The sequence below is a fragment of the Corvus kubaryi genome, unplaced genomic scaffold, assembly GCF_017639235.1.
Source record: "Corvus kubaryi isolate FWS band 111438036 unplaced genomic scaffold, C.kubaryi_AGA036_p1.0 65380, whole genome shotgun sequence".
Classification (NCBI taxonomy): domain Eukaryota; kingdom Metazoa; phylum Chordata; class Aves; order Passeriformes; family Corvidae; genus Corvus; species Corvus kubaryi.
The window spans coordinates 50949-189797 of NW_024581961.1; the positions used below are offsets into that span (position 1 = coordinate 50949).

Below are 138849 nucleotides of genomic sequence, written 5' to 3' on the forward strand. Positions count from 1 at the left end.
TTGGTATTGCTGATAATTATGAAATTGGATGAAATAAGCAAACATGTTGCATTGAAAACCAGTTGTTTTCTGCTTTTTTCATCTCAAAGTTAGAAAGGTAGAACTGCAGCAATCTATTGGTGATTTGGTGATGAAGGCTCCAGTACTCCAGTTAGGGCTGTTGGGCTTCATACTCCTATCTCCATACTCCTATCTCCATACTCCTATATTGCCATAATTTTGCCTTTCCAGTTTTGTAGGAATGTGAAGACAATTGACTCATTTGCACAAAACATCAAAAGTCTGAAAACATTGAAAAGTTTTCCTTTAGCTTACAACCACCTAAACTGTGCAAGAAATAACTGTGATTTGATCAGGTTTACAAGTAGAGCGGATGACTCCCAGATTCTTAAAAGTATAATTCACACCTCAGTAAACCCATATCTCCTAGGAAATACTGGCACTTGAATCTGTAGAATTGAAGGCAGAAAATTATTGGGGAAGGTAAACCTCAGGGATCTGCTTCCCCTGGAGCCAGGCAGCCACACCTGCACACATGCATGTACACACATACAACCCACACTTCTCACAGCACAATTGTGTTTTGTTTGTGTTTTGTTTATATTTTATTTTATTATCTTACTTTCTTTTACAGTTAACCCGAGGCTTGCATGAAGAGCATTACAATAGTTCTTTCTTAGCTGCATGATGAATAAAGGCCACTGTTTGTTCTTCAATTACAAAACATTGGTACTAAAATATGTAAGAATAAACACTGGAAAGAAGGGATAAGTTTTTGGTTTTAAACATCTGTTTTAAAGTGATATGAGGGAGTGAAATTAAATTTAATAATCTCTCTTCCTTCCTCTGCTTTTGAAATCATAAGACAATGTGGTAGGACATGTGTTTCAGATCTAGTGTGGTATTTTCAGATGTAGACAATTCATTATCCGTGGTTCTCCTTTTCTGCATAAACCATGATTTTTCTAAGTACAAAATTGCCTTCTAAATTGTCCCCAGGTTACACAACATAAAACAGCATTTATGTATAATAAGGCATTACCTCCACCTGCTATAGACAGTGTTTATTCTGCACATTTTGTTTTCTCTGTTGGATTGCAGCCAGTGAACTCAATAGTTTGTTGGAAAGCAACGGATCTTACATGTCAAATTGTCTGATTTATTTTACATAAGTTTAATCATCTGTCAGCCTTTTTTCAAAGGAATAGAAGGGAAGTTCTTCCATGCTTTTTAAGAGATATTTCTCCAGTGAGGTTTTTCCATGCTTTTTCATGGCTATTTCTCTAGCGAAAAACTCATTTTTAACATGTCATATTCTAACTCACATATGTGTGTGCTTAAATCAGGCCACAGGGTGTGAGCTGATTTAAGCACTGAGCTACAGGACTTCTGCACTGGCATTAATCACACACATGAAAATGCTCATCAGTTGTGCCAACCACCTGCTCATTCTCATTTATACAATGTCTTCCGGACAACTTGGATTATACCTATGCCCATCTTTATGCCTACAGCTGTATGCCTCAGGGCATCACACCTCCTTAGACCAGTGGATCAGCCTAATCGAGAGAACTTTATCACACAGAAGCTAAATCTTTTGACTGACTGTCCGTTTGGATCAGTCAGTTGAGAGCAAAGCAAAAAGTGACATAACATTTTTCTCTCCTGTGCAGGACAGAACTGTGCTTAACTAGGCATTTAAGAGTGACTTAACTTCTACAGTTCTCACCACACGTTATTTTCAAGCAGCTCAAAGATCTGAAACACCAATTAGTTTCAATTCACACCTATTATCCTCCTTTAGTGCACTGTTAATTCAAAGTCCAAATTCCCACCCTTGTGAAAAAGTGGTAATTTTCTCTTTTTGTAAGTGTTTCCTCTGAAGATCTGAAACATATAGTGCCAAATGCCATTACTTAAAACTTCATATGGAGGCCTTACACCACGTGCCAAGTTTCCAGTTTTCATGTTTTTAGGCCCAGCATATTCTCTTGCTTTCTCTCCATTGATAAACATATTGTTTCAACTCCCTAGAAACATTCTCTCTCAACATTTTTCTTTCTAAATCAGGTATAGATTTTTACAGGACACCAGTGGTATCACCAGAGATGACTAAGATGACTGCAGACTCATAAAGCACTGCAAACAAACATGCAATATATGTTAGAAAGGTTGAAACATAAGGTCTTCACCTTTTTCACATATCACAGTCCATTCTGCAGTAACATCAGAAGAAACATTCAAGGCTTAATATGAAAAAAACCAAAATAAAGTAAGTATGCCTAAAAAAAAATCTCAATTATTTATCAGTTAATTTTCAGATCACTCATTTTCACCAGGCCATAGTCCAAAGAGGGAGAAAAATTCTTAGCCATGTTTTTACCATATATGATTACAAGCCTGTAAAATCAGTGATACCTACAGCTCTGTGGGCATAGCTGATAGTAGCCCCTTATTTGTTCCAAATATTACTGTTAACATAACAGATGAAAGAAATGGGGGCAATAACTTGTGGCTTAAATATGGCTTTTCTTTGAATGTCTTTAATGCAACCTAAATCAGATAATGCTTAGAAGAAGAGTCAGAAAAAAATGACCAAGTATCAAAATAGGCACTTTAAAAATGCACTTGTTACTTTACCTTTTCCTTTAGAAAACTAATGTTCATAAATGCTGATGACTGATTCTATTAATCGCCCTTTTTAACATTTTTAATAGTTTATTATACATAATCATAAAATTGTTCAGCTGTTTGTTAGTTTGTGAATGCGTGTTTTGAATTTTGGGGAAAATATAAGAGGTGGGAAAACATTTCAAATCTCCTGCTTATGAGTTGATAGTACAGGATTACCCATCACAACACAATAACTTTCCTGCAATATACAGAGTTACTTACCTGTGCACCTGCTGATGTTCTTTCATGCATGCTGTCTATACAAATTAGCATGTTTCACAAACTGCTTCCAGCTACTGCAAACCAAAATATCAGTTACACATTAATCTTTTCAGTTAAGCTGACAACGCTGCTCATAATCTGTTGGAGTGCTTTGTCAGTCCAGCCTACCATCAAATATCCATACATTTCACATCTATCTGACTAGTTTTACATGTGATCCTCTTAATTATGGTAACTGATTGCATAAAAATGTATTGTGTTTGTAGGTAAAAAAAAATTGAAAAAAAAAAAACAAAAACAAAAACACAAACAAAAAAACCCCACTTTTCTTTCCCCCCAAAAACTGGAGAGACAGATCTACACTTGTTGATTGGATTTTCAGAAAAATATGATGCAAATCCTTTGGTTTGGATAGAACTCTGGAACTACCTGTGATATGAACTACGGGCATGTCTTATTTCAGCACAAATGTAAATCTCAGTTTATATATATGCATGGTATATGCTACTGCCAAACAAAATATCTCCAAGCTCAATTTTGTATGCCTCCTGCACACTTCCAGTCAAATACACACATCAAAACCACTCAAAGGAAAAAATTAATTTTCCCTCATATCAGCAGCTAAGAGATCTAGCATATCTACAAGGGTCAAAACTTGCAGCTAACTGTATTAGAGACACAAGTAACCTCAATGCCAGAAAAAATGCAAAAGCCAGACTAGAATGCATCCAAGGTGGACTATCCACTTGAGACCATTTTTATTTAGATTCATAGAACTACCTTCTCATGCTCATGTTCCGAAATGAAAAGGCTGGACAACACAGAACACCAGCAAAGCATTCAAGTCCCAAAAAACTGTTAAACACAAAGGTCTTTTCTGTATGCAAATTTGCACAGACCCTCCACAGCATTTGAAGACATCATAACAAAGCAAGGACAAATCTTATCTACAAGTGTAATTAATAAACTTCCTCGTTGTATAAAGGCGGTGAACAAGGATTAACAAAAAAGCAAGCAAAGTACAGCTATAAATCATAATTACTTCTCCAAACCAACAAGGAATATAACTGCACTTTCTTTGCCAAGGGTTAATTCTGGATAGCTAAACAGCACATTTTCTAGAGATTTTTGTTCCAGATTGCAGTTAAATCTGGCCAGGGATTCAGGCTCTCAAAATTGAGGATGTTCAACCTCTAAACAGTCACAAATGCTCAGCTTTTCATCTACAGTTCCTATCAAATATAGAAACATCTTTCATATGTTTAGTTTTTACACAGATTTCAGTACTCTTCAAACTTATTTTAAACCATTTTGTAGCTATCCTTCCTGCCTGTTAAACACATCAAGTGCTTCAGTGCCAGCTGGTGTCAGAAAAGAAAGTCCAAAAACAAAAAACGTACTGCTGGCTGTCTTCTATCCTTGCTGGCACCCAGTGCTTGAAGACAGATTATAACACTACTTGTAGCTCTTCCAGCTTTCCACAGACACCAGAATTTTATAGTGGGAGAGGCAATTAACAGTACTGCTCTCCAGAAAGGGGCATTTTCTGAGTTCCTTTCCTCAGTTCGATTATGACCTTCACTTTTGATCCCCTTTTGTTTGCAAAACAGCTTTCTATGCAACAAACTAAAAGTAAAAAAAAAAAAAAAACAAGGCAACTGAGAGAAATACAAGGTGACTCTAAATCTTTAAATTCTGTTCTGGTGTGACCAGTGAACAGAGAAAAACAAAATGTCTTTGTATGGTGTGTATTCAAAACTTTCAGGAGATTTATGCATTCAATCCAGTACTGTCTCCACCTTCCCTTTCAGCTCCCCCACACTGTTCCTTACCAAAGAAGAAGCTCCAACCACCTTATTGCCCTCTGTGCTAGCCATAAGCATTGGAAGAGTTGATAAACTACACCACCACATCAGATGAGACAGAGCCATACAGCTCCATGTGTTCAAGAGTACAATAACACTGGAAAAAAAATGGAGATGATATAAATCTTTTCAAACTAACATGCTTGAGTTATGCCTTACTTTGGCATTTAGCTAAAAAGATAACTAGGAGATGTCTCATTTACTCCATATATTGATCCTGTGTTTTTTGTCAAAACCATAATTTTTTAGAGTCAGTGTGACAATTTTCCTACAAGCAGGAAAGTTTTGTACATACAAACATTTTGAAATCACTCGGATTGGCAGTTCCATTGGCTTTAATTGGATCCATTTTGTGGAGCACCTTTAAGTGAAAACTATGCATTTTTAAATAAATTCCTACAGGACTGAACCATTATGCAGTAATTGTAGGAAGACTTTAATAAAGCAATTGTTTAATATATTCAGTTATTATTTCCATGAGACAACTTATTATTTAAAACCTTATAAAAATTAGATGGCAAGTGCATATCAGCTCTCTCACCATTAGAAATTTTAAAAATAGCTGCAATGCTAATCTGATTAGAAGAACAAAGTCTAATTTAGTCAATGTTAATCAAGTTTGTGGAAAAATGTCATCATATTAGAAATTATAGTATGTGCGTCTCCTAATTTTACCTCCTAGCAGGAAAATTGAAAGATCTGCATCTAATGTAGTCATTTTTTCAATATAAGTAATGCCCACCTTTTTTCCAATAACATGTTTTCTATCATGATTAAAATATTTTTATCCCTATTGCTGTTACTTGTCATAGACTCATAGAATCATTAAGATTGGAAAAGATCTCCCAGATAATCTGGTCCAACCTTTGACTGAACACCCCATGACAATGAAACCATAGTACTAACTGCCATGTCCTACTGCTTCTTGTAAAACAATACCTTACATTTTTTACCAAATGCACTGAAAATAAGTGTATAAATAAACTGGTAAAAGTAGCTGCAACTGAATAGAAACATCACTTCATATAACTCTGGTTTTCACAACTACTATTTTATGAGACACAAAAGCCTTTTTTACCTATAAATAGATGTTTCAAATGAAACATTCAACCCAAAGCATTATTAAAAGTTTAAATCCAACGTCTTTGGTTATTATTCATTGCTGGAACAAAAAGAAACAATAGTAAAAACTTTCATTGGCTGTGCCCATTCTGGCAGTTTATGAAACAAATTAATAACTACTTTGCAAGCATAACTTTTGAACTTGCAAAATAATAGACATTTTGGCACTGGTCTAGTTGTTCTGATAGAATTTCACTTGCTTCCAATCTCCAAATTTCTAGATAGAGCAGAATAAACTTTATGGCTCAGTTCCATCTAAAGACAGCTAATTCTAAATAAACTATTCACATCAGGAGAGAAAGTATATTTGTGTTACGGACGTACTTCAGCCAGAATAACTTACCTCTGAGAGAAACCTGTTCCAGTATTTCTAGAGTAGAACTTACTGCACTTTGTAGACAAGACTAAGAGTGAGGACCATGGGAGGATGCAGACATCTAAGGCAAAATATAGGCCAATGCAAAGGCCTGCATCCAAAATACCAATTTCATGTTGGACATGTTTACCAACAGCCCAGCAACAGGCAGTAGAGAATAAAGGTTTTCAGATATATCACTGTACTCACTGTTTTCCAATTCACAGCTCTGTAAACCCACTGCAAAGCCATGCATTCTCTCAATGGCTATGTTTGAACAACCAAACTGAGAATTCTCAAGCACCAAAGTCCACTTACATTCTCCAAAGTGGTCTTTCATGTAGATGACGATTCTCCCTCTTCCATCCTTTTCCTTTTTCTCATTGCCAGTGATGGAGACCCTACTGCACAAGCACAGTTATCTTCCTAAGGAACTTGAATCTCCCTGCAGATTGTATCAGAATACTAGGTGTCCAATTCTGGACCACATATATGGGCACCTGAAAAGGGAAGAGTTTCAGAGCCTAAGTCTCAGTAGTGGACCTATATCTGCAAGTGGTTATATTATATACATAGTTATATATATAGTTGCAGCCAACTCCACAATCTTATTGCATCTGAAAGAAACACTATAAATGCGCCACACTCTATAAAAATAATCAGCCTGCATGCCAATCTCAATCTGGTCTTGTAAGCAAAGATTAGAGTGCCTATTTCTGAGCCAGTTAAAATAAAGTAAAGGGGCACTCTACAGTTACAGAATAAGATAACACCAGTCCTGCAAATACAATTCAGAAGTTTAAACTCAAATTGTTCGGATTTAGGTTCCAAAAATCATTATTAGTAAGTGTTAAAATTTAAAAATAAATATTTCTAATTAACAAATCAAGAATGCTCAAGTACATCTTGATGAAAGTGACACTGTCAGATTTTGTGTGGTCTCAAAGTACAAAGCAAAGACATTCCAAACCAAGGACGATACACTGATTCCCACTCCCTCCTCCTCCTTTTCATGTAACCCTTTCAACACCTAAAAAGTGAAAACACATCTTATTGCAATAGTTGCTGAAAGTTACTCATATTTGTTGTTTCTAAAAATACCCAACTTTGACAGAATAACTTGGACAGAATGTCAGATGCTGATGTATTTTGAACTAATCTTAAGGAAAACAAAGATATTTCATCCCAAAATATTCAAGCAATTTACAAATACGATTCATAGGTGATTAATTATGGCCTTGATATTACTTGCTATACCAATAAAAACAGTAACTCAAGACTTCAAACCTTTTTGAGACTGGTCCAAAAACGCTTATGAAACTTTTCGAAAGTGATGTCCAAAACCAAAAGCATTAATCTTCAAAAGCATTTTATAGATTTTATACAAAATCCAATATATGTACTCAAATTCAGGTTGATACTTAGCAAAATCACTTTTATAACAGTAAATACTTCTAATAGTTCCAAATTGACTCTTTCTTATGACTGTCACTTAAAAGTCTTATTATTATGGGATTTGCAATTGCTGTTTTGTGAGGACTGAGAAAATTTCTCTCTTCTGTACGGTTATTTTTTCACTGGTTTTAAAGGTTAAGATTCCTCTTTTGCAAAGGATTTTAGGTAAGGTTCTAGAAAATTATATTTAATTTTATGGTTAACTGTAAAGTTCCAGCTTTTCAGAGACTATTCATGTATAGATTATATGTAAAAATAGCATAACTCAGAGAGATTTAAAAACAAAACAAAGCCACTCAACTTCTGTGAACCAGACTAATGACATAGGTCTGTGATGTTCTTGTCCCTGTTTCTAGGCCCTCTGTGGTGCCAAAAAGAATACAGTTTATGCCAGTCTTAATCTAACCATGGGAAAGAAATCACCAAAGATATATAGACAGAACTGTTTACGAGATAAACAAAAAGTTTACTGCTTCCCACACATGAGGGAAACAGTTGGATTACACATCAGCATCTGGTTGTTCCAGACAATACTACCAGGAAGTTAATGAAATTGGAACAAGGAAATTACTATGACTCGGCACTCCATAAAAAAGTGTAATTTATCATCAGTAAAAAAACAATGGGAGCTTAGCTGATAAATTAACAAAAGAAAATAAAAAGGCAGTATTGCTGTAAAGCAATAAATCAATTTTTTTTTTTTCTGGATAAGTTAGTTCAGTTCCAAAAGCTGATGTCACCTAATATTAGAAAAACGGCGACCTCATTCTGATGAGAATTGGTGACTTTTTTGTGTTACAAGTAAGAAGTTTATCTGAAGTTTCAAGATACTTATGGCGTGGTATTCACATGAAAACTCCCTTAGTTCTATTCTAAAGGGGTTTGATTCCAGCAAGACAAGGAAACCAGAATACATTCAGCATTTTGGAAAGTTTCTTCCTCTCACTAAAGGCAGAATAAGTTTTTCTCTTAAGAGACTCATTTCCCAGGAATAAAACTTGAACTGGCAGTTTGGTGACCTGACAGGAAAAATATTCTGAAACTCTGGAATTTCGTTGCCTGAAACTTCTTAACGTTAGTTTTTTAACTAAAGTTTTTTCAACTTTACTCAATCCACATTACCTGTGGAGTACTACAAAATGTGTTGTATGACAGTTCCTAAGAAATAATTTCCTTCAAAGCCAGAAAATTTGTCTTTCAGGAATGTACTTTTCATTCTCTTAGGCTGTTTCCACAGCAGATTTATTCCTGAATAAGATCTCAGTTATGGCACTACAATGGAGTAGACTATTTCCACTTCAAGTTCTTAAGAGTGTCTTCCGACCACTGTGGGCAGAGCACACCTAGGTCAGTACACCCTGAGGCACAGCACTTATCCACTAGCCCTGGCCCAGCAAGACTTTCTCAGGCTGGGCCCCCTCCTCTCTGGCATCTGTGTGCCAGCAACCTGGCATACCCACAACCTACACAAAATTCCGTGTCTGACTTATATCAGCAACTGGCAGCACTTCTCAACAAAAGGAGGAAACTTTGGTCCTGGTCTGGGTGTTCCTTACTCATATGCTCATAAGGCGTATTTGTCCATGTGCCAACACAGGAGCAGGCAGCAAGAAGTCACCCCACAGGCTCAGTCTTCTCCCATTTGCAAATTTTTCTTGTCTAAAGACAGCTTGAAGAGGACGATGTGCCTTCTCTACTAATTTCTCGTGCATGGGCCTAAGAATACATGTGCCCCATACCAAGTCAAAACCCTCCTCTGGATCAGTATGAACGGATAACAGCAGCAGGCAGAAACACAGCTCTTTAGTCTGGAGGGAATAAGGGATGGCACCATATGTATGCATTCTGGGGGCAGAAAATTGACTTAATGGTGGAGAATCCCAGTTCTCTAGGAGTTTCTATTATAAGACAAGTATAAAATGAAATGTTACTCCCTTCAACTTAATAATAGTAATTAAAAATCCCATTGTGGTTTTTGGGGGATTTTTTTGGAGCAAATACATTGCTTTCTTTATTCTTGTCATCACTGAGGAACAAATATTCACCGTCAGCCCCCAAACTACATCTTCAATGTCCTTAATCATCTTGAAAACACGTAGCAGTAGACAGGATAGTCTCTTCCTCTAATTGACCTCTACTCTAAAATAATGCCCACCTAGAGTCAGGCCTGTGTTCTTTTGCACTACACCAGATTAGGAAAGTCTGGCAATGTTACCAAAAAGGGTCTTCTTAAAAGACCCTCCAAAGATATTCCATAAATTAAAGGTGTTGTTGCACCTACAGTCATGGGTTCCAAGCAGTACAAAACAGCACTAAAGACTCAACACGTGTCCCTTGGGGTTGACCTTCAAATCAAGACAAATGAGACCTCTTTCTCTGATTATCGAACTGCCCAAAGTAAGTGATTTCACTCCACAAGGGAAATTCCAGTGGGAAAATGGCACTCTCAAAGCTGCAGCCTTGTGGTTGGTCTCTACTTACCTCCAGCATGTGTTCACCAAAATTGAGCCCAGGGGCTCTTGGGAGAAGGTCAGCTGTGGGGAAGCTTGCTTCAGAGATGGCGTAGTTTGTCAGAGCTCTTTTCTCAGACAGTTGTCAGTATGGAAAGTAAGCTGTCATCAGATCCTTTTGCAAGCCAATGCATTTTACTAATCTGGCAGAAAAATACAGCAGAAGAAAACCTGACTAGCTTCCTGCCAGACTAGTAAGACAAATTTGTCTTACTGCAAAAGCTGACACAGGGGAAGGGGTGGAACCATATGGCTAGAAATCGGAGTAGGGGTACAAAAGAATATGGAGAAAAGATTGGGACTTCCAGTTTTCTTGGCAACAACTACATTGGCCACTTACCCACAGTCTGGGTACTCACCTGGTTCACAGCACAAGATGGTAAGAACTTTAGAGAACATGCAGTTCATAAATGGCAAAGGGCAGGAAGATGCAACAGCATTTTAATGAGCCACTAAGGTTCAGGGACTTGGCCCTGGCCCCTCTCAAGTCAGCGGCACAGCTACAGTCTTATCCATCTAGCTAGGCTTACTATCTGTCTGTCTCCTCAAAAACCCACTGCAGTGTTTCCAAAGCAATAGCCACTCAGAGGAGTACTCATATATTGGATAAAATACATGCAACTGCAGACAAATGAAAAAAAACACAGTAGGATAGAAGTGCCTCTAGCATTTGAAGCTACAGTGCTCAAGAAATATATTGCCTTATTATGAAAAATACTGCTTATTGGCAAACTTTTACCAACATTTTGTCACTCCATTAAATTAGTACCCTATGACTGTTCCCACTGAAACTGCAAGAATTTCCACTGTATAAAAGGCATGTATAAGTCATTACACGATTTAAGCCACAGATATGAAATTCTACAGCCTGGAAAATACAAACAGTAGCATTGTAACAACCCAGGAACTGTACTAAAAGTTAAACAATGCCTTTGGACATAAAAGATAAGACATAGAATAGGCTAACAAACTACACAGCTGATGAAAACAGTAGTGAATTGAAGACTTGAACAAAAAGCATGAAAAGGAAGAACATCTGCAATACTTCACTACTGGAGGAAACAAAAGACAAATATTCTTGTTTCTTTAGCTGCAATCTATATCCCCACAACAGTTAAGCTAAAATTGAATGTATCTAGGAGGTAGTGCAGCCCAGCAGGAGCAGTGTAGGATAATCATATGCAATTTTATAACCCCATAGGCAAAACACTAATTCTATAGCTATGTGAAAGAAAGCAGACAAGTTGGAGATTCATAATTTTTCAGAGAGAAATACAAAGTATCCTTATTATTGAGAATGCTTTGCTGACAACTCAGTCATTATACATATGCATACGCACACTCTAAGTAGGAAGGACCACATCATTTATTTGACTGATTTCATGCACAAATTATGAAAACAGCTATATTTTCAACAAATTCCTAATTTCAGGAAACCTTCGAGAAGGTCATCCATCATATTGTAAATCCTTGAAGGGATGGAAGTGTACTGCCAAATAAAAGTGAGCTAGGAGGGAGGACAGGCGTTAGACTTGACTTGTTGCTTAACTGTTATTCCAGTGTCTGTCTCTGTTTTGGGCCGCTCCAACTAATCATGTCCAGTACCATACCCCAAAAGCCATAAATAATGCCAGTTTATTGCAGTGAGCGCTCCTAAAAGCAAAATAGGGGCAGAAAATCTGAGAAAAGCATGTCAGAATTCAAGTAAATTCTTTTTGCCATCAAAAAGAAAGAAATATTAATATAGCAAACATTATTTCAAAATGACAATTTCGTACAGTACTGTTTAGTCCAATTTGAAGAACCTGACTCAAAATAACATGAGGAGGAAAATCTGATTTGAAGACAATTTGACAATGGGCAATTAGGTACTTTATGTAGGTAGGAAGATAGTAGGTACAGATGAGTTTCTAAAGGAAGTGCTTCTGAATGTTGCATACCACATAAAATCATTTTGAATCCTGATGAAAACCACAGGTTGTATATTCTCCCAATTAAAGCAAAAGAAACAGACTAAAATTAAAAGAATAACCAAGCCTCATAATGATACTATTAATATCTTTTTGTGAGACATTTAAAAAGGACATGTTATAGAGAAATGTAAGGCTGGGACCAAATGAATTATTAATGGTGTGCAGAGCCAAAATACCAGAGAGATTGAAACAAATATTAGACCAATTGGTCTAATAAAGCAGACCTTCTCCTGTATTGCTAGCTGAGGAAGGCTCCACGATTTATATTTATATCCAGATTATGTTAAAGTAATGTGAAACTTAGAGAAGGATGTTGCAAGTCCAACATCTCAATTTTGCATATTGCACACTCTAAAGCCTAAGATAAGGGTTGGAAAGTCTAAGACTCCAATTCCCCAGTTAGTTCATTTGGCTAATACAGGATTAATACAGGGCACTGTTTGCTGATCACCATAATGAAATTGCTCCACATGGGATGCTGAGCCAAGGTAATTAATAAACTTAGGAATTTCTGGACCATGAAAGCTAGTGAGACATTTGACTCATGAGCACTTTTTTCTAAAAAGATTTTAGAGGAATGTAGATTTAAATGAATCTACATACTTTATAAAAGACCAGTGCACTCAGGTGAATAATTAATCTGTAATTAGATCAATAAGGCTAAACAGCAGATAAACCAGGAATGCTGTTGTGTGTCCGGTATTACTTAACCAAGCTATTTCATTTTTATCTTTATTAAATTAAAGGATTACTACTATAGAAGGCATACAAATATTGGAACAGATATTGAAAGATTGCTTTCCCTGATAATGATGTGAAAGTCTTTGTTAAGGATTTGTAAAAGGTCTGGCTATGTTTCTGAAGGCTTAAGGAATTGTTCAGGATTGTAGTAGTACAACATGAAGTATGCTAAATCTGAAATAACAAAAAAAGACAAGCAGCAGCCTAATTTTTCCAGTGCCATTAGAATGGAATGAAATAAAGAAAAAAAAAATCAAACAAAAAAACACTTAGAGATTTGTCGTTCTCATTCTATCACTCTATTAATGCTGAACTTTTGACCAGTAAAATATTTTGTGATCTGATAAAAAAATATTCAGTCTCATATAAAAATGTGAGCTGTTTTAGGTAGACATAGGAGGGTTTCATGTGAGGGTGAAAAAAAATGTTTACATCTATTTACCAAATTTCACTCACACTTTTGCATATCTGAACATGCATAGACTTACAAGTGTTTCAAATGACACATCACTGTAAAATATTTCACCTTAGGAAAAGGATGCAAAAAATTGCAGCATCACCAAATCTAGTTCAGATGGAGAAAACAAAAAAAAGCTTAATCGGTCTAGATTCATAATATTTTACAGCTTGCTATCTCTCCCACTCTGTGCACAACAAGAAGTTCTTGTGAAACCTCTGATAATATTCTCACATATTTATCATGGAAATTGAATCTTTTTCCACAGTCTGCAACCAGTCCATAAACTCTGCAATTAATTGGGAAGCATTTTCCCTCAATGGGAAAAAACAATTAATTGAGAACTTTCCCTCCAAATTTAGGACCTTAGAGGCACAGTAGGTTTCCCATTTACTTGTGCAGAGTGGAAAAATGACCTGACAACATTTCTCCCCAAGAAAACAAGACTGTAACTAAAATTTGGGAGAACAAAATGTCACACCACATAATTGTTCTTTGTTGTCAATTGCACAAAACCATTTTATTTGTAATGTGGCCTATAAGAAAAGTGTGAGAAGTGGTATCTCTGAAATCCAGAATATATTCCAGTGATGAGAACTGCATCTCCTCGGTGCAGGTAACAGTAATCTGCTTGGCACAAAAGGCACAGAAGGCTATAAGGAGTCACAAATTATATATTATTACATATCAAAATGTAAATGAATTACATAATTACTTTTACATTTTTAGTAAGCTAGATCTCATCTTCAGAACTTAATGTGTTTGGTAATGTAACAAACCTCAAAGTTCTCTGCAGTAAATGCTTTTATGTACAGCAAGAAAGAAATATGAGATACTTCAAATGACAGCCTGAATGCTGCTTTAGTACAAGGGATAATTTAGTGGTCTCCTTCTGATTCAGTTGCTGTTTAGGTCAGCGGAAGTTGTGAATCCCTTAAATGAGAACCGCGTGATCAAATGAAATATAATTCTCTAATAAAACCTAAGTTGTTGCAAACCTATATTTTATACACTAATTCCACCCCGCAGTTAAAACTCAGGTCCCTGAACAATAAAAAGCATTTTGCTGAGCACAGTCCTTCCAGCTCCTAAGCTGCTCCTTCCCCCACTGTCTTCTATGTAACCAGGCGAATACAAAAGAGACCAATCAAACAAGATTTTTGTTTACCTTTCACTGGGAGATAGAAAGTGGCGAGCCTGCATATACTCCTTTGTCCACAGAGGATATACACTAGATTTTGTTTGATACACATTTTTAAAGTTCCTTTTAAGTTTTCACTTCTTAGAGAATGGTTGTGTTGCTATAGCTTTTGGCCCCTTGCTAACAGCAGCTTTTTTCCCCCTCACCAGAATTTGAAGCTTTTGATCTCTTTTATCTTCTGCTTGCTCATAGCCTAAGAATTGCATCTGTGGCAAAGCTTGTCCTCTTAAGAGTCCATTGACTTATTGCTAGAAAACAAGGAAATAGCTTTCTTTTCACTCAAGTCCCTGTTGAGATAATACATTCTGAAGGAAAACAGCCTGTGTGGAGTAATCAGAGCTATTGTTCATCACTGTTTGAAATGTTACAAGGGAGATGTGGGGGAAAGATGGAAATCCAAGAGGGCTTCTACCTAAGAAAAGTATACAGCTGGCAACCCAAAGTAGGCTTTTCTTTAATATCACACATCAGACTATGCTACAACTTAAATAGCACATACTGAACATAAACAAACAGAGAAAAAAGCTAATAAATACATATCTATATATTTTTTTTTATTATTTCATTTCAGTGCCACAGGGGAGGCAAGGCATTAGGAGCACTCATCTTTCCAATTCAGAACAACACAGCACAGTCCAGCAGACCATCTCATGATAAGACTGGACCATGTTTTCAGGCTGATTTTCTAAACACTGGTGACTCTCCATAGCATCCTTACCAAAGAAAGTAAAAGCAGTGCTGGCCTCCACTGTATTACTATGCCCAGAGTTCACTAGCAGCTTGGCCAGAGGACTGTCATTTCCCAGCCTCAGCTGGAAAAGGAGTTCTTCACTTCCATCTTGCATTTCTGTACACTGCAACCCAAGCAGCTGGATGGCTGTCACCAGTGAAGCAACGACAGTATTCCAAATGGTCGAGACTGAACACCTTCCTACAAAAATCCAGGTGCAAAGATGTTCTAAATGTGACCTACTGGCTCCCAATCAGGTCCTCACTGCACAAGATCTGTGGTGGTATGAAATGCTTCTGACGCTGCCGGCCTATTGCACCACAATAGTGTTGGAACTATGGTCATGCAGCTCCTTATTCTGCAGCTTTCTCCTAATGGGTTTTCCCAGAACAATTTCTTTATTTCCACTCAATAAGAGAGAAAAAGTGGGTTGAAATTATTTTTATGCAGCTTCTCAGCTGTGATGTTTGTTCCTTGCAACTGCAAATTTTATTTTTAAAAATCTTTGAGTAGAATTGTATTCTACGAAAGCAGGCTATCATTATCTTAAAAACGTTTTTTTTTTAACTTCCTTTTCACTTCTTTACAATGCTGTAGAGACTGCACAAACACCTAATGGGAAGACATTATTTATATATCACAGCCAAATTCTTAATTTAATCCATTACTGTGTAAAGGAGCGCACACACTCATGTCTTAATTATTAAGAGTGGAAATTGTGTGTGTGTATTTATCTTTAACATCCCCTTCTTTTTTATTTTCTGCAAATAATTCCATTTTCATTCAGGGGAATAGCAACTTTCAACCCTGGAAGTAGAGAAACCCTCTGCAAAATTCTGACAATGCAATGTCTACATTCTAGAAAATGAAATATTAAAGAGTAAAAATGATTAATTTTATTTGTTTCTGAGTTTGGCAAAAAGAGGATATGAAAGTATATTAAGCAATGAATTTCATGTTCTACATACAGTGCCATAAGGGAATAAAGATTTAAAGGTTAGCAGAGCAAGAAAGACAACCACAGCAGTAGTAAAAAGAAAAACAGCAATCTTACTGTCTCCAGAAATAAGCAAAAATTAGTATAGCATGACCACTACCAAATGAGTTCTTCACACTTTACATAAAGAATTGTACTAAATGATATCAAAAGGCCCTTCTGGTCTTCTATTCCCTCCCAATTAATAAATATTTCTTTGTGAAAGCTACTTTTCTGCCTAAGGAAAGGGAAACTACAAATAGTCATTTGGCCCAGTTTTTATGTCTTTTTTACAGACACATGATGTTATTTGACTTTATTTCACTTGCCAACTTTCTTTTCATAGTTCAAGTCATCAAGCACTAAGGTTATTGGTGAAAAAGTTTAAGAAAAAATGGCAGAGATACACAACATTTGGACTCAGATTGTCCTTTCCCCTTGTAATTTCTACAGGACATAGTTTCTTAGGTTCTGCGTGAATATTTTTTTACAAAGATTTGCCTCTGGAGATATGCAATTTTGAGGAAAATTCCTCAGAGCAGTCCCACACCTGCTCTAACTTCGGTGGCTTCCTCAAGTGAAGTCGCACCACATGCATTCCCACCCCGGAGGGTTGTTACTCCAGTATGCACCATCCACCAGAGAAATCAATGACAAATTCAGTGTCATTTGAAGCTGCATAGATCCAGAACAAGGACACTAAACATTTTCTCTACCAGCTCCCACCATAAATGAGAGTCAAAACTGACACAGCCGAGTGGCTTATGTCACAGTTTTCCACAAGAATAGAGGAAATGAGGAAGAGCCATTACTGTAAAGAGGTTGAGATAAAGCTCTATGCCCTGCCGGTCATTTCCTATGAGTAGAAGTTAACCTAGACTAGACCTTCAGCTCCAGTGACAACACTGAATGAGAATTTTACTGCTTTTTCTTTTTCTTTTTTTTTTTTTTTGTTTGTTTGTTTTTAAAGAATTAGCTTTTCTAAGATATACACTTAAAATAATGTCATAAATTATAAACTAAGTCTGTCAAATATAGTTCAGCAACAGTGATATAAATTCTCAGCAGCAGTAGTGAATATCTCCTCACAATACTTTTGAAGTCCAAAAACATCTTCGGAGATGTTTCAGGAATCTTTTCAGCCAGGCTTTCAGGCTGCATATCGGTTGGTTTAACTGTTTTGCATACCACATTGCGAATGCATTTAATGCACTTATTTGTTGCCTAATTCCCTTTAGATTCTGTTCTGTATGGACAATATTTTTTATACAGCAATTCTGACAAAAGCTTTAAATAAAGTTAATTTGTAACATTACGGCTCTACTAAGCTTTTCAAGGTTGCAAAACAAATAGTTTCCAGCCTTAACACAAGACTTAATCAAGAAAAAAAAAATATCCCAAATCAACCAAGAAACAAATAAAAAACTTATCACATAAAAGGCATTTTTGTTTTCACAAGAGATCTTTTTTTGCGTAGTCAGTCACAAAAAAAAAGAAGTCCAGCTGCCCCTGAACTTAGTAAGGTCTGCCATGATGCGTTACTACTAGCAATGAGAACACCATTGGTATCGGTAAGAATGACAGCAATGAGGAAAAAATAACAGGTCACAGTTACATGGTCAATCAAAAGGTTGTCTCTGCCTACCAGTATGGACAGTCTTCACAACTTCATCATGGCTCATGGGATATTTAATACCTTTTTCTTGAAAATATAGTCCCAAGGTTTGTGATGATACTGCATCCCTCAAGTTTAATTTTTAAAAGATTCTATCCCAGGAAATTCCTAAGAAATATTTAAAACTAAACTCCATGCATTCAGAGGAAAACAAAAAACCAAACCTAACCAAAAAGAAAAACAACCAAACCAAACAAGCAAACAAAAAAAAAGAAACCAAAATCTCCACCCCAAACAACTAAAAAAACCCCAAAAAACATAGAGGTAATATTTCTTAATATTTTTTAAATCTGCACCTTTTAAATTTGTCCCCAGATTCTGTACATTTGGAAAGGGATTCAAACTTCAGCTTAAGAAGCTGCTCAAAGCAGTTGTGTAGACACCAGTTCTGCACAATAGCCCTTGCAGGCAAAAGAAAGGCAGCTGCCAGGGATAAGGGTTCCCATTCATACTGCCACACATTTCCTGAAATAGGAGTTGAGCAGGTCTCCTTCTCTTCTCATCAACTATTCAGGGGACTTGGTTGACCCCTAAAGCTGGATGAGAATTCTTTCACTCCAAGTTCCAAACTAAGAATAATGTAACAGTTAAATTTCCTAAGCTATGCATCGACTAATTAATATTAAGAAAAAGTAAAAAAGTTCAGGAGTATTTGAATCTAAGGGACATTTTTAGTTCTATTAATGCATTACTCATGTAGGATACAAGCATTACAATATATCCTGATAAAACAAAACCAATTAATTAATCTTTGACACTGAACTGGGGCTGAGTAATCAATTTAATTTTCTATTGCTACAAAACCAAGATGATTTCGGGAAAAATGCTACATCATGTTTTCACCACCAGTGGTCCAATAGTAGCTACAACAGCCAAACCACAGAAAAGTTTAATTTCTTGTGAAGATTATCATATGACAGTAAACATCTCTGAAATGGCAGCCTCAGAAACAACAAATTCCCTAAACTGAGATGACTGCCAAGAACCAAGTTCTGTGTAATGAACTTGCCCACTTTCTGATGTTTCATATGTTCCTGTTTTTACATGATATCATGAGAAGTCAGCATGACTCTAATACCGAATTTAAGAAAAATTACATGCTTTATGTTATGATTGTTATTACAGGAAATCATTACATAAAATATTTAATATTTCCAGTCACATTGTAGGATTCTAACTTTTGTTTTTACAAATGAGGGAGTCGTTTCACTGGAATAATTATTTTCCACCAGGGTTTGCCAGTTCAGAGATAACTACTGTAAGGTTACCCAAGAAGTTCTTAAATCCCTGTGGCTTGACACAAGTAACACACTGCCAGAAAGTCTCACCCCTCACAGAGCTCCATTATTATACATATTTGTAGTCCAGCAGGGAAGGATGACAGTGAGTCAGCCACAGTCACTGCCCCAGGGAGATGATCCCTTCTTGATGTCAATCACAGTGAAGATTCTCTCACTCTTTCACTTGCAGAAAGGCTGCAATGGCCAAGGGAGGGCTCAGGAATGCAGGTAGCACTGAGCAATAAGAGGTCCTGCTTAAACGTGCTTATTTAGGGCTTAAATGCTATTATAATGATGCTACTGAAACAATCTATTACAAACCCAAAGGTTTCACTTAAAGGAAAATTTTACCAAACTTTATAAAATATCAAGTTCTAGGATACTAGGACAAGTAGTTTCGCCTTCTGCTGTGACACAAAATATATTCTTTGGGTCTTAACTAGTGAAAACAGCCTCTGCCTTTCATAAACCCAAGACAGCTTCATATTCTAGTATGGCAGCTTAACCTAATTACATATACAAGAAAAAAAGGGTGGTTGAAGGAGCATAAGAGGAAACATTGATGCCTTCAGCCATGGAATAAGACAGACATTCATCTGCAACATCTTCCCTTGAACTGTACTGAGGATAACTCAGTCTGAGGCCTGATTTTGAATTCTTTGTAATGATGATGATCCTAACAGTAATAATATGTTTGGAACAGGCAAATGCATCTTAAATAGTAATACTGGACTCATCATTAAACTTATTATGTGTTCCTGACATTAGACCACAGCAGGATCACCATGGATTGCTGGTACACTTTGATTTCTACAAGAATCTGCTCAGTAGGGGCATTCAAAATGCTGCTCCCATAGGTATTTGTACCTGTAGAGCCTATTAACATCAGCTATAAAGACAGGCACACAGCCAACCATCTCACCTGCCTTCTTCAGACCCATCCTTTGTTGAAGTTCCCCAATTTCGAAAGGATTCAGGTGTATTTAAAACACGTGTGATACAAAACAGAGTATCAGACCGCATTTTTTCACTGAATACACTTGCTTTCCAAAGTTTTTGTGAAGCAAGACATATTTTTATTAAGATCCATTATTATTTTCATTATCATTGCTGCAAACATTATCACTCATTATTAAAATGAAGCACAGAAATTGAATGGGCAAAGAAAACACTCTGATCAGGGGAAAAGTGTAAAATTTAAATATGCTGTTGCATCTACAGACTTACTTGGCATTACAAATACACTTTGTTTCTATAAATTGAAAACTACTTTAAACCAGTGATGAAGTTATTTCTTCATCAAGGAAGTTAATATGCTTTTCATAGAATTGTGGATTATAATGTGTGGACAATGAAAGGAAAAGTACTTATTTCTGTGAATTGTTAACTTGCTGGTGGTTCTGCTCTAACATTAATGCGCTGCAGATGTTGCTTACAAGGGGGTTTATGGTACAAAGAATATATATTGAAATATATAATATATATTGAAAACTTTGCTTTTAACGCAAAATTTCTTTTTAACTAATTCCTGCACTGTTACAGGAATATAGTAAGACACCTGAAGCCATAAAAACATTTAAGATATCAATAAAACTTAATAATGGACAAACTGGTTTGTCTCAAAATACACAAAAATAATTGGACTGAGACGTTACATGCCAGGTTTCCACTTGGAAAAAAAAAAATAGTGATTCCTACTACTACAAAATACTGAAAATGAAGGTTCATAATGGAAATGCTGACCAACTATTTACTTCACCCATGCTAGCTAGACATATAAATGCTCTCAGACACTGTAAAAATCTGAAGCTTTCTTTGATAAACTCTGCTTCCATAACCAAAAATGAATGACCACCTTTCCCAGCTTTTAAGATCAGTACAGATATGGGCACAGAAATTCCTATCTTGTAAATTTCCTGATTTCCCACAATAGTCTGGAAACAGGAATTATTGTAAGTCATCAGTGAAGCTGTATTATAAGAAGTGCTAAGAAAACATGAATTACACTATTTATGTTTTTTTTTTTTTTTTGGTTAAGAGACCATCCTTTGAAGAGGTCACCAAAGTCAAAATATAATTACAAAGTTAATATTCTCTTTTCAGGGCAAATTGAAGGCATTTGTTTCAGATTATCTATCCAATACAAGCTGGGGAAATAACTATCTAATCAAATCAAGCATGGTTTATATTACAGTTTAGCAAAAGCCACTGTATCTGACACTTTCAGAAATGATTCAGATATATAGGTACAGTAATTTCTGTACAGCAGTAGGCCAAGGCCAAACACGAAATGAAACTCATCATTAATATAAAATCCTTTTGCCTATGCTGCTCTTGAGACTTTTGCAGTAGATTCTTTCAACAGGGAAGCAAATAGCTTATTTGTGATTCATGTTTTTGCCTTTTCTGGGAGTGGTTCCCAGTACAGCAATCTTTGTCAACGGGACCAAATCATGGTCTTCAGGAGCATGTTCCAGATTTAGCCCGATGATTCAAGCTCCCACCTGCTTTTAAAGGGGAAAACCCTTCTCTGTGGAACTATTAACCTGACATGTCTCCAGTCTAGACTAATAATTATGTTAAGAACTGAGTGAGTCCATTATCCACACGGAATGGGTGGAGGCTTTGATAAACCAGTAATAATAGGCGTCAGACTAGTCACCAAGGATTGTTCTTACTTGCTTTCTTATAAAAGGGAACTTTAGGCTCATTCAAGAATTCTGCTTCCATTGGGACTGACAAACAGTGTGTTTATTTCCATCAAAGGCAAGGGACTGCCCTGTAGTGCATATAAAATGGGAAATGGAATATTGTTCAACGAAGGTTGACCTCCTCCTGTAGATTTTTGTCAACACTGCTTTTGTTCAAAATAGGAAGCAGTGTTCCTCTAATTGTACCATACCAATTCTTCTCATTGCAGTATTCTAATGGATGCATTCATTTAATATATTCTATGCTTTGGAAAAAAAAAAACAAACCAAAATGCACAAGCAAAACAAGTGTTGAGAACTGGAAAGAAGCTGATGACCCTCATTAAAAAAAGTAATGCACGATTCCCAAGGCGACAGTTTTGAAACGCAAGCTGCCCAGACCCCATCTCAGCAGCGGGCCTGGCAGAGGCTTAGTTTTCACTAGCGAAGGAGCTTCAGTTCTGGCAGGAATCTGCCGCTCCATCCTCACGCCGCAGCCGCGGGAGTGGGGGATGTGCTCTCGGGTGCCGTCTACTGGCACCGGGAGCACGCACTGTTGGTACAATCCTGTGGGCAGTCATCTCTAACGCGTGCAGTTAGCCCAATATCCCCAAGCATGAGTGCAAATCCTTTTGCTAACCTCCCTGAGTCTATCCAGAGCTATTAAAATGTTGGGTTTTTTTTCAATTCAAGAGTGTTAACCAAAGTATGTAGCTATACAGAAAACTCTTTATCCCATTTTGAAATAGGCAAGAAGAAAACAGATTTTCAAGCACTCTTCAGACAGAGGAAAATAAATCACATAGAGCACTATTATAAAATATTTGAATTATTCACTTGCATTTTTCTCTCAAATATCTCAAAGAATTGCAAGGAGATTGAGATGCATTGTTATCACTGTTTGTCACAGAGGGAAACCAAACGAGGAAACTAAAATACAGCTGTTTTATTTCTTACAAGCAAGGCTGTTACTGAAAAGGGAAATAAAATATTTCAGGAATTCTCATTTCTACATTCTGTTTTTCATATCACTCTTAAAAACAGCATATTTGAACTGATTGCTTTCATATTAATTCATGAGTTTGATATTTTTAAATAGCTGCACACAAATGTCTAACGAAAGATAAATGTATGACCTCTTTGAAAAAATATTGCTGATATCTAACTTTGCAGAGTTATGTCAGAAGTAAGAAAAGTTACCTTCTCTTATAGTAAAAATTTCTGTCATAAATGAACACTACAGAGTGAAGCACAGCCAGTTTCATACAAAGCAATATGCAAAGGTCCCAGCACAATGACCACTGAACAACTATCAGTCTTCAGCTATCAGTGTATTTTCAGGTTCAGATTTCTTTCAATAACAAAAATATGTTTAACATTACCTCGAAAGTTCCAAGTCTGCGTAAAATATATATATATATATATTAGAAACAGCAATTTGCGTGGTATGTTTCACTCCTATGCAGCAAGTACTAAAAGATGACTATGCTTAAAATTACTATGCAATTTATAATGTTTTCGTAATAAAAAAGCTTGACAATTTAAAGTGATGTTTTTCTTTCTCTTTAGTTCTCTGAAGTAACTATTCTAACAGGAAGCAGCAATCCTAAGAGACTGAACCCTTTTAGGGAACAGAGATGCCAAACACAGATACAAAGAAGATGGAAGAAAAACTCTTAAGATTCAGTTAAAAAAAGCAAAGATGACCCTGAAGCTCTTGTAGACACCCTAATGTAGTAACATAAGACATGGACATCACTGAAACAAACAACGAAAAAACAATCAGGAAAGAAGATCTAGCCACAGGGCTTTGTTTTCCTACAGATGAGAAGCAGTGTGCTACAGTCCCTATAGAAGCGCAGTAATTGGTGTGTTGGGAACATCCAACACCCATCCATTCTACAGCCCAGAGGACCGAGTTTATGTTACACAATCTAACCCTTCCCAGCAGCATCAGCCTGGACTCTTTCCGGAGTACTGCCTCTCAGTCACTTTCCGCGTTGCACTCAGGTTTGAGAAAGTGACACTTGCCACAGCACGCTTTTTTTATGTAACCCCCTGTGATCGAGGAACAAACCTTCCCACAAATCACTACACGCTGCTAGTAAAGATAAGATCCCTGAGAATGCAGAACAACTGCTTGCAGCATGACAAAGCTAAACTAGATGGTGCCATTCAGTGAGGTTACCTCTGAGGAAGGGCAGCGGCTGTGGCCACATTGTCAGCAGGCGGGAAACATGACCAGAGCACTGCACAGCCTCCTTTTGTCAAGCTAATCACACACCTCTCTGTTTACAAATAACAATGGCTGTTAAAATTTGGCCTTAACAGGCTTTGCCAGCTTGAACTTAAAATGAAATTGCACTCATTTTAAATAGGGTCTTGCTGCAACACAGATAGTTCATTATTAATGTATTTTTCAAGGCTATATGGATCTCCTATTGAAATTCCTGAAGTTATGATTCAAGCACTTCTTCAAATTTTCTTTTTCAATAGCAAGCTTTGTTCATTTACTTCCTGGTAGGTAAATCGACTGTTCAAGAAAAACCATTACGCTTGCCCTACCAGTACCAATATTCTACTACTGATTCTGTCACCTCAGAAAGTGAGCAAAGAAAGCTACTGGCCTGTGATTTGCAAAGTCCCTTGCCTGCCATAAGCTGTGCAGCTGTAAGCACTGCTCTCCTGCAGGCTCTGCCCCTCATTTGTGAAGCAGAGATAATAGCTACTCCTTGCTTGCTGCACAATAGCTATGAGAAGTCAAACACAATAAACCCTCGGGAACACTGTGGTCATAAAAAGAGTAAAGCAGCGAAGGTGAAAAGTCAGGACATATTTATTTTCCTGGCAGAGCACTGCTCTCAGAACAGTAAGGCAAACAACAGGCAAAGAACCCTGGTGTAACAACAGGTAGGGTTGGTCGAAAGTAAGATGCATTCGGCCTGTTGCTGTTGACTGGTGCTGTTTCTGTTGCTAGCTTTGTGGGACACTGCGATCAAATAATTATTGTTTCCTTGGTTGCCAACTATATTTCTTTTATTAGTAATACCGGCCTTTGTTTATTCTTCCTCTTCCCATGGGAAATTTCAACACATCTCCAGAAGGAATGTCGTATGACTCTCATTTATAATGGGATCCCTCCCTTTCTTCCCAGGCAAGGCTCTGTCTTTCCTTTTTTTCCCCCTCTATATTTGTAGAGAGGAACACCAAGTCAAATCTCTGCTGTGTTCGCATTCATGTGATCTGAACAAGATGAACAGATCAGCAGTTCTCACACATTTGCCTAGGAGACCTACAGCTGAGGAGAATTCATCTCAGACACCACTCCATTTGAACTGTTTAACATTCATTCTGACATTAGCAACAGTCTATAAAGAAAAGTAGTGCACATATATGTATGTAGTATATATACATTTCCGTGGGGTTTTTTTCTTCCCTTAATGCAGTGAGTGTTTTCTGGGATTTTGCATCCTTCATTTCTTGGCTCTTTTGCTCTTAATTTCATACTAGTTCTCCCACCATGCTCTTTTCTTTCTCACCAATACATGCATTTTACTATCTGTCCCCAATAATGCTCACTCACAGCCTATTTCTTGATGTGGTTTTGTCTGCTTTTGTTACCCCCACCCCCACCACACACCTGATCATCCTTTACATAGTTTATTTTGCCTTCTTATCATGAACTACTACCCTTTGTCCTAGAAAATCATTTTCTTTCACTAGGTCATCATGTACTTCTGTCATTCTCATTTGTAGCCCCCAGCTCCACTACTGGCAGCTCCTGCTGATGACAGATGTCTCACAATCAGCTGCAAGCCTGCTCTTGGCTCCAAGCCTGAGGGAAGCTCCAGACTTTTGTTCACATTTTCTCTTTGCAGCAGCACTTTTATACAGATGCAGCAAAGTCACCTTTTCCTGAAGTATAGCTTCTTGGAGAATTCCAGGTCTCTCTGCACCACCAAGACTGAATACCTGTAGAAACAGCCTGAGAAAAATTGCAGACAATGCTATCCAACAGGGTGAGTAAGTATGGATGGCATTTTGCCCTGGAAGTCCTGTTTTGAGCAGTCAGAGCATGTCAGTGCATTATTTCATTGCCTAATATACACAGCAGGAGCTCCAGAATTGAGTGTGCAGATGAACCTTCATCATACCAACCCTAGGCTGCATACATCCTCCCCCACCATCTAGTGCCATACTTTCATCTCTTCCCATGACTCCTGTGTCATTCAACCTCAGTATTATCTTCCCCTACTCATTTCGTCTACTTACCTTTGGCAAGCCATAAAGAATACATAATTGTCCAACATGGAGCTAAATGAAGAGAGTCTGGGGTGTGCTAAGTCATCAAACAACTAGCAGGAAAGTCTACAAATTCAGATTAACTAGATATTCCAATGCTACGCACATTTAGATTGGACTGGTGCCTATCTATCAGGTGCTGGCAGTCAAATACCACAGTCTTGTAGCCTGCAAAAAAAATGACTCAAGGGGCTATGTCTGTACAGATTCAATATACAAAGTAATTGTATCAACTTTTGGCCTTTTTGCCCTATGTGCTCCGGAGCAAAGAAACCAACACCAAAGGACTTGCTAACTCAGCTCTACGTGATGTTACCGCATTGGCAAGTAGCCCTTTGCAATAAAAGGTCTGTGAACTAAGAGAGTGGCTGCTGAGAACTGGATGCCCACGTGACCTGCTTTTGGCAAGAGCTTTACTTTTCACTAGCTCTAGACTAGTCCTGCAGACTGAAGCCCCAATAGTAGAGAGAGTTCTAGAACACGCCATCTGATTTCACAGAAACACAGAACAGTTCAGGCTGAAAGGGACCTTTGGAGGTCAGCTTGTCCACCCTGCCCTGTTCAAGCAGGACCACCTAGAGCTGATTGCCCAGGACCATGACCAGAATATGTCCAATTATGAATACTCTAAAACCTTCCCAGACAACCTTCTTTTTACTCTCACAGTAAAAGAAGTGTTTATGCTCAAACAGAATGTACCATATTTCAGTTTTTATTTTACACTTAAAAAGTTATTATTATCCAAAAATAACCCAGTTCACCCAGTTTGAGACTACTCCAAATGCAATCAAATTGATGTTTGAGAGATTTGCTTCAACATCAAAAACATAAGTTATCATTCTAGCTGAAATGTTATTTTAGATTTATTCACTGTTTCATCTGTACAACAGTTGTGCCACTGTTATTCACAATCACCAGTGCCTGCCTTTAAAAAGTGGTGTTTAACATAGTATTTCTTCAAATGTTTTAACATTGTACGGGCAACTTTTTCTTCTTCCCTTAGCTGCTTCCCCATCTCCAAAAACGGGACACAAAGCAAAGTACAGAGTTGTCCAAATGCAAATATACCACTACACATTGCAATGATTTAAACAATAGAAGCATATATTTCATCCATTCAAAGGTTGGTAATAATGTAGGTAAGAGATAAAGAAGAAATGTGCTTTCCATTCCACATTTACTTTGTTTCCCACATTACCAAGATTATATCCCGAGACTTCTTAAAGCCACAATTAGCATCTGTGATAGAAACGTGAAAACAACTTTACCAAACTTTTATGCCAACACAAAACACTGTCAGTGACCAGAAACCACATAGACATTGATGCCAGGTATACCTCTGGATTAGTATATCTAGGCAGTAGATACTCCATGCATTTAGAAGCTGGTTTTGTTCTAACACAGTGTCATCTTAGACCCTAATGAACCAAACCCATTGTGAAATCAGTGCCCAGCTGGGCTGACGGCTGATGAAAGAGACGGTGCAGAGACACTATGGAGCGTGTAGCTGTGTGCAGCGTGGCACGACGCTACGTAAGCAGTGGGCTGGATGCTACATCTGCTGAAGGTGCCCGCTGTTCAGAGCTTTTGCGATTCACCAACACAGCCCTGTTCCAGTTCAGCTGAGGTCATGGTTTTTGTTACAGTTCTGTGGCAGATCATCAGCTGGGACAACTCAGCCAGATCCCTCATGAAAATACTATCCCTTTTGACCTGCAGAATTGCTATAATTCAATTTAAAAATTATCAAATAATCTGCAGACAAGTAGTACTGATTTAATTTAGGGATAAAAGATATAAGGAACAATCATAGAGGAAAATAACATATCCCTCAATATTTTTGGTCTTCCAAAAAGAGTGAAGAGACAGTCAAAAGAAAACCCCCAGAATAATGAACTTCAAAATGTCTATTTCCTCCTCAGTATTTTATTACTCTTCAGATCATTAAGAAAGATGCCTATAAGTACCGGCTCTCAGTTTCTGCCATTCTAGTGAGATTTTTCTCAAAAAGTTTCAAAAGTAAAACCTCTGTTAAAACAGAACTGTAAAATAAAATTGCATCATGCCCAAAAACTTTATTCCTTCAACCTTTAACCTAACAAGTCAAGGAAATTAATTAACAAATCAACTTGCAAAACAAAACACGACTTTTGTGAATACAGGAGGCAGAAACTGGCACTCAGAAGACTTCCTGCTAAACTGGCTTGCTCATGTCTTATATTTTTTAACTAAACTGCTATTTTCTGCCCACTCTAATATGTACAAGTTTTAAAGTTCATGAATTTGCATGGTGATTAGAAAAGAAAAGAAGGTTTCGTCTGACCCTTTTTGGATAAAATTTTAACAGAATAGCTGTTAACCTTAAATAATGCTTCAGGGTCAATTCCCACTAATTGTAGTAGCATTGATTTAATTTTTAAGTGTGGGTAGGATGCTTTTCCCATAACTGCAATCCTATTTTTATCATAAACAAGTTGCTTCTTGACTACTTAAAAAAAAAAAAAAAAGTAATCACTCCCAGTCATTTTCATACAGAAAAAGTGGTACTACTAGAGATGTGTGTTTAAAGAAATAAGCAGAAAAAAACCCAGGAAAAATCATGATTGCAGATAAAATATGCAAAACATTCTGGATATAAAATTTCCACAGCCAGTATTAAATCCAAATACTTTTTTCAAAATTAAACATAATTTAGGAACTCATCAAATACACATGTTAACTAGGAGTCAAAAAGCCAAGAGGAAATTCTGTACAAGGAGGCGTGGCCGTCGCCTTGTTAAAGCCGAGGTGTCTGAGTCAGCACCACAAAGGTGGCATCTTCATCTATTCAGGAGCCAAAAACTGGGAGTACTCTCCTGAGGGCAGTGCCTACAGTAGCCTTTGAAGAACAGAACACGGCTCACTCCTTTTGAAATGCAGCTGCCTTGGGAGGGGAAATGTTATACAACACTCAAGCAGTTACAGCACCTGCCAAGTTTTGTGCTCCAGCTCTCAGGCTTAGCCCTGTCTCTTTTCTCATGATTATGTAACAAAATTCAGAACTGGTCTGTTGAATAGACTTAAATCCAGAGTAACTTGCTCCCCTGCTTCCAGAGTACCACTGACATTAGGTTACAACATGTTGCTGCCTGCCTCTGAACATTCATTTTCTATTTTGTGAAATCTGTGAGGACACAGAGGGAAACTTTGCCCCCAGCTCCCTTCTCACCTTCCTCCAGCCTAGACATTGGCCTGGTGATTAACATATGGTCATGGGAAGGAAGAGATGTTGATATGAATGAGGACACACCTGAATCCCATTTTCCTGCTTGTCCAACTAGTCTAACCACTGTTAACCACTGAATCATCAGCAACCTGGTTTTGAATAACAGTGTTCGTTGCTACTCTGGTTTGTTTTGTTTGTGGTTTTGGGGGTTTTTTAAAGGTATTATCCCAGTGTTCACATTGGATCAGTCCCTCACGAAGCTTAGATGACACCTCAACTCATTTCTGATTGGCTTAAATCCCTAGTCACACATACCAACACTATAATTGCTATGAAGTCCTTCAGAAAAATGAGAGCATGCCTACTGAGTTAAAGTAGCTCTATGATTATGCAGCTGCTCAGGAAGCTTGGCTGGACTTTTATTATTGCCAGTCTTTGACGGACCAAGGCATAGGTCCATATATAAATACTTACATGTGATCTTAAATGTGCATACTTACCATGGTATCAATTATATTGAAAAAAAATACTCAGAAAAAGGTGCATTACTATGAACCACTACGATTTGCAGATCAGTGTCTCAAGTTGTGATCAAAACTTATATTCACCACTTCTAACAGCATTCAAGAGCTTTTGTTTAGGACCTAAATAGACTAGGCACTGCAAACAAAGCATACAGATGAACATTTCTTTCCCCCCTACCATGTAGACAGAAAAACGTAGTCCAAATGTTAAAAAAAAACTGGCTAGTGGGCTTACATAAAACAAAAAATCACAAAGTGTCCTCTGGCATTGACAATGCAATTTTTAAATTCCCACATTGATTGAAATTTGGCAATTTTCTTTATTTTCTAAAACTAAATCCACATGGGAAAGAAACCAGATATTGTTTTAAATTAATTTGATTATCATATATCCACACACTAGTCCTGATTACTCAAGCTGTGCCTTTTTGCATATCCAAATTACAAAACACTTTCAACAGCATTCTGTACAGTATTGCTCATTTCCAAGGACATGATTATCATCTGAACATGGAAAAGAGGAAAATAGTTATTTTACCTAATAACTATACTTATGTATACAGTCTACTCAACTTTTCTTTATAAGTACAATGTGAAAACTCTTTGCATTTATTTAATTTCTCATTTTACAGCATTTCTTCTACATTCTTTCAATAAACTGTTTTTCTTCTTCTTAGTAGTCCTTTGAAGCAGAGTTTTTGTCACTTATTCTCTCAAGTTTTAGAAAGGATATTTCTCTTTCTGCCAACTGTTCCATGATCCTGCCATGCCTTCCTCACAGCTGTTCTGCCCATCTCCCTACCTCTGCAGCTTAGCAGCTCAGAACTCCACAGAGCTGCTCAAAGAGAAACAAAGCACCTGACAAAAAAAACATAAGCACAACAAGCAACTCCAGCATTAGGCATTAAAAAATCATTAAAAAGTAACTAAATGATACAACTTCTACTCCTGTACAGCTTCTGTGATCTACGTGACATGAATCCCAGTGCTGCCTCATACTTAGAATAAAAAATAACTGAACCCCCCACCTGTATTCATAGTTTCTGAACTCTGGCTGAAACAGCTACTTTGAAAGAACCAATACACATTTAAACCACCTTTTTCTTCTTAGCTCTTCTGTGCTACTTCTGCTCTCTTACTATTGTGAGGCAGACTATACCAGATGACAGCAAATTACATACCAAACACCTTATCCTATTATGCTCTTGCTTTCTTCCCCTGCTTGCCCTCCAGAGTTCTTCTGTTTTAGACCTATTGCAAAGATGTCACATCCAGCTGTGCCACACTAGCACAACCCAAAATAATCCACCTTTAATCTCCCAAGATCCCTCTTGACCCAGATAATGACAGAAGTGGTAGTGTAAGCAAGAGCAGGTACAATCTGGAGATTATAAGAACACAATATCTCCATGGAGCTATCCCCAAATGCCTATGGGTTGAGAGATTTCATGTGATGACAGCAGCCAAGGTAAAGAAGGGTGAGGTGCTTTAATTACACCACCATTTGGCTGTCAAATAAGGTATTTTCCAACTCCAAGGCAACCGTTTTAAGAAGCGAACTATGCATTTTAATATACGGAGATACATTAAATGGAAAAAAAATGCAAAAACACAAGGGTGCATGGAAATTCAGTATGGCTTGCAAACTGGGAATAAAACACGTACTTACAAGGGATTAAAAACACAACAATTCTAATATTATTTAATCAAAAAAAAATTTGCATGACTTTAATCAAATATTGAAAATTTTGAAAGAAAACTGACAAGGGAAATTACCATCTTCTTTTTTAATTAGCTGAAAACAAGAAATTAAATTATGTAATTAAACAAAGTTTTTAAATTTAGTATTTACTAAAAAGTTCCTTTTGGTACTGTAATTCCATATCAATTGTAATTATATCTGGGTGGGAAAAAAAACAAACCCTAAATATTAATATTTTACTATCATTAAGCTGGGAAATATAAGGTGGAAGAATTAAAAAAAAAACCAACCAAAAACAATCAAACAACTACCAAACTTCAAAGTAAAGAGAAATCACAGATAGCAATGTTCTTCTACTAAATTTTTTATCTATTAGGAATGTATTTTTCAAGAGGAAAAAGAGATTTTTCCAGAAGTACTAGAAGTTAGACCTCATAAATAACCAAGTAAATAGAGTAATGACCTTAAACTATTACAGGTGTTAAAAATCTTGTGCTCTTATTTATTTGGAAACTTAAAAAAAATGAGACGGAACAATACAATAATGGATTGGAGGAAATTATTTCGTTACTCTATATAATTCCTTAATTCCACACAATCTATCATAATTAATTGTTCTCATAAAATATTGCATATTACATTTTATAGCTCTGATGAGTCAATATTAATAAATAGGAATAAAAATCTGCTGATGAAATTGGTACTTCTTCAGACAACCAAGGTTGTCTAAAATAACAATAAATACAGGTCCAGGTTAGAGTGACTTTACCAAGGAGAAACCTTGGTTTATGAAAATTATTTTTAAAACTCATTTATAGTTATAAGTGACCGTGAAATAATTAATTCTGCCCCTTCCTCCCTACTACATTTCAGGTCAAGTTTGGTACATCCGCTATGATATGTAGTACTAAAAAAATTATGATATATTTTTTATCCAGAACCTGATGCACAGTATGAATTTAAAGGCTCCAGTACACACTTGTAGCAAATTGCTTCAGGAAAGGTGCCAGCTAGAAACTTACCTACCCGGTGAGGGGCTAAAAGGTCTGATTATCAACTTTCTTAGTTACCTGTTGCATGAGCTTCCCCAGGGCTAGGGACAAACAAGTATGCCCAGGGCCTGTGGCACTGGAATTCCTGCCGTGCAGGTTTCACCATGTCCTTTACTCAGCTATTACTTGCACAATGACCTGTCAGAAAGATGCTTCCATTTTACTTATTTTTGGTACTAAATAGACTGAGTTTCAAAATAAGAAAGTCTTCCTTTGAGAAAAATAAGGCAAGTCAATCAAATTAGTTAGGAGAAAAGATCTTAACGTGAGAGTGGATTTTGTCCAATGGCTAAAGGAACCTTTTGCAAGCTTAGTATAAGTACTTAGAAAAAATGCAGACCTATTAAAAAAAAAAAAAAAAAAAAAAAAAAAAAAAAAAAAAAAAGCAAGCACACAAGTTCTGAAAGCTATCAAGGAGCTAAAATTTTGGCTCAAAGTAAAGAATGAGGTTAACTATCTATAGATTGCACCAGTTTACTAAAATAAAGAATAACGCCAGTTCCAAATTTTGTTATAGCAGAAATGGCTAACAATTACACGGCAGAACTGGAATAAAAACATCCTACACATGCCTATAGAACAACTGAGTTCATAGTCTCTGCCTGACCTGGACACCACTGAGTTCATACTCTTCTATGCCTACACACCTGTTGCTAACAATGGACAATAACATGTACAGGTAAATACATTTAAATACGACCAAGAGAGCCCTTCCCTATGCCACACTGGAGACAAACTAGAAGGAGACAGACCCCTAGGACCCTGGGCATCTCATCGGCCAGACCGACACAGCTGGATGGACGCTGAAATCAGGATTGACATTCCCTCAGCTGGGTCGACGGTGGAACCAAAACTGATGACCTCTTTTTCAGCTTTAATTCTTCTTTCCCTCATTAATTCCTCTCTTCCCTTTCACCCTGCCCTTTTATCCAAAACCCACTGCCATGGGACTAACATACTAATTTCTTTGCCAAGTGTGTGTAATTCACTGATAAAACCTTCTGGTTGTTTGCGACCCTCTGACTGTTGTCGTTCCTTTCTGCCAATGAGCATTTACGAATCTCAGGTGATTCGTTCCCTTTAAGGATGGGTCTTCACAGAGGTGCAAGAGGACTCAAAAACTAATTTTCACAATTTAGTGGGGCCTTTAAGCGTTTTTCGCAACTTCCGTAATCTGCACTGATAATTCCCTCTGTTTCCCGTATCAAAACAAAAGAAAAAGAAAATATTCAGTGCTTGATACAACTTTCAGTTAAAGGAAACCCAGCAATTCTCTCTCAGGCAACCCTTCGGCCGGAGCGCTCCTCATCATCGCTGCCGAGGGGCCCGCTCCAAGCGGCGCTTGCCATTGGCTGCCGAACATTGACGAGTGCTCTCGGGCTCCTCCGCCGCGGCGCCGGAGGCGGTGGGGAGGGGAGCGAACAGCTCGGGCGCGGCGCGGTGCATTGTGGGGCGGGAGAGGAGAGTCACTGCTTAGCCAGGGCCGCCATCTTGGCCGCGTCCGGACTCACTCCCGCTCCCGGGGCCTGTTCCTTCTCCTCGCAGCGCAAAGCGGTGGAAAGGGAGAGGACGAAGGGCCCGCCCGGGCGGTGCTGATGCGCGCAGAGCCTCCTCGCACCTCTCTCAGGCGCCGCTAGCAAAGGGGGCGGGGGTGGTCGAGCGGTCGCCGGCGCGGCCTCTCCTCTCCTCTGCCGGGATGGGTCGGTCCCGCAGCCGGAGCTCGTCCCGCTCCAAGCACACCAAGAGCTCCAAGCACAACAAGAAGAACCGGAGCCGATCGCGGTCCCGCTCCCGAGAAAAAGAGCGGGCACGGAAGCGCTCCAAGTCCCGGGAGAGCAAGCGGAACCGGCGCCGGGAGTCCCGCTCCCGCTCGCGCTCTAACACGGCCCCCTCCTCCCGGCGCGACCGGGACCGGGACCGCGACCGCGCCTCCTCCCCCCCCGACCGTATCGACATCTTCGGGCGCACGGTGAGCAAGCGCAGCAGCCTGGACGAGAAACAGAAGAGGGAGGAGGAGGAGAAAAAAGCGGAGTTCGAGCGGCAGCGGAAAATGTGAGCCCTGGGCCTGCGCTGGGGACGAGAGGGGTGGTGAGGGATGGGGGAGGAAGGGAGGTGCTCCGTGCCTTGATGCCTCTCTCTCCGCGCCTTCTTCCTGTGGGCTAGGGCCGCTTGCGGCTGGGTACAGGCGCTTAGGCCCTCTCTGAGGCCTAACCAATGCCTGTTTTCCCGCCATCCGCCCCTTTCTCAAAGCCCGGCTCCCTCAGGTGCGGTAGGAGCCGCCCACTCGGGGTGCGAGCCCCCCGCACGCCTCCTCCTCCCGGCCGGCTCTGCCCGCTTCCCATCCGCCGTCGCTGGTCTCTCCCTCCTGCGCTGCTCCTAAACTTCCCTCTGCGGCGGAGGCCTCGGCGCCCCTGAGGCTTTGTGCTGCACTTCCACACGCCCGCCCCTCCCCTCGGTGGCGTGGAGCTTGTTACGCGTCGAGCGGAGGCACCTAGAGTTGCTCGACTGAGGTTTTCAAGAAACACTGTGCAGCTGCTATATTAACACTGTGGGATTACTTTCTTGCCAAATAGGACGGTGAGATCCGGTGACTTGTTTCATTTGAAACCTTGCCCTTTTTTCAGTTTGTTATGGGGAGTGTGGTTATTTATTAAGTCTGTAGATATAAATATTACTTTAATAATGGCGGTGCATTAATATGTTTAGCAACGTATAAAGTTATAAAACAGACCTTTATGCAGCAGAGAGGAGAACGGTTTGAACAGTTGTGATCACTACCTTTGCTCATTGGACCACCTAATTCAGAAATAGCACTTGTTTGTACATGCGAAGCCAAGTAGTGCGTTAATTCTCAGGTGGAGCTTTACTTCAGCCATATTGTTCTCAGGAAATACTAGTTGTCATTGTCGGGCTTGGTGATCCCAAGTTGTCACTTTCATTTTTGCTTGAAGACAATCACCTTTGCTAATTTCAGGGTTTTGACAGTGATGTCATCAAAAACTTCCACAGTAACACAAACACGTGGAAATTGACACGTTTTGACATACTGATCCTCGGTTTGTGGTTTAGAATTTTATTCAGTACCTAAATTAAGAAAAATATTCTGTGCATATCTACAATGAAGAACTGGAATGTGCTTAAGAATTTGAGAATAGAATGAATAGTTTACTCTAGTACTTACAAGCTGTTTTAGTTCATATGTAAGTAAATTTTCTATGTAAGTTAGCTTTGAAATTTTACAGCTCATGAAGTGTGTATAGAAGGAGTTTGATATTTGAGCAATACTTGCTACAGAATAGTAGACACATTTGAGGAAGAATCAATATTGGAAACAATTGGGCATGGAATTTTGATACTCCTTCAATACACTTTAAATTTTAAAAAGAAAAAGCAATAAAACTTAGTAGAGTAGAAAAGTATGGTATTTTAGTAAGTTATCTGTGAATTGTGTTCTGTATGTTAGTATAGATTCATGTTAGATAATGAAAGAAGTACTTCCTTTCTGATTGAATAAATCAGTGAACAGTTCATAGATTGGAAGTGACTTTCTTCTTCTCATGTCTTGTTCAAATCTCAATACACAGCCTAACTTCAGCCCTTTCCTGTAATGCTCATTTTCTTGCCTTGCAAGTATGACTTTTTTCCCCTCAGAAACTTTGTGAAATATAAGTGGTTTCTTTTCTGCAGATTTCATACAATTAGTGTTTAAGAAGTAAATGGATCATACTAAAAATAGTTTTTACATTAGTGACTTATCTGTTGCTCTGGAATCATAACTCAGTAGGCCAGGATGATGAAATGATAAAATACTGTAAGTTCATGTGATCTAAAAAAAAAAAAAAAAAGTTGGTATACTGCAGAATAAATCACCGAGATTTATATCTGTGTTTATAATTTTATTTTCTTGATAAGGTCTAAGTCATCGTAATATTATCATTGCCTACAAGGCTAAAAATACATTTGATTGGTTTAATTAAATTTGAGTGGAATTTGTTGGAATGAGAAGAATGAAATGTGTGCAGGCACAGTGCTTAATTTGAGTACATCATCAGTTGCTGAGGATATTTGAAAATCTGTTTCAGACATGAGTGTCATGGTATTTTTGTAACGATGCACTATCTTTATTCAATTAGCTAACTTTTTTCCTAGATTTCCTGATGTTAAACATAAAGCTATGATACTTTAATAAAACACGAGAATATGGACTTTATGATGAATTGTTTCTTTAGAACAGACGCTAAAGTATGCTAAGCTGTATTGGTACAGGATGGTGAGACTGCTGCTGAATAAATACTTGTAAGAGGGAAAGAAAACCTTTTAAAATAAAATGATACCTAGTATATAAAGGATGTTTAAACATTTGGCTACAAAGGGTCATAGCTTGGCAGCGATAACACTTAAATGGGTTTCAGAATGGGTTTGATGGATTTTTCTGGGAGTGGTCCAGGTTTTTTGTTTGTCTTATGTTGTTTTGGGGTTTTTTTTCTGAAAAAAATCACCTCAAGATATTTTGTGTCCATTTTGAAAAAGTGACTGCTGGCCTAATGTGCCCCCAGCTAAGATTGCTGTCTTTGGAGGATCGTAAGACTAAAATTGATATTCTCTGGCCGAATGATTGAGTTGAGGGTTCCAAAACATTCTAGGAAGGAGATCCACTTAGTTCAGTATACTTTTGAAAAGATGACACGTGAACAGGGGAAATTGGGAGCCTTTCACCTTTTTATTTCCCATATGTATGTAGATGAGTGATCCATACTTCATCATCTCCTTATTGCATATTTGCAAATTGTACCTTAGGTCATCTAAAAGTTGGTAAATTATGTAACGTTTTTTTTTAATTAGTTACTTTTCACATAAGATTAGGAAGGATCTTCCAAATGACACAGGAAAATGCAAACGTTCTGAAAATGGCAGAATATTAAGATATTACAACAGTAGTTGGTATTCTGAATCCTGGATTTGTGTTGCTGACAGGCCAGAAGATAAGTTTCATAAGATTGTTCGGTACTTCATGGAATATTTAAAATGAAAGTTCAGTGTCAAGTTTAAAACCAAGAGTCTTCTCCCCAAAGCTCATAATAATTCCAAGTAAATAGTACTACATGAAAAACAGAATATTCTCTGTTGGTCATCCTTGAATATCTTAATTGCGATGTTGCACCAGTGATTACTACCTGGGTTGTTTTTCTGTATTTGGTAATTAACCTGCAAATTTACCTAGTATATTTGTATACTTTTTAATGAAAAATTAAAGTAGTGATCAGGCTAAATGATGATGCTGCTGCTAAATTAAAATAAAGACAATACATTTAAAAATATTTCCAAAATTCAGAACATGGAAAGCAGCAGTTTGCAAGGATTTATTTAGTGCTTGGTACTGTTGATAATTTATTTTGTATTGTTATGGTAGAAACACGAGTGCTGCATTAAAAAAGTTAAGAGCTGAAGTACTTGAAATTTGTTAGGGTAAATGACTGGATAACCAGCTTACAGATACAACACCTAGAATTCTAGCTAAAATATTGAAATCACAAATTTTATTGCTTCTGTCTTCTATTTTAAGATACTGGAAATTAGTTTGGTGCCTCTAAGGTGATGGCCTTATGACAAGATTTTACAGGATATTATTACTATATGTGAAAAATTGAGACCATTTAAACTCCTGAAGGGTGAATAATGGTCAAAGTTGGGTGGAGTTTGGATTTTTTTGAGGAGGGTGGCATGGTGTTGTGGTTGTTGGTTTAGGTTGGGGTTTTTTCTCTTTTTTCCCCCTAATTGTAATCAAGAAGTAGGATAAGTTGTCTTCAATTTAGTCTGTTAGTATATAGAAAGATGTTAAATATGGTGTGGTCTGAATGGATTTCCTGTGATAGGAACATTGATGGCCTGAATATTCACTTTCTTTAGATGTAGGGCAAAATATTCTTTAAATATATCATCTATGTGTAGAAGTTATTCAGTAGCATGGCTGATGCTGTGTGTTGAAGGAGTTTGTTTCAGTGCAAACATTATTGATTAAAAATGTAATTCTCATGTTTGCATTTTGCAGTCGTCAACAAGAAATTGAAGAGAAACTCATAGAGGAAGAAACTGCTCGAAGAGTGGAAGAACTTGTAGCTAAGCGCGTAGAAGAAGAGTTGGAGAAAAGAAAGGATGAGATTGAGCGAGAGGTTCTCCGCAGGGTGGAGGAGGCTAAGCGCATCATGGAAAAACAGTTGCTCGAAGAACTCGAGCGACAGCGACAAGCTGAACTTGCAGCACAAAAAGCCAGAGAGGTAACGCTCGGTCGTTTGGAAAGTAGAGACAGTCCATGGCAAAACTTTCAGTGTCGGTTTGTGCCTCCTGTTCGGTTCAGAAAGAGATGGAATACAGCAAATCTAATTCCCTTCTCATACAAACTTGAATTGCTGCGAAACTTAATTTCTAGCCTATTCAGAGGAGCTCACTGATATTTAAACAGTTACTCTCCTAAAACCTGAACAAGGATACTTGATTGTTAAAGGAACTGACCTACATATTTCAGAATTGTTTGAAACTTTTGCCATGGCTGCAGGATTTATCAGCAGTCCTTTCATTTTGGGGAAGGGTATTGAAAAATCTGTAATTATATATCCTTCATTTGTTTCATTTTGTTTACCTAGACTGTAAGAGGCTTTTGCCTTCAGTCAGGCAAAAAGCAGGGTCCAGCAGTGAGCTGCAGTACCTGTCTTTAACAAATAGGTTTCTTATTCTTCATTTAAAATGAACATTTTCCTTGAGCTTACATTGGACTAATTCTGGGACTTCAAGCATAAGCCAATCCATGTCTTCACGAAGGATCTCTGTCCAAATCATTATATCCATTTTTAATAACTACTAACAACTCCTTTTTTTCTCCCTAGAAGTTATAAAAGAGCAGGTTGCCCTTGTCTGAAGTCAAGCTGAACGTGTGACTTGGGTTTTTGGGGCTTTTTTTGTTGTTTTGTTTTGGTTTTTAATCAGCAGCTGGAGCAGAAGCTGAAAATGTCTTTCTGTGAGACAGTAATTTGCTACTAAAGGCTTTGATGCCTGCCTGCACCAATCATTCCAGGATCTAGAAATTTCAAGACAAACTTCAAACTGTAGAGGAAATTTGTGCTAAATAGTCTTAAGTGTCAAATGCTTTTTTCACTCTGTACGTCCTACACAGTTTATTTTAAATTAATATTTTGATTGGCTTACGAAAGGAGAGACAGTAGCAATGCAGCTTTCCCCTTCGTACTAGATGTGACTTGTCAGTCACGTAGTATCAAATTACATGGAAACAAATGGAATGCTAAGTTACAATAAATATTGAAACCAATAAATTATACTTTTTTTTTCAAATTCAGACTTTAATATCAAAGAGTTTAAGTTGATTTACATGTCCATAGTCAGCAAATTCATAATATTTAGAGGTTTTCATTTGAACAGATGGATGACTTGATTTTTTTTAAGAAAGTATTTTTGGTATCATCATTGTCATGTGGACAAGTCCCACCAGTTCCTTGTAATGCAGAATAAACCTCCATGCCTGGAGTGAAGTGTGCTAGCTAGTAGCTGGTTACTAGTCATAGTAAGAAGTTTTCATATGCTTGCTTTGTTCGTATTAACTTTTTTTTCTTACACAGACACAAACCTCTGGCTAACTTTAAATCCTCCAAATATAAAAATAATTTGGATATATATTATGTGAACTGAAACACTTCAAAATTTTTCACGCAGTCTTCATATTTGAGTTGCATAACAGAGTTCCATAAAATTCACCAAGAAAACAACAATTAAAAGGCTTTATTTCCTGATCTTGCCTTCCCTGGACTCCTGAATTCCAAGTTCATACTGCAGACAGTTTCAGCTGTCTTAAAATTGTCAAAATACTGACTGAATGTTAAGTCCATTCTCCCCATGAAAGAAGCCCATAGCTCCATGAAGTATGGATTACCATTTGTATTTTTCACTAACAGTAAATGTATTTTTCTTATTAATTGTTTGCCTTAGGAATGATTTACATATTTTTGTTCCTTCTTACCATAAACATCTGCATTCCTCAGCTCAGCCTTCCTTGTATGTTGTTTCTTTATAAATGGTTGAGCTGCTGATGCAGGTATTGCCAAGCTAACAGTACAAATCATTTTAAAGAGGAAGCTGGCGCGTATGGCAGCCGAGGAGCACACTCTGCAGGACACTGGACAAGACAGTAAATATTCAACTTTTAATGCTGATTAAAGGAGTATAGGTAAAGAATACGTAGGTATACTTAATTGGTGAGACAAACTATTCACTTTATTTATATTTTCTATATTACTTTTTAATTTGGTAAATACTATCCAGTTTTTGTAGTTGTCCTTGTTGATTTGTGTGATATTAAAATTCTAGTAATAAATTGTCAGGATTCTGTGATTAGGGAGGGTTTAGTTGGTTGCTGTTTGGACTGGGCGGGATGATTTAAATTGAGTACTAGAAACCAGTTTTAGTGGCTGCACAGTTTACCGTTGTGAGGCAAAATAGGTGGCTGTAAAGCTGCCACTTTAAGTCAGTTCACAAGAGAATTCTGAGAAAGATTAGTGAACATGCAGAAATGAGTATTTTACTTTACTAACATCTTGCCCTGTCCTCCCCTTTAGGAAGAAGAGCGTGCAAAGCGTGAGGAACTAGAGCGAATACTAGAAGAGAATAACCGAAAAATTGCAGAAGCGCAAGCTAAACTGGTATGTGAAGGTGTTTTTAACTGTTCTGTAGGGAAATACGGGTGTCTCTGCCTGATTTGCGACACTTAAACAAATCAACCCTTTCTAGAGTTTAACTTGCATATTGCTGGTTCCATCAGTAACGCTGCTTTCCTTCCCCTGAGCATAAAAGACCAGATCCTTAGCAGTAACACTAGGTCGGTAAAACAGTTTGGATGCAGTTAATTTAGAAGGGAAATGTCTGCCTTCAGAATTTAAAAAGTACGTTTTAGCTATATCTCATGGGGAATGTTGAAGTAAGTTTGCAAATGTGTTCAGCTTTGTGTGACTAATTCTGTTTTGTTGAGCAGGACAAGTACAAACTAGATTTGATTCTAGTATAATGTTGATGTAGAAGTGCTGAAAGGGACTTTCAGCATAAGCTTAAGATGTGTAAGTTAGGAAAGTCTAACTTTTGTTGGTCTTCAAGCCCATTTAATCAGATGCTTGCCACATGAAAACATTCAATATGAATTAGCTGATTCTAATCAATTGATGATAAGACAAACTAAGCTGCTTCTAAATTCTGATTGAACTCTGTCAGTTTCAATTGCCCAAGTAGTTGCACATCTTTCATATAAAAATGAGGCTTCTTAAATCTTTTTGCTTGAACTACATCTGTTTTAGATCTTTCTGTTTTACCCTCTTCTCAACCTCTTATGGTGGAAACAGGACAAATGGAAAATTTAAAGTATTGACTGATGTAATGAACTATAAGCACCTTTAGAAGACCACTGAGAGAGCTGTAAGAATTATAGGTCAATGTAAGGATCGACAAGTTGCAAATCAAGTGAAGATGGTTTTGGATTAGGAGGGGTTTTTAGATGGGTTTTGGAGCAGGGAGACCTCAGCCTGAAGGTATGTTACTTCATTATGTGTGTATGTTACTTCAGCTTACACGTGGCAAGTGTTGGGACACTTTCTGTATGTATCTAATGTCTTCCTTAATTAAAATATGTTATGTGCAAAGCAACGCTGAAAAACATGGCATGTAAGCACTCCAGATTTCGATACATTAGCTGTAGAAAGTTCTCAGTGTTTCTTCTAAACTTAATTCAAATAACCATTTTATAAATAGTTTCACTGAAACCAACTATGGCACCTAGCTCAGGCAGAACTGCTTACATACTTATGCAGGATTGGACCTGTTTGGAAGCTAATATGGACTTGTAAATTGCTTTTATGACTGCAAAATATGCTGGCCTAAATTTTACCATTTTCCTATATAGGCTGAAGAACAATTGAAAATTGTTGAAGAACAAAGAAAGATTCATGAGGAGAGGATGAAACTAGAACAAGAGAGACAGCGTCAGCAAAAGGAAGAGCAAAAAATTATCCTGGGCAAAGGAAAGTCTAGGCCAAAACTGTCCTTCTCCCTAAAAAGCCAGGATTAAATTTCAACTCTGAACTCTTAAAAGAAAAAAAGAAACAAACAAAAAACAACAAAAAAAGGAAAACAAACAAAAACTTTGTATGGTAGCTTCATGTTGAAGTGTTTTTTGGTTTTTTTTCTTTCTCTCAAATTTTTTTTGTCTTTTTTGAAAGTTGGAAAGTTAGCTTGTTCTAATAGGGGCTGTGCTCTGCAATTCTTTTTTTTTTAAACTTCCATTAAGTTAAACCCTTACCAGATCATCGTTGACTTTTAGAGGGTAATCTGTTTTCATCAATTTTGTTTCTGTATTGGTGGTCTGAAGCAACTCATGTCACTTAATGAACTGTGGATGATCTGATAAGGTTTTACTGACCTACTCATCAGAGTTTGACTCTGATAATTGACAGAACTTTATACTGGGTATTGCTGACTTTTAATGTTTTTATTTTAAAGTCAGTAAATACATGAGTAAATTGCCATAGTATTACTGGACCTCTGTGGTTTATTGTTAAATCAGTGTCCTATGATACTGTCCCATTGTTGCGCTTGATGTTCCTGATACAGGTAAGGAAATAGTTTGTCATTTCTGCTATGAATACATAGAGAGTTCAGTATTGTCTCTGTTAGATTTGTTTTTATTACATTGACAGCATTCAACCAGCGTTCCCCATTGTGTAAATAAACCAATTTGCCGAATAAAGTGAAAGTCTTAAATTCGTATGTTTAAGTAAATTTTTTTAGTACACTTCTATAAACGGCTATAAGAGTGAAAATTCACATTATTAAATTCAAGACTATAGTGATATTTTTTTAAATTTTGCTTTAAACTATTGTGGCTTCTACTTATAATGCAAAATTACACACAGTAAAAAATCCCTGCAGTTGTGAATGTTATTGATGGCTGCTGCTGTTTTTATGAATGTTGGTTTTTATTCTGACAGAGACTTATTTCAGCTGTAGTATCATGTTTAAACGGCTGTTTGGCTTACTGCACCCAAACCAATACTTCCGATATCTAAACCCCTTCAGTTCACTTCATAATATAATATATTGTATAAGTTAAGGTCATTACCATATAATGAATCTGATGGATCCTAAAGGATTTAAAAATGGAAGTTTTTTCTCCCAAAGGACTGGACTGGCTAGTATATTTGAACTGAAAAACAGAAAGTGAGATTCTGTCTAAATATATTGTTTTAGCCAGAAAGCAACTGTTATACAGATCTTGAATATTATCCATTTATATATACAGGTTTTATTTTGAAAAATGAAACTACAGATTGAAAACTATATATATAAAGTTCCCCTTTTTGTATGTAATTCCTCTACCAAAACCTAGATTACTATAGCTTGTCCAGTTCTAAAACTTTCTTTTTCCTGTCAGCGTGCAACATCTGTAGTAACCATAAAATGAAAGTTACCAGTAGTTGCCTGAGCATCTGAATGCCACTGGACAAAGTTGGAAATAATTCCTGATATTTCCAATGGGTCTGTTTCTGTAGATTTAGCAAATTAAATGTGAGATCAAGTTGAATGTGCCACTGAAAGCAGTATTCAACATGCTTTGTATGAAACCGGGGCTTGGGGGCAGACTTATGTGTATCACTTTGTCCAGTATGTCAAGAAAATGTGAAGACGGTAAAATACCTACACTATTACTGTACTTAAATTTGTCTATATATTGTATTACAAAAGAAGGTTGAAGGTTGCTTAATGCATAAAAACAAAAGCTGAAGCCAAATAAATCATGTACATGACCTGTTGGCAGGAGCAGGCTGTATTTAAAGATCAACTGATACCTGTATTTCTAAAACAGAAAACATCCCCTGTTCCCTTATGAGAAACAAGCTATTAAAAGTCAATACTCAAAACAGACCTATGCAGTTTTGTTTCCTGTTCTAAAAGCAAGAAGCCAAGTAATCATACATGCAGCTGTGGTATCAAGCATTTTGTTCTGCATCACATAATTTGCTGCTAAATAGCAGCATTTGTTTTCTGCATTTAATATTGTGTAGGCTTAGATGTTACCAGGTTATTTTCAGTCCCACCTCTAGGACTATCTTGTGGACAAAATGCCCATTCCTAATGAGATTGCCCCTTCTGCCATTCCACATTTCACTACTTGTTTCTCCTTCCAGTGCCCTTTTAAAAAAAAAAAAAAAAAAGGGAAAGCAGCTAGGTCTTTGGTTTGGTCTGGTTTCATTTCCTCTGTTGCGTAGAAGTTCAGTTGGTGGAATATGCTGTCTCTTTGCTGTCCTAAGGCATTCTCTAAGTTTTAGATCTTTGCAGACCTGGTGTTGGTGAATGTTATGTTTGCATTGTTGGGTTTTCTTTTTAAAATTATTGTAGGACTTCAGAGATACTGTTGATTTCTAGGAAAATAGTGCACACAGTTTGGGAAGGGGGCAAGTTGGCATTTGATGGTAAGAACTTGGGATATTCTTATATTCCCATAGGACTTCATATCCATTTAATGCAAAGTATGTAGGAACATAGGCTGACATTTATGTAGTGTTTAAATTGTGAGCTCCTCATATGCATCTATAGGAGGATATAAACCTACATAGAGAAGGTGCTATTGGTGATTGTGTTGGGTGTTTAATTTTTATTTCATTACAGTTTGAAGTTTCAACTTCAAATTTTGGTTAGACAAGTCTTGGGTTATTCTGGGGTTTTGTGTGTTGTTGACCACCTCAGGGAGGCAGGTAGGCATTTTTGTTGCCACCTACTATGAGCAGTATTCATTTCCCTTATATGGCAACAGAAGAGATCTTAATTTTCCCAAGCACGTTCATAAATGTCCTGGATAATTATTTTAATACGAAACAGTGCATCTGTCTGGCAAAGGCAGGAGCGTGGAAGGCCTTAGAGCAGCACGCTAAACATGTGCTCTTACTTTGGAGATTTGCTAAACTGCCATTTGAACTTCCCATGTTCATTTATCATTGTTTTTCCAAGCCCAAGTGGAAAGCTAACTCCTAAGATGTATTGGAGGGATGGTATCCTTGAAGCTTAGCAAAGCAGAGACAGTTAAGTTAGTGAGATGTCTAAACTGCCAAGCAACTGCATACGTATGTATAATCTCACTAAAGTATCAAGACTTCAGCTATTCCTATCTTGTCTTGAAAAAGAAGGATTTACCTTTGATGTCTCCTTTTCTCTTGAGCTATGTGCCACCTCACACACCTCACCCTATCTATTGTCCTTCCTGACTTGAAGCTGGTATCCCCCTCTGCAATGCTATTAATATGCTCTCAGGATTGTTTTGAGTTCTGCCATTTATTGCATGTACACCAAATATGGAGGTGTTGGTTATTATTCACTTCTAACTGTATGCAGTATCTCATTAAACATTTTCAGAGCACTTGGGGTCTTAGCTCTGTCATTGCAGGGTCTCAGCTTGGTGCAAGTGCAGGCAAAATTCAAGTCAATAAACACCTTCCAGGCTGCATTACAGAGGGGATTTATTTCAGAAGAGAACTGGAGCAGCCTGTGTGCCTAAGGCTCATTCCAAGGCAGGAGGATAGGGTTGAAGTGCCTGGGTTGGTCTGGTTTCGGACTGATGCGCCAGTCTAGCAGGAGCTGAACCATGACTTTCATGCACCTCTGTTCCATTCTCATGCTGGTCCTGCCACGTGTGCCTTTCAGGGTTATACCCCTCTTTCCATCCCACCGTTTTGTTAACCTGCTTAATAGTGCCAAGCTCCTGTTGACATTTCAGTACTGAACAACCTCATGCTTGCAATCATCTTCCCTGGACTGACACTTAGAATCAAGGGTTACGCTGCCTCAGCATCAGCTCTGCTCAAAAGGACATAGATCCCCTTTGATAATAAAAGGCCAGTTGTGTGGCAGAAGCTTGATCCCAGGTCATTTTTCTTACCCCTCATATCACAGACCGTAGAATAATGTAAATAGTTTTGTTTTCAAATACTGGGACTGAGAATTGGCATTAAGTCAAACAGAGTCAAAATGCATGGTTTGGATGTATGAGTCTTCTCTGACTTATTACAAGGCTGCTTGAATTCTATGGCTGTATTTGGGAAAAGCCAAGCTCATTTTCTAAGAAGCTATGGTTAACCAAAACTATGGTTATGAAACAGACCTGGAGAAGGCAAATTAACATCTAGATATGTACTTACTCTACCATAAGTGCAGAAAATGCACTGTTGTGGTGTGAATGAAGAGCTGTTTCAAGTATCTGGCACACTTGGCCTTTTGCACAAATTATAAACAATCCATTTAAGTCAATAAGCATCAATTGTGATCATTTCTCTTTATTGAATTTAGCAGTAATTGTATCCATTGAGTTATATCTTTTCGACTTTGAAAATTGGTACATTTTCATGTAATGATGAATGATGGTGAGCTTTTCCGCTTCAAAATTTTCATGTTTTGGTTGATGTTTAAAAGAGAATCTGGGATTGTGGGCCCAATCCTGATCCCATTCAGGTTAGCTGCCCTTCGTTATAGATTTTGTAGTACCAGAGCCAGTACTATCTGTGTAGTTATTCCCCACATTACTGTCGGAAAGAAGGTGAAAACACGATTTTTTTTTTTTTTAACCCTGGGTGAGGTACAGGAAATAAAGGTTTAAGCGGTGCAAACAGCTAAGTCCCAGTTTTTCAGTGAAGGCAAGGGATAGGCAGGTCTCACCTGCTCTCTGGCCGCGCTTATCCACCCATCTGTCCATTTGTGCGTCCATCCTCGTCCGCCGAGCCGGACCGCCCGGGCGCTGGGGGGCCGCGGCGCCGCTCCCACAGCCGCGGCAGGATTTCCCCCAGAAGCCTGTTCCCTGTGTGTTCGTCTGTAAGGAAACCGCGTTCCTTGCGAAACCCGAAATGTCTGCCGGGCCCTCCTCCTGAAATAGCCCCCAGAGAAGCGGCGGCCGAAGCCGATTTCTAACTTCCGAACATTCGTCGGCATTTTTGCTTTGAAATCCCCGTCCCCAACCTTTACTCTTACGTTTCTCCCGTGTCCGAGGCCCTTCTCGGAAGCGAGACGGAAAGGCTGGAGGCTGATGCAGCGGGCGCAAGGGTCGAGACCGGGGAAGGAGCGCGGTCGCAGGGCGGCTGCCCAAGGGCTCCGCGCCGCCGCAGCCCCTCAGAGCGCCGCCCGCCCCCGCCCGGCCCCCGCCTCCTGGTCCGGCCCGGCCCGGCCCTGCTCGGAACCGTAACTCTGCAGCGCTGAAAGGGCTCTGCGACCCGACCCCAGCCGCAGGGACCGGTTCCTCGGCCAAAAAGGGTGACCTGAGCCGTGTAGCCACCGAGCCCGCATTTCTTTGGATGTCTTAATCTTTGTTTCTTAGGTTATCTCGGAAACAAGTGCCCAATTTTGTCTTGTTTTTTACTGAAAAATGATTTTGTTAACGCGGATTTTTTTACTCTTACAGTGTGCATCGGTAGGATGCTGGACAGTAAAGTAAAACAGCTGTATTTGCGTAAAAATGATTAGGCACTGGACAATAGGCGCCGTGTGATATATTTAGCTACAGGAGGATATTTTCAGACAATACCAGGACTCTTCATTTCCTCTGGTTTACTTAAAGCAAGGATACGAAGAGTTAGAGGTCACAGTTTACTCACAGCTTTTACAAAACACCGCTCGTAACCTTTTGCTTCTAAACAAACAGAAGCAGCAGCATCACAAAATTGAGATAGACCTATTTTTGCATGTCTCTGTTTCTGGAAGCATTGATCAGGCTCCGTGTTTACGTTGCCTCACGACCGGCTATACACCACACATTTGCTTAAAAGTTTAATAATTAAGTACTTTCCTCCCCTCATTGGTGAAGTTCTCCTTTGATGCCCCTCGGTGTGCATAGATACCTAAGCTCCCACTTGAGTGCTAAGTTTCCGTCCCGGGAATCAGATCCTTTTCCACCAAATTGTGTCGCCGGATCTGCAATTCCTTCCTCACTGCAAATTAAATTTAATTAAGCAGTTTACTTAAAACGTATTCGATGTTTTGTCTGAAAAGCAAACTGATTTCCTTGTTTTCTTGAGTGGTAGATTTCATTAGAGAACAACCCTACACAATTAACACAAAATCTATGGGGCTTCGAGCGCGCGTCCAATTTTTTTCCCCTCTGTTGCGGGCGGGAGGAGCGGGCTCTGCCAGGCTGAAACACCCGTTCAGTTGAAAAGGGGTCGAAAGAGAACACTGGGTTCCAAAATTGATCAGGGAAATAAATTACACTGCCAGTTGTTTTCCTTATAAGAGCTTCTTGGCGTTCGTCTAAAAGCTGGACAAGCACCACCACGAAGCCGATTTTTAAGCGAATACCCATATTTCTTCAGGAATAAAATTATGCGAAATTGGCTCTTTATTAGGGTCTTTGGTAGCATGTTCTTTGCATGCCTCGACTAAAAGGTAGGGAAATGGCAGAAAGAGCGCCGTAATTTCCTGGGATTTCACTTTTAATCCTTTCTGCAGATACTATTTTGGCAAGAAGTCTCTACTGGAAGAAATTCGGTAACCCCCTTAATTTCACAGGAGCGACTATGCCATTACACCACACGTGTTTAGCTTCGGTACAGCTCTCGTTGTGGACCCCTCGTGTGTGCCGCCTCCCCAGCCCGGTACCACCTCCCGGGGCAGCGGTACCGCCGCCCTGTTTCGCTTTTGCCGGCGACTTTTGCCGTGGAACCGTGTGGGCGCCGGACCGGGCAGGACGCGGGGGAGGGTGGAGGGGGACCGCCGAGCGGGAGCGCTCCCCCTGCGGAGGGCAGCCGCTGGCCGCTAGTGGGAGCTGTGTCCCCGTGGAAGTGCCGCGGGAGCCGCGGCGTGTCGGGCTCCGAGGGCGGCGTCGGGGGTACCCGCGACCCCCGGCGCCCTCCGCACCTCCCGGGGGACCTGCGAAGCCGCGGGGAAAACACCTCCAGCGCTGCCCGCAGGTAGCTGCCTCTGGCCAGAAATTAATGATAGGATGAAATAAAAGGGCCAGGTGCCGTGTTGGTGGGATACGCGGCGTCTGAAAACGAGCTGTGTCCGAACCCTTCCCACGAATATCTAGAGGGGAAGAAAGAGGCTCTGAGCAATCGCCAGAGAAAGGGGAGGGAATCCTCAGCCGGCCCCGGAGCCCCGCATTGCCCGCCGTTCTGCATCCCTCTGAGGGGCTCGGCATGTCCGGCTCTTCTTTATTCAGTGACGGCCCGTGGCTAATAGTCGCGCAACCAGATAAACTTCGAAAACTCACAGAAGCCGTGGGAAGGGCCAGTAGGAACCGAGCGCGGAAGCACCCTCAGGCCTCCTTCCCGGCAGGGAACCCGCAGAAAGTTGTGCACGGAGCTCCGCGCCAGTGGGAACACGGCCCAGCCCTTTCCCGCGCAACGGCGCGGAGGTGGCCGCTGCCGCGCAGCGCCGGCAGTGCGCTCCCCCGGGGTGCTGCGCTCGCAGCAGCGGGCAGGGTGGTGGGGGAGCCCCGTGCCTCCGGCCCTGCCGCTGCTTCCCGCTCTTTGAACGGCAGTATACTTGGGAAACAGTTTTAGCAAAGGCTGTTTTTTAATGCTTATTTAATTTCTCCCCCCACGCCCCCCCCCCGCCCCGATTTCGCTCCATCTGGGCCCGCCGCGCCTCCCGCACAGCCCTGGTGTGAGTCACAGCGAGCGGACTGTCCGCGCACGGCGGGCAGCGGCCGCCCGCGGCGCAGCGGGGCCGGGGGGTGTTACCTGCCGGCCCGCTCGGCCGGGCTCGGCGCGGCCCCGCCCGCCGCTCGGCGGTAAGTGACAGGCGCGGCGCCCAACCAGCGCGGCGGCCCGGCGGCGGCCCTATGAGCGGCGGCGGCGGGGCAGCGGGGCCGCGCTTATATGGCTACGGCAGCGCGCTGCTGCCGGCCGCGCTCCTGCGCTGGGAGCTCGCAGCGGCGGCACCGGGGGTTGGAAGCGCCGCGGTGGGAACGACTGTGGCTGGCGCCGCTCCTCTTCCCTCGCTCCATTCCTTCTCCTCCGCCCTGGGTTGCGCGGTGGCGCAAGTCCCGCGCCCGGCGTTCCTCCCCCTCAGTCGGCCGCCGCGGCGCGCACTGCAGATCGCGCAACGGGAGAGGGACGATCTGACGCTGCGACCCCCCCGCCCCGCCGTTTTTTTGGTTGGTTTTGGTTTTTTTTTTTTTTTTTTTTGTAATCATTTTTGTCCGCCCCTGTTTATTTCCTTGCTCCGCTCCGTGGTCTTTGCCGGCGACAAGGACAGCAGTGCCCCTCGGGGAAGCCGGAGCCCTGTGGATGCGCCTCCTCGGGACTGGGGGAGCTGACTCGGAGTGGATTTATTGACTCGCGGTTGCTTCCGAGCTGCCTGAAACAGCCCGGGCTGGTGCCCGTGCGGATTGCAAACTGCGGGGACCAGTGAGAGACATACAGAAGGAATCTCCCGCCGAAGCTGTGTCCTTTTTCCCCTAACCCTTTTATTTCTCCCACCATCTTTTATTTTACCTTTTTTTAAATATATTTTTTTGTTTTACTCCTTTTCACACGAGCCTTAGACACTGTGAACGCGTATGGCGCTCTGGATCCAAATGGGAGTTGGCAGTTTGAGTGGCATCTTCCAAGGCAGCCGGGAGACCCCCACTAAGAGGAAGGACTGAGGCGTTTGCATTTTTTTGCTATTGCTGTTACTTCGGAGGTAGCTTGGATCTGACCTCTCAGGAGATATCCCTACGTGCGAGTGGCATACATGACTCAGTAGATCTGCTTGCAGCTCTCGCTAAGTGCATCGTCGACTCTTACCGTGTGATTTTTTTCAATTTTTTTTTTATTACTCTTTTTTCCGTATCAGTCGTCCCGGCTGTTGGGATACCGGGCACCCACCCTGCTGTTGCTGCTCAGGTGCGTGGGAAGGCGCACGGCGGAGTTGGCGAGGCTCCGGGGAGGGACTCGGTGCCGCCTGCGACCATGGCAGCGCGGAGGCGAGATGCCTCCGCCTGGAAGTACTGCTGGGGAGCCGTGATGGTTTTATGCAGAACTGCACTGGCGCGGTCCATCGTTTTAGACCCCATATATTGGAATTCCTCTAACCCCAAGTAAGTTTCCATCCCGCTCCCGCCCGCCGACTCCCCGGGGGCCGGAGCTGTCCTCCGAGGGCGGGGGAGGGACGGGACGGTGCCGCAGGTCGGCCCCGGCCGCCGGGAGACACGGGGACGGGGCGGGGTGTACTGGCGGTGAGCAGCGGCGGCGGCGGGGGACTCCGGCCGTGGCTGGCAGCGGGATCCGGCCCTTCCTGGGGCGGGTGTTCCGTGTGACGGCGGAGCTGCCCCGCCGCCCCTTGCACCCCGGCGGGAGGGTCTCGGGAGGGAGGGGAGGCCGGGCCGGGTCGGCGGACCGGGAGCGGGCTGGGGTGTAGTGCGGCGGTAGCAGGATTAAACCTGCGGGCAAGGTCCGGACTCGCCCGGGCTGGAGCAGCGGAGGAGCCGGGCTGCGCTGAGCTGCCAGGAAAGGGTGATACTCTCCAACTTCTCCGTCTGCAGATGCAAACTCATCCCATTGACTCCAGCGAAGTTACATCTGCTTGTAACAGGGCTAAATTTGGTTGAGGAGTTGATGGTATCAAGGCACATGTCAGTGAGTAATGAACTAAGCATTACCCATCACACAACAATTTAGTGTCATTCTTCATTAACAAACCCAGGCAAAAATGTACATGCGTTCCCAGGACCTCACTTTTAAAGCTCACTCTTAAAATAGATGTGTTATCTAAAAAAAAAAAAAAAACCGCCAAACCCAAAAAAACAAAAAACCATCCTCTTTACTGAAACATACAAAATTATTGCTATTAGAAAGAGGAACTTTTTGAAAAGTGAGCTGTCCTTCTAAAGAAAAGTCTGAGGCAGTGGTGTAAAGCTACTTATACTTCTCTTTTGTCTCCTTGGATTTTTGACATACAAAATGGAAGTTGGCTTTGTTCACTTGTGAGATCCTCTGAACCTTTGTGATTAGAATCACTAGTCTGAAGAACAAAAATCACGATAGGAAGAAGTAATCTCTAGTGAGTTAAGGGAATTTTAAAGCAGAAGTGGATTGAAATTTTTTTTTGTATGTATGCTTTATCTTCAGTTATATGTGTATATATATAAAATCAAACCATATGCAATGTGTTAATTGAAGTTAGAATTTCCCATTAAGTCCAGTAAGTACATGTTTTCTTTTCCCGGGGGAGTTTGTAGAGGAAATGTTAGGTGGTGATGAGACAAGTATGAATGGAGTATTTCCTGGATCAGGGATTAATCCTGCGCAGGTGGCAGGATCTCTGGGAGTTTGAGGAAGATTTTAAAGTTTGAGTTAGGAGTACCACCTCGAGTTTACCAAGTAGCCTTGCCTTACATTCATTATTATCTACTGTTGTTTTCACTGAAGGAAAAAAAAAATCACCACAGATTTCTGCCTGTATTATTTTTTAATACTTGCTCTGCTTCTCTTTACTGAGAAGTTTCTTCATCTTTGTTAAAGAAAAAGAATCTAAAAAAAAAAAGAAAGAAACCGGCAGGAGCGCTGTGGGTGGCTCAATTTCGAGTCTTTATTTGTAATATTGATTCACAAATGCTTATTTTGTATATGCACCAGGTGGGAAGCCTGTTAAAATTAACTTTATCTCTAGTCACTGGTTCATCACTTCCATGATGCTGCATGGTTAAAGCCTTTCTTTGGCTTAAGAAAGGCACGGCATCACATCAGAGGATAAAGCGGCCTGGCCGGTTATAAAGCGGGCTTTATAAGGCTGTTTAGGCTCTCGAAAGGCAAAGGCTGAGAGCTGGGGTTGCATTGCAGGAGTGGGCCTGCTGTGCTGGTGGAAAACAGCCTTGGCTCGGCCTAGGAGGGAGGGGAATGCTTTTGCATCCTAGCCCTCGCTGAGTGTATGCCTACAGAGGTCACTCTTCCAAAGCAGAAGAGCCGGCTGCTCGGGGCTCTCCTCTGCCAGCCCCAACCTGCTTTCGCTTTTTTTTTTAGCTTACCTTGATCGCTTTTATTAGCCATCAGTGAAACGAAAGGATCCGAGCAGCTGAATTCAGCCCATCTCACAGAGCCTGGGGATATGCTTCTTTTGTGAAACACGATTTGTGTTTCCATTTAGTTAACTCTAAACTGTTTGATTACAAAAAAGGTTTGAATGTTGTTAATGGTAGATCTAATGATAATATCTAATTACTTTTTCAACTTAAATGCGCGCTTAAAAATAGGTTGTGTTGCTGATGTAATTGAATTTTCTTGAGTGATTCATTGAGGCTTAATCACCACAGTGAAGAAGTACACTATTAAAATTAGTCTTTTCAATTGCTGGGGCTAGTGATTTATAGGCCTCTTGGAGGCCTGGAGTTTGAGGAGGCTTGCAAATGCATTCCTCATACTGCTGCTGGTGAGGCTGCTCCACTTCTCAGAGCAGGATTTCTTGCTAATTCTTCTCACACTTGTTTGCCTGAAGGATCCTGAATAATTTCTCCTTAGATAAGGTTGTCCTCACTCTGAATTCAAGCTGAATGTTAGCTTGGGAAGTAAAGCTGTTGAATAGATCTTGGCATGGTATAATAATAAAGCTCCTTTCTAGGTTTGAAATAATAACTGTCTTTCGTGCTGGTTAATTTATTCAGGGAATCTGTGCATTTAACTCTGTTGAAAGTCTCAACACATAAATCTACTGAACTGGTAGGCAATTAAATGGTGGGAGAAGTTGTTAGGTTAATATAAAGTACGAAATAATAAATTTTAGGTTAAGGTGAACATATAAACTGAATTGGTTTTGCACTGAAGTCTAGAGGTTATAATTTTTAGCAGGTGGCTGGGATGGAGAGCACGCGGTAGCTACTTGAACACACAGCTCTCTCCCCTGTTTCCCCCCTACCTCTTTAGAGATCTGCTTTATTGCCTTGACCAAATCACGAGATTGAAGTGACCTCCATAAAATAATTATGCCTGTGACTTTATTGCTTGGGAGGCTAAACATCATTGTTGCAGATGGTCTAGGTAGACCTTATAGACTTATCATCTGAAGAACTTTAGGTCACCTGATCTTGAAAACACAGAGGAAAAATTACACTAGGTCTAACTCCTGTTGACACTTTTTAACGGGAGACTTTCTGCCTGTGTTGTTTCTGCCAAGACAAACAATGTATGCAGATAGCATGGATTACCTCAGTTTCACCTCACAAGGGCTCAGCACTGCCTTTGACATGCAGGACCACACGTAATGTTATGGGGTGCCTTTTGGTGAAGCAGTAGGGAAATCTCATTCAAAAAAGCATCGCTTATGTCTAAGTGTCACTATTTCCCTGTGTGCTATAGGCTGGGAAGCAAGGCGGTTCTCCTTAGTGACATGTGGAAGGTTATCCACATAAGTGGTGCCTTTGACACTGATTAAGTTAGATTATATAGCTGTTTTTCTCTCCCTCTGATAACCAGTTATATATGGGATATTTCACAGCCCGCCTCTGAATGAATGCTAACATGTCAGAAACTGATAAAATAAACTACAATTGATGACCCTGTTAAATGTTCTATTCAGTAGCATACAGACTAGTCTGCTTCTCATTGTGTCTGAAATTCTTATTTTTGTAGGTAAACAAATGCACATTCACTACCGATTGAATAGCCCCTTGAACTATGCTCTGCAGTTTGCATTTGGGTTAATCTTGTCTGTTTTAATACAGAGAGAAAAAAAGGAGAAAGCACCAGGGGTGGAATTGTTAGTGCTTTCACATCCACATTCCTCACATTTTGTCAGGATGATAAACTGTAGGTAATGGACAGCCCTTGTTTCACAGGACGGGCAAGCCAGCCAGAGCACAAAGAGCTTGCTAAAACGGTATCTCACAACATGTTTGGGAGCCTCTCAGCTAGACAAGAATTTATTTGGGAGTCCTGTGCTGTGGGACTACACTTTCTAGCCTAAGCAATTACAGCTTCAAGCTGAAGAAACAGGAGTGGAAGGTTAAAATGGTTTAAACACATGCTCCTAAATTGTACCCAAAACATAGCTGTTGACACTTGGCGTGCTAATACATGGAGCAAGTGGTGGCTTCCAGTCAGTCCATTTGATAGCTCTAGCATTTGTAGCCAGGTCTCTGAAGCACAAGTGAATTAGGAAAATGAATTCAGAATAAACTGAAGGCCAATTTCTTGTTATTTTCCCCATCCTTTTTATATGTAGAGTATAATTGCTATATTATTTATAGCAATTATCTTAAAGCATGTTATCTGTAAGCTGTGTTACGTTATTTCACTTTGTTTAATGAAGTAATTGCCTTTAGAAAGGCAGTGACTAAAAGTCATGCTAAAATCACTTAAGTTCTCCCTCTTCCCACACGCAGAATGCCTCCCTCTCCTTTCTTTTCTTTTTTTTTCCTTTTTTTCTCTTCCCTCTTTTATTATAAGGAGATCACATTGCTTGAGGTGTGACACTCTGGATCCTCTCAAATTCGGTCAAGGTTCCTGGCATGGGAAATCAGGAGTGGAGGAGCTGAGGTGACTGCTCTGACACGCTGGCAAGGACAGGCCTTTCAGCCCTGTGCAGCAGCCACAGGCAGGCCTCCTTTGGGGACCTTTTTTTCCTTTATGATCTAGTCTTCATGCACCGTGCAAACCTGCAGTACTTGAAATTGCTTGTTGCAAATGAGAAGAAAGTGTTCTTCTGAGAAAAAAAATAGTGATTAAAATGTTATTCATGTGTGCCTAATGTCTGCCTTGGCTGCTGACATAAAGAAACCTGTTTTTCTGGTCATTTATCATACATCTACATGGATTTGCTTATGAGCTCATTCTTTGTGAGGCGTTGTGAAAACTTACATAGGAATGTTAAACTGCTTGAAATATTTTGATTAAAATACTCAGTGCCACAGAATGTAGACTTTTAACTAAGACACTGTTGTCTTGAGGGAGGGGAGGTTTTTTTTGGGGTGGTTAGGGAAGGGAGCAGCAAGGGAGAAGAGTTTGTGGAGGAATTGCATGGAAAAGCAGAGGAAGGGAGGATGGCAAATGGACAGTGTTAGAAGAGCTTGGAAAAAACTCCTGTGGCTTCATTGTCTCCTTAAAGCCAGAGAACACAAAGACAAATGCAGTTCAGCCTTTCTCCCATGATGGAAAATGTAAACCGTTGACACAGCTCCCATGTTTAACTTGTTTAATTCTCATTTTAAATTCAGTACTATACCAGCCGTGTGAACTCTGAAGATTTCTTTAGTAATCCATTTTGTAGTTCCGAATCAAAAACAAAGTGAAAAGGTCTGACACAATTTGCTTTTATTTTTAGGCAAATCAACCCTGGTCATAGTTAATAAGGGGATTACAACCCAGACTAGGTCTTTACAGATGTAATGTAAATCAAGGGCAGAGTATAAAGAAACTGATCCCTTTTGATTGAAGTATGGTAAAAAGGCATAGAGAAACTAGCAGCAGTAATCTGATTGTATGGCAATAAAACCACCATTTTCTGTCTTTCAGATAAAAATAATGTGGTAAATCCATGCAGTTCATAAGATGTAAAGGCAGATAAAGGGTGATGCCATGGCAACATATAGATTAGCTTGATGTTAGAAATGAGACGTCTCTGAAAGGGGTGTTATAAACTAAGGGCCTTGCTCCGGGCTGTAAGGTATTATGTGAGAACTGCACAAAACTTGGGGGCCGGGATTAGGAACTATGAAAGGCCTACTTGTGGCTTGGGGTGGTTGGAGCGGTGAAGAAAAGCTGCTCAGTTCTTGCTCATTGGTGGTGTATAATATGGTAAAGATAGATTTCATTTACTGCTTTTTGCCAAGATGGGGGCCGATTAAAACTCGAGATGGCTGCAATTGTGAGGTGTGGAAGATTTTCCTTTTTAACTCCTGCCCTAGCAGCAGCCTTTCTGAAGAATTGGCTGCGCTTGGGGTTTGTTGCCTTAATCTATTTGGGCTTCGGGCAGGAGCATGCTGGCAAGGCACAGAGAACAGAGGGGATAGGTAGGACTGGGGTTATCTGGAAGGAAAACAGAGACCTTTTGATTTCAGCTGTGTTTTAGTTTGTGGTCTCCATCTCGCACTCCATGGGAGCAGCAAAGATAAACATGCTGCATTGTCTGTGCCTCAGCCAGGTGATACTTCAGCATCTCTTGTGTTTCCTATCCTGCAAAAATATAAAAGAAGAAAAAAACCAAAAACCCCCAAAAAACAACAACAACAAAAAAACCCAACAAAACCCGAACAACCACAAACAAACCAGCATCCATTCTTATTTACCAGTCAAGCTGCAGATAACCGAATGGCTCTGGCTCAGTCTCTAGGTGGTGTTTATTTCCAAAAGGCTGGCTGAAATCTAGAAATGAATGAGATAAGCATCTGTCTCCTCCCCATTCCCCTCCTCCTCCCCGGACAGCTTACAATCACTGGGATGAGTTTGCTGTTAGCCCCTTGAGTTCAGCCGGCAGACAATATAGCTATTGTTTCATCACTTATTTTAAGTGATCCGCAGCTGTAAAGGTAGTAAATACCTCTTCTAGTGCAGCTACTTGGATGTGGTTTTCCTTGCTTTTTCTCTTAAGGAGCCTTTAAATAGTTAATACTTGCTTTTCTACCCAACTGACAACCCTGAACGCCCACAACTTAAAGTCAGTATTACATTGCAAATCAGGGGTACGATTCAAATGAGAAATATCTACTTTATTGCCTGTTCATTTGTCTGCGAAAAGGGGAGAAGAAAGCACTCTGCATTTGTTAAGCGCAGTCTAGACACAAGGGGGAAAAACACCGAAGCCTGCAATAACAGTTGTGTCTTTCTTCAGTGGGAATGAGCCTGGGATGAGCTCGGCAAAATGGAATTCATGCTGTTTGTTTGGCAGTGGTTGGACACTTTTAAAGTGGATTGGGTGTTTTGTTTGTTTGTTTGTTTGATTATTCCAGGGTTTTTTTTTATATAAAGATGTTAATTACATGCTTGAATTTATCATTCTTACCCTATCCCATAGTATGCTGGAAATCTTCAGAATTCTGACTGAAAAGGGAACTCCAGACCCCAAACTGTCAAGCTGCTGATGCTGATGTGATTTAACAAATGAAAAATAAATGCATATAGGGAGCCGGACAGATTGGCAGAATATACAGGGCCTGAAGTGCTCAGATGGGTTTCCGGTCTTGAAATTTAACCTTCACAAATCTCTAGCAAAAGGTCCAATTCATTTGCTGAAATTCTCCAAAGCGCAGGGGCAACCTCATCTAATTTACAGGCCGGTCACATCCAAGCACCTTGCATTCTGCATTTGACAATGATTGCTAATGGGCCATTCAACTAAAGTATTTGCTTGTTAACAGGGAACAGAGCATGATAAATGTCCAGCAAGCTTGCGGCCTCCTTCAGCTTTTCAAATGCAGACTGGTGCATATTTATGGCAGGCAAATGACAAAGGGGGAAGCTGAATTACTCTGGCCTTATGCTTTCTGTTCGAACAAGGGTTAAAGTAATTAAAGAAATAATGCAAAAACCGATGTCCTTTGTTTGCCCACCATTATCCAACGTTTAGCTTTCGAACCTGCCTGTCATGTCACATTTCAGAAAATGTCACAGATAAGGCCGGACAGGTTTGGCAGGGCACAGGTAGAAATGGGGAATCATCTATGGAGAGCATCCTGGACAGTGCACCCCAGCTCTTCCTGCGTCCAGAGTCTTTCCCCGCCAGGTTCCCCCCTCCTTAAGGAGTTTTCACTGATACAAACTCGAAGGTGTATTTTAAAACAGAGATTTTGCAGTTTGCACTCCTGTTCCCTAAATGGGAAAAACACTCCCGAACACTGAAGAGTGGACAGGCTTTGAGAAAACGTGTACACTGAGCTCAGTATGTTTCTGGAAGCCAAGTATGAAAATAAAATGGCAGAACAAAAAACAATTTTGCATTGCTCCTTCACCCCCAGATAGATCTTGAGACCCAAAACGATAAAATGTGCACACAGAAATTTCCTCAACTTGCAGTGTCTTCAGTGTCATTTTGAATTATCTGGGTTGGTTTTTTTTTGTTGTTGTTACCATTTTTGTCCTTGTAAATTCAGGTTTAATCTTAGCCTATCTAGCTTCTGTTCAACTTCATGAAAACACCTCCAGTGGTTTCAGTGAGTACTGCAAGTCCTGCAAGCCTTCAAGGGCTTTACATTATGATTATTTTTCATTATAGGCAAAATTGAAATTTTCTTGTAATGAAAAAAATCTATTGTTTAGGAAAGAGAACATACAGATATTTTTTTTTTTTTCTGTTAGCTGTGATGCAAAGAACTTTCCTTTGATGTGATTATATACATTGTCAAAGACAGCAAATAAGGGCAGGACCTCTATCTTTTTTGGCAATCCTGGCCAGCCAACACCCAGTGTTTATTGCGGTATCAGCATGATAATTATAATGCAGCTGATTTAAACTTTGATGTAATAGTCTATGCTTTCTTCTGGTTTTAAACATAAGTTCCAAGCCAAAAAAGATAAAGGCTGGTAGAGGACTGTGTTGCTAGGTGAATCATTCCTCATGGATGACACATACATAACTATAAGATGGGTTTCCTACCTATAGTGTTCTTTTAAAATGTCTCATGGGTGATGGCTAAAATAGGATTTACAAAACTTTATTTGGTACAATCAGAGCTTTGTACTCTTTAAAGAAAAGTCAAGTTTTACACATGTCAACGGAAAACAAGAAATTATTTGGCTTGTTTTACACAGCAGGATAGGCTCGATGGTGAAATGATAATGTTAGGCTGAAAAATTTGTGATGCTGCCAATTGCTTCTCACTGTTTTCTTACTTTTTGTTTGAATAGGGCATTTATTTAGATACCCAAACCAGAGAACAGCGGTGGGAAAGGTGAACACTGCACTGTAAAGGGAAATGCGTTTTAAAGCTAATAAGAGTGATTTGAAATTTTATTATCATTATTATTATTGTTAGTTAAAGCCCAGTCTCACTTGAATGCTGTTTATTTTGGATTGGGAGTTCTGCCAGACTCCAGCCTGTCAGAGTTAAGAAGACTCAAATCAAGCCCAGGCCTATTTCTGCAGCAAACGGGAATCCTGGCTCCTTGCCTGCGGATTCATTCAGGAAGACCCATCTGGCTTTTGATGTTCTGCAAGTTTGAAGCAGTTTGTTTAAGGAACCTATGCAGCAAGCACTGGTGGAAGCACACATAACTGCGCTTCTTCTGACTCCTCGAGTGGTGCATCGTTTCGCAGTTTCATTTTTGCTTGGTGCTTGCCATCTGCTTACCTACTGCCTGAGCAGCAGTTGGTTTCTATACCTGACTGGATAAAAGTGTAAATTTGGAGTTGGGAACATCTTGACTCCTTTTGAGGATTTGCAGTCCCGTAGCATTCTCTGTCCACACTTGAGTTGCTTTCTTCATGTTTAATTAATTTCAGTTTAGTTCAGAAGCAGTATAGCTTAATCACTGCACAACACTTGACCTTCAGTTTTTTGGGGGGTTTCTTTTTCCAGGGTATGGCTGAGCTATATAGATTAGCTGAACAGGGAAAGTCACATTGGCAGACTGATTACTTCACTGCCTGAAAAATACTTAAAAGGTGATTTTTAGTGATAATCATTCTTTCTATCAGACAGTTTTCAGGCACCTCTTGAAGAAAACCAAAAGCCAAATCTTAAATTTATAGCTTATTGTAGTCTTCTGTTCTGTGGATCAATGTGTGACACCAGGGCAAGCAGGACTGCACTGTGCTCCTACAGTGTGACTTGGGAAACTATCCTTATTCAGAAAAGCTCATGTCGAGCATGTGCTGAATGCTGAATATTTCTGCTGAAGCAGGACAAATTAAGCATGAGCTGTCTTGAAGCAAGGCCAGTGTGAAGAGGTTTTTTGGGGTTGGACAAATACAGGTCTCTCCAAGGCTTCGTTGTGTTTTTTTAAATCAGAAAATAATGTCAGAAGCTACAGCCCTGTCTGCATTTGGAAAGAGATGTACAGCTTGCCGATAGTCAGTGTATCCCTTGTGCCAGCTGGGACCTCAAGCAGATCCATCAGCTGTGCCTCTGGAGTCTGGCTGCACAGGTAGCTCTGCTTCAACTGATTTTTTGGTGCTTTTTTTAGCTTAGTCTGGTGTAATTCCAGCAGCACATTTCTGCTGACAACTGATCACTGGATGTGACCCGGCTGTTCCCAAGAGCCCAGGTTTCACCCCGCAAGAGAGGGCCTGGTTTATGAGGGGTGCACTGGCTGAGCCTCCCTGCAGTAGAGGCTGAACCAAATGTCAGGGTCTCATGAGTGCAGGGCAATGGGTTAAAACTGAGTGGCAGGATCTCCTGTTGTCCCCAGCTTTCTGCTGAACTCCTCCAATGGACTCTTCCATCTGGGGCAGGGATCCCAGTTGTGTCAAATACCCTTTTGGAAGATTACAGAAGTTTTTAAACTACTCCAGTGTCAGTTTAGCTTCATTTCAGAGGCTCAGACCTTGTAGTGGGCCAAAAGCTGTTTCTTCATAGGTCAGATATTACTACTGCCTTGAAGGCGGCTGTGGCCACCTGGTTTTATTCTGCTTCTGCACGTCAGTCAAACCTTGGAAAAGTTGGTACTTCGTGTAAGAACACAGGATCTCTGTGCTTGTGAGTGGCTGAATCTTGGGTTTCATGTAAGAAGCAAGTGCAGACTGATTGTAGATCTCCCATTTGGATTTTTGCTCAAGGTCATTTTCTCCTTGGCATAAAAATGATTTGCCAAAATAGGTTTGTTGTACAATTCTGTTACTGATTTGGCATAACTTTTCCTGAAAGTTGTGAGTTAACAATTTGTTCTACTTCCAGTGTTTACTTATGCAGGCAAATGGTATGCAATAATATATTTTCTAGCAACTGCAAAGCAGATGAAATTTTGTCTTAGAATTGGAGATATAATCACCGATTATTAATGTCTCATCAACTAACAAGACAGTCCCCTCCCTCTTTTATAGACTTTGCTTGGAGCATGTCTTTGAAACAAGACTGTACAGGTGTGAGCAAACTGTAGTTAAGAGAAGGAAGACTGCAAACTTTGATTGGCATCCTTATATTGTGGCTGACATAAGACATTTGTTTTTCTAAAAGGAATGGTAGAGAAGAGCACAGAATAGCATAGCAGTAGAACAATCTGGTTTGCACTTTTCAAAAAGTAGTTCTTTGGCAAATGCCAGCTGCTCTCTGTTAGCTTTCTATAAGCAAAGGCTTTAGTGAGTTGTGTAAGACACACACATGGTTTGGTTTGACTTTCTGTTCCATGCTAACTCCTGCTCTGCATCTTTTCAATAAAGTGCCATCTCTTGGGTTTGGCACACCCAGCCTCTGTGAGCACAAGTCAAGTAGAGCAGGGGTTTTGTGTTATGCTGAATTCATGGCACAGATTTTTTTTTTTATTATTTTACTTCCTTTTTTATTTTTTTTCCCAAAATTCAAACCATATAAATACCTGATTATCTTTGCCATGAGAGCAAAGAACTACTTTAATATTCCCAGTAGCATATTTTGAACAACAACGATTCTTTAATTAAAACAACATTGGTCTCTTCCTGTATTTCATGGCTAGCAAATGAGAGAAAACACCAGTGTTAATATCAAAGGGAGTCAGTTTTCATTACAGTAATGGTTCAATTGTGCAATGCTGTAGGCACTGAAATTTAATATTATTGTGACTTGTATTGTAATTGTAGGATGACAGAGGAAAATGGATTAAGTTTAAATGTAAGTGTACACAGCAGCACATGGACTTTGTCAAATGGCAGCCGAGGATTGGTACAGGATGGGTCCCCCTCTGGCTCTGTCATAATGAATTAGTATTTTGTAAATAACTGGCCACTAGACTATAGATTTATTACCTTTTGCAGATCTATGTGGACACACACAGACATACGTCGATTCTGTACTGACTGTAATTGCAGTGCGGAGTTGCAGAACGGGTTTATGCCTGTAGGCTTGCAGGGTATTTGAATGTCTAGGCTTCTTGTCTTCACCTTTCATGAAAATATTCTTGTCTGCCAGTTTGTGAAGTTTTGTTCTGAAGGATACACCCATCCTTTTAGTTCAGGCATTGCTAACGTATGCATGGCCTCAGACTGGAAAGCCCTTTGTCATCCTGATGAATAAACCGAATTCAAGTTGCAGATGATCTTTGCTTTAGAAAATTATGCTAGAGACAACTAGTGTTAATGAGCAATATCCCCCTCTTTTCCAGTTGCCCATAAACATGCAGATTACAATGGAAGACAGTAATTTAAACCATCCATTACTGATCTCTTCCATGGAAGATAAAGGACAATGCAAGCTAGATGTTTCATTTGTTTGCAGTGTAGGGAAGTGGAAGATGTCCCTAAAGCAGTGACTGATAGTGTATTAGTGACTAAACCATGATGCCCTGTCGTTTTACCCCGTATCTTCACACTGTTTCTCAGATGTATGTTCACATTGAAACCTGTTCTAATGTTAAAGTGCAAAAGGGGGCAGTAAAGTGCTATCCAAAAAAAATGTTTATTTTTATGGGTACTTTTTGTGGCAAAAGTTGCATTTCTCAATCGGCTTATAATCGCCGATATTGAAGTAAGGATCACAAGAATATCTTCTGTTTGAAAGGCTTACAAATGTTGCCAAAGCATATCATTAAGTGTTGTGGAAGTAAAATTTGTAACATTTTGGCTTACAAATGTTGCCAAAGTGTATCATTAAGTATTGTGGAAGTAATGTTTGTCCTGTGTATTTCCACGTACTTCTGTCCTTGAATGGAGCCCTGAAACATGCTACATATTTGGAAGGAATCAAAGGCAGGAAACTTTCCTCAGATATATTTAGGACACAGCTATATGAAGCACTTCTGAAAGAATTCCAACTTTGCTAATCATCTCTGATTCTCATGTTGTGCATTACTAGCACCACGTTTCTGGAAAAAGCAAAATGAAAAGAATGCTGAGGCTAGGGGTTTCTGCTTGAAGTACTGAAGTGTGTAGTGGTGGCATGGGTCAAGAGTTGGGCTCTCATCCAGACCCGCATGCATCATTTGTCAAGAGGTAACTAGAAAGAGCAGCTAATTACAATGCACCTACTGAGTGTTTTTTCTTTCAGAAATTCCTCAGAATAAGCCATTTATACAGACTGGCTGCTGCTTTCCACTGCAGCCACTTGCAGTTTTTAAACTCTACACAGAAAGCACATTTCTGCTGAAGTGAAATTAAATAAAAAGGAGAATGTGCCTGTGTGTTTCCATGCTTGTGCATGGAGCAAGTGAGCAATGATTCTTTCTATTTGCTGAAGCTGAGTAAGTCCAGCACTGTTGTAAGGTTCATATTTCTGTAAATGCTGATGAAATGTTAATATAATACACTTTAAAATAGAACATTGGTCATATTCATCCTTTTTTTTTTTTTTGCTCCTTACTTAGAAGACTGTCGTGAAGCACATTAGTGGTTCTTTTGTGGTAACAGGAATTGATTTAGTAAATGGATCAGAATTCTCTAGTGCTTTAAGTACTTTAAGCAGAGCAGTAATGGCTTTCTGCATATAATACAAAAAGTTAATTGCTATTAATAGTGCCTTATGTGGAGGTCATGTATGAAAACGGAATATAATATCTGTATTTTTTGGAAAAAATGCTTAGATTTAGTAAAAGATTGGATTGTATACTTTTCAACATTTCAAGCCTTACCCTTGCAGTAAATGTTCTGAGTCAGGTTTCACATTCTTGTGCAAAAAACCCATTGCACAGGAAAAGACCAATAGGTGTTTGCTCTCCAAAGTTTTTTAAGGCAGGGAAAAACATGCCTGACTTTTACACGGGGAAAAACAGGCGTTCATTTTTGCACTCTGGATTTACTGGGGGTGAAGGGGTAATACACAAGTTGGTTTGAAAGTTTTAGTTACGTAAGTGGGCTTTTTGCTTTTTTCTGCGAGTGAGAGCCAAAGCAGCAAGGGAAAGGCCAACTTTCCAGCAAAACTAAACCACCTCTCGCAGGCGGAGATGACATCCGATAGATACACTGCCATACAGCAAAACCCTTCTGGCAGCTGCACACTAGGCGGCTGAAGGCAGGACGCTGCCTTGGCTCCGCATTGTGGGCTGGCGAGAGGAGGCTCTTGGTGCCCCTGCGTCCGTGGTCACTCCCAAGATGCCATGATCCCTACCTGAGATGACACGATTCCCTGGAGAGGGACTGCTAAGCAACCTACCTCTGCTGGAACCGAGGACTGGGGTAGCCTTGAAGGGGAGTCTGTGGCATTTCCTTTGGCTTGCTTACTCTTTGTGAAGACCGAGGTCACATTTGTAACCTCGTACATCACAGCTTTTAAGGAACCAGATTTTCTCTTTGAGTGTCTCCAATACGATGTGTTTGGTGCTGGGTTGCAGGCAACCTTCTGTATACGTGAAGGGTGAAAGGGGTACAGTTTTGCCAAATATCACATTTTAGCTGTGGGGTTTGTGCTCTCTCAAGTGCAAGGCACCTTTAGACTTGTGATGATTCTAAGCTGAGTGGAATGAAAAAGTGTCTGTATTTCTGCAACAGCGCTAGTCATAAGAGTTTTTTGTTGAAGGAAGCTCGTGACAGATCTTTCTAAGAGACCAGCTAGGGCATTTTCTGATGTGTTTGGAGACGAATGGTGTCTGTGGGTGTCTCTGTACAGTAGAAGCTCTGTGCCTTTAGAACTGTGATGTGATTGTGCAATTTGACTGTCAAATCCTGCAGGTCTATGCAAAAAAATATTTCCTTTGGGGGAAGCAGATGCACTCTTAGCCCATCCTTAGTTTACATGTATTAGAATGCGCTTGTTGTATTTTAGTTTTTTGCTAAAAGTAGTGCGATGAATGGATAAATGAAATGGCTAAAATTTCATACATGTTCCTAATTCCCTGTCCACTAAAAATTTTGAGAAAATGTAATAATGCTACAGAATCATTCTTGTGTAGGTTATTAAGATTAACATACTGCATCGTTTTGCCCTACTGAAGTTGATGGAAGTCTTGCAACTGATGTCAGTAAGAATAGGTCCAGGAAGGGCATCGAGAACAGTGCCCATTTGCATGGCTGCTTGAGACACTTGAAATGGTGGCACCACTGATGTGTTGTGTCCAGCGCTGTGATTAAAACAACATAAAACCTTTACCATTCCCTTTTTCAGTGCACTGCAAGCATTTGCCCCAGGGTAGTCTGAAAGAAGATGGGCTCCTTTGGAGGTGAGGAAGGGTGAGGAGAATGAGGTACCCCAAACCCTAGGATGGAGATCAGCTGTAGTTTCAGGCGACTGCTTCAAAGCATTTATGAGTTTACTGCAGGTTTTATTGCAGGGGAACCTGAACATACATTTTTCCCTTACAGTAGAAGTGAGAAATACAGGACTTGCTACTTTACCAGCTTGTGTTACAATATTTTATAATTTGGCTTTGTATAATGTGGTACTTGCCATTAAAGATCTTAAGGGATGAGCGTGAATATATTTGTTTATTTATTTGTTTGAATTCCATTTAGTTTCTAGCCTGCAAGTCCCATTAATGCTAGTAACCTTACATGAATAGTTTCATCAACTTTGTGGAAAAATGTTACATGTAAATAAAGGTTAGCAGATTAAACTTCTTAAATTTTATTTAAATTCAAAAACATCCCTATTTAGCATGTTGTATAAAACTTTCCTGGAGTATTAAAATGATTTAATAAGATTGCACTGGTAAAGAAAAGTAGCTTCCAAAACTGACTTAAAAGAATTTTAGTAATATGAAATGCTATACTTTTTTTGCTCTCATAGTTTCATTTGCTAGTCTGTGTATAAAGCCAGTCTGTCATCTTGCTGTGTCACACTATGGTATTTTTTCTTGCAAAGATTTCACGTAAGTGGTGCCTTTTTTCCTTGCAAAATTATGTACCCATTTTCAGACAGACTCTACATTAATCTTTTTTTTATGAAGCTTGTTTTTCTGTCTGTCCACAGCAGTTACTGGTCCTGTTCTCATTGAATTCATGTTCACTTAATCTATTTAAACTGGAGTGAGATGAGTCCTATAAAATTACTGCTTCAGCACAAAAAGCAGCTGAGTGTGCACATGGCATATTTTTGTACATGGTCTTGAAGCTGACAAAAACTAACATGAAAGTTTTGCACAGAGCGTTTGCAGAGAGCTCTGGTCTGTGTTTTGGATTTTATGTGGTTCAGTGTTTTTCGGAATCAGGAAACTGATTTTCATCATCATGAAACTGCTACTTCACTGAAATCACTACCATTTTCCTGAAACTTATATTGGCCTTGCATCAAGCTGGTTGGACTTTTGCCTTGCTTAAATATTTCTTCTGTGGACAAAGTGATGTTCAAAATATGAATGTTGTTATTTTCTCAAAAGTCAGATGATTAATATATATACTATTTAATAACCATTCTTTTTAAACAGTAAGAACTTGTACGTGGAATGTAATTCTGTATTCTGTTTCAGTTTGCAGTTTTACAAGTAACGGACTAACATACTGTGTTATTAGTATTCATGATATTTCCTTAATAAAAGTTTTCAATGAATAACCATAGTCAGGCTGGTAGTTAAACTTCATAAAGTTAAGTGGGTAGGATTCCCCAACAGTAGGTTTCAGGCTGCATTTTAAGAAGCGTCTTGATTGTTCACATTTTTAGGATTATTTTTGTGACATTAATTTAAAGCTAACTGCCTACACCAATTAGTTCTGGTAAGTTATTAAAGCACAGAATTTTGGCACTGCCTCCCCAGTTAAATATACAAGCCTTGCATCAAGTAGTAACATGCTTTCTAAAATTGTATTTATTTTATAATTACTAGAATATAGTTAAAGCTAAACATGCATATATATTTATAATATGAGTACATATATGTATGTATATAGTTTTGCAAGTTGGAAAAACCCTGACAAGTCACTTGGTTACATCACTCAATACTGATTAACAAAATCTCTTAAGAATTTATTTCTCTAAGAATTTTTTCTGTTGATAATTTTACAATTTCAGAAATTTTTGCGTACTAAGAAATGGTAGAATATTCTCATTGAGAGTGTGGGCAGTTTAAGTTTTTTTTTTTTTGAGAATTTGCTATTATGAGGTGAGGCAGGTTTGAGTGGTTATCATTAAGCAAAATTCGTTTGTAATTTAATATGGTTGAATGTGCTGAGTTTCTTTAAACAATAATTAGATTCTTAAGAAATTAGTTGGAAACTAATACACATTTTATTTTTTTATAAAATTTCACAATCAAATTTAACTTCTTGAGGACTTTGACCAATAGGGTTACATTAGTGCCAGGAACTGCTGCTGAGCCTTAAAATGAGTGTGGTAGATAAAATCATTGTAGCATTGGTGTGAGTGGGGAATGAAATACTCTGTTCCTAATTTCTGTTTGTGTGTCATGTGATATTTTGGTCAAGTACAATAATTATTTTTAAAAAGCTTTGGGAACTCTTCAAGTTGTTGTTATTCAATGAGCTGCGTGACTAGTTGGACGTGTGGGAGGGATTCACATCCATGGGCTTTGCACAGATGTCAAATGTCGCCCACAACACACCAGTTTTGGGTTGATGGTAAAAATGCCATCTGTATCAAAAAGTGCCAGACAGAAAGCACATTAATTTCATCATACAGCTTATATGGAACTTAATATACTTTTCTGTGTTTTCTCGCAGCAAGCACCAGGATTATTTACTGTGAGCAGGATTTTTTGAATGCTCTAAGAGTCTCCCTGTATCTGACTGCTGACAGAAATGAGTTGGGAAGCTTGCTAAGCTTTTCTCTTAAGTTTCTGTTGGGTGCAGTGGCCTGTGTTGGTATTTAAGTTTTGCACTAAATCATATTTAAAGCTGAAATGCAGAAAGTTAGAAAGCTTTTTATAGAAAGCAGTGGTTCCAGTGCTGTTGCTGTCCCAAATACTTGGAGAGCACGTCGCTGTCCTAAGCCACCACTGGAGTAACAGCCTCCACAGGATCAGTCACAGGATCCTGGAAACACCTTGTTTCATCTTTATTATATCTCTGTTTTGATGGGGAAAAAAAAGCTTTGTAATTAGTTGAAGGCATGTTTTGATCAGACTTTTAAAGCCATTTCATTAACTTAATTTTTACAGACACCATCCTCCAAACATTTCTTCAGTTTTTTTGCTACTTTGGAATACTTAAGGTAACATATCAACACTTGCAGAAATACTCAGGATTAATCCTGAAGTTTTTTTAACCTCTACCAAGGCTGAATGTACATTGTCCTTTCTTTTTTTTTTTTTTTTTTCAGCTAGAAGGTCTTCAAAAATAGGATCATAAAACAATAGTCTTAATCCTCCTGACATTTCATAAATAGCTTCAGAAAATGCTTAGTACCCAGCAAATGATTTATTTAAAGTCTTTATAAAAAGTACAGTAGCAAAAGTATTAAAAAAATGCAGGGATAATAATCATGCCTACTACTAATCAGCCACTGTAAGTTTTGTGGTTGAACTGAAATGCATGAGGTGAAACTTTTTTATTATCTCCATCCATATTTGGGCTTTGTTGTAGTAAGAAAATAAGGAAAGTAAATTGGAAAAATATCTCTCTGACAAAGGTCACGATCAAAACTGCAAAGTGTGGAAAAAAATTTCAATACAATCAAGTTCTCAGATTAATCCTTGCATTTTCATCCTTTTTTCTTCCTTAATCCCATCAGCGTTAGATCCTACAAGTTCAGACACTCAAGTGGAAGGAGATTTACTGAGTTTAGTTCTAAAACTGTACAGACTTCAGAGTCATAGCAAGAATATTCCCTGCCATAAAGTCTAACGAGTGCATTGGTTGAAAGCTCTTGTAAAATGTAGTTTTAACTGTCTGGCAGGGGCAGTTCTGTCCTCTACATTTTATGGGACAATTCCTGGCTGAAACCAAGGCTCACAAGTGTGCCTTCTCTCCTGCAGCTCTTTCTGGGGATTGCCTGGCATACCGTCTCTGAACCCATCATGTTTGTACTCATGTTTGCATGGAGAACATATACTGTGGCTGTTTCATGTATATATGCAAACTCTAAAATTAGAATCAGTGTCTTTTGTTTCTCAGGGCAGCTTTAGGGTCCTATTCTTGATAATGGTGGACAGGTGCATTTATCTAAACTTATGAATTTCATATTTTTTATGTATGGAAATCTCAATTGACTAACTTATAAGCAAAGGTTCAGTCCTTTGAAATCTCATGTGTTTCCTATTACACAGTCCCATTATGTGAAGAAGAATTGCTGGCAAGAAGGCGTATGTGCAGCAGTGGGGTCATGCAGTGACCCGCCTTTGTCCTGGCATGCAGATGGGGGAATAGGAGCAACTGTCATTTTCCTGGTACAGCACTGCTGCACAGGAGCAAAGTTTAAATGGGGCTGTGGTCAGACAAGGTAGTAAAGTCAGTCATAGGTGACATAGGTTGGCTTGGAAACTCTGTCCCTTTGCTTTTGCCTGGTCGGAGTTGATCCCTGAGGAGAGACAGAATCAGAATACATGCTGCTGCCTTGGGAATATTTGCTGGCTGGGATCCTCCTCCTCACCTTTTCTTGGTACCCTTGAAGAACTGGCCTCTCCCTTAGTCATAGGACTGTAGAATCGTTTAGGTTGGAATAGACCTGTAAGATCATCAAGTCCACATGTTAACCCAGCATTGCTGTGTTCACCACTAAACCACGTCCTAGGTGCCACATCTACACATACATCTGGTTGTCCTTCACCAGGCTGGTAACTCTGAGGATACATTTCCACCTTTCCATTTGTTTGATCATTTCAGCTCTCAGGAGGTGGTAGTCACTGCATTCCTTTGGCATGTCTGGAAACTGGAGGAGGAGGCACAGCTTTGCCCCATCTCCACTTCAATCTCAGTTTGAACAGCCGTGGCCAAGCCCAGTTTCTGCAGTCTGGAAATTACACTGCACAGCACAAAAGAGAGCAGTGATTTATACATCAACAGTCGCTTTTCTTGCCATAACATTTCATTGTTCTAGTTCCCTAAATCTGTAATTACATGTCTTTGTCCTGCTACGTGCTGCTTCATAACAAATATAATTCTTACACTGGCTTTGTGAGTGAAAATAATCCTGCTCAATTAGCACAGATCATAAACTTGAATTGTGTGGGAGCAAGCAGTTGTAAATGATGGATTTGAAATTTGGGACATTGCATCATCCTTTAATTTAGTGGGTTCTCCCCCACCACGACTTCATGCTAGTGGCTCCTTTCGCCAAGCCAGAGGTTGGAGGTCACCGACGCCTACAGCTTTGTTCTGCGTGGGCCTTGATACTCTAATTTAAAGTTTCCAGGAAGGCTGCCTGTGAATAAGCTAGATTTACTACGTGTGCTGTTTAAATACTAGCACTTGGAGAAGGGTGTTCATTAGGCAGCAGTTGTTTCACTTGGTTTTTCAGGCCGATTCTCCATTAAGGAAGATCTTTGGAAAATGCTGGCAGGCAGGAGAAAGAGGAAAGAAAGTCAGTCTTTTTGGTCTGTGCATTCGATTACGTTGTGTTGTTGGCTGTTGTTCTAAAACATGCACTTCTTGGCCTTAATTGAAATAAACATGTCTTAGTGGAGAGAGAAACAAACAAACCTGCTGTGGCTTTTATCCTTGTGAGAACACGACTCCTCATTTTGTGGATGAACCAATAATATAAGTAATTATTTATATTTTTCTTCCATGAAGAAGCGGTCATGTTTGCCTGTTAATTAATATGAGTAGGAAAGACAAAATACTATGTCAAACTGCAAATATTAAAGCTCACTGTGGGTTTGTGTAAGAACTCTTCCCATACTAAGAAAATAAGCACACCTGTTTTTCACTACTAGCACAAAAAAATCAAAAAAGAGCTAAAATAATGACAGTAATGTAGTGGAGTGTAATGTAATGACAGCATTTTAGTGGAGTGGTCACGCTGTGTTGGATATAGGTGTTTTCCCAGAATCTTGTGTGGTCCATGGATCAGGTAGATCTCTGTCCATCCCAGGTCTGTAAGCATGGTCCTGGTGAGTGACTGATGTTCCTTTGTGTTACACTAGTAATATCAATCAGCATCTTAATATATTCTTTAAAATCTTTTAAGTTTTTTCCTGTCCCACATGGCTGTTCAAGGGGGTTGAAAGATTATTTTTATCATTCTCCCATGTCCAAAATTAGCAAAATATGTGCAAGAATAGCAGAAATATTAGCAAAACAGAAAAACAGGTTCATGGCCCACCAGGTATTGTATTAGCTGCTCTGCATGGCTAAATGCAGTGGAAGAAACAGCATTGCCTGACAGAGAGAGAGATGTAAAATCTGCTAGAATGGGATAAGGACTATAAGACTCAATTGATCTATAATTTCCAAGACCTAAATAAACATCTTGTTGATACTGAATCAAGACCAAACTATTAAGATTTGGTTTGCTCAGTCTGTCATTTTGGTTTTGGAAACTGTGTTTATTCCTGTCTGTTCATGGCAGTTACTACTTTTCTGAATGAGATTTTATCAAGTGTCTCACATTCTACCTCTTCTTCTCTTCCCCCATCCCCCCTTTTTTTTTTCCTTCCTTTTAGATTCCTTCCTGGACAAGGATTGGTACTATATCCACAGATAGGAGACAAACTGGATATTATATGCCCAAAGGTGGACTCTAAAACTATTGGCCAATATGAATATTATAAAGTCTACATGGTTGATAAAGACCAAGCAGATAGCTGTGCTATTAAAAAGGACAATACACCTCTACTTAACTGTGCCAAGCCAGATCAAGATGTTAAGTTTACCATCAAGTTTCAAGAATTCAGTCCTAATCTCTGGGGCCTGGAATTTCAGAAGAACAAAGATTATTACGTCATATGTAAGTTCAAAATTTCAGTTGTTCATTCTTTTAAATATAGTTGTTCATTGTTTTGTATGCTGTCTTGTACATTATAAGCAAACTAAGAGGAATACAAATGGATTTGTATTTTTTTATCTGAAAACAATTTCTTGCCAGCATATTTTTAATTTTGTTCCTGATTTCCAAAGGGTCTCTGTCTCTTTTTTCCTTGGTTTGTGTAAACCACATTAGATTGTACCTCTGTGCCTGTGAAAGGCTTCTTTTTCTTGTGCACAGTATTGTGCCCTGTATTTGCATTAGGAGTTGTTTGCAGCTGGACTGTGACACGTTTCCTGCTCACAGCCCTGCTGACGTGCCTTGCTATTGGCCTTGTTCTTGGGTTCTCTTATGCCAGGAGTAGGAGTACGGTGACCCAGCTGTTCTGAGGCATCCTATGTGACATGGCTAGCCATTGCTGCAGGTGGTCCAGGGACTCTCACAGGATGCATCTTTTGGCCACTTTGGTGCCAATTTTGTCAGTGTAGTTTCCTCACAAGGGTTACTGGTAAAGGCCTGTAATTGAACATGCTTTTCCTCAAAACAGACCTACTATGTTCATACAGTAGCTAGGAGAGTTCTTGGGTAAAACCTAGGCTAGCAAGGTCTTGAATTTCATCCTTTTTCATGGTCCTGGCTTGCAAAACAAATGTGCATGGCACAGGCCTCTGTGCAGCAATACAAACTTTGTGTGAGTTTCTGATCAGGGATTTATGGCTGAAAGCAAGTCTGGAGGTAGCCACTGTGTTCAGTGACTCAAATTACTTATGATGTGTAAAGTTAATGATGTGAATCAGGAGTTAGCATAAGCTGAGACCTCAGCAGTACAACAACAATTTACATTAGTTTAGGTTTTGTCATTTTAATACTATGCCCTGTGTATCTCATTTAGCCCCATGGGCACTTTTGAAGTCTTGAGCAAGTATCAACAGTTATTAGGTGATGGAACAAATTCTGCAAAGACTTGGCTTTTCTGCAGTTACAAGGAAGTTAGATATTTGTGTGTTTTATTTCACAGAATCATGGAATAAGTTGGGTTGGAAGGGACCTTTAAAGGTCATCTAGTCCAAGCTCCATTCAATTTGCTGGGACAGCTTCAACTAGATCAGTTTGCTCAGAGGTCTTTTCCCAGGTATGGAGCATCTACCACCCCTCTAGGCAACCTGTTCCAGTGTTTCACAACACTTATTATAAAAATTTTATTCACTATATGTGGTCTAAATCTACCCTCTTTTAGTTTAAGACCATTGACCTGTCAGGTCCTGCTGAAAAATTAGACCCCAAACAGATTTCTGCCACCTTCTTGAAAACTGGAGGATTGATAACTGTTTCATGTAATGTCTGCCAGTGTAATTATTTCTTAACTTCTGATTTAAAAATATTGGCAATTTAAAAAGTGCTCTTATTAAGTACTTTTAAAATGGAAATGAAAATTAATTCAATATAAATTAATGCTCACTTCCCAGTTATATCCATAATGGTACGTGATAATGTATGAAACAGGTTGCATGTCACAGAAACTTAAGTTAGAATTCACTGCATCATTAATACTAATTACTAATTTTAGAAATTACTGAGTAAGAGTTACAGGAGATACAAACCACAATTTTTTGGTTTTAAAGATTGCTTAATATAGGCACTTTCTCTGTTTAGTGAGGGGGTGTGAAAAATGTGATCCCACTTAAACAATAAAAACTTTGACAAACTTCCCACTGAAATCTAGTGAGATATTTACGAGGGTGAAAACGACAAAACTACATGTTGAGAGATAGTTATCTGTAACTCCAGTGAAAAAGTGTAGCATAAAAATAACCATGCTCAAATATTTGGCTTAAATGAGGAAATATGCTCATTATTAAGTGCTGCTTTTAAAAACATCCACAGAAGACCAACTGTAGTGGAACAAATGGCACTGTTACAATTATTACCTGAAAATTATGGGCACAAATGGAGCTTTCTGATACACTGTCAGTTCTGTCATATCTATGTCATGGATTTACCCAGAGAATTATTAAGTACGTCTCATTTTCATTAGTTTTGTATAATTATTTCATTATAGCAATAAGACATAATAGACATTGCATTTCCTGGAAGCTTAACAGCATAACTTGGTTGAAAGAACTTACTCAGCCTTCAGTCTAATGCCTCAAAAATTACGCTGGCCTAGCAGTAATACTGGAGTGCCCTAGGGTATTATTTTTCCTACTCATTGTGGCATAAACAACTGGCTAACTTATCACTCCATTGCTAGCATACTGACTGAGCTTCAGCAAGGGTACCCATACATTTTAATAGGCTAGACAAAAAAGCACCCCACCCTTGAAAACCCAGCCATCCTGAAGCTAAAATCCTCACTTTCCTCTTATTCAAGGGGAAAACAATAAACTCAGTGATGCTGGTCTCAGAAGCAGAAAGAAGGGTAGAAAACTAGGCCAGTGCTCAGCTGGGACACCATTTTAGACAGTACTGGAGCTAGATAGGGTTTTAACAGTTTGTATTAAAAAGCTCATGACACAGCCTTGTCAATGCAAGTTCTGGTAGTCAGAACATGTGCTGTCATTTTTATAAGTAATAAAACGCATCTTAGTCATGTACACAAATCAGGCTTTAAATTGTTTGCATACATCCCTGTTCACAGACCTGTAATTCTTTCTTTTCCTTCCTTCCTTCCTTCCTTCCTTGAGTTTTGTTTTGCTTGTTTTGTTGGTTTTTTTGAGGGGGTGGAAAAGCTGTGAAATGTAGGCAATGATGCATTTTATGTGCCAGCTTTTGATTTTGAAGTATTTTAGGATCTTGCATTCCCTCAACTAAGTGGCATCAAACAAACCTAACACAAGAGCTTACTGAGCTCAGCATCTTTGCAGTGCTTGCTGTGGCTGCACCTACAGCCTAATCTCACGCTGTTTATGCTGGCAGGCTGTTGTCAGCCCTTTAAATGTTTTGTGCATCGTCATGTACCTTTATCATCTTGCCATTATTTGAAAACAGAGTTTGTTTTTCTCATGTAATAGTATGTGGTTTGTGGAGCTGTATTAAACAGTAAAATGTCTATTCGTATTAGGGGGTTAGTCATTTTGGGATGAGGAATTGCAACACAGGATGAAGCAGCTTCCTGAGCCCTTTAGAGACATGTGATTGCACAGGAATTTTTTAAGCCATCATTTTTATATCATCCACATGTATTCATGATAGGTATAGCAGAAGGACATCTTTTCTATTCAGTGCTTCCCTAAGTCTAAGCACATAAAATCTTCTCATTCCACCATTCCCTATTTTTAAAAAGTAAAAGTGTGGGTAAGTTTCTCATATCTGTTTTCGCATTTAGTGGTACTTTAATAAATTTAAAAAAAAGGAACCCATTTCTTGGCAAGATATTCCTCAATATGAGTATCAGTATCCAAAGAGTTAATTCTGTGAACAGCAATAATTGGAAAGACGATACTGAATGGTATTGTGAAAGTGAATAAATGATGTAACAGAGTGTCCTTGCTTTTCTCTTCTTTGCTATCATCAATTTTTCGTTCCTCGGAAATGAATAGATTCATTTTCCTACAGTTACCTGATTTCTTTTCAGCAGAACTGGAGAAGGTCAAGTGTACTTGAGATCTCAGAAGTATTAATGTTTGATTATCCTAAAATATGCGACCATTTAGCTAACATATCATAAGTCTCTAAGGAAATCCTTAATCAGATGCATGAAGGAAGATACATCATGCCCAAAACCATAAATATCTATATGAAGGGCAAACTTGGGCAGAAGGATGTGAAGATTTGCAACTCAGATGTTTGCATTAAAAAGTCTTTTTATGTCTTTGTACGGTTAGAGAATAAAGTATAATTTTCTGCTGTTGTGAGTTGCTCAGAACAAGCAATGAGTATCTTCTCAATACTGAGGAGATACTCAGTACTTGATCTGCAAGTACTTGGGTCATGGTGTTGCTGCTTCAGTACCTCTCAGATGCAGATTCTTGTTTGTGAGAGAGACATGTTAGCATAGTTCAAGTGCATATAATATACCAAAGATGTTTACTTTTGGTGAACAGGAATCGTCCTGAACCCTTCCTCATGAAACTTGGCCTTTAGTCAGAGGGCACAGAGAGCCCGGTGATACACTGGGTTTGTGCTGAGGGAGCACCAGGGGAAGCCTGTGAGAAGCTATGCCAGAGAGAAGGGAGCAGTGCCAGAGGGAAGGGAGTAGTGCTGCCTGCCTCCAAGCCGCCGTCAAGCTCCTTAGGTAGTTTGGCCAAGCAAGCACATATTTCACGCCATCTCTTCTTTTGTGTAAGTAAAGTGAATTTTATGGGCTGACATCATCAACATTAAAAAATAAGTCACCTGCAATGAAATCTTCACCTGTTCCGAATTTGTAACAGAGTGACTTGAGACTTGGGAAGGGGCTACAGAACAGTTCTCTGAAAGATTCCTCTATAAGGCTTGCTCTGCCTGGACCTCATTAGCTGAGCTTGCTGAGCTAATGATGCTCATTGGCTTTGACGCTGGCAAAATTGAATATGCAGCTTTCCTTAAATGTTTTTTGTCAACTTTTTTTCAAGCGATCCACTTACATAATTGGCTTCTGGCTTAAATTAAAAAACATATATGTATATATATTTGATCCCTGACTGATTTAAAGGTTTATACTGGCTAGTAGCACTATATTTTGGATAACTGCTTTAATAGTACTGTGGCTTTTAAAATCAAAACAGTCATTCTGAAACTTTAGCATTAGCTGTGTTTGAAAAAAATCACAAGGCTTTTTATGTTTTCACTTTGTCATTCTGTTACAATTAAAGGGCAATAACTGTCTGAGGAAGAACATATTAAAGGACAATATAGATTGTGCCCTGAAATATGGCCCAGCTGGGAAGAATAAATCTCTTTGCGTGGCCAAATAGATTTACATTAAAATGTTATTTTAGTATTCTGGCCAGTTTAAGTGCTGGCTAATCTGTCTGGCTGAGCATTCTGAAAACGTTCTGAGGCAGATTTCAGCCTGCAGCCCCCTGCAACCACCAAATCACCTAGTGAAAGCTGCCCGAAAGGAAACAGTAAACAGGTTTTTCTTTGTTAATGCCAAACTAGCCAAAATGGGAACAAATACTGTATCAGAAATTCAGTTCCTTTACCTTTGCAACAAAGATGTTTTTCCTGTTTTTTGTTAAAGGCTCTGTGATCCAGAAATCTACTGTTACTTTTTTTTTTGTTGTTGGTTTTTTTTTTGTTTTGTGGTGGTGGTGGTGATGGTGTTAATGAAAGCCAGTGCGATAATAGTCACTCTGATTCCATTTGTACAAAGATCAGGTTTTTTTCTTTCCTTTCTCTTCCTCCTTCCTAGAAAATGAGATAAATAATTTCTCCTCAGTGTAAAATGATATCCAGAGGTCAGTCTTTGACTTTGCTGAAGAGTCTTTTAAGGGATGTGTCAGCAATACCACTTAGCTCTTGTTGAATGAAATATAAATACAGCTTATACAAATAATATTATTAGAGGGAAAAATCACTGTCTGTGCAGCTTCAGATTTCTAACAGAGTCTAAGACCTGCAGGATTAATGGAGTCATGGTCCTTTGGGGTTTTGTCCCAGACCACACAGGTCTTGTAAGAGAATAAGGCTATTTTATATTGATGGACTGTGTTCATATTCGGTGCCATTACCTAGGCAATACCAATCGTTTATCTCCTTTAAAGTAGACAGAGATAGTTCAGCAGGAAATCTGTTATTATGTCGCTATTCCTAAGGGAGGGAAATGAAAGATAGGAATGCTCAGTTTGTTAATTGATGGCATGTTGTGAAAAAAATACAGTTATCTTCCCCCGCACCCCTGCAAGTATTCCAAATAGATATGGAATCAGATGAAAATGAAGAATAATTTTTCAGACAGGAAGAAAAAATTATTCAGGAAATACCCATGAATTGAATAGATTTTAAAATTTCACAGGAAGCTCTTTAATAGTTTTAGTCACTATTTTTATAACTCGCTTTTATAGTTCCTCAGAAACAGTTTATAAATACAGGAAATATAGTACATTCACAAAGAAAGATACAATATTCTCCTTTAGAAGTCTTTATATATGTAGTATTTGTAGTGCTTTGCAAAAAAAGCTTAAACCCTGATCTTCTCCAAAATGTGTATGTTCTTAGATTTGCATAAACATCCTTAACAGGACTAAATGCGGAAGAAGATTGTGTTGCGTATGTATTTTATCCTTTCTATTTGGGATATGAGTAACTGTTTAAATCGAGGGGGTGTGTATTGAAAAAACATGCCATGCTATGATGAAAGCATGAAGAAAGTATCTGTCTAAACTGAAGACTGAGAGTGCACTACCACACTGAAACACATTTAACTTTCATTTTGTACGTAGGTTCAGTGATGATCATTTAGCTCATCAAGTGGGATAATTAGTCTTTATAGAATTGCTTGTATCATATGTGTTACATATTGCAGTATTTTAAGTCCTAAAATAAAAGATGAGGAGCTACATAAGGATTTATGAGGGCTTTAATGAAACTCTTTTTAAAGACTTGAAATTGTTTGCCTCATTAAAGTCTTTACATAGCTGGGATGGGGGAAATGCACTTTTGTCTGAGAACTGCATTAGCTAAAACAAAAGGTTGGAATGGCTGAAAACCAGGGTTAAATGTCAGTTTGGATTTTCTTTCCTGACTTCAGTCAATCCTGGAAACCTTGGACAAAGAATATTTCAGGATTTATTTCTGATAAATCAGACTATAAAACTAAGCCCTAATGGGCAGTCTTCCAGTTTCTTTTTTTCGGTCCCAAGGAAATCATGCAAATATTTCTGGGAGTAGACGCAGGATTAGGCTTAAGGTAGTCTTAGCTGTTCTTGGAGAAGAGTCCGTATTAAGCTGATAATGTTGGTTTTTAAAAGCATGTTCAGATCTTTGTTAGCATGATTTATCTGTTTTGTGTTCAGTAAATGAAGACACCAAAAATCACTAAACCGCAGCAGCAGAGCAGTCCTTATGTGCTTACTGGGCTGCTGTGAGAGAAACAGAATTCTGAATCCAAATCCTGCCAGGAAAAGTTAAAATGATTTGTTTTTCAAGTATTTTATGTTAGCACATAAATGCGTCAGACCACAACAGCACAGCCAATTGCAGAATCCCAGAATGGTTTGGTTTGGATGGCAGCTCTGGAGCTCATTGAGTCCCCTGCTCAGACCTTTGCTCAAGCAGGCCCACCTGCAGCCAGTTGCCCAGAACCGTGTCCAGCTGAGTTTTGAGTATCCCCAGGGGTAAAGCCCCTTCTTCTGTACAGCTGCTGCAGTTCCTTCATCATCTTCATGAGCATTTACTGGACTTGCTCCTGTAAGTCCATGTCTGTCTTGTACTGGGGAGCCTGTGACTGCACCCAGCACTGCAGGTGTGGCCTCACCAGTGAAGAGTGTGGTGTGGTAGTATCACCTCCCCAAACGAGCTGCCGCTGCTCTGACAGATTGAGCCCAAGAGCTGGTTGCCCCCTTTGCCATGAGGGCATGTTGCTGCCTCATGGTCAACTTGGTGTCCACCAGGACCCTAAGAGCCTTTTTGCAAAGCTGCTTTCCATGTGTTTGGCCCCAGCCTGTGCTGAAGCTTGATTCCACATGCCATCCAGAGGCTGCCACAGCAGATTTGGTAGCACAATCAAGACATTAGCAAAATAATTCACATTGCAAAAGGGAAAAAAACCCAACTAAATAATGTTACACTGTTAAAACACCAGTGAACTTTTAAAATCTCTATGAATATAAGTATTAAAAGTATCAGTTCACTTGTCTAGTTGTGACTTTTCAAAATTCTAAACATTGGCAGATTAACATATCCCACTGGAGTTTCATAAAATGAACCAAGATGTGCCTACGTGATAATTTCTAAAGCAGCTAAACCTCTTAATTTCTTAATGGAAAGTATTTGAACAGGAGGTCCTGTAGAACCATGGAAATTCAGATTGCTTCATTTCTGCAATGTTTCCTCATTAAGCTTTACTTTGTGGGTATTTTACAGCTCTAAACACAAACATAAGCATACTGCAGTCAAAACAGTGCTTAACTTCTGATCATCTTTGCCAAGTGTACAGTCATCCAATAGTATCATAATTGATCTCAGTACTAAGGTGCCAAACTCTGTGTTGCTGAAGGATAGTTAGATGATGTAAATAGCTTTTTGTGTTTTGCAATAAAGCACACTTTTGTTGTGCTACATGTAAAAGCAGGAGATGAAGGTATTCTTTTATTGAAGCAAACATGTGGAAAATTGCTCTAGATTGTTATAGTACAGAGCATCTCCCCTGAAAGGAATGAGGTTCATCCACAGGGCAAAGTCTGACTGTGGCACTTTATTGGGGTTACTCCTAGACTCTGTGTGGTCAAAGCAAATAACATCATGTCCATCTAAACTGTTATAACCATGAGACTGGCACATTTTCTCCTCTATAGTGTTATATTCTAAACTGTCACTAGGCATTAACTCAGTCACTGGTGAAGTCCTACCACCTAGAGATGAACTCTGCCTCAGAATGATGTTTTCCACTTCAGTGCTACTCGTATAGCAATTACTGGGTCATTAATATCATTGCATGCAATTAGTGACAGTGGAATGAGCAAGAGGTTTGTTATTTATTTAATATGAACTTTCACTATAACCCTTTCTTATCCAAGTGTCCACAGACAAAAAAACAGAGAGATTTTTAAGGCAGGTGAACATCCTTGTAAAGTTGAATTTGTATGATACAGAAAGTGGGTCCTTATTTAATGTTAAAGCTTCTGTTTTTGTTTCCAGCAAGCCCTCTTGTCATTAGCAACAATCAGTGTAACTTGAATGCTAACTAATTTTATTAGTTCTGTTCAGCTGAACTGTTAAGCAAAGCTTGCTGTGGTAGTGGGAGACGCTTCTCCGCATCCATGAGACGCTTTTGTGAGTAGCATGCTGGGAGAAAGGATAAACTTGCATAAAATACCTGTTGTGAATGGTGAAGCCAACTAACTAGTAATCTGTTTTAGATGCATACTTTCAGATATACACTAAGTACATCATAATTAGTGGGCCTACATCTGCCACAGTTACTTCAGCACTCACAAATATATAATTTGTTTATGTAAACTAGAAGCAACCATGTGTGCAGTGGATCATTATCTGACAACATTTCTCAGAGTATGTGAAATATAGAACTGAAATTCTTTTAGAAATGCTTAACTGTAATGAAAGACTCAAATTGTCGCTCACAGTGGTACAGTATTGAGATGCTTCTCTGGTTTGTTTTTATATAATCTCTAAATCATTCCAAGGGAATTTTGTAAAGGGGCACTTGACAGCAGTGAAGCAAGTAGGATTTTGTTATGGGTGGGTGGAACCTGTGACCTTCAGTAATGGATAATAATTCAGCAAATAGTTTACTGTTCATTACACTTCAGCTGTGGTGTTCCTTAACCCAGAGAGAAAGTGGTGGTGTTTTTAAAATGATAGGCAGAAGTAAACAGTCAGAATTCACAGCTTTTTTGATGTTTTCCAGCTCTCTCACTGTCTCATTTTCCCTTTATGGAAAGACTTTGTTGACATAAATGGCTTTTTTTTTTTTTTTTTTTACCACATATATTTTTCTTATATGGTGCCTTACCTCCTGGAATTAATAAAATCATTCTGAATGTAGGAAACTTTACAACTCTCTTCCTATTTTGTGCTGTTGGATGACATGAGATGTGGGATGGAGAGTCTGTGGATTTCCAGAGATGTCCCTGGAATCGTACAGCTGGTATATACCAAAGTATATTGCAGTACAGAATTGATTGGCTCTGTCTTGATTGCGTCCTCCACGTTGCACCCTCAAAAAACCATTGAAACAGTAATAGAATCTGTCCTTCTCTTAACATATGAATACAAGTGGAGACTTTTATGGGGAATTATATAAATACCCTTGTATCATGAATCCCATCTAAGTACCACAAGTCACGCTATTCACAGTTGGACAAGATACATTTTAGAGCAGTGGTTAGAAAAGTGAATCATGAAGTTTCACTGCAGAGCCTTTGCTTCTTCCTGGCAAGAAGAGGCCTGTTCTTTATTTCACTTCATTTTGTTCAGGTTTTAGCTTGACTGGAGGGGGCATTGCTGCTTACTTGCTGCTTACTTGCCGTGCAGAATATAATTTGTGGATCCTGTTTAGATATAAATCCTGAGACGTGCAGTATAGGACTTAATTTATGAAACAGGAATGCAAAGTGAAAAAGAAGAAGAGAGAATTCTTGTCCTTTTCTGCACATTGAAGTTCTGCCTCATGTGTGGATACAGGGGAAAAAGGCTGGCATCAGGAGTATTTATAAACACTCCCTAAGCCTTAGTTTAAGTAAAAAAAATCTATCTTAATTTGAAACAATATGTGGAATAAGATAGAGAGAATGAGAGTTTCTGAATGGTTTTTAGGTTGAGAAGCTCCTCAAAATTCTGCTGCCACCTTGACTTTGCAAGTAGGGCAAATAAAAAACCAGACATGTTAGAAAAAAGCAAAATCATTGGCAAGCTGTTTTTATACGTTTTTCTTTATAGACTTGGTGTCCTAAATTGTATTAGTTGAGCAAATTCAGCAGGTTTTGAGTTTTTTGGGGGTTTTTTTTAGAATCATTTCTTTGTCTCTACAAGATCAGTAGAAAGTTGTGATTTTATTGTCTGTTATAAAAACACAGTCAACACATAACAGCACTCCATTCAACTATTTGTAATGCATTTAAGTTTTAGCACTTGTGGTCCAGGTTTTGGACTGCTGATGGTTACGTTTCAGAAGACAATTTAATTTTTTTTAAAAGCGAAGGTTTCAGAGTCAATCTTATTTTTGTCACTACAAGAAAAGGTAAACCATTAGTTGCTAGTATTTGAAATTAGCGTACTTCTCTTCCCTCTAAACATTCTTCAGCTCACTCAGCGTAATGTGTGCCAAACTACCTGTTCTTTGGTGAGTGGCCTGAACAACTTTTTTTGATTGTTTCAGATCTCCATGCAGATCTGGCATTGTTACCAGGGTGCTGAATTTAATTTCATTTAATTAAAACACTCCTTCTATTACCTCAGCTACCTTGTTCTTTTGTCCATGGCTGTTCTAGAAACAACCTCCCTGTTGTGATCAGTGATTTATGGTTTTGCAGTGTGTGATTTCTGGTGTTCTTAAACCTCTCCCGTAAATTATCTAAATTTATAGAAAAGAAGAATTATTTATTCAGTGCTTTACTAAGATTATCATTAAAAGGACCAAAAGCAGATGAAAGCAGTCAGAGCACAATGATGCCTGTCCAAAATAGTGTTCTATTACTTGATAAAATAAAAAACCCTCAAAAACTTTACATGCACTTAGTAATCCTGAGAGTGCTTGTGAGATCAAGCGCAGCTTTGCTTTAAGAATAACTTCTTACTGTTGGATCTAAAGCTTGTGTGGATTTTTGCTGCTGTTTTTTCTCTCTGTTTCTAGGCACAGCAGGGGAAAAGTGGAAATAGGTAGTGTTATTTGATTTTATTTTATTCTGATTTTGAGAAATTTATTTTCTGATGCGGTATTCAAGCAGTACTTAATGAATAAAATCTGTGAAAATCACTACTATTGGATAGTACTGATCTGCCCCTCGAAAACCTGTAATTCTCAATTTGCTGTTAACAGATCCACATCAGCAGCAATTAATTCTTCATGACCTCATCAATGATGTGTCTTTAATATATTGCCAAATGACTTTTATTGTCCAGCACACTAAGGAGGGACAAAATCAATTTTGCCCTTGCCCATCAGTTGACATCATTCATTCATTCCTATAGTCTGTGTTTTAAAGTCCATTTAGTTTTCACAGGAAAATTAAATAAGATGATCATCCTTTCTCTCGTCAGCTATGTAGTCCATTTCATATTCAAGCACTAGAAATAGATGTGTTTTAAAGTTGTGTTGGTTCAAAGCATATGGCATTTAATTTGCAAATAGGTAATGTTTTTCATAATCCTAAAACATGAAACTGTGGGTAATAATAGCAGCAGAATTAAGAGGCTGAGATTTTTGTCTGCGGGTGTTTTAAGTAATTGTGGTGGCATTTTTTCATTTTGTAATGTGTGTTTTTAGGAGTGAAGGAAGTTGAATTTTTGTGACTGTGCCTTCATTTCTAATCTCTTTGTGAATGAAAAGCTATATACAGGCACAAATCCAGCAGCTTAATTCTCCGTCTGATTAGAGCAATGTTACCAACCTGATAGGTTGAAAACAGCCATGATCCATGCAGTGGCGTAGCCTCCTGGGAGGCAGAGTAATAACAATCAAATGAAGACATATTAAAATGTAATATTACTTCCTCTCCATGGGGACTGTATAAGAATCATAGCCAGGAACTATTCTTGTCAGCTGACTCTGCTATGCTCACTGAATCCCTGCCTCTGCATTTATGACTAATGCACTTTGTACAATAAACAGCACTTGTGGAGTTTTAAAAGCAAATAAATGTAAAACATTATAGATTGATTTACATGAGTTCCAGGCTTTTTTGTTTGTTTGTTTCTTTGTTTGTTTCATTGGGGGTTTTGTTTGTTTTTATACAATTCATGTATTTCAAAGAAGGGGAGGCAGATCTGAATGAGGTTCTTTGGTCTGAATAATTTAATTTCTCCCTTGTGTATGGAGGAGGATATGTTAAAGCAGTATGTTACCAACCTGAAAATGTATACTAGCTTCTCTAAAGTAAGTATGTATTAGCAAGACTCTTAACCATAATTTCATAACAGTAAGTGTTTTCTGAATGTTGAAAAGCTAAACTTGCATTCCTTGTAAAATGGCAGCTGCTGTTGTATTCAAGGAATGCAGACAGTGTCTGATAAACTACTGTAAAATGGCCCAGAAGTGTGCAATTTTGTTAGAAAGTCTTAAAATTAGTAGAGATTTTAGCACAATTATGTGTTTATTTTTAGGTGTGGACAAACTGTTGAATAATTTCATGTGGTTTTGACTGTAGTTATTAGTTTTGCAGTTGACACCAGTGGGGCAGGACAGGTCTCAGAAAATCAGACATATTTAACCACCAAAAGATTTAAAAATATTTTGCTACCTGTTTAGCAACATTTTACTTACTTCTAGATTACTATGTGTTGCTGTATTAATACAAAGTGAAGTGTGGGATCCTGAGAACATACTAATACTAATGAGAAACTTAATATTAATAATTATATTTATTAATGTTAATATTTAAGTATTTAGTCTTCTTAGCAGAGGGCTTTGTATGGTAGCTCGTGTCAGTAATTGACTTTAAAATATATCCGTATTTAGACCTTTATGTAAAAAAACTTGTTCTTTTTTATATATATGTATATAAGAATAAATTGGATGGAAGGTTTAAAATCTGATTATATAAACACACTGGAAAGTAACATTTCCATTTTGGACACCAGAAACTTGTGTTATGTTTTTGTTTAAATCCAAAACTCCTATCAGGGGCACTTTTTTTTTTTTTTTTTTCTTTTTTTAATATCCTCTCAGTGTGAGCAGAGCTGCAGGTGCTGGGTCACTTTCCCCCAGAGGTGTGAGTGCAGTGGAGGAGCTAACATGACAGTGTGTGGGTGTAATTTTCATTTGAAGATCAATATAGAAAGGCCGCAGCAAGTGTTTGAGGAATAGTTTGTACTCACTCCCTTGTTTGACTTCTGCACACTGCACTGTCAAGGGGCATTAGCAGTATGAAACTGTGTTTTCTCTGCTGTCCCAGGTTACTTCTTTTTCTCCATGCAGCTTTTCAAAGCTTAAAACGATGTGTTTAAAGCTATCCACTTTCTTCCTGGTACACTAGGGATACGCAAGGTTGCATTTTGAAAGTCTTAATGAATTTTGAAAAATAATTTCCTCTGGTGGCCTTGGGTAATTGTCAGTTTAATTACAGGAGAAGCTGAGAAGGAAACTTTGCTTTGTCACTGAAATGCTCCTCTTTGAAAATTCCCTATTGCTCAGGACGTAGCAGTCTGTACTCTGAGCCACAACGTAGGCTTTCCTAAAATCCCTTGAAGAACTGTGGAAAAAGTGAATACTTCTGCAAATTCATTCATCTGACATCAAAGCTATGAAAGCATTCTTTTAGCAAGCAAGTGAGGCAGATTGCGCTGGCGTAGGCACACAACCAGACTCATTGTACGTCTGGGTCTTCTCATTTGGAGACTGTATTTGAAGTAATTTTGCATTCTTTTTTGCCATCTTACTTTCTGAGGTCAGACTGCATCCTCTGCATCCTATTGAGGTCTCCTACTCTGTGGGTTAAGTGGATAGGCCTTTAAAGAATAAAAAGGCATTGATGTTCAGAAGAAGCTGCTTTCTATTCAATTAAAATCAAGTAGAAGGTGTTTAAGGAGATGTGATTCCCTTCAGCTCGATTTAAAAAAGAATCAAATAACAAAAAACCACAAGAGAAAGTCAGTGTTTTTTATTTGTACATTCAGTTGGTGCTCAGCTTTGGTATTTCTATTTACTGCTTTTTTTCTCTGTGTCCTTGTGCTGGTACATTGGCAAATAGATCATAAAAAACACTTTCAGCAAAGACACATTTGATTTATGTCCAGGATGGGTTCTTGGTATTGATTTTTTTTTCCCCTCTGGAAAAAAAACAAAAGAAAACAAAACTATATGTCTCCATTATTTTCCGAGCCTGGCAATGCAGTGGCACATTTCAGATCAGCTTTTATCTCAAATTACTCAACGTGCTCTTTGTATTTTGAAAGGTCTTTTTGCCATGCAGCTATTGTCATGTTTTTACAGGGGGGAGGGAACAAGAGGAGGAACTGGGAGTGACAACGTATGAGGAGAAGGGAATTTTAGGAAAAGAAAGCACAGTTTGGGAAGTTTGTATGGTGGCTGTAATTCGAGTTGGTCACAAAAGAGTCAGAAGTGGAACAAAAACAAGAAGCAGATCAAAGGCTAGGAAGCAGGGTTCAGCGGTATGGGGTTTATATCTTTACAGCTAGAGAGAAGATTAGAGCAAGAAAAATACTGCCATGGGGGTAGGAAGACATTGTGAAGGAAAAAGGAAATATACATAGACTGCATTTGAAAGAAAATCCCCAAGGAAGGTGAAAGAGAAGGAGCAAGAATTAAAAACAAAGACCTGAAGAGCGTAAAGCCTACAAACTGAAAGGAGAGGGGCAGAGGGAGGCATGTGCTGCTTAAGCAGCTCACCGCTGCCGCGGCAAGCAGTGAGCTCCCTTACATCCCATTTTCCATTTGTTTTCTCCAGTTGGTGGCCCAGTGCTGGTGCCTGTGCATGCACCCGCTCATAAGTCTGTTTTGGTCCTTGGATAAACGGCTCCAAGAAATGACAGTGAAATTTCCATCCCCAGGACAGCCAGGGTAGGAAAACCATCCCCAGGACAGCCAGGGTAGGAAAACCCCCAGTGCATGCCTTGCACAGTGAATCCGGAGCCTGCCACTGGCAGTTGTGCCCTGCTCGCGGTGGCCAGTAGCCAGTGCAGTGCAGTGGCCGCAATGCCTGCTGCCAAGGAGCCGCCAAATAATTTTCCAGCAGCTGTTTTGCAACCAACAGCTGGCTGTGGCAGCAGCGGCGCACCCATACACCGTGATTCAGTGTTGTGGATTCTCCCAGGGAGTGGTGCTTTGCACTCACATCGCATGGCAGTGTCAGCCGGCGCCTGGATCGCGTGGCTCCAGCTGGCACCTAGATAAGCAAGAACAGTATCAGCACAGGGGAAAGCACCCTGTTGTTTGTATGAGCTAAAAGGTTTCCGTGAGAATAGAGCGTATTCCCCTTTGCCACCCACCCCTGCAGAGGCTCCTCAACGCTGAGAAAAGTGAGATTGTACTTTAAAATATTAAATGGTTTTCCAATCAGTTCAGAATCTTAGCTTTCACCTGGGTCTTTTGTATGCGTTCACTTCTTCCAGCAGGAGATTTGTAATAGAGGAAGCAGGTGTAACATGGTGATTATAAAGATATTGTTGGGAGGGGAAAAAAAAAGGGTGATTTTTCAGTGCTTTTCTCCTCTGAGCCTGCCAGAGCTTCCTTTTCAGCTAACTCCATCACCTTTTTAGCAAGATGGTGTGTTTTTGTCCAAGTAAGTCAGTCAGTCAATTGTGCATAGGAAAATAAAAGGTTGCTGGGTAAATTTGAAACCTTGATAACACATTCCTCCATTTGTATATATTGTACAGTTTACCAGTGTGTTCATTCCTTTGGCTTTCAACATTTCACAACTTTCCATAGGTCAGCCTGAGCAACAAGAACAGGTTCTGGTAGATTGAAAGATCCCTGCTTTCAGACACTCATGTTCACATCACTTTGCCTGTTGATTTCCTGATTTTTATTTATTTTTATTTTTATTTATTTTTCTTTTATTTTTAATCAGCAACATCAAATGGGTCTTTGGAGGGCCTGGATAACCAGGAGGGAGGGGTGTGCCAGACAAAAACCATGAAGATCCTCATGAAAGTTGGACAAGGTAAAGACCATCTGCTGTTTCATGAAATCACTTTGATCGGTCTCAATGTCTTTTTTAGTTTTCAGGCTTCTTTTAGCAGTGTAGAGCAGAGAGCCAGTCAAGTCTAGTGTGGTCATTCCTCCCTTACAGTCTGAAAGCAAAGCCTATTTTCTCTTCCTCAGCTACTGACAGATTTCTACAGAAGGAGGGTTAGCATAATAAGATCTCTTCATTGGAGAGATCCCTAGAAGGAAAGGTCACCTGGGAGTAGTGTGTTTCAGTCATTTTTATTTTTATTTTAAAAACAAAAGCCACAACTCTGCTGCTCAAAATTATTTAAAATACATGAAAAGAGGGAAGCTAATATTTCTATAGTTTGCTTGTTATGAATTCTGATTACAGAGAGGTTTTTGTTCATTGTCTCTTTTCACATATAGATAACCTATTGTGCAGGAAGAAAGAATTATTCTTCTAAGTAGAAGTTGGTTTAGTAGTCAATCAACTTCCTCAGTTAAACTGAAATGTCATCTGCAAAGCTTTTCTTGCCAGTTACAGGAGACCCTATAGTTTCTGCAGATGGCCTCACAATTTAAACCTGAAATAACTAATATAACCATTTTGCTTTAAAAGGAAAATTACGTTCTTGTATCTCCCAGTCCTTTGCATAAAGGTTCTTCTGTTAAACCATTTGTTTCTCACGAGGTGCCTAGAGCCAGCTTGTAAGGCTCCATACCGTCAAGTGCCAAAGCTGCATGAGTCGTCTTTCTCTCCCCCAGATCCCAACTCGGCAGGGCAGCCCCGGCACACGGATCCCACCAAGCGCCCCGAGCAGGAAGCTGGCACCAATGGGAAGAGTTCCACCACCAGCCCCTTTGTGAAGGACCACTCAGGTAGGTGTGGTGGGACTTTGCCCTGGAACGTCTTCTCCTCCTTTATCCCCCAATGTGTTTTATTTTACCATTTAAGCGCCAGAAAAGCAAATGTTTTCATGGTGAGATGAAGCGAAAGCTTGTTCTGTTTGCTCCGGTGGGTAGTGTCTGGGAGCTGCACGTTTTGGCAACAGCTGCTCTCTCTCCCCTCTTCTACTCTGCTGTAGAAGTTAATTACGTCTTGTGATAATGTCACTCATTTACAGGAAAAATTTTGGATAGGACATTTGCTAAGCAGCTTAACAGTGGTCTGTGCTGCCTTACATTTAGTACTCTGGCAGATGAACAAGTCTTTGTCTTTCTCTTCCCGCATAAGACATTGTCAAGTGGTTCTCAACAGCCATTTATGAAGTTTATTTCAAGGCATCTATAATTAATGTCCTGATCTTTTAGCTGACCATATAAAGTCTAGACATGGATGGCTGGTCTTTTACCAAATGTAAAGATTTTTTTTTTTTAATAATTATCTTAGCAAAATAAATAGATGATTCCAAACACATATCTTCAGGATGCATTTCACTCATAGGGGTGAACAAGAAAAAACCTAACTCTTAAGACTCAAGCTGTCCAGAAGAAAATTCAGTAATTAGTAATGCTACAAAGCAAAACTTCTCTGACAGGTGATTCTGGGTTTCCCAAAAAAGGCCACAAGCCTTCCTTGCCAGCTCTGTCATTAGTTACTGGGCTAATGAATCTTTGATACAGTAAGTGGCTTCAGCTGATCCCTGCAGAGGCTTTGGAAGGAAGAGTTAACAATTATGTGAATGTAGCATCTATATCATTTTTTCATTGTGAGTGAGCATCAAGAGAAGAAAATAGGTCCAAACTTGAAATGAAAACGTGCCAAGTGAGCATTCACGTAATTTTTGTGACAGGTATCATATGATGGTGTGATGGGCAGCAAATACTCAATAGGCTGTTCAGCACATGAGCTTTTCCTGACTACCAAATTCATGATGTTGTTTTCTTTTAAGTAACTGTAAGTTAATACTAACAGGCATGCTGTAGACATTTTGCCTGTCTCCCACGCTGCCTCAAGCTCCTTAGTTTCATTTCCAAGCAAGAGGAGTCCATGTAAAGAGGCACTAAGGATGGTTTAACTTAAATCAGTGTGCAAAAGATAAAAGAGCAGAGGGAACAGTGTGGCACTGAACAGTACCAGTTGTTCTGAGAATTGTCATTTCCCTGTGTTATTTTCCCTTCCAGTTCTATCCCACCCCTCCCTTGTGCCCGAGGCTGGCCGGCATCTGTTAAAAGATGCCGTGTGCATCAAAGGCTGCCTTGTCAGTGACAGTTCTCACCACTGATGGATGATGATGTATGAAACAGAGTGGTTTGGAAGCGACACAAAAGTGAGACCAACAGACACAAAGTCTTGTTCTATATTGATTGCTGACTTCGGCTGTTTGCATTTAGCTATCTAACAGGGTAATTGGTTTGTCAAAGTTTAGCTGTCAGTTAATTCTTCTGGTCTTGCTTACTCTACACATTTTTAAGCAACATAAATGGGTCACAGGATGGCAATAACTTTTGTCTATTGTATTTCCATTCTTTCCAGGATCTAGCACAGATGGCAGTAAGGCTGGGCATTCCAGTATACTGGGTTCAGAGGTGGCCTTATTTGCAGGGATTGCATCAGGGTGCATCATTTTCATCGTCATCATCATCACTTTGGTGGTTCTTTTGTTGAAGTACCGGAGAAGACACAGGAAGCATTCCCCGCAACACACGACAACTCTATCACTTAGTACATTAGCCACCCCAAAGCGCAGTGGCAACAACAATGGTTCTGAGCCCAGTGACATTATCATTCCTCTAAGGACTGCAGACAGTGTCTTTTGCCCCCACTATGAAAAGGTCAGCGGCGACTATGGACATCCGGTGTACATAGTTCAAGAGATGCCTCCTCAGAGTCCAGCAAACATTTATTACAAGGTCTGAGAAACACACAACCAGCTCTGTGGTACAGTTGAGTCATAGAGGAAACTCACTGGTCAAATGCTTTCTGTTGGGGTTTGTGATGACGCCTTGTGCACTAGCATTGACTTAAGCACAAGGGGGAGAAGGCACAGCTCTTTCTCCAGGAACCGACGCGAGCTGGACAGCTTACCTAGTCTGTAGAATTCCTATCTCGGTGAATAAGTATTCACTAAAAGCTGGAAGACTTTTATGTAGAAGATGCCCATTCTGATTGCTGTACTCTTGTTACATTCATCATCCTCAAAGCCATGTGCTGTGGGCGTTCAGGCATGTACAAAAGCCAAGGGAAGATGGAGCAATCCGTGGATGTTAATAGCTCTAGGCATCCTGGGAAGGTGCTCTAGGATATATCAAGCTTGAAATGCAATCTTCTGACTTTTGTGTGTCTCTCTCAGTGCGTACTGGATTTGTCACACAGACCTTGGTGTCTAAGTAAGACTCGTTAAAGTTCTCTTGCTTTTAGTCCGTCACTGTTCCATTTGTTTCTGTTATCCGGGGCTCTGCCATCCTTCACATAAGATTTCCTTTCACTCCACCTCCTGAATCACTAATGGAACATTAATGTTTGGAGATCCGCACTCCATCCATCTGCTACAGCAGCCTCACTCGAATGGGTAATGCATTTATAAAAATTGTGTTTGATAGTAAGGAGCCTTCCAGCCAAAAAGTTAGGCTGTCAACAAAGTCAAGAGCAGGACTGGGTGGTGGAGGGAAGGGCTGATTGAAGTTTGCAATTGAATATTGCTGCCTCAAAAGTAGAAACTGGGAAGAAAAACAAATACATTTAGGTAGCACAGCACTTTGGTATGCTAAGTTTTAAGAGGCAAGTAGGAAACACAATAACATGCGCAGTGGTTTATGGCTGCATTTGAAGGAATTCATGGTTATCAAATACCAGTGTGCAGAAAAAAATAGTACCTTCAATACAGTAGAACAAAGGGGTATTGTTAGTAAGTGAACAAGCCTGGAGAAGACAAGACAATAGCAGGCCACTGAGGATATATTAGGGCAGGGCTGTTGTGGTACTGGTAATAAAATACACAGCTTTGAAGCTGTAGCAAAAATGTAGTCTGCTTTGGGTGACTTTTAAGCAGACTCAGCTGCTATACTATCACATTATAATAAACACAGGGAAAGCATTTAAGAAAACAACAGAGAGCCAAGTGACCAAGATGATTATAAGCCAGTGGGTCAAATGAGCTATAATTCTATCACTGGTAAAGTTGTGGAAAAAAGCCCAAAAAACAACAAACCACAAAACCTTGCTTTAAAAGTAAGGCAGAATCTCTTTGTGACTGACCCTTTTGGCACTTTGGCTTATTGTAGTGCTGTCCCTGCACAGTGAGTGTAGGTACTGACTGACACAGCCGTTCATTGGTGCTCTGTTGCAAAGTTAAAGCACATATGGCAAACCTCTGGCAGTCCGTAAGAGTAAAATAAATTATGACACTGAGATGGAGAAGCAAAATATGTCTTATTTATAATAGGTGTATAGAACACAAGGGATATAAAGTGAGAGTTTTTCTTTTGTTCATTCTTTCTTACTTTTGATTTGGTTTTTTTTTTTACTAATATATATTTTGAGATTGCACAGAATCTACACCAGAAGATGTGAAATTCATTTGCGGCAATTACATAGTCTTAACTTGTCATCATTTTACATATATATATGTGTGTGTGTGTGTCTATGTATATACACACATACATAAGTCTATATGCATACCTATGCATATATATGTATGCATATGTGCACATTTTTTTTTAAAATAAACTACTTCTGGGAAAAAAAAAATCAGCCATCCAAAACCACCAGTGGGAGCATAGTTTAAAAAAAGAAAAATTCCAAAGCATCTTGTAAGAGAAAAGTAGAAAATACAAGGTCCAAAAAATCAGGAATTCAGTGTTACTGCATCACATATTTAACAGCAACAAGATGTGCCGGCATTTATTTTCTGTGTTGTGTTTTCCCTTGCCTTACAGGCTGATGTGTTCTGTAGATTTTGTTGAGATTTGTAGAGGGGGGTTTCAGGTTAAAGTTTTCTCTCTAGCGTGGCTATTCCCCTAAAGCTCCCACCCTGGGGAGGAAATAAAAAAACTCTACTTTTATATGTGCTATGCAAATAGACATTTCTAACATAGTCATGTTACTATGGTAACACTTTGCTTTCTGATTTGGAAAGAAAATGTAGCAACAGCATTTTAGGGTTCTCAGACCTCTGGTGAGCACCTGCAAAAAAAAAAAAAAAAAAAAAAAAGAAAAGAAAAGAAAAAAAAAGAAAGAAAAGAAAAAAATCAGTCATAGAAATGATCACTCTCTTTGTTTTCTGAACCTGAAGATAACGTTGGGATGTTGGCCCAAAAGAGAGAAACGAAAAACAAAAAAATTCCAACCCATGGTTCTGTGGAAGGTTACCATGGTGACTAACTACAGTACATATGTAATTCTTTTCAACAACCCTTCTTTTCTATGAATCCATCCATACAAGGTTCTCTTGTAAGTCATTAAGATTTTATTTTGGGGGAGGGGGAGAAAGGGAAGGGATGGGCTTACTGAGCCTTATTTTTATTAAGTCATATCTACACTTCATCAGTTGGCTACATTCTAGTTACATACTAAACTGTGAAAAAAAAATCAGACTAATTGCTCAAGAGCAACCTGCAACCAATTGAAAAAAAGAAAATGTACTGTGCGTCTGTTTTGTGTCTGGTGCAGAATTATGACAATCTACCAACTGTTCCTTTCTTTGACGTTGGTCCAGCTTTGAAAAGTTACTGTAAATGCCTTGCTTGTATGATCATCCCTAGTCACCCGAATTGGAATTTGCACCATCATGTCTAAGTGAAGATGCTGTAAATAGGTTCAGATTTACTGTATATGGATTTGGGGTGTTACAGTAGCCTTATTCACATTTTTAAATAATAAAAATACCCACATGAAAATAAGACAAAAAAGGCTTTTCTTAACCAGATTGTGTATATAGAGCAATGTTGGTTTTTTATAAAGTCTGAGCAAGATGTTTTGTATAAAATTTGAATTTTGCAATGTATTTAGCTACAGCTTGTTTAAAGGCAGTGTCATTCCCCTTTGCACTGTATTGAGGAAAAAATTATATAAAAGGTTGCCAAATTGCCGCATATTTGTGCTGAAATTGTGTACCATGAATATTTATTTAAGAATTTCTTTGTCCAGTTTGTAAGTAACACAGTATTATGCTTGAGTTATAAATAATTTCTTCTTTCTTTTTCTTTTTTTTTAATTTTATTTTTTGTTTTTGTTTGTTTGTTTCATTCTGTATTAAGACTAGCCGGTAATAAGTTTGAAATCTGCTTTAGTTCCACACTGCAATTAGTTCCCAGAAAATGAAAATTATGAAAATCACATTCCACGTCTGTTTCAAACTGAATTTGTTCTTAAAAAAATAAAATATTTTTTTCCTATGGAAACCTTGCCTTCTAAGTATTTTCTTCTTTAGTTTTGCAATTTTTTTCTTTATTAAAATAAGAAAATAAATAAGGAAGTCACCAAACTGGTCTGCCTGCCTGCCTCCCTCCCTCCGATCTCTCCCTTCCTCCTCTCCCCCCTCTCTCCAACCTGACTGCTAGCGTTTTATAGGAAATCTCCTTAGAGTACACTGACTTCTGTTAACCTACTTCTTTCAGATTCTCTCTTCCATATATCAGCAGATTTTAGAAAACACCTGAGCATCTTACGTCCTTGGAAGTCAGTGAACTGCAATCAGATGCAGTAGCCAGGTTTCTTGGATTATCTTGGAGTTGAGAGTATAACCACAAAAATAATTCCCAGACATTATGGGGTGGACTTACTCTGTGAGCAGAATCAGAGAAAAAAATTATCTGAAGTCTTCTGGGCACTGTTGTTGTCGCTGCTTCTCCTGAGGAGGGGAAGTGGTGAGCCTGGGATGACAGGGTTGAGCAAGAAGGGACAGGAAATGGAATACATTGGGAGGATGATGAAGGATTGCAAGTGCTGCAAAGCCAAGACATCTCTTCATGTTTCTTTTAGTGGGGCCCTGCATTGTCCTGTCCCTGCTTTACTGCATCTTAAGGGAGATGAGGGCCAACATGTGCAGGTAGCACAAGCCTTAATACAAGATCTGTGGTTCTGCTGCCCTGATTTTCACTAGGGTAACAAATACAAATAATAAATTATACCTTAATTTTCTGACAAAGCCCAATCACCCTCCCTGAAAGTGAAGCACTTTTCAGTTTGTTAGCAGCACATATATGGTATGATCATCCACGGAGCAACAGGTGGGAAGGTCTACAGAGGGCAAATATGCATTTGTCACTTTAACAACAGATGCCAGTTAGCCAGAGAAATTTCACTGAAGAAAGGCAGTTAGCTATTCGTGGTATGGGTCATGCAATTGCCATTTGTCAAATTATTTATTATTTTCTGAATAATCAGGGAAAAATGACTGTATGGTGAAGGCACTTAGCATGTTGCAATGGCACAAGTACTCTGAAATGGGATGTACAGAAACCCCTGGACTGGGAGATGGTTGGACTAGTATGACTTCTTGCAGATGGAGCTCATTTTAGAGATCTAGTTTACAGAATCTGTGCTGGAAGTTGACCTTAAAGGGAAAGTCACACAGTGGCACTTAGGTTCTTCTCCTGGTTCTAGTGCAGAGGACCTTGGGAAACTGTCTTGGTCCAGCAGAAGGCACAAGAGTGGAGCATGTGAGCATCCTCTGGCATCTCAGTAAATCTTGGGCCTAATCCTCTATTTATGTCTGTAAGTCACTTCAAAGGAGATGGCCTTGTGTTCTCTGAGCCCACAGGTACTCGGCTGGATTGTGTTTTCACTCCCTGCTTCCTGCTTGCACACAGGGAATTTTGGTGATCTGATCTCGGTGGGTTTTCGTGGGGGCTCCCACGTCGTTATCTTCTGTGAGATGCTCAGGTCTGGTCTGTGCCTTTCTGGCACAGCCATCTGTTAGAGCTGTGGCTCTAGCTTAGTTAAGGCCAAGGCTATTGTTTTTATTTTAATCCTTGGTAAATACTGGAAGATGTTGACAAACAAATATTTCAGTAGTGTCAAGTTTACATGGCATTTTCATTACTGTGCCTCTTTATTCAAGTATAATAAACATGTATTATTATATATATTTATAACTAGCATGTATACTGACACCCATGGGCACCTATTTTTGCCACTGTCTTAGCAATAAGGGAAAATCAGTGTTGCTATAAACTGTGTCTCCACTGGGAGGGAAAAATCGTTGCCAGTGTAATAACTATCTGTGTATTTATGCCTGGGGCCAAGGTTAACAGGAGTGCCTTGCACACATACCTTCCCAAACAGAACAGAACCTCCACTGAGCTGCTGAACTTATTTTAGTAAAAGATATGTGCCTTAGACACTCAGCATAAAGTCATTGACTTATAACCCATCTTTTATAACTTGCAGAGGAAAAAAAATACTTTTATTTTGTCCTGCTGCTGACACCTCACTATTAATTATCAAACAAGCACAAAATCAGAATTTACTGCCTTTATTACAAAACCGGTTCTCTGGCAAGAGCTAGTCCAAGTCAATAGGCTCTACTAAGTGGAAAATAAAATTATAATTCACAGTAGTTATCCATCTAGAGTGGAATTAGGATCTGTTATATAAAATAGTGCCTCACAAAGTAAGCATAACAATGTTACTGCCTGGGTTTAAAACGTTGTACCTCTTCTTCAGCCTGTCTCTTTAGCTTTGCTGTGATGCATCGATCAAATGCTCACTCAGTCAGTAGCACACTCATTTTGATTCTATGGGCACCATAAATTTTCTTTTTGCAGAAAAGCTTAAAATTTTGTAGTGGTTAGCAAAATAAAGGACAATGAAAATTCAGTCTTGCTAACTGCCACTCTCCATCTTCACAGCCACAATACAAATTTTGGTGGGGAAAATGCCCAGGGTTTAAAAACACTAAACAAGCTCCTTATACAATTGGTATATTATTATAGGAAGCATCAGACCAGAAATCAAGTAATATTTATTTTGGAAAAAGATGAATGTTGGAGCATATACCACAGTGTATTAATGATTGTGCTATTCATAAACCAAATGGTGCTGGATTCAGCTGACTGAACTATCATCTATGAAACAAAATAATACCCGTCTTTCACATGATTCATGCAAATACTTTGATGTGTAATTAAGGCATAATTCAATCCATAGGAAACCCTCTTGAGAAGGAAGGGCAAGAGCCTGCCAATACACAGTGAGGATGAGGAGGTGGCGCTGCTGGTGGCTGCTTCTGGAGGAAGGCCTGTGGAACAGAGGGAGGAGGCAAGAGAGGGAAAGTGTGTGAGAGGGCAGTGACTTTCTGAGGAGGAGGCTCAGGGAGATCTGCAATGACGAAATCCAGGGAGAAGTCAGAGCAAGGTGGCAGCTGTGGAGGTAGAGAAACAGGGTCTTCACAGCTCTGGGAAAGGCTTTGGTGGAAAACACATAACAGCAAGCAGAACAAAAGTATTGACAGATGAAAGGCAAGTAAGTGTAGAACTGGTTGGTGTTTCAGGTAGGTGTGGAGATTAGGCCAGGTTGTTCTGCTAGACACAGAGAGGAGACTGAGCCTAAGTGGGGTGGAGAACCCAGGCCAGAACTCAGTGCTTTCTGCAACCGGGGATCCTGTGAAAAAGACATCAAAGATCCGCAAGAATTGAATAGCTGTAGGACTGTTGAAACTCCAAAAAGGAGAAAACCTTGTGCACAGCTGTCATAGCCCCTGGAATAGGACTTGTGTTTTCATAAGTGCATTGACAGACCCTCATGTGCTTAGACTGCTGAAGAAGTGCAATTATTAAATTAATAATATGGGGAATTCATTGAGGGTGGGAGGATAGTTGCTTCTAGATCAGACCTTCAGTGGATATAAATTAGCATAGTTCAGTTTGATACCTGATCCTACTTATCACAGTTCAGAATTGCACACGCATAAGCAATACTCATACAGATTTTATTATAGCTCTTAGCTATGAGAAAATGCTTTATAAGAGTGTTGTTCTGAATATTATGAAGATTGTACTCAAAAACATACCAACAGTGACTTGCTTTTATAAAAGACTGCTATCAAATGCCATAAAAATTGTATTTTGTATTTTATTGAACATTGTCAGCAATTTGCTGTATCTGTTCATTAAAAGTAGGTTGGATTACTAGCAAATGTATAATAAAAATTGTTTACTTTTTAATGAGTCTTTTTGTCCTCTCTTTAATATTTAAACTTGTTCCTTCGTACTCCTGCATTCAGTTCTATTCCCTATGCATAACAGGCAGGTCAGCTGTGCAACGTTATTACATTATCTGTTCATGCCCACATGCTATGTTTCTAGTCTTTCCAAATCTCTTAATTCGTTCAACATACCTAATTTTGACTGCCTTTAAACTCAGCTGTTGGAAGCATATGACCACATGAATAATTTAGTAATTATTCAGAATCAATAGCACTTCAGCTTTCATTGCCATGAGGAGTATGGGAGGATATGAGGCCAGGAGGCCAAAAGACACCTTTGCTTGTCACTCTAAAAGATCTCAGGATTTGGGGAAATCCAAATGGTAATGCGAGAGTTTAAAATAATGCATGTGCTGCCTTTGCTTCACACTTTTTCCTTCATTATGTATTACGTTTTCATACATAACCAACAAAGCACATACAAATTTTCCAGGCCTCAAAACAGTGCCCAAGCTGTAGGGATTCATATGGCTGGGTCTGTAGGTCTTTTCTCGAATTTCCACTGGTGAGTAAGTGCTGGCTGCTTTTCTTCAGCCTATTTATTGCACACCCAGATGCCATGCCCTGATCACCTGCTCATCACAGCAGCCCTGCCCATGACACCAGCCCTCACTGGGGCTTCATATCTTCCCAAATAAGGTTTAATTTCTGGACAGAGCTTTCGTTACTCACCCTGAAAGTTGCTTTTCAAATGTTGCCCTAGGCTTTCCTCCTTTTACATGCCTGTCTCTGGATTTCAGCTGGTGATGACATTTCCTGAAAAAAAATAAGGTTCTGATGGAGCACAGGAACCATCCCTGTACCAAGAGTGTGCTTTCTTATAAGCCCCTTATTTTCCAATCAGCTTTAGTTTGAATTTTTATATGGCTTTGTCTCTTCCTTTTGTATTTATTCAGTTGCATCTGAAGGAAAATAGCACGCAGTAAAGTTCCTAAATACAATTTAAATATAGCTCATTTCAATCTGCTTAGTTTTACATTTCCATTCATCAATACATTAAGCTAAAAATATCTCAGATTGCTTTGTTTTGCTTCTTGTAATTTAAGAAAAATTATCGAATCTGTTAAAATTTCTTCTCAGAAAAGTGTAACCTGTTCACTTTAGAAAGCATCATTTGAGCAGAATTAAGAAGCAGTTATTGGTGTGCAGCTCGAAATTGAGTGAGCATATTTGAAAGACAGAATGACTTTGGCAATAACAGATATTTGGTTCTGTTTTGTTTCCTTAGGCCAGCTCAAAACTGGGGAGCAGAAAGTGCTGTTGGTTTTACTGTCAGTGCACCCAGTCTGGTGGCAGCCAGCTTGGAGCTTCTTTGGTTAGCTTTGTCCTTTCAGTCTCTTATGACAAACAGTGATAAAACTGAAGTCTGGATGCTTTGGCCACCAAAAGGTGTATCCTATGTGATTACACACAATACAAGGGATTTATACTAAGACATTGTTCCTGCAGAAGAGACATAAATCCCTTCTGCCAGCTCCCCTCCACTGCCTTCTACTGCTGCATTTTAAAACAGCAGACATTTTTGCTTTGGATTTTTTACTCAGCCTAAATATTTCAAAGATAGAATCAGAACTATATTTATCAAATTATACAACACTTTTGTCTCCTTGTGTAACTGGCTGCTTGCAATGTTTCCTCAGTATCCTCTTTACACAAGACACCATTAACAGACTGGTGCCTACAAGCATCCAGATGAGACTTGGGAGACTCATTTTTGCACCAGTTCTTTGCGAGATATCTTACCACGGCATTTGATCTGTGTTATGCTACTGATGGATTGAAAAACCAAGACATTTTGCTCCAGAAAGGCCCCTTCACTGCTGACGAAAGTTAGACAGGCTGGTTTTATTTTCTCTTTCAGTTACCATCAGAGAGGGACTACTTTGCTGTTCAGGCTTTCACAGGGAGGTGGAGAGGAGGAGGCGAAGTCTCACTCCCCAGCACTTTGATAAATCCTTCTCAAAGGGAAGGGCTGCTCCATGTTGCACAAGGCAGGAGTTTCACACAGCTCTCGCCGTGGCACTGAGCGTGGCAGACGCAGGACCGAAGCTGCGAGTGATGAGGCACAGTCATTCAGCTTTCTGTGCACGGCTGTGAGAGCAAGCGCCTGGAATTCAAAAGATTTCTTGGAAGTGGGCTGAACCTCTAAAGGAGGCACGTGGGAGCTGATCTCGGGCCTTTGGCATGCCTTAGCTCATCTGCTGCACCGCTCTGCCAGACGTGCTTTGCAAGGGACAATGAGGAGGATCCGCCTTAATTAAACCCTTGGAAGCTTCACGGGTGGTGAGAATCACGGATGCAGGGATAACCAGCTGCGACTGTCACGGCAGTATCTTCTGCAGACCCGGAGGTCGTCACCAGCGTCTCTGGAGAGGCTGTTTCTGGGTCGCAGAGGGAGATCTGCAAAGGTTTACACTCCCTACTCACTTTTTGGCGGCCTCACTTAACATTACTGCCGGCTCCTGGAGCAGCGGCTGACCCACTTCATGATTTCTTAAGCATGAAGTGAAGCTTCTCGTTGATGTAGCTGACTGATCTCAGTGCCCTGAAGAATCTGGCCCCTGATTACCAACCAGCTGACAGACATGAATCAGGTGGCAATTAAATGCTTGTAAAATACAAGACCCATTTAGTAACATTTCCAAGTCCCTTAGAAATATTGGTTCTTGGAAATATCCTATCCGTTGCCAGCTATTCTAAGATAAACATAAACATTAAGTATACTAAATTATTTTTCTTTAAGGGCAGTGAAAATCAGAACTCTGAGCACTCTTAATGGGTGTTGAAATTCTGATTTTTTTTAATCTCCCTAAAGTCCAGGCCTATGTGGCTTCCTGTGGAGGTGAGTTTTATAGTTCAGTCACACATCATATGAAAGAGTGTTTTCTTTGATCAATTTTTAGCTTTCCACCTTTGAATCTCTCTATTCCTTTCTTCTGAGACAGAGAAATCAACTCCTAAGTTCTATCACTTGTTAGCATATTTCTACCTTAAAGAAAAGTTAAAATTCATTCATCTCATTCTCTTTCTTACGGTACCCATGCTTCCCTGTCTATTTCCATTTCGTGAGTTTTCCATGCCCCAAACACTTTTTTTCTGTACTTTGAAATCTCCCTTAGTTCTGCTTTGTCCCTTAAAAAGAGAGGGAATATACAGTTTACTAGTCAAGCTTGCATGGCTTTTTCCTATAGTATAACCTCAGAAAGGCTGAAGAGGAACTGCATGAGAAACAGTGTGGATGCCATCCTGGCCAGTTATTGTGTCCACAGCATTTTAGGAAACTGCTCCTGTAAAACATCATAAATGGTGATAAAGCACCTTAAGCTCGCATTAATAGTAGTAGGATTTGAAACTGCTCAGCACCTCTTAGGTATCCTATCCAGAAAGAGAGGATTGTATTTTTGGCTGCAGTTACAAAGCTTAAGAGGTTTCTACCTATGTTTCTGTATAGCAAAATCGGGATATTTCCTTTATAGTACATCAACAGGAAATATTTCTCTGAATACTCTGTTGTATTTTCCAACCAGATGCATAAAGCTCCTTTTGCAAATAGGCCTCTTAATCCATTTTTTTTCCTCACAAACCACATGAATCACCCATGTACTAACAATTTGCCTCATTTCTCAATCCATCTTTTTTAGACAGACCGCACCCTCAGCTAAGTCTGTGTGCTTTCTCATGTACTAAAAGTCCCTGCTAGCAGCCAGACTGTCACCATCTCCATGACCTCTGAAAACAGGCAGTTTAGGTCATTCACCAGGGATGTGGGAGTCTTGGGTTGAAATACGCTGTTAGCGTGACTCAGAACAGAGGTATGGATATATGATTTCAGGTTAGTGCCCTGTCAGGTATTTTCTGTTGGAGTTTTATCACTTTTGGTAGATGAACAGTTATTGCTCAGAAAAGCCTCTAAAATTCATGAACCAGCAGTCTAGGGAGTGAGGCTGCAACACTGCTCACCAGTCACGGGCAGAGGCATTATCCTGTTGTTGTTCAATAAGAGAGGTGGATCAAGATTATCCCAAAACATGACATTTAGGGAGTTCCCCTTTAATATGGAGGGCACGGCCATGTCTCAGAAGAGACTGCAGGCCCATTTGCACAGCTTACATCTTGTTAGAGGTCTCTGACCCTCACACTGTCCTGATTCACCGCATCCTAAAGTGGGAGATTGGATCTTACTGGCAATGCACTCTCCTCTTTTGAGCTTTTGGCTTGGGCTGAGATCCCAAACACTTCCCTAATGATGGGCAGTGGACTCTGTGAGGAGATTTCTTTTTTCAGAAATCAAGGCACCCTCTGGGTCCAGTGTCAGAGAGAGGTGTCAGCGGTGCCAATCAGACAGATTTAGAGGAGAAAACACACAGCAAAGAGCCTGACTGCTTCTGAAGACCCAAAAAAGATGAATCTGTCAATTTTTGCTCTAAATGGGAAGCTGAACTTTAAGTCATGGCTTAACCAAAGGGCAGCGTATGGAAGCACTACAGCTGTTTGAGATCCACGTGCACTTCACACTGGCACTTTGACAAACGCTATTGTGTTACAAATACTGGATGACACAGTAAATCTGGGGCTGCATTCAGCTCTGTCCTACGCGGGCATAATTCCCACTGACTTTGTACACGTCTATACCAAAAAATGTGTGGAAATGCGTAGGACCGAAACAAATACACTGTGCTTGTAAGGAATCCTTCTGGCAGACTGAGAAACATTTGATATGGTTAGACCCCTGTAGCAGGAAGCATGAATGCTGTAATATGGAACTGGAGGAAAAATTAGGGAATCCATGAGGTCTAGAAGCTGCCTGGTGATTTTAAAGACAAAACTTGAATTTCTGCACTGGAGCAACAGACATGCTGGCTGGTCATTATAAGGGGAACAGGGCTCCTCCTGCTGAGATCCATTTACTGTCTTTCATACTCTGCTTTTTGTCTCTCTGCCAGTTTCTACAAGGAAAGAAAGAATTCAGAGGTTTTTTGTTTTTTTTCTGGAGTGAAAGCCTGCAGGAGGCCTAAAAAGAGCACTACACAAATATATCAGAGAAGAGATCATGTTGCAGGGAAGCTGTGGCTGCCAATGATGAGATCTTCAGTTTCTTAGCCACTTTAGGTCAGAAACCAGGTGTTATGTTGTTGATCCCATGGCTGCTTGCCATCCCCTGCCTCCTCCTGTAACAAACAGTCTCAGACGAACAGCTTTCACAGCTCCAGATGTTTAAAAATACACTTTTAGAGTACTTCAACAAGGAAGTGCTCTTTGCAAAGTGCTGCTTTCTATGTTCAGTGGCAGAGCCGGTGCTAACTCCTCTACACTGATTTTTAGATGGCATTTTAAAAGCTTCAGCAAGTCTGGACACATATTTTCTCTGCTTAAAACCTGCTTAACTCTTTCAGCACTGTTTTTAGATGCCCCTGATGTTCATATAACTGGAAAGGGCTTAAAATCAGAACAGTGGAAAATAAGTGAGAAATTAATGGCCTTCTTTTTTTTTCTCAAAAGAGTAAAGGCCAAAAGGAACAATGCTGTAAACATCTCTATGAAATCAACTTACTTGTGCATTTTCTACCACTAAGAGCCAGAACAAGCTGGCTTATGCCAAATAGTCAGGCAGCAGGGACAATTTTTGCAAGGGGTACAATAACTGCAGAAAATACCATCCCACTGGAACATTTGGGACACTTTAACAGTCACAGCTCCAAATTTATTAAGCCAAATGACATTACAAGCTGTGGGGAAAACAGAGCAAGAGCTAAAAATCATTTAAGATTTAGGTAAAAATCCATCTTCATGTTAAAGACAAGTACTTTATGCTAAAAGAGGCAAAGCTGGTGCTGGCATCAAAGGCAAGGGTGTCAGCAGGAAGTGCCAAGGAAACAGCTGAGGCCTTGTACTTCAAAAAGCTTAACTCTGGGTGAGGGATGTTCCCACCAACAGTCAAGATTCACAGATGACATTTTCAGATGTCTTAGGTTTTTTTCCATCCAGGCAGTCACGTGATGGTTCCTATGCCATATGTCTTTTCCATGGGCTTCAGTTTCTTAGGTGTCTACAGCTGCTTTCAGTTCTCTGCTACAAGGTGGAAAAGAAAGCCTCGGTGGTTTGTCTTCTTATTTTAGGATTAGTTTCGTGAGATTTGGATGGATTTCTATTTCTGTTCCATTAGCAGAGACAATTTTTAGCTGCTAAATGCAGTGTTAACCAGTTTCTCTGACATGGACATGGCTGACCCATCAGATCTTTGACAAATGATTGATTTAATCTAGAAATGTCTATTTATAAACTAATGCAAAAAAATATTAAGGATGAGTAAACTAGTTAATAAGCATCCCACTGGCAACATGAATAAAATTACTGCTAGGTCAACTGAGAAGTCAGCATTGCTCCATATGCTTCTTTTAGTGGTGTTCAAATAGCACAGGTGTAAACTTTGGGTGACCTTATTTATTTCATATTTAAGTGGGTCATTAAAGGAAACTGTCATCTATTGAACTAATTGCTTTTTTAATTCCTTCCTGTGAAGAGGAATAATAAGCTTCTTATCTTATTAATACATCTATTGTTCTTATCAAATTTGTCTTGCTTTTGGAAAAACTCTGTATCCTCAGAAATGAGGCTGAATTTCCCCTAAAATGAGGTTGAATTTCCTCTAAAATCAGAGGCATAATCTTAAACATTTATAATCTGAATGTGGGAAAGAGACAACCTGACTCAGTGTTTTTAATGCGCTTCATTCATCTATTTGCTAAGGTGGGGCAGAAAACCTCAGTCTGAAGGTGTGGGGGAAGGGGAATCAGCCTCAGGTGGAGCTGAGTTACATCTCTGTGCCCCAGATGCAGAAAGACTTCTGTGCATTGCAATGCTCAAACCTAAATTTTAGGTGTCTGACTTCTGTTGTGGAATCCAAGACCCAAATGGTGCATGAATTCTCCATCTGATGCCTGGGGAGAAGAGTTAGGTGAATCATAACCTACCCAACTAAATTCATCTATTATGTACAGGCTCTGAAGCCAGTAGTGTTAAATTGAAAATTACATGGAGAACACTTGGCCCGTGGTTTACTTGAAAGAAAAAAAAACCAAACCAAAACTAGTAAAAGTGTGTATTTCTTTAAATTTTATGCTGACAGACCAGAGATAATTAGCCTACAGCTGCAGACTGAGGAGAACGGCTCTTTTTTCTGCCTAGAAGCAGCAGGTGAAAACCCTGAGAGAGAATCTGGGTGCCACTGACTTAATTTAGTTGCTTGAATTGAAGGCAGCATACAAGACCAGAGAGAAACAGGGAGGTGGCAAATCTTCAAGACCAGGATTTCTAAAGAGTGGCAGTTAATAAACAGAAATGGGAGTATGACTAGAAAGAAGAAAGGATTAAAAAATATGTACTTATGACACCCCTGTAGTATCATAGATGCCTTTGAGATGTATCAACTAGGCACAAGCCCAGACTCAAAAGCAATGCACTCTCATGAGAAATGTGATGTAACAATGGAGAACTGTAAACAATAGGAGATGGAGGAGTGTTACAAAAATCATCATGAACCTGTATACTGCTACACATATATCTTATGCAAAAAAACCTTTCCCACTTGTCCAATGTGCTCCCATACATTGTTCTGCACCCTACCAAGGCCTGCTGCTTTGCAGGCACTCCTTGTGACTTCCATATACTCGTCTCTGTTGTGAGCCAAAACACAATCAGGCATTGCTTGCAACATTGCTTGTATCATGAGTACCTTTATTTTAGAACAGTATTAACATGAAGATTATTTCATTTTTGTGAAGGGAAAATTACTTGTCTTTTTCAATAGGCAACAGTTTAGTAATAATAAAAGGCAATAATAAAAATGACAACAAATTAACATAATTATCTGCCCACATAAATTCTTACAATCCTGTTCTATTGGGCATTTGTTTGAAGAGGCTTTTTTAATCTGCATGAGATGATAAAATGTATAGAGATAAAATTGCTCCATTTTTTTCAGGAAGGATCTTCAAAGTAGCCCGATCACTGTATGCTGACATTTTAATATCATCAATGGGAGGACTCGTGGAGTAAGCCTAAATAAGTGTGGCAAAGTACAAGATTAAAATGTATTAAAATGAAAGCGTAGAAGTTGTCTTTCCAGCACTTTCATTTGAAGGTGAGAAAGAGCAGAGTCAAAGAATACCGTGCTGCTTTGTAAATCAGGCGATAAGGAGTACTGGCTACTGACAAGCACCAGTCTCTCCTTCTTTCTGTGTGCAGTGTACACACACGGTCAGGTCTAATGAGGGGAGAGAAATCCTTGTTTCTTAAAGATTATATACTCAAACATGAGTACAGCCATGATGTAAAGCCAGGTATGACTCCACAAAAGAAGCATAGCTCTAGCCATACTTAATAGATCAGGTACTGTGTGGCCTGAATGCTTGGAGTCATTGTCCAGAAACAGTAAAGTCACATTTGAACAGCCTTTACCCAAGGTTAATATTCTGGCTATGAGAGGGCTCGCTAGGTAGGGCGCAGATCCAGGTGGAAAAAAAGGCACAAGTAGCCAGTGGCCTGAGTTGTCTCCCTGTGCCCACACACTGCTCCACCTGAACAAACCACCAGAGCAGCAGGTAACCAGGAGCAGGTGCAGAGACAGCACAGCACCACGAAGGTCAAATCAGGAAACAAGCCTTTATCACTCATGTTTGTTTTGTTTATTATTTCCCCATTTTTAAATTTGTCATTATGTCAAGTTATGGAGAATTTGTTTCTTGAGATGCCATAATGAAGCATGTGCATCATCCAGTGCAGTGTGTTACAAAATGTTGTGGGTTTTCGTTAAAGCCTACCCTAGCAGCTGTTGTGTTTGATATACCATCACATCAGCAAATTTATATGCTTTTGATTAAACTTTTTGGTTTAGAATGGCACCTCTTACTAACACATAAGAGTAGAGCCAAGTAGAATAGCAAACAGGAGGAGAGAGAATGCTGGAGGAAAAAACCTGAAGATCTTGGATAGCTGCTTAGGGATTTTTTATAAAAACCTGTGAAGATTTCTTGTCACTGAGAAAAAGAAATTGTTTTAGAGGTTTATAGGAAGTGTTAACAACTGCATACTAGGCATTATTTTCCCCTTGTTAAGCAAAATAAATAATGAAAGTACCAAGGCTTTTCAAAAATTCTACCAAGGGGCAAGAACCAGCTTTTTGTTTATTTATTTAAGTTTATAAATTAGTGATATACTGGATGCAAAATCTTTTGAAGGGTTGCATATTTATCTGGTGTGAATAATCTCAAGACCTGTGTTAAATTTATGGCAGCACAGTGAAACTCAGCCATGCCCACACACCTGCATGAAGTGGGTGCTTTTGTTCCTTGGATCATGTGGATTATCTCCACTGTAAACAATGCATTAATAAAGAGCAGAGCAGGCACTTACCATATTCCCTTTTGGAATTAAGGAATAAAAGACAACTTGCATACTTGGCTGCCTTTGAGGAAGCTTCTAGAAAAAAAGTTCAGAAGGAAAATGAGAGGAGTATAATGACTAATAAAATAAGGAAAAATACTGTGCCATTTTAAGTGTAAATGTGTCTTGGAAATACCAACCCAAAATGCTACTGAGTAGCTAAGTCTATGCAAAATGTCCTTTGTTGGCCATTTGAAAAAATAAACAAAAAAATCACCAAACATAAAAATCGTCTTTTGTAGAGACATCAAATATAAATTAAGCTTTGTTAATCGTAGACCTGAAATTTGTATTTATAGGGATAATAGAGTCCATGACAACCAGTTTGATTTTTCCACCCATTCTGGCCTCAGGAAAGGAAACAGAATCCAGGAAAACAGTCCCGCCTGACACCTATCTCATCAGCAGCTTTCACAGCACAGTGCGGTGGCGAGGAACAGTTTCATCAGGAGATCAGGAGTTTGAAGAGCTGCTAGTGCAGAGGGGAGGTATTCCTCAAGAAGGACAGGAAGCAAGGTTGGGGTGGACTGAGAAAGTGAGGGCAATAATGTACAGATCCAGCAAGAAAAATGCAGAAGGGAATGCTGGTAGGCAGGGAGCAATGCTCTGCAGAAATCCACACCATGTCCACTTAGTTCCCTATTCCCTGTACAGGCAGCTTGAAATCAGCGTGGCTACTCACAGAGTGTGGTACAAAGATATTAAAAACGAGTCTCAGCTAATCAGAAATATCCTGCAGATTCGAACCACTAAGATCCAGGGTGCTGGAAAGGTGGAAAGCAGTCCTGTTCTTTTGGCTATGTTTGATTCCTTACTAATTTTGTAGCAGTATATACACCTGGTATAGAACAGATCAACTCTTTTTTTGTTGTTATTCTATCAATTTTTTTAATGTATTTTCCGTAACTTTTTTTTTTTTTTTTACTAAAAATGTCACAGTAGTCTATATTAGTGCCACCTTATGTTTCAAGGAAACATATTTATATTGCCACAAGAATAATCACGTGATTCAAAAGCCCTTCAGTGCTTTGTGGCTGTAGGCTTGCATTGCGTCTTGCAGGAGGATTGTGGCTGCTGGGTTATTTTTTTTTTGCAACATCTCTTACTTTACTTAAGACAAAAGAAAACTTCTGTGGATAGGCATGGAATCACTATCATCCTTTTGTCTCTTCATTCTTTAGGTGTGCTCATAATATAAAATACTCTGTAATTTCAGAAGGATATAAATGAAAGAATTAATTGAAAAATAAGTAATTTCATCTATGTCTCATTTTAAACTTGTATCTTTCATGCATATCCAAAGATTAGATAGTGGTATATATTTTCCTTTCCTCTTTAGATTTGTATTTGAACATTTGTGTCAAAAAATCAAGTTCAAACTAATCAAGCTGCACCTTTGTGCATATACCTTTTCCCTGAGGCAAAATTATTAGGCAGATTGTTGTACTACTGATTAGTGGACAAAAAAAAAGGACAAAAAATAAAAAATTGCAACTTTTTTCAGTTTATTTTTTGGAAGATTGGTCAGGATAAATACCATCTTTTCTTACGTGTTTGACTGGTCAGTCTCATCTGATTTAGCTCAATGATCTTTCATGCCAATTTACTCACGGGCCAACATTGCTTGCAAAGTGCTAATTGAGAGAAGGCACCATTGCTCAGGGCTATCCGCTTTCTGGCTTGGACGGCTGATTTTACTGACAGCATTATCAGCCAATGCTTCCAATCCAGATGATGAAAATGGGAAGATTTGAACTGAGTCATCATTTTGATACAGTTAAAATGAAAATGTTTGTTGCATTGCCAGGGTTTAAGTAATCTGCTAGTGGAAAATGGAACTTTTAGCATGGACCATATCTGTGTCAGATTCAATTCAGGTAATCACAGGTCAGTTTAAACACACAATTTCAATGTTTATATCTTTTTGTAGTAGAGCTTATTTAGGCACTCATTTAGGCTTCACTGACACTAAGCTCTTGTGCAAGAATTTAGGCAGAAGAAGTTCCTAGATTCATAACTGTGAAGGCCTTGGTCAGCTTTTAAAAGAACAGTTTACAAAAGTTCCTGAGTGAAAGCCTGGAGGTATCCTAACCCCACACAGTGAGGGTGCCAGTCAGTCACTGGGGTGGGTTACAAAGGTTACTGGAGATAAAGGAATTTTGCAAACCCTGCATGATTCAACACACCGAGAGGGCAATGTGCTCACTCCACTGAGCAATTTAATGTCCTGGAGTAATGAAATGATAAGTCTGTTTCACACAATGAGCCTGTCAAAAAACCCCAATAATAATGGGATTCCTGTAGGAGAACTCTGGAAAGTTTTACTTGGAAGACTTAAAATTGTTAATTTTTTGATGCAAAATGGTAATTAACTCAAATAAGCTCCTGTAGCACATGGTGAAATAAAGAATCACTAACACTGAGAAATAGTGATTCAGCCATTTTCATCCATTACACATGGCTGACATAGTTAACTCCTGTTGTCCCTCTGAAACACTGTGGATTGCCGGAGAGGAAAACACAGCCTGGTCCAGAAAGTGTGTACATAATTTTACCCCAACATATGTTTCATTTATTTATTGGTTTAGCCTCAAATTAGGTGGAAATTAGAACCCTCAATTTAGACCTTATCTTTCACTTGCAGCCTCTCCTAAAAGTAGTCTGTACACATGTATGTGCCACAGTATGTGCTTTCATGTCCATGCTCCTTCAAATGCTTATATTTAATTAATACTTATTAAATTAATAAGTGGGAAAAAAAAAAAAAAGGTGGACAATATGTAACAACTGCTCTTTTTCAGAACAATATCCACTTATAGAAAGCATGCAGAATAGTTAAAACAAGTAAAACCAGGTAGCCTATTAGATATTTTTCATATTATGCATTCACACTCTGTGAGAAGGTCTGTACACCTAGACTTTGGTTGCAACATTTTTTTTTTCTCTAGTTACAGTTCATTTTTAGAAGCTTTACTCAGGTGGAGCAGGATGAAGGATGACTCTGCTTCTATCTAATGAGCACTGCTACAATTATCCCCTCAAAATACTGCTTTAAATTTAAGCAGTAAGAGAGAGCCTCTGTAAGTGTGAATAAAGGCATTTTATTATCACTACTGATTGCATATAAGCTTTAGATAACTAACTAGCTCAGTTTTTTCTTGCATCACACACCAAGTTTTGGTTTGTTTAACCACAAATTTAGGGTAAGCTTGTCACTAACACAGCAAATACATGAATAATAGCCTTTTTATTTTCAGCAATAACTGGGCTTTATTATATTCAGTAATATCCTCTACAGAATGACTTGGAATGAAGCCATTTCTAGAATACAGCTTTCAAACTTGTTTCAGAAGTCATGCATAATGGGGGAATGAAATACGGTTGGAATACAAGAGTAATGTTTGGACAGTTATATTGTAATTGTATGCTGTATTTCCTGAAGTGAAATTCGTACTTGAGTACTTGCAAATGTGAACATAAGTTTCAAAATTTGCTGATTTTCTACCAAGAATCCTTGTGTGCTTTCTATTGTACTTGGTTCTAGTCTTATGTCAGAATATTTGATGTCACTGTGAAAGAAAAGGAAGGTAATTCAAAAGTATATCTATTACCTTGTTAAGTTGAATTTCATTTCCCACTGAAAGATGAAGTTTTAAAGAAAATGCTCAGTGTTTCTTAGTTTCATAAAGGATTTTGTGAGCGACGTTACATCTGTCCTGACACTTATGGATAGTGTCTTTATCACCTGACTTAGCAAATGAATTGGTAAATTACTTGATTATTTTTCTCTCCATATAGAACCCTTAACCTTTTACTTTTAAATACTCATTTCTAAGTGCAATGCTAGCCTGTGGAAAGCTTGATAACAGCTCATAGGCCCAGATAAATATGATAATTCATTTAACCTTTACTTCAAATCCACTTATTTGTTACAGGCATCAATCACATCTAAAAGCTTGAAGATGAATGTACAAGCTGCACTTGGATGTGTAGTTTGAGTGGTCAGGAGCATAAAGACATGAAGCATGGGTGTAGTGCAAGCAGAAGTTGGCAGCACAGACAAGGTGTGAAATAGCAGCCTTGCAGCTCAAATACTAGGTCAATGAACTATTTTAAAGCTAGTTTAAGGTTTCTGCTACTAGATTTTTTCTGTTTGTATTAAATATTTGGTTTTTTGATAGTTATTAATATTCAGTTTGTACAACTCAACATTTTTAGTTTCTTCATCTGTAAGCCTTGGGGGTTTTGTGCTCAATATCACAGAGATTCCATGTCAAACTATAGTTTTCTAATCCTATTAGAGCTGCATCTGTTATGATATTAATTGGTGGAAAATAGTATTTAATAGTTATCCTATTATACAGTCTTTTGCTTTATCACTGGTTTGTTTCATATCTCTAGAGCTCTGATTTTCTTCTGGCTTTAATTCAGTGTGTGAAAAATCTGAGTCTCAACAAAGGCATGAATGGAAGCATGATATTCTCACTCCTTCTTGGCTAACACAAAGAAAGTGTAGTATATCTCTCCTTTGTTTCTAGGTAAGGATTTAGAATGGCTTTTAAAATATCTCGGATTATTTTTCTCACATTGTTTATCCAATATGACCAATCATAGCAGGCTCTCTTCCAATCCTCTTGTTTAACTTATCAGCTTGCTTAGTTCTATGGAATCTTTCTCATACATTTTTTACCCTTCACACAACACTCACCACAGGTGAAATTCATTCCTGGGTCTAGAGTCAATTCAAGGATCATGTGATAAGTTATTGCTTAAATTTATAGCAATATTATGAGGGCATAAATTAGCTTTTAAGGACTTGGTGTGGTCCTCTGAACAGGTGTGAGTTTCAACTATTAAGATAAAGTTCTTCTCAGCTGGAAAACTTGCAGCTTTTTGTGTACTTTCAAACCATTTAAACTTTCAGTCTCGTTGACTATAGATGCAGTTTGCAGTGAGTGAAGCCTGTGGTAATGTGATGCTTTAGCCTCATTTGTATGGAAGGCAAACAATGGCTGTTACAGAGTTTCAGAATGGTGTGGAGGACCAAATTATCTGGTAGCTTCAGTAGGAGCAATTAAATGAAAATATTTAAAAATTTCAGAAAAATCAACTGACACCTGCATGCTTGGTATTATCTACAGCTGAATTAACTGGGAGAAGCAGCTAACAAGATAGTGATTGTAATAATGATAACAAAAATAATGAGATAATTTCAGTGCTTGACTCATTTTTGTAAATTAATAACTCATACTAGATTTGGTTTAAGGAAGATCAAGAAAATACTTTTTTTTACTCTAGAGAGAAAAGAAAAAAAGAAAAACTTACATAAGTCTAACATTTTTTTATTATTACTTTCAACCAACAAACAACTTCTCTGTTGGAAAACCAAGCATTCTCATAGTATATCCTCTGTTCTATATCTCAGTCAAAAATTCCAAGAAGATTAATTCATGGGCAATATGATGAACTTGATTTAATTCAATATAGAGGGCCATGGTTTCTGATACATTTAATTACAGTTCTCTGCATGATGATTAAGTCAGGATCTGTGCTGGAGACCTTAAGCTGGATATAGAACTTGTCTTGTGGACTACTGTCTTTGCCCTGCAATGCAAAGCCTATCACATTTAAAATACCATACTGGGTTTTAGTTTTGGAAGTTAATTAAGAGGGATAATTAAAAAAAAAAAAAAAAGAAAAGAAAAAGCCTTGGTGCAGATTTCACTTCTCATGTTTTGAGCAAACTTGTATCTTGCAAATACAAATGGAGTGTATCTTCTCACAAGGCTTCATGTGAAAAAGACTCCCACTAGAATACTCACTCCCTGGCTATGGCTTTTTGAAACAGGCCCTCCCTCCTCCGTGATATGTCTTTTGCTCATTCCTCTTGGGTACCTCTCTTTTCACTTTTGGTGGCACAAATCTGCCACGAAGGTGTGCCACATGTCCTGGTATGTTGATTGGCACTGTTTGTCACACACTGGAGTGTTTACCTGGCTTACTTGGACTTGTCCTTCGCAGAGGTTGTGCAGTTCTATCCACGAACAGGAGGATAATACCTGAGGGGTAAATTTGACGCTGAGGATACCTGCTACACAGAGGTAGTCTTCATGAAATGCTTCCCAGCAGCAATGTGCCTATGAAACAAAGGCAGCTATTAACTAAACACAGCTTTGGAGTAGTAATAATAATATCCCCCTCCCTCCACCAAAAAAAAATATATATATAAACAAAATTCAGAAATGAGCAGCAGCTATTGCTGACTGAGACAAAAGAGTAAAAATGAACTTGAATTAAAGGGAAAAAAATCACAATCATTTTGCTTGAATATTTTTTTCTCCTTTGAAATGCCTCTCTCTTTCTCAATGTTCCCTTCTATAATTTCATTTTTCCTCTAGTGAAAAATATTTTAACCTGTGTTATATTCTGTCAGTTCTTTTCTTATTTATTTTCACATGTATTAAAACTTCTGATTCACTATCTATAATATCCAATAGTTGATACAGTAGACCCTGTTACTGCATTCACTGTTTTTGCCATGCTTCCTTCCTCTCTTAATATCTGTCTTCACAATTACTCAATCATTATCTTTATTATTATCCTGTTTCTCTTGTGCCTTATCTCTGTTTCACTCATCTTTTCCATCCCTGCAGCTGGTCTCCCTCTCCTGTCACCTCTCTGGAGTCTAAAACTAGGCATGTGTCATCAAAGAAATATTTCATATGCATTGATTTTTCCCTAAGTGCATCTGCTTGTCTCTTTAGTTCTACTACTTGATATTTCAGTACCACAAATGATAACATTTTTAAATGTTCAGTCTTGCTTCACCATTTCATTCCTTCGTGGGGGGGAAAAAAAAAGTTTTATTGCATACCTGAAAAACTGACACCATTTGAAAAATCCACAGTAGATTACCCAAATGTTCATGATGATTTACTGTGTCCACCTTAAAAGCTGACTTCAAGAAGAGGTTGTACACCATGTCTATGGAAACTGGCAATTTCTTATTCTGCGACTATCTCCTCCAAAGTTAGAGTAATTTGCTCTGTTGAGGAGAAGAAATTAACTCGGACTGCTTCCACTGCAGTGATAATGATGTCTGAGCTAACTACGTTAAGATAGTCCAGATAGCTCTGTGCTTCAGGGAGCTCACTTCTGAGCAGGCATATCCTAGGAATAGTGAGATAATTAGGAAGCAGTTTCAGATAACTGATGGCAGAGCTTCACATTTTAAAGGTATTGCTATATATGCCTGAAAAATGAGATTTTTGAATTAGTGATTTCACATGCCTCAGCTTCATCCTCTAAAAATCAAGCCCTTTAAAGCCAAGATGGTTACATGGAGTCAGGGCAATCAAAGTCATACAACACTGTTAAACACAGTGGTACTATGAGTATTCTAAAGGGCATGTGTGGAATTACATTACCTCCTGATTAACTATGGCTTTTCTGAGTTCCTTCGTTGTGAGGATGACAAAACCATTTCTGTCTTGGATGTCTTGCAAATCCCTTGGGTGGCCAAACCTTAATAGAGTCTCCATTTTCAACTTCTGGTAGTGAAATTCTTTTCTATAGTGTTTCAGAGGGTGGGAAGCTTTTATTTTTCCCTTCTTTTCATCTCAGAAAGCCTAGTGGGGTGTCCAAGAAATCCCTAATAATAATAATAATAAATCTAGATCTTCAGTGCCTCTTAATTTTGTATCATCCAGATCCCTATTGAATATTTGAAACAATGATCAGTGAATGCTTAAAGTAAATGATTGGTGTATCAGTCTGTACCATATTAAACAATGATGTTTACCTTTAAATGCTGTTACACAACTATTGAACAATGCGTTTCTGGTGAGTGAAACATGATTTTCATAAACAGCATATGGAGCTGACTCTAAACCAGATTTGCTTCTTACTTTTCTCATAAAAAAATCGAGTTGACTCTGCCAATATTAGGCAAAGTCAGTCATCTCCATGAAATCTTTCTGGAACAAAAAATAAGATACTTTTATGAATTCCCCCCCCTGGGTCCCCGAAGTATTTTTCTCCTTAAACATCACTTTTATGGTTGTATTTTAGCCTTAATTTAAAGTAAACAAAAATAATTTTTAAAAAAGCTGTGGGGAAGATCTACCCAGACTGATTTGAAAGGTTTTCATGTGTATCCCTTGTATATTTGAGGGTTTTCATGTGTATCCTGCCATTAATTGAACACCAGAGATGAGAAGATGGGGAGCACAGTCATCAGCCCTGTGGAGCCTGATGAGGAAAAGGTAAATGCAAGACCCTCTCCAGTGAGGTGAAGAGGTTTCTTTTTGGTGAAGGTAAGACTTCAGTGGGAAATATCAGAAAGTCTTTTCTTGCAGTATCTGTAGATGACCAAATCTCCGCTCCAAAGTGTTGCAGAGATAAGAAAGATCAGCAGCCTGAGCTCCTGTTGAACCACCCTCAGGTCACAGCTGGGGATGGTCACCTGAGTAGTGATGTCCTTCAGGTGCATGAGGCACACACCAGCTCTTGCTCTGAGAGCCACACGCGATAGGGAGGCATGAAGAACTCATGTTTTGAAATGAGACGTGACAAAATGCTGCAGAAGTCATGCAGATCTGTGTTAACTGCAGCCCATCCTTTCCACTGCAAACTCCCACAGGAATAAATAAAATTTACTGTGTTTTTTCCACCTGAAACCAGCACAGAGTTGAGTAAAGGGTACACTGTGTGTGTATATATTGTGAAGTGCTTCCTTACTCCTGTTTCAGGGTGCTACACTTAAAAGTGAGACCATATAAATGCAGAACAAAGAAAGCTGGAAGAACAAAAATCCAGTTACCTCGAGTGGGAGCAGTGACCATCCTCTTTTGCCCTGCACGGTCATGAAAACCAGCAGCCTCTTGAAGAGGGGCAGAGTACTTATGGATATAAAAGGGCCAGCAAGAGGACACAGAAGTGTAACAATTTACTGCTTCCTCCACATAGTTTTTATTATTATTTTCATCTCCTTTTCTTTTTTGGTGCAGGTACTACAAAGTGCATCAGATTTTAATGTGAAACATTTGTGCACATATTAAATCTTGTGATTGCTACTTGCCCAGCACTATGCAGTAATGATTTGAATGATGGCTATCTGCATATTCCATACTCCAAAATTATACTAAAACCTCTGAATATTGCATTTTGCAGTCATTCTCCCCTCTATCTGAGTAAATATATTTTGAAACGAGGTAGAGTTCAAAAAAATTACACTGGACTGCGACTAAACCAAGATGTAAAGATATCTGTCAGAAACAACCTCCTGGCTAATATTTTCACAGTAAAATTTCTCTTTATTTATATATAGAGTGAGAAAATGATTCTCATATATGATTTCCCCTTGTCTCAACTACAGACTTTTCCTGAGGAAAGGCAGTTGGCTCAGATTTTGACCCTTTGTCCCCTTTCTTTGTTTTTTTTGGCTACCTGTATAGCAAAAATTATTTTTTTTTAAATTAGAGCCAATTATGTTACTGGCTGCATATGTCTGACAGACCATCAAAGTTTAATTGCCAAAAAATTGCTGCAAAAAATCAAAGTTACCTATGTAGTCTGCAAGATAAAGTCTTACTCTGATTCTACAAGCCTATTTGATAGCAACAGGTCACAAAATAGGAAAAATCCAAGGAAACTAGAGGTGATAATTGCTTATTATTGGTGCACCAGCACCAGCGTTCTTGTAAATCCTCCTCAAAGATTAATACAAGAATATCAGCTCTAAATATTTTACAGTTTAATAGAAATCTGATTTATTTATGATTTGTTCTTCCCAGAAACAATGCTTACATACAAAACTAAGCTATAACATATAAACCTATGAAAATGTACATGTAAAAAAAAGATTTCTATCTCTTTGTGCCAGAGAACTGTGCAATATGAAGTATTTTTGTTATGCCACTTTATTGAAAAGTGCTTTATACATTTGACAATGTCTTTGAATGAATAGCATTTTAGATAACTCAGTGTAAATGTTTCCTCCTCCCTCTATCAACATTATCAGAATTAGAACAGTGTCATGGGGCCTGGCTAAAAAAAATAAAATTAATGGTAAACATGAAGTTATTTAGTCATAAGAATATTTTCCAACTTTTCAGCCGATAAAATAATTGAGCCTGGAAAGTAGATAAAACAATCAAGTAATATAAATATTCCCTCCCTACCTCACATATGTGAAGAATTAAAACTCCATGATTAAAAATACATTCAAAAATACCTACAGTAGTTTCATTTTAACACAAAGCTGGCAAAAGTCAACTTGTCATTTTACAGATAAATTGCTTTTGTTGTTATTTCACTCTTGCAAAACAAAGATTAGTGCTTGATTGCAGTGGAATTCTGACACCTGTGAAACCCATTTTGTTTTTTAGCTAAAGTAGGTCATAGCTTCAACCTTAAACTTTGCGGGTGGGGATCATGTTCTTTATAGCTATAACCTGCCTTGACTCAACCAGTCTTTGATGTGTTGGATGGACATTAATAGAAAGAAGGAGAAATGCCATTCAAAACAAGGGGAAACGATGTTACTGCCTTACATGAACCTGTTTAGGTCTGGATCCAACACCCTCTGAGCTTAATGGCAAAGTTCCTCCTGATGCCAGTGGAGCAGGAAACATAAGGGGAATAGACATAACAATTAGTTTTGTTTGCTTTTCACACAGAATAGGACTTGTAACAGGGAAGGGGACCTCTGTGAAAATAGAGAAACTTGTAGAGACAAAAATTCATCCGTAAAGTAAACTACAGCCACTGAAAATAGTTTAAGTCTTGTGGGACATTCTGTAACTAATTTTATTTAAGGTAAAGAAAATAAAGCTCATTAATTACTGATGGCAGACTATATGAACCAGTAGCAAGAAGCAGTAGATCAGACTCCAACCTGCATTGTGAAGGAGCAGAGGTGGGTTGTACTTCTTAATTTAAGTGCTCCTGCTGCCTCTGAACTTCCAGTATGAGAGTCTGTGTGACCTCCTGCATGAGTGCAGGTGTGCCTGTATGTGTGCGTGCATCCAGGGATATGAGGAAGTAAAATAGATGAGTAATTCCCATCTGATTGGAAGGAAAATATGAAATATGGGGAGATAATTGAAATAAATGGCAGATGGCTTGAGCTTGTAAAACTGAAATCCCAATCTTATATGCTGTATAGGGAAATTAAGGTTGTTCATGACTGTCTCAGATCATTTAAGTTTAGGAAACAAAAAAAGCTGAATGCTTTTTTGAACTGGAAGTCCATACAAAAAGAGATCTAGGCAAGTGTTTGTATCTATATTTTAGTTAGAGGTGTTCTTTTTGAAGAAAACCAAGACACATGAACAGGGATGGTGCTGACACACATGCCAACAGGTCCCCCCAGTTTGGGTGGTCAGGGGCTGCTCTTTGTGGGGTGTACCATGGAGAGTGACTGTCCCGTGGTCAGGGGTTGGTAGTCACCTGAGATTAGTGATCACACTTCCAATCACACCTGCCCCACAGGCCAGAACAGCCCTTATCAACTGCTGGGAACATTAACACTTTCTTCAGCGAGGTGCTTTGCAAATGGGATGCAGGACTCACTCACTGTCCTTTCTGCAGAGGGGGGATGCTCAAAAATGACTATTAGACACTCCTTCCTCTATCAAAGCCTGAAAGAAACCCTGACTTTCCAACACAATTTCAGTTTAATACAGTCTTTTACCTGACTAAAATGGCTCCAGACCCTATAGAAGTGTAGCGTCAAAGTGAAGGAAGGAGGTTGCTAACGGAGTTCCTACTTTAACTCTGAAATTGATCTCACTAAAAAAGTATTGTTGTAATTACAGCTAACTGACATGGAAATTTTTTTTTTTTTGTTTGGTTTGAGTTTTTTGTGGTTTTGTTTTTCTTTGTTTTCTGTAAAGAGATCTCGCAGGAGATGTTTCTACATTACCAGCTAGTGGACATAATTGTGTAACTCAGTAGGGATACCAAAGCTATAAATATCTTGCCTTTGTTATTAAAAAAAAAAGACATACATATATATATACATGTATATATATATGTATATTCAATTGTATGCCTCTGAGTTTGCAGTCAGATTTCACAAGCACTTTAAATCTTATGTCAGCATTAGAATTTCAGCTATAAAATCAAATTATTTTGCTGACTTGTTTCAATTAGTTTACAAAGATTATCTGTGTGTCCAATAAAACTTCTGTGGGAGATAACTGTTGGAAAGATAGAGCTGGTTGAGAAGTATTGATTTTTTTTTTTTTTAATAAAGTACTGTGGTTTTTAGTTTTTAGTTGAAACCCAAAGTACTATATTGCTTTGTTTTCAGAAGTTATAAATATGAATGTTAGTCTATAAAAAGCAAAACTCCTTCTCTAAGTGCTTGGCCAATTTTCATGTGTTTAGTGAAAAAGTGAGCAATTTCACAGATTTTTTTTTTTTTGTGGGTAACATAACAGCCCAAAGAAAAGAAGAAAACAGCCACAAAAGGAATTGAAAAATAACTTTTTTTTGTTTTGCAATGTTCTTCTATATGAGTACTTAAAGAGCATCTATCAACTCATACCATTTTATCTGATAATAGGACCATTGTTGTTTGAATTTGTGATTTGTATGATCCTCTCTTTGAACTTTCTCTATCAATAAGTCATATTTAAAGATGCAGATGTTAGCAAGGTTAATATATTTGACCAACATACTTTTACAATCTCCTATAGAGGCAGAATATCTGCAGCATATTATGTGCAGTAGAGCATCACAGACGATTAATATACAGGCAGAACTTTCAGAGAAAGGCTCTCCTCGTTGACTAGCTGTACTAACAAAAGAGAATCAAATTACAGGAGCCATCAAACCCTGTACTTGGGGAAATAGGTAGATCACTATCTGTTCTTTGGCAGAAATTTAGCTTTATCATACAGAAATCTATGGCTGCATACAGTGAAAGGAGTTTACAGCTTCTTCTTAAATATCCAGCTTTGACTATTGTAAAACAGAGGAAAAAACTGTTTGAAATTGATTAGTGTAAGGAATTCTGATCCTTTAAAAAAAAAAATCCTTCATTGTGCTATGTAGCTACTGAGCCTATTATAATATGTATAGCACAATCCATCCATTCAGTGAGATGTACTTAAGCTTACTGCAAAGTTATATTAATTAACAAATGTTGTGAGGGTTGAGAAGCAAGAACTTTTTTCCTAGTGAATAGGACTTTTGTTCTCAGATTGTTTTGTTGTGCTCTTGATAAAACAGTCTTTTAAAAAATGCTGATAATTCAGATTCAATGGTGTTATATTTTATAGTTTTAAAATATATATATTTATGGTTAAAATTTATAACATTCTATTATGTTTTTTGTTATGCAGCATATTGGGGTCAAAAATAATTTTTCTTTGTCAGCAAGTATAATTTAATATTTCCAGTTTGTCTGCTGTATATGTGAACATTCATGTAAATTACATGCTGGCTGGATGGGTGTACACTATGCCAAGGACAAATCAGCTTGTAGACAAAGCAAACTGAAACTCTGTATACAAGATCCTGAATAATTCCATCACATTCACACAGTACTGGTTACACTTTTATCGTCTTCTCCATTTCATTTAGGCATAACTGTATGGGATTAGATCAAGTGTACCTGATTGCCTACTAGATCCAGATGAGAAGAAAAAAGCTCGAGAGAGCAAAAACATTGGTAAAGATGCACATGATTGGAGGATAATTGTCTTAAGCTCCAAACATTTCACCAGGACACTGAAGTGTCCTGTAAGATTGGCTTGCCTTCTATTTTTCTGTCCATTCATTCTGTTGCACTCTGTTCATTTAGGATTGACCCAGTATAATTCCTATGCAATATATCAATCATTTAATAAATCTGATTTAGGAAGTTATTTGCAATTTTGCACCTCATGGAAGTATGACATCGGATTTCAGAGTCTTATCCTATTTTACGATGTGTTCCCGGGTTGCTGTAGCAACGCTGTTGCTATGGATTACACAATGGGAGTCAGTAGGGTCAGCAAAGATCAGAGCCCCGCCATTCTTCATTCAAAGGCAATTGTCCCTGAAAAATGTGACTTACTTCAATATTTAAGGCCTGGGTAGTGATATTAAACCAGAATGATACTTCTGTTAAAAACCCATAATTAACCTTGTCTTCAACTCTAGGTCACACATTAATAGCAATTTCATAAAGTGGACATTCCTCTGTCTTTCATTCTCGAAAGCCAAGACAGGTTTTAAATAATATGTCTCTTGGAAAAATACATGGGTAATCGTTGCAATTTATTTTATGTCATTATCTAAGCCCTTGAGACCTCACATTCCCAGCTCTTCTCCCTGAGGTAATTGCATACATCTTGGGAATGTGTGAAATGGTGTTAATATTCAGTGCACCATGCCCCTTCAGAGGATCTGCAGCCTACAATGGTGCACTGTCTAGATGTTTCTCTGCAGAAACAATTTTTGGGCAAGGGTAATACGAAGCAGTTCTTCACAAAACAGGGTCCTGGGATATTTAATGATTCCCTGGATCCCAACAAATTTCTTAGCAATTTCAGTTGTAAACATATACTCTGGAATTTCGTGGTGCAACTGACACCAACTGATACATTCCATCAATATTTTTTTCTTTCCTCAAAGAAGAATCAGCAGTACCATTTCTACCTGTAGGTTATTCTGTCTAATGCTTGTTTGATAATATTTATGCCCTCTCTGAATATTCTGGGAGAAAGAATTGTATATACAGAGACTTTTTCAGATTCAAAATTTTAGGATGCAATAACTGAACTCTACACTCTTTTGTCTTGTATCGTCATTACCTTGTACAAACTGCATTCAAAACAGTACCGTCACTCAAGGGCAAGGTAATGAACAGCCAGGTTCTGGGTGCTAAAACCCATTAGAATTGACTTTATTTCCTGTGGAATTTAACTTGAAAAATAGTATGTGACCTAATTTCCTACTTTCTTCACAGTATCAGTTGTTACTACATGATACAACAACTACTTGAAAAAGGCAGAACAAATGTTGTCTTCCCAGTATTTTTCTTTGTTGTTTCTTGATTAGAGTCTTTGATAGAGAATACACTCCCATCTCTTAAAGACACAGCAGTTAATAACATTTCTTTCTAAAGTAACTGACTACTTTACAAACTTCTAAAGTTAGTCTTGAACAATCCAGCAGAACCTCAAGGTGCACACATTTAACAGAGAAGGTAGCTGATGCATATCAGAGATGCAATTTTTAAAAAAGCATAATTTCCTTTTCTAGTAGTCAAACACATTGTCTGCACAAGATAAATAGTACCTTCACAACTTTGTTTGATCAAGCTGAAGCTTTGACTGTTTTCCCCAAGCCCCACCTAAGCCGATCATTAAAAACCAACCCATTCTCTTATCTATTCCATAGATCCTGAGCAGCTAACTGAACATTGGTGACTTGTTGCAAAACCCCCCAAAAAGAGCTCAGAGGACTCGGGATTCATCTCACCCATCAGCTGTGCAGAAGTGAGGAGTCTGGTTTAAGTTTGCTATCTAAAATTCCTGTAGAGTAATGGAGTGAGATATGCCATTCATTCTGTCCCGACAAGGTGTTTAGGATGGATAGATTTTGGAGGGGAACTCACAGCCCTATTGCCCACCTGTACTCGAAAGCACTATGTAATTTGCAGAGGAAGTAAATTTTAGTCAGCATATGTTCCTTCTGTAATACTGTCTCTATAGGCTGAAATCCAGCTGTAGGTTTCAGAGGAGATCTCCTTTTGACTCTGTGTTCTCCTTTTACCCTCCCATCTACCTTACCTGATTATTTTGGGTATCTTAAATGTTAACCTGTGAGTGTTCTTATTACAGCAATACCTTTTCATTATGGCTGAAAAGACAAGGCTTGCTTTCCTCTGAAAAGGTAAGGATGGTACATGATAGTCAATTCTGCGAATCTTAATCAGAGGTGTGGCTTCTGTGAGGTTTGGAGGGCTATTCAAACAATATTTGCCTATCATGAGTTAAAGAAAGCATAGTATTTTGTTACTCTGTTGACATTAGCTATGCAGATGAAACATGAAAAGTAATTACTTTCTCCAGCTACCGTTTTCCCTCTAATTCAATTCAAAAGGGGTATCAGTGATATGACATGCTCAATTCAGAAATCATATGAAGAATATGACTGATGCTGAAAAATGAAGTGATTCAACACTTGTTTTGTTATTAGAAACACCGACTTCTAAACAGTAAATTATTTTCTTGGGTAATTCATACTCAGAAACTCAAATGTAATTTTGAAAAATGTAAATTATTCCAACATCACACAGTAAAATGAAAGTTGTTATAACTGAGGGACTCGTTAATGTCATAACATCACACAAACTATTACACATGGGAAAACAAATTGTTACATATTTTCTTTGACTCTGAACTTGGATCCAAACTTTAGTCATACGTCAACTCATCTTTTCCAATTAGCAACACTGTTTGGAATGACTTTCCTTTTTTTTATGCAATCATTTTTAATGAACCTTTTGATCAAATACACCTCATTATCTTTCATGAAGAACTGAGACAGGCAAGCTGATTATTTAAAACAGTTAAAACTGCTTTACATTCATTTAGCTTTGATGGGGTAAAAAAAGTGAAGGAAAATAGAAATATTTACTTTGTCAAATTCTTAAAGACCTTTACATGCGTGTTCAAGTCAGATTATCTTTTGGACCATAGGTAGCAGAATATAAACAATAGCTTTTATCTTCAGTTTGTAGAAGGTGATGCATTTAAATATAATACTTTTTATTTCAATCTATTTTCCTGTAATATCCAAACAGGAAACTATTTAGAAATGTATGGAGAAAATCAGAAGTCAAGGCACAGTGTATCACTATTTTATACAATAGTGTTGTCACGTCTAAATTCTCTGTTTCTTTTTCAGCGAACACTTCTTTGGTTTGGTTGTCTTGGTTTTGTAGCAGTCAGCTAGGGTAATTACTGATCTTTCTATCTGGTGAACGTCACCTGTAACTCCAAATTAAAATACACCATTGTAATTAGATTTTAAATATATTTCTGCTAAAAGGGTGAAATGACCGGTTCTTACTAGCTAAATCATTATAGTGTTGTTATAATCAGTTTAACCTCTCCTGCACCTTTGTGGTTTCTGTAGAGGAATATTTTACAAGTAGACCAATTCACTTCAAAATAAGTAGGCATAGCAGAATTTATGAAAAGTGTGTTATAAATAGGATCTAATTTCTCCTCTTTCTCTCTTTCCCCTTCTCTTCCCATTTTCCTATCTCTTTTGTAATTATCTGAATTTAATTAGAAATAATATAAAATTGAGTCACAGCTTTCCTTTCACCACACAGGTCACTTAATACTGTCCTCCCTCTTTGTGTGTCAAGGGAAGCTGAATGGTATTTCCTGAATGACATTTCAATAGAAACCTACAAATACAGTCTAACAAAGAGATCAAGGGATACTGTAAGGACGAGTCAGATTCTTTTTCTTTTTTGAAGGTGTGAAGAATCCCACTAATTACACACCTACATACTTATGCCCAGTTTTTTCCCCGTGGTCTGTGCCTTGCTCTTCCATCCCTCCATTACCTCTGTACCGAGGAGGTTCACAGCCCACGCAGGCACCAGGAAGGTATGCTGTTTATTCCCCCTGTAAACAAAGCGTGGGGCTCGTCCTCTGCCAGCTCACTGTTGAGTGAGATAAGCAGACCTCCTATTGCTGAATTATGATCTTTCTTTCAGGCATATGCCCCCAGGATCTATAGCAATCCCTCTAACAGCTTGAAAAATGGAAGCGTTTTCAAAGACAAGCTTGCTGGTACTGGGACTGACAGACTATGAAACCTTGTTGTTATTCACACTCTGAGAAAAGACCATTCGTTGGCTTGCAGCTCGTCTTTTCATCCAATTGTTTCCCTAGCAGTTATTTAGGTGGTGATAACATTTTTTTAATTGCAGGTTTAATTACAGGAAAAGTCAATTATCTCATAGGTACAGCATTTTACATAACGGAGGAGCCAATTTTAAAACATCAGCAACAGCAACTCAATTATGGCTCTCTCAAATATTTAGTTCTTGAAATTTAATAGTGTGATTTTTTTTCAAAAAATCTTTGTTTGGTGTGTCCATTAGAAATGGTTTATTCTACTTAAGATGTTCAGGAGTCGATGATAAAAGTAGCAGCAGCAACGTTTCAGAAAAAGTATTTAAATGATTTCTTAATAAATTTACTGATCTCTGCTTCTGGATCAAATCTTCCACTGATGTAAACCAAGCCAGCTTCCATGAGGGCTGTGAAGCTGCCTTTTTTCAAAGGGGCATTTGGCCAATTTTGTTGGGCATGTGTCTCAGGTTGAGTAAAATTTGTGAACAATAGGTAGGAGTACTGAAATACTTGTTCAAACAAAAGTTGCATTGACCTCCTCACATAAAAAACACAGTGTTTCACTGAAGTTTTTCCTAAATACAGGTTGAGCCCAAATTTTATACAATATTGGACCATAAGCATATTTAGTTACAGCTTTTGATGTTGGTCTCACAGGGAAAATCCCAGTCATTTTTCAAAATTTTTTCCAGATCGCTGCTACAATAGCTGTCTGTTTTTCAATGCAGTAAATATTTATAAGGAAAACTGCCTGTTCAAAATAATATAACAGCTGTCTGCTCCAACATCCCCCTAGTGATTCCTTCCATTACTGTACTGCTGTTGCAGTCAATCATCCTGGTCTCTTGAAACAGCAAAGTCCTCAAAGTCTGGCTTGCTCACACAGGCAGATATGGAGAAACCTGTTGAGCTAACGGAGGATACGCCCGTAAAAGAAAAGGAGGAGGAATGGTCTGCAAAGAAGTTTGATGCTTACGGAATGGAAGAATGCCTTTAAAAGCATTGTCGGCACAAGCGCTGTGTGAGGCACTGCTGGCGGGAATGCAGGAACAGGTTGAGCAAATGTGTTCAGTGTGCATCTACCCAAACAGGGGAATGAAGGAACCTTGCTTTCCTGTGAAAACCCAAAAATTCAAGTACCATATTTCTATGGGTTTGATGGTGGTAATCCCTGAATGTGATGGGTCTGATGTTCAGCTGTGACTGCTACCACTGCTCAGGGGTGATGTGGTAGGCACCCTTCTCATTCCTACCATAGTCTGTCATAAGCTGTGTGAAAGCTGGGAAAGTCTACACAGAGGACACTGGCCATAGAAAATGCCTCTACAGTGATCTCAGTATTTGACTCAGATACTGTGCCTTTTGCAAGCCTCTGGAGTAGCCAAAGGCACCACAGAACAGACTGTAACCAGCATGCTCAGGCAAGACTGGGCATGCTCATGCAGCCTTTTCCAGCCTGAGTGTAAAGCAGTTGAATATAGATTTTTTTTGTGAGATCACTGGTGGAAGGTTGTAGTTTGCCTTTGCATCACCTCAGGGCGAAAGTCTCGGTGCCCTTTCAAGAAGAGGTGTACAGTGGTGCTTTCTAAGAGAAGGAAAGGTGTAGTTTTTTGTTAAATCAGGGTTCAGAGGTTCAGATTTAATATCGGTCTTTCAGTGTAGTAATTTTCTTCTTTCAAAAAGAGGTATAAGTGCTGTGCTTAAGCTAAGGTGCTAGAGAAAGGACCCCAGATACGGAGTATTCCCCAGTGCTCCTATTTTTGAGCACAGCTGTTTAGAAGAAGGCTGGGTGCATTTCAAGGCTTATCACCTGGAATGCAGGTGATGTACTTCACTGCCTATTTATGGACATATTTAACACCAGGCTTTCTAAATATCCCTTAGGCTTCTTATTGTATGGTCTTCCTAGGCAACCCCAAAAAGGAAAGCGAGATGGAGTCTGAAAAGTCTCCATTATAAAGACTGAAAGGAAATATTCTTAGGTTTTTTTACATGGTTCTTTTTACAGGGCAGATATGCACCTTCCAGTCATGATTAAGCAACATGTATAATAGTTTTTACTTGTTTCCTTTCTCTGACTCAGGAATTAATGTAGTCAATGCTATGGGCCAAGAATTGTTCCTCTTATGTGTCATTTTTTGTTGTGCAGTGAAAGCTACAATGTTGGTCACTCTTGACTTTAGATGAAAAAAATTTAAACCACTGATTTTTTTTTCCTTCTACTGGCATTGACCATGAAGATAATGCATTATCTTAAGATATATGGTATTCAGAGGAGTAAATAGGGTGTAGTTATGCCACTGATGTTTTGTATGAATCTTAGGTTGATTTTGAGACCTGAACAGAGATTACAGTAGTCACAGATGTTACAACAGCTACAGAAATGAGATTTTAGAAGATTACTTCTCCAGTTGTCATTTGGTTAGTGTATTTAATGGGGTTGCCATAGTTTGAATTTGTAGGCAAGAAAGATGTTATTTTGCCCACTAGAGATTTCAGGGCATGATGGGTATCCTCTTCCAAAGGTTTTTTAAATTTTCTGTTTTAAATTAGTTTAGAGCTTCTAATAGTCTCTAAGCTATTTCTGTGAAGAAATGAGCCTAAATAAGAGCTAAAGGAATAGTTCTTTAGCCTATTTATATCTTACGTATTTGGACAAAATGCTGAAAATGCCCTAAAGTATAACATTCTTTCCTTCAGAGCAAGCCTGAAACTTTGCAGCAGCCTTTGACTGCCCTGATAGTTCTGCCATAGCTGGTGGGAAAACATGGGTAATATAGAAAAACAGAAAGATTATGATTACCACTGTAACTAAAATTAGCTAATTTTTTCTAAATGCCATCTCCGAAAACAATTACTGCCTATATAATTGTGTGTGTGGTGATCCATTGTCTGTGGAAATTCACACAAGAATTTGACTCAAACAAATATTCTAATAAATTCTTCACTAAGAAGTATGCACAGTACATAGTATTGTCTTTCCTTGGACTTAAGAAGTCAAGTGTAAAGAATTTTACAAATCTTTCAAAAGCTTCCCCTGATCCATTGAACTTAAAATAGATTAGTCTCAAGGGAAAGGCAACTTTCCAGACACTGCAATTATAGTGAATAATAGCAAGCCAGAGACATCTGTTTAATGGAAACCTACAGACCAGTATAGCTAACTACATAATTCACTTTTTCTTCCTCCTTGTAACAGGGATTCTGTCATGTGCTGCTGATCTTCTCAATACCAACATCTCTGCCTGGAACAAAAGTAAAAAAGAAAAAAAAAAAAAAGAAAAGAAAAAAAAAAGTAATGAGAGATGTATTTGACATGCAGTGGGAAAATGAAAAATTACAGGTGATTGAAATTAGCTCTTCACTCACCAGAGAGACATGCAAGAGAACACTAGGAAGAGACATTTTACTCTGCTTCTGGAGGTACTCACCCAGATATTAATAAAACTGCTGTGCAGTGCCTTGAGGTCTCAACATCATAACTTTCACCAGGCAACTTGCTGAAGAGAATAATTATATACAAAGCATGTATTCCTCTATACAGCCTTTTAAGCAGTGGGATTAGCTCTTCTAAGCATAAGAAAGCTCCAAATAGGAGCAATTTCAGGGGATAAACCTAATGTTAAAAATTCCAAACCCCACCTATGCAGTGACTAAGACTGCAGCCACACTATGTTGTGCTATACTCCTTCAGTTGTCAGAAAAAAAGCATGGTTTAGGTCCTACATCTAAAGGAGCATGACTGCTACTTAGAAGAGATGTTAAAATAGGCTAGAAACTGCTTATAGTGTAACAAGCACTAGTGTAATTTCAGTGAGCCATAGCCTGTGTTAGGGAAACTTCCTCATCCAGGAGCCCCTCTGGCAGTCACACTCAACCACCTGAGCTGGGACTGAGGCCCCTTCCCAGCTACACACCCCACACTCACTCAGTCACACCAGGTTTCCTCACTGGCTCGACCCCAGGTTTCCCTGGAGTATAGCTTGGTCAAAGTTAGAACATGTAATTCGGATTGCTGAAGTATGCTGAGAAAGACATCACAGCTGTACTTGGCTGAACAGTGGGTTTTAAAATGGGCACAGGCTTCCCTGAACAGTTTCAAACATGGCTCATTTTTGGGCCTTCTGTGTAGTATTATTCTAATTTTATGTCATGGTGTTTTTCGCTTTATTTCCCTTCCTGTGGGAAGGGTGCAGAATTTAGCATCAACTGAGGATGCAACAATAGCAACTGATGGATAACTCTCAAAAAACAAAACCCCACTATTTAGGTTCACTTCATTTGTTAGAAGAGTGTATCCTGAAAAGATCTGAAGCAACTGGAAATTTGTAAAGTAAATAATAGAAGAAAGATGATTCTGGTAATTTTTTTTGCAGCCATATATCACAAGAAAAACTGTATAACCAAGAAGCTTCCATTGGAAAACCCTTGAGCAAGCTTATGATGTAGAACTACTGTTTCTGGAATATAAATTCTCACCTATAGCAGCTGCTAGTACATAAATTTTGTTATGTCAGTGGCTGCTCATAAACCCTCATCATGATTTAGCCTACTCTCTCCTTTATGCAGTAGTCCTTTCCCACTGAATCCTTTTTAAAAATACTGAGGTAAGCAATTTACTGGGAAATATTAGGAACTCTCCATATTAATATACAGTCCAGAGAACTTCTATCCACAAAAAAACAGGAAATAAAAAGTGTATTTGCCAGCATGCCAGTTACGTGTTGACTTCTCCAGAGACCCATCTCATTTCATGGCCATTTCATGCATACAGGAAACTACAGTCACCAGCCATATCTTGGCTCCTCAAGGTGCCCACCTTTCCTCACTCTATTTCTGGACTACTTCCTCTCAAAAGAAGGCACTATTCTGAACTCAGGCAGCAAATAAAGGGAATCTGAAATAACGTTCCTGGTCTTGTCTGTTGATTTTCAGGACTTGTGATTCTGCTAAGTTTTTGAGCTTAATGTACTGCCTTAATTTTTATGATTTTGAGCAAGATGTTTGTAGTCAGGAAGGAATACAATTATCATTAATCCTGTGCAGCCCTGAAAAATCAAGTTGGGGTGATTTGGCTGCCCAAAGTCAACAGCAGAGTTTTGGTATTAATAGGGGAATGTGCTACAGACTCTGTGATGCCTCCTTAAATCCACCAATGATTTTAGATCATTCAGAAGTTGAGCTAGTTAACCAGTTTAAATTTAGTCATTTAAGTTGTATGTGTAAGAGACTGATGTTTAAATTCCAATCAAACTATTTTTTCTTCCTTAAAATAATTTTAAATAAAATCTTTAAATTATCCATTATCAGTGTCCCTTAAAGTATGCATTTAATGACAGATTTGTAATGCCACATAACAATCTGTTCTATAACATATATAACACATTTGCTTTTTCCTCAGAGCATCTAAATATGTTTCTAAATCTTTTGAACCTATTTTCTTCCCTGACCTGTATCTTATCATCTTTGATCCATAACACTTTATCACTACTCTGTGGCTTAATCAGAGTCAGTCTGGATGAGGCAGTAGCATTGCTCCAAAGCTCTTTAATCATTGTATTGAATTAATGCAATTACATGGCTGATGCATTAGAAATATCACGACTGGTCTCCATATTTGCAGCTTCTTTTGAGCCCTTTGCAGCCTTTTTTCTCCCCTTATCCTGGAGGCAGGATTTCCAGACTACACAGGCTTATCTGTTAATGTTACTAAACAAGGCAGTACATAGAGAGAGATGTTTGCAGTAGAAAGAAGGAAAAGAAAGAATAAATAGCACACTAGCAAATAAAATGTGTTGCTTTATTTTCTTAACTAAATGGAGTCACTATATGTATAATTGAAATGGGTTATGTATTCAAGAAAGAACTTTCACTGTTTCAATACCGCACTCCCAAGGTTTGAGATCCAAGTGCTTAGTTATACATTTAAATTGCATAAAAGAATTGTTCCTTGCAATAATGAAACACTGAGATCCTTGCATTTCAAAGGGAAAAGGCTCCAAGGGAGTTGAAGGTAACTCAGAGAGAAATATTCACAAGAATAAAATTTAATATAAAGCTACAAAGAAATAACTTCCTTTCGTAAGCAAAGTGGATTCTGGTAAGGGACAGGTCTGTTTTTTCCAGTGTTCCTTGTGGCTGCAGGATGTGGTACTACTTTTCAGGAAATTCTCATCAGAGTTGGATCAATACAGCCTTAATGGTATCAGTGGAATAATAGTAACAATTTTTGTTATCTGGAAATCTGTCCCTTCATATTTAATGCTTAACCTATTCAATTTTGTCTTCAGTTTTTAATGGTTACTATTCCCAAAGAGAATTCCACAACCCATGATTGCTTTAACCTATTTTAAATCAAAATGCATGAAATCCTGGCAGATATCTCTATAGAAAAAAAATTTCAACCGTGTCACTTTTAGAGCAGTACTGACAAATGGATTGGCAAGGTCTAATTAGAAATGCAACACTGATACAAACCAGATGCAGAATGATATGGGCACTCTATCAATAGGGGTTTAGCTGGTGTCCTGTTGTAAAGCTGATTGCCTGCTGATTCACAAACTTCATCACAACTACTTTCTTTTTTCCAGAATATGAAAAGAATTCTTTATTCTAAATTTAGTTCTGTGTAGCTAGGTAAAATTCAGAATAAAGCTATTGGTCCTATAATACTTGCTTGTGGTTTAGTTTTAATGAAAAATGTATTTTCAGTTAATGACATCAGTAATAATCATAACAATTTAGCTTTGACTTTTTTCTGTAGGTTTTGGTAAGGATGACTTTTCAGTATTATGAGGGCATTTAATTAGGAACATTTAACAAGTTGTTTTTAAATATATGATATTTACAATTGGAGGCTTTCAATTAGAAGCTGCTCCTTTTTTTTTGTTCCAGCTGTTTGGCCTAAGATGTGAGAGGGAGGATTTAGGAAACCACAGAAATATGTGAGGAAGATGAAAAGACATGTCTGGTGGACAATGAAGAGCTTTGCGATCAGGATGTTGAGTGGAGGTAAATGGAGCATGAGGGAACTGAGATCAGTGGAGGATGTAGAAGAGGTCACAGCAAATGGGAGACATCCACAGAGTCAGAGAGACAGAAGGTGTGGCTGCATGCAGTGATTAGGGAGATGGAGAACTGAGGTAACAGGAAGAAAAAAGAAATGAAAAAAAAGTTAATTTTGCTCATGTATTCTTACCATATCCACCATATCCAACTCCCACACCCAGAAAAGTCCTTTTGCATAGTTGCTCATAGTACATGAGCTCTGGTTGGGTCAGGCTTGTATAAAGTGTGCTGGGGTTTAAACTTTCTCCAGCAGACTTTATTATTAACCCAGTTTAAACTGGTGTTCATTAAAGCAAATCATAAGCAGAAACTGCTGCCAATAGGGAGTTAATGTTGAAAGTATGCTTCAGTGGAGTCCAGCCAACAAAATACCCTTTTCCACACAAAAAATCATCACCTTTTGAAAACCCAAATGTTAGGGAGTCTGGTAATGAATGGTTCAAGAGATGCAGCCAGTTCACAACTGAAATGTAATCCTTCCTTACTCATTGCTACCCTACTCAGCATATGCCCACCCATCCCAGCTTAAACGGTCCCAGAGTAAAGCTTGCAAAAAATGTATGCAAAGGTCAGAATAGCAAATTGCTATAAAAGGTCCACTGTGGGAATCAAGTATGACAGGTGATCAGTGTTAAGGAAACAAAGAATGTACTGTAAAGGCATTGCTCGCTTTCCCTGCCCCAAATGGCCTTGAAATGCTCTAGCTCAATAAGAAAATCTAATAATGTTCTGCCTTATTAATAAACACACCATTTTTATATTTCAATAGATTTCATTAGGACACTAGATTTGGCCTTCCCAATGTTAGTACAGGCTGCATATCAAATTGTTTCATATTTTTTGCCCATCTTGCAATGAAAAAGCAATATTCATTCTGTTATAATAAGGGCAGGAGGATGACTAAATTATCTTTTTAGGCTGCATATGTAGGTAAAAGGATCCTTTCCAAATCTGTTCTCTTTTTAGGGAGGATCTTACAGATCTCCTAAGACTGAACATGTTTTATGTTGTTCTCCTCTGGACAGAAATCAGACAAATCAGAACAGACCTTTTTTTTTATTTTTTTAAGTAAAAAGCAAATGCCTCTGGCCAGCAGTAATTGCATTTGCAGCTCTGAAGTTGCCTCTGGGTCTGTCATGCATCTAACTAAATATCCTTTTTCTCAGTGAATCACAGGGTTTCTTTGTTTTCAGCTAGTTACAAACGTCTTGTGCAATGCCTGTCCTGCAAAGCTATGAAAAATACTTCATACATCGTGAATAAAGATGGCAAATTTAAAGCTCATACAGCCAGGTGCAGACTGCCCACTTTATGCACCTCATTTAGGAAATGCAATCCATTTTTCTATTAATTGTTGCCAGGTGACATTCTGTTTAGTCTGTACAGTCAATGGAGAGAAAGAGACACCTCATTTACACATCTTGACTTGTTCTTAATAGTGGACTCTACTCAAACCAGCTGGTTTTGGAGGTCACACTTAGATTTTGGATTCTTTTCCTGTAGTCATGAATCACAATATTGCAGAAAGCCTTTCCTATTTGGGTCCCAGTTCTGACTTCAAATACACAAGGAGACAGGATCTTGTAGTGACCCTGGCTGAAGCCTCCTGAGAGTTTTTCCTATCCTTGTAGAAGAGGTTGCTTTTTCCAAGAGTGCAGGGGGGACCACACAACAGCCGTCTGGCCTCAAGGAAAATCAAGTGATCTCATTGTGTTTGTATTGCTCTCATTGGGACGCTTCAAAAATGAGTGATAGCTGCCCCCAGTTTTGATTTTGTGGGCCTCCAAATTCCAAAAAGGAGAAGCAGAAACAATTCCACACCTCTGGAGGAAAAATGTTTCCTAGAATGTATGACTCATGCTCATGGATGTGGTCATCCCTTTCAAACAAAGCAAAGGAACAAAGCAACCTCATAGTGCTGAAAAACAGCAGAAAACTGCCTTTTAAAAAGAAATTAATTCACAAACAGTAAATATCTGGAAAACTCTGGAACTTCTCAAAATTTTCAGTCTTTTAGGTAGATAAAGCCATTCACTAAACAGTATCCACATAGTGTCAGCCAGTAGCATGTCATTGTCTTTTATGTGAAGAGTGATTTACAGTAATTACATACAGTTGTCAGGAGAAAGAAAATTTAAGACTCCTGATATGAATTTAACCCATTTTCTCATTTGATAAAAAAGTCAGCTCTGTTGAGTAGAATTCAGTCTTCAACACAAACAAACAGTTTTCATTTTGTATAAAAAAGATACTTAACGATATAGCACTACAGTTCTTTGAATTCAAGATAGAGCATTTGTCAACTGCTTGATATAAATGACAGATGTTTATATGTAATAGAGCAGTGGAACAAATTTTGTTAAGAAGGGTATGAACCAGATGTTCACAATATTGGTTTTTTGAGAGCAAAATGTCTTTTTACATTGTCTATGACTCACGAGCCAAAAGAAAATGTGTTTATCATAGGAACTCACAGTTGAGACCTTATCCTTTCAGCAGCAACATAAAAATGATAAAGCATTGGACCTAAGAAAGTATCTAAACAGCTCCTACATTTTATACATACTTGTAGACCACGATATGAAATTTTTCATACTTTCTTTATCTGCATTATATCAGATTTAAATCTAAGCACAAAGGGTTTAAAAGCACTACTGCCTGTAACATCTGCTCAATTATTTTTAATCAATCATAATGAAATCTGGAGGATTTTGAGGAGTAAATATGACACAGTCCTTTGTTTTTTCTTCAGCTTTATTATTCTGTACACAGAAATCAAAGCATTTTAAATTGTCTGTGTTCCTCTTAGTGATACCTGCTCACTGTGTTGAAAAAGGGTTAAAAGATTTAATTTTCCTTAGTCCTTGTGGTACTTCTGACAAAGTTTTCCTCCTCTGTTAATCGAAATGTGAATAGTAATCCAGAAACTGCAGATTTTATCCCAATTAACACTCAGAGTAGCTTGAAAAACAACAACCAAGACCACTTTAATTTCGACTTGCAGAATGTTGGATTTAATCCCCTGTTTTAGAGATTGAATTGGGGCCATAGAATAGGGAGAGGGTCCCTTGTTAAAATAGATTAATTCTTTGAAAGTATGCAAGAGGTGGATGGAATGGAAGAGAGTCCCCTTTGATAAACATTCAGCATTCAGTTCCTCATTAGTCTGCTAAGGTTATGCATTTTGAGGGTCAAATGAATGTTGTTGGGCTAGAGAGACTTATTAACAGATGTCCATGACAATCTTGAGACAGCATATTAGTCCAAGACCAGCAGTGTATCTAAAAACTTTCAGAAAATTGGCTGCATTTTGCAATCTTTTCACAACATTCTTTATGTCTTTTCTAACTGGGGTTATATACTGTGTTGCTTATGGTCACATTCCACACCAAAAATAGGATTCTAAAACCTCTGAGACTGCTTCTTTTTGGCAAAAATGATTATATGAAAGCTGAATTTGTCTTCCAACACACTTGACATAAATGGAGAACATTTTTATTTGCACTTAAGGCAGCTTTCACAGGTGCTTAAAGGTGCTTAAAATAGTGGCAAGATAAATTCATACTTTCTGATTCTTGTGTCCAAGGTTTAATATGATAGATGAAAAAAAAAAAAAAAAAAAGAATGACAGAGGAATGTCTTGTTAATTACAACATTATCTTTTTTATGTATAAGTTTGTCCTTCCTAGGATGTATGTCTATTCTAGTAATTTGATGTGACACTGAAGTGCTTAAGGAAAATCAATGATGTAGATGCCAAGACAGAGTGCAGGCGCCTTAGAAAGTTCTGTCCAATCTGCAGGAAACAAAAATGAATTATCAGTGATGGTGATAGCCCATGTGATAAAAAACAATAAAAGAACAAGTTATAGCTCAACACTGTTCATTCAAATATTTAAGGTCCTTATGCAAGTATAAGAAATGGGAAGAACATATGATTTTCTTAGATCACTTTCACTGCATGAGGCATTGGCACTGCACTTCACTGGAGTGCAAAAATGCCAGCAAAGCTATAAGTCAGGTATTTGTAGTTTATTTTATTAGTACTACGCTGAACCGCAAAATAGATAAAACAGTTTTATGGCTTACATCTGGTTGAATAATAAAACATATGGCTCTGGAGTAAAGCATGTGCAGCTGTAATTTACTGTAAATATCCAACTCAAGATAGCTATGGAGATAAAAAACTTATGGCATGCACTCAGGGTTTATCCCACTATCCATCACTACTTGAATATTTATGACACTCTGACATTTGTGGTTTATATGTTAATTAACTATGTTTTAGGAGTTTTCTTTAGGGCATTTTCTTCTATGTACAACAG

General features: G+C 38.8%; 2 protein-coding genes and 1 long non-coding RNA gene across 4 annotated transcripts; 2 read left to right on the forward strand and 1 right to left on the reverse strand.

Annotated features, from left to right (window-relative positions):
• The first annotated feature begins 34152 nt into the window (after positions 1–34152).
• Positions 34153–44680, forward strand: LOC121673395 (arginine and glutamate-rich protein 1). 2 transcript variants are annotated; one of them, XM_042046684.1, is made up of 4 exons: positions 34153–34762; positions 38760–38985; positions 41332–41415; positions 42663–44680. In XM_042046684.1, the coding sequence occupies exons 1-4, from the start codon at positions 34407–34409 to the stop codon at positions 42825–42827; spliced, it is 831 nt and encodes a 276-aa protein (XP_041902618.1). In that variant the 5' UTR covers positions 34153–34406; the 3' UTR covers positions 42828–44680. The 2 variants fall into 2 exon arrangements, 1 of the variants encoding a protein (XP_041902618.1); XR_006019198.1 differs by lacking the exon at positions 42663–44680 and having other exon boundaries at positions 38760–40904; positions 41332–41401.
• Positions 44681–47066: 2386 nt separating this feature from the next.
• Positions 47067–47929, reverse strand: LOC121673396. Its single transcript, XR_006019199.1, has 3 exons — positions 47771–47929; positions 47462–47612; positions 47067–47328 (listed from the first exon to the last, which is right to left on the reverse strand). It is a non-coding gene; the product is annotated as an uncharacterized LOC121673396 (long non-coding RNA).
• Positions 47930–50627: 2698 nt separating this feature from the next.
• LOC121673397 (ephrin-B2) lies at positions 50628–96333 on the forward strand. The gene is made up of 5 exons (XM_042046685.1): positions 50628–51818; positions 73255–73538; positions 89909–90001; positions 90757–90870; positions 92468–96333. Exons 1-5 carry the CDS (start codon positions 51691–51693, stop codon positions 92848–92850), a joined length of 1002 nt encoding a protein of 333 aa, XP_041902619.1. The 5' UTR covers positions 50628–51690; the 3' UTR covers positions 92851–96333.
• Positions 96334–138849: the final 42516 nt, after the last annotated feature.

Coding starts and splice junctions, on each gene's coding strand:
- LOC121673395 (XM_042046684.1), top strand. CDS start 34,407: ATGGGTCGGTCCCGCAGCCGGAGCTCGTCCCGCTCCAAGCACACCAAG. Junction 34,763..38,759: donor TTCGAGCGGCAGCGGAAAAT/GTGAGCCCTGGG, acceptor TGCATTTTGCAG/TCGTCAACAAGAAATTGAAG. Junction 38,986..41,331: donor CAGCACAAAAAGCCAGAGAG/GTAACGCTCGGT, acceptor CCTCCCCTTTAG/GAAGAAGAGCGTGCAAAGCG.
- LOC121673397 (XM_042046685.1), top strand. CDS start 51,691: ATGGCAGCGCGGAGGCGAGATGCCTCCGCCTGGAAGTACTGCTGGGGA. Junction 51,819..73,254: donor TGGAATTCCTCTAACCCCAA/GTAAGTTTCCAT, acceptor CCTTCCTTTTAG/ATTCCTTCCTGGACAAGGAT. Junction 90,002..90,756: donor CCTCATGAAAGTTGGACAAG/GTAAAGACCATC, acceptor TCTCTCCCCCAG/ATCCCAACTCGGCAGGGCAG.